General features: G+C 44.0%; 1 protein-coding gene across 10 annotated transcripts; it reads left to right on the top strand.

Moving 5' to 3' along the window:
* Positions 1 to 9309: 9309 nt before the first annotated feature.
* On the top strand, positions 9310 to 127590 carry TCF20 (transcription factor 20). 10 transcript variants are annotated; one of them, XM_066319815.1, is made up of 6 exons: positions 9310 to 9459; positions 80742 to 86372; positions 112547 to 112640; positions 119370 to 119419; positions 122323 to 122450; positions 126267 to 127590. In XM_066319815.1, exons 2-5 carry the CDS (start codon positions 80778 to 80780, stop codon positions 122404 to 122406), a joined length of 5823 nt encoding a protein of 1940 aa, XP_066175912.1. In that variant the 5' UTR covers positions 9310 to 9459; positions 80742 to 80777; the 3' UTR covers positions 122407 to 122450; positions 126267 to 127590. The 10 variants fall into 10 exon arrangements, with proteins under 10 accessions (XP_066175912.1, XP_066175914.1, XP_066175917.1 ...); XM_066319817.1 differs by lacking the exon at positions 9310 to 9459 and adding an exon at positions 50761 to 51144; XM_066319820.1 differs by lacking the exon at positions 9310 to 9459 and adding an exon at positions 61821 to 61974 and having other exon boundaries at positions 122356 to 122450.
* Positions 127591 to 130934: the final 3344 nt, after the last annotated feature.

Below are 130934 nucleotides of genomic sequence, written 5' to 3'. Positions count from 1 at the left end.
GTTGCTTCCTAGAAGAAGCTATGCCTGCTGAGTTGTATAACTAGATTCAGGTGCTATTTCTGAGCTCTGATAATGTGTGGAAGAAGACAAGTTGGCTGTGCATTTTTATTAAGCCTCAAGGAGTAGTTACCATCAGGAGAGTGCCTGCACAAAACTGCACCTTTGGATTTTTTTTTTCCCCCCTTTAGTGTTGTTACTCTCAATGCTTTTTCACAGTCACGGCTGGCAGCTATAACAACAGACACCGGTTCTTGCTCCTCCTAACCCTGCCAAGCCCGTGAGGCTGTGCCAGAAAACACTGGACTCTCTCCTGGCTTGCTTATCTCTATCGATTAAAATAATGTACAGAGTTTCTAGCTGCAGATTCCTGGTGACCATGCACCAGCTGGGAAGAGACCCTCTTTGAGTCCATGAGGTAAGCACTTAAGCAATATTTACTTAGTAAAGCCAGCATGTTTGGTCTGTGAGTGGTATATGTGAAATCTCATAATGTTGTTCCTAAAAATAACAGAATAAACCCAAACGAAACCTCAGAGCAAGCTTTTGTTTGTCACTGTGTTTAAGCAGATACATTCAAGGAATTTATATCCAACTGGCAATGTTCTTAATCCTTTATTACTGGTTTTACTAGAGTACAGTCATGATCTGTATTCTTTAAGAGTGCATCTGTTCCTCTTGCTTATCCAGCTTTGAAGTAGACCTTGCTGATACTAATTTCTCTATAGCCTGTAACCTCATCTATAAAATGAAGGGAATACTTCATACAGGCAGCTGTGAAGTTACATTTATTGTCTGTAAATTGCTTGTAGTAATTGAGCAGAGGAGGTGGAGAGAAGTAAAGACAGTGGAGTTAATATGGGCTTGGTTTCTTTTAATAAAAGAAAAGCATAATTTTTTTTCATCTCATGGTGTAGAAGCTAATGGGAAAAGAAAAATGCCTCCTGAAACTAACTGTTAAGTTTGTAATGAAAACAGACATTTCTTTAACATAGTGATGAAGGCAGCCATCTTGTTTGATAATAACAGAGTCCAGTTTAGAAACAGGGAAGATTATTGCTGGAAATCTTTCAGTACATCTTGTATTTCTGTGTAGTTTGGGTCTGCTCAGTTTTAGTGTTGTTTTTTATCTGCGTGGCTGCTATCATAAATGCTACTGGTATGGACACTTTAATAATAGGTAAAACTACCTGTTCTGAGATTATTAGCAAACATGTCTGTTGCAGGCTTTTCAGCTAGACTGCTTGTTTTGTGCTGACCAGTATCCTTGTTGAATGAAACTGCAGTTTCATGTGGGTTAGGATGGATTTTCTTGCTGTGGCTGACCCAATCTAACCATTTGCTCCTCCTAAGAGGGGTGATCATGCCTTGCTCCTGGTTCTGTGGCCATTATTCCTTGCCTTGTGGATACAGCTTGTTCAGCTTTCAGAAAGCTGACTTGCCCAAAACCATAAAAAAAGCGAATTGTTTTCTCCTGGGACAGAGAGCTGAACCTGTTCACCAGGTACAGGCTCATATCAGAGCTGCCGCTAAGGAGGGGTGAGATTTGTTTTGCCAGCAGTAAAAGGTAAGGAATGAAAGAAAGGTGAAAATGGACCCCCCCCTTTTTTGGCAGCAGTGACCTATTAGCCTGGTTCAGGTGTAATGTGAAGCCTCCCCCTCAGCTTGCATTTTCAGATCCCTCCCTTCTCCCCCTGCAACTCTTCTGTCCCTTAGATATACTCGTGTGCCTCCAGATGCCTACTTCATTCCCAAGCAGTACTTTCAAAAGGGTAAAAAAGGGGAAATACTGAGTTTCACTGCCTCTACAATTGGAGACATACTGTAGTTCCTGAGAGCCTTTTGCTGTGAGGCTAAGAATTATTATGATTAGGCTCATGTATTATTATTAACAGGCTCAAAAAATAGTTGCTGTAGTCTTTCTTTATGAGCAGGCAAAAGGAAACTGCCTGGTGGGATAGCTGCAGGCCAAGTTTGTAAAAGAGCTTCCCCAAAGCTGGTAATGGCAGCTGTTTAGACCGAGACCCTGGAGCTGGTGGGACCAGGTGGTCTGGGATAAGTGACAAGGAGAGGAAATGTCTGGAGAATTTTCTGCATGCCGTGGTGAGCTGGGCCTGGAGCTGGGTACCACAGCACCGGGAGGAAGTCTCTCCTTCCCTGAACGGTGGCTTGCAGTAGTTCCAGGTGCTACTGCCTAACCAATTTTCGGACACTAGCAGAAATTGGGAAGGCCTTGTGGGACATTGCTGTGGTATTGTAGAATGGTGCCATGTTGCTCCAGGGATGTCATGAAGCTCAGGCTCCATGGGAACTGGCCAAGGCAAACTTTGCTTCTGCTGACTGGCAGGGATGGTGTTTCTGCCTCGGCTTTGCCACTGATGTTTTGGTGTATCTGCACTGGCCCATGCTGGCTGCAGGGAGGACGTGTGTCCAGTGAGACTCGTGCCCAAGCATCTGCTTAGCAGGGCACAGTGCAGGTTGGAGTGTGCATTTGGCGATGAGGTGGAGGCATCTGTTGGCCTACAGCAATTACGCCTTATGGCTGAAGGAGCAGGAACAGTGCTTGTCTGGTGGGTTTTCTACAGCATGAATGTGGAGATGATGTCAGTGAAGAGCAGTGTGGCAGAGGCAGCGTGTTGTGGTGAGCCTGTGCATGTGTGGATTGATCCAGCAGCTGTACTTGGCAGGAGGGGCAGGTTGCAATTGGTGTGGTGCACAAATTAGAAATGTTTGTGCAGCCACTTTCAAATAAGGAAGGTCATAGGGAGGGATGAGGGAATTTGCTCCAGCTTTGAGAGTTAGAGGTTTCTTTCATTCTGTATTGTAGTTGGGTTGGGTTTTCGAAGCATTTAAACCTAAATTCTTTTCATTGGTAGCCGAAAACATGGCAAAAGAAAGGTTATTGTAGGGTTGTGTCGCACTGCATGGTAAGATTATACACTGGGTGGCTCTTACAGTGGGTTTGTGTTCCAAGGATGGAGTGAAAAAAGGAAAGAATCAGTGTATTGATATTAAATAATGATGCCACGGGATATGGTGAGTACAAAGTGTCTTTTTTTTCAAGGCTATGTTTGGTTTTTTTTTTTTAAACTGACACATTTATAAGCCAGCTGCAGTATTTTTTTTTTTAAGACACATTTGTAAGAGTGGGAGCAATATAGAAAATGCTGTAATCTCATTGAGAGGTATGGGTTTTTTCCATTCCTTTGCACATGCATGCAGCCTCTGGGGAAGATGTTAGTGAAGGAGCTTGGATAATCGGGGTCTTCTCTGGAGCTGCCATTGTTCTGATGTAGTGGGTATTAGCTGGGGAATGTGTACAGATGCATGGTCTGATGGGCTGTCTGGGGTTTCATCTCTGCACTCTCCCTTTTTTTCACTCCTCCTGGATAGAGATACATATCCTGGCAGATTTGTCTTCCACCTACATCTCTTTTCCTTCTCATGTAAATACCTGCTGATTTTTTGAGTGTTTGTTTTGTTGTTGTTATTGCTGTTTTTCTGGCAAATCTTCTACTGTGCTTGTAATGGGTGACTCTTCTCATGATGATGGATGTTCCTGTAAGCCGGTCTCTTCCTGGATCACTTTGCTGAATTTTCATGCAATCTGCCCTGTCTGGAGGCAGCTTATCTGCTCTTGTGATGGCTGCTCTAGTAAAGGTCCAGGTATTGTAGCTAACTCCAGCAATGCTTCAGCTGCTCTTTGGCGTGCGAAGGAATGCAGTAAAAGAAGCAGCCTTTTTTTTTGTGGGGGGGTGTGGTGTAGTGGTGGTCCTGTTTGTCCTCAGGCCTGAAATGCTGAGAGCACATTAGAGTTCCTGTGTGGGACTGGAGTAATTAAATAGTACTGCAGGGAGAGGGAGCATGTGATGGTCATTTCAGATAGATTAACAAAGAGGGGCTATTGCAGTGCCAGCAGAAGACATCCTAACCTGGAGGTTCCTAGCCAGTAAATATTTTAGAAAGCTATTCCAGAGAGTAAGAGGGAAGCCTGAGAGGTCTGTGCTGTAATTAATTGCCCAGATACCACTGGAGTAGCAGTTGGAAGAAAGAAACTCATATGGGAGCCGGGTGTGATGTAGAGGGTGAAATGGGAATTTCCCGACTTTTGTTTGCGAAGATCAAGCCTAGAAGAAATTTTAGACAAATAGGTGCAAAGAAGGAGTAAAATTAATAGGTAATTCCATTTGATTTTCCTTTGCACTGCATGCTCCTGGCTAGTGTTACTTGAACATCAATTGAAGCAGTACAGAGCATGCTTGGGAACTGGAGACATTAAGCAGAAAGAGAGAGCGAATCTGATTAGCTTTGCTTTTCGAGCATTAAGCAGAAAGGCTGAGATGTGATTGCAAACAGATAATAGCAGCAGGCTCCTGAGGCACCACCACAACCTGGCATATGGAGTGATGGATCTAACCATGCCATAGAACTGTTTCTTGTAATAGAAGCTGCTTGTTTTTATGTTGCGGTTGCTGTTGTACTTTCTAATTATCCTATTCATTGCTGTCTGCCATTTTGAGCCTGGCCACGTGGGATGGCCCCAGCCCCCTGGAATGTGTACCCTGTGGAGCACTTCTGTCCTGAATAGTAACAGGAGCTCTGGTAGCCAAAGGATGAGAGGAAGAGATGCCAAGGCTCAAGGGTCCTAGCTATCTTCCCTCTTACTTCTGAGAATAAGGGAAGTAACAGATGCTGCTTTGGCCGTGATGGAAAAGATGAGTGCTGATGTTGTGTGTAAATCTCCTAATTTCCCTCTGAATGTCCAGGTATTGGGGCTTGTTGGGAGGAGGTTTGTAGTGACCTGAAAAAAGGGGCATCTATTAGTTCTACTTATAATTAATGAATAGAAACTGGCCTTGCTACACCAGTCACTTTTTTGGCACAGTGGCAGAGACCGCGGAGCCACTTCCAGTCTGGGGCCTCTCTTCCACACAAAGCAAATGCAGTGGAGAAAGCAGGCAGAGGCAAGCTGGAATTGGAGCTGCTGATAGAGCATCCAACACCCGTGCCTGCTGCTTGGGGTGTTTCTGTGTTGTGGTGATCCTTCCCCCGAAAGTGCCTGCTTTCTCTTCTTTCCACCCAAGGCTTTCGTTGATGGATAGCCTAAAAAACCATTTCCAAAGCTGGTATGGATCAGGGGAATGTAGATAGAATGGGAAGGGCAGACCTCTGCTTAAAATGTCTGAACAAAGCACAGGGACAGGAAGCTCACATGTGTATGTGTATATATATGTATTTCAAGGCTAGAAGGGGTGGGTCAGACTAGTGTTTCTGTGACCTTTTCTCAACTGCCTTTCCTGCGTGCTGCCTCTCCTTGCCTCCCAAGGGACTTTGCTGGTGGTTAGATGCTATTTTTTTTTAAATTTTTTTTTTTTTTTTACTTACAGAATTTTTTTTTCCATGAGTTGCTAGGTAACTAACTACTGGGTACTTATGCGTACTTAAGCAAAACAAAAGAAGTGGCCGAAGTCGGGAGAGGAGGGTAGCATCGGGCTGCACTTTTTTGCCTCTGGGAGTTTCTCTCCCACGGGGGAGATGCCATGAGATTTTGGGGACAGAAAAAGGACAGGGCTGGGGGCAGCTACTATCGCTCTCGGCATCGGGAGAAGGGTCAAGCTGTTGTTTACTGGGGGAGAATTCGCTGTCATCACTGGAGTCCAGTCCTAGAGACCTACCACCATCTGCCCGTGTGCCCGGGAATTCTGAGCTCGCCTCCTCCTGCCCTGTCCCGGCCCCGCCGCTTCTCGGGCGCTGCTCTGGGGCTTTGTGCGCTGTGGCCCCGCAGCCCCTCGCCCTGCGGGGACCTGCCGCGGGTCAGCTCCCACCAGGGAGCCTCTGGAACATCTCATCCCCCAGCCCGGGATTGCTGCTCCTTCCTGCCGCTCCAGCCTGGTGCTCAGAGTCCTGCAGGGGCCAGCCTGCCCCGGGCTCTGTGCAGCAAAGCCTCTCCTCCATCCCTCGGTGCTCAGTCCTGCAGGGGCCAGCCTGCCCCGGGCTCTGTGCAGCAAAGCCTCTCCTCCATCCCTCGGTGCTCAGAGTCCTGCAGGGGCAGGACTGCCCCGGGCTCTGTGCAGCAAAGCCTCTGCTCCATCCCTCGGTGCTCAGAGTCCTGCAGGGGCCAGCCTGCCCCAGGGGTTTGTGCAGCAAAGCCTCTCCTCCATCCCTCGGTGCTCAGAGTCCTGCAGGGGCCAGCCTGCCCCGGGCTCTGTGCAGCAAAGCCTCTCCTCCATCCCTCGGTGCTCAGAGTCCTGCAGGGGCCAGCCTGCCCCGGGCTCTGTGCAGCAAAGCCTCTCCTCCATCCCTCGGTGCTCAGAGTCCTGCAGGGGCCAGCCTGCCCCGGGCTCTGTGCAGCAAAGCCTCTCCTCCATCCCTCGGTGCTCAGAGTCCTGCAGGGGCCAGCCTGCCCCGGGCTCTGTGCAGCAAAGCCTCTCCTCCATCCCTCGGTGCTCAGAGTCCTGCAGGGGCAGGACTGCCCCGGGCTCTGTGCAGCAAAGCCTCTCCTCCATCCCTCGGTGCCCAGAGTCCTGCAGGGGCAGGACTGCCCCGGGCTCTGTGCAGCAAAGCCTCTCCTCCATCCCTCGGTGCTCAGAGTCCTGCAGGGGCCGGACTGCCCCGGGCTCTGTGCAGCAAAGCCTCTCCTCCATCCCTCGGTGCCCAGAGTCCTGCAGGGGCCAGCCTGCCCCGGGCTCTGTGCAGCAAAGCCTCTCCTCCATCCCTCGGTGCTCAGAGTCCTGCAGGGGCCAGCCTGCCCCAGGGGTTTGTGCAGCAAAGCCTCTCCTCCATCCCTCGGTGCTCAGAGTCCTGCAGGGGCCAGCCTGCCCCAGGGGTTTGTGCAGCAAAGCCTCTCCTCCATCCCTGCCCGTCTCGGCCCAGAAGGCTGCCACCAGGTTCCTGCTTCTGTTGTGTTGTAATGCCGGTAGTTGTTGTTTGTTTGCCCTGTTATACGTGCTCTTAAAGACCTGTTATTCCTATCCTCATATCTTTGCCTGAGAGCCCCTTGATTTCAAAATTGTAATAATTCGGAGGGAGGGGGTTTGCATTCTCTATTCCAAGGGAGGTCCCTGCCCTCCCTAGCAGACACCTGTCTTTCCAAGCCGAGACAGACTTCCACTTCCTTCCTGCTGGCCTGCAGGCAGCCTCCCTACCCTTGTGGCACCTCCCAGCTCTGGCTCTGAGCCGAAGCTAATAATCGTGACATATTTGACTACCTTGTGTTCTGCTCCGTGCCTTGCTGTTAGGGGAGACGGTGCGTGAGGTTGTGGTTTGCATGACTTTAAACATTGCACTGGGCCCGGGGAAACCCAAACCTTGTAATAAGTACTGGCTGAACCTCTGGTAGAGCTTGGCTTTTCTTGGCAAGGCCCCTTGTTTCCCTACTTGCAAGTGACCAGCTAGCACAGATGTCATCCAAATGCACCTTCCAGTTGTCCCTGGCTGGCTGGATGATTGCCAGAGGTGTTGGGTTTGGTGGAAGTAGGAGGCGTTAATAGCCAGGACAGGAAAAATTCATCAGGTACCAGAGAAGGGTAATGAAGATCTCCTCTCACCACTCTCTCCACGCATCAAAGCACTCTTAAAAAAAAAAATAGAGCAGTCATCTTTGACCCCCATTAATGACTGGGAGTTTTATGAGTCTGTTGATGCTCCCACAGAGTTTAATTATTTAGAGCACAAGGTGGAGGTTTATGCTTTCACTGCCGCTGGTGCAGGGTTCAGGCCCTCTCGGTGGGCGGGGGTGTTGGTTACAAAGGCAGGCTGGCTGGGAATGCAGCTGCTGCCTCTGAGCAGCCTAAGGGAGGCATGAGCTGCAGCTGTGTGGTCCTTGTCACGGCTGGGCCGAGCAGCGTGTCCTGCCCATTGTGTGACTGCCACGTCACCTGTCATGTAGAATTCGAGGTCTGTGTCCTTATCATCAGGGCACTCAGTGGTCTGGACCTGAGATGCTATAAGTAACTACCTGAAGCTGTTGGGTGGGCATACTTGCTTGTTGCTGAGCCCCCAGTCAGTGCTAGAGGCTTTAGGGATTGGTGTGAGACTTTGACAGCAGTATCTGATTTATCAGCCCGGGGCTCCAGGCCTTTCCTGTTCCCTGTAGTAACAAGCCTTTACCTGCCTCTTTTCTGTGACCAGCTGCTTCCTATTCCCCCAGATTCTGCTCTACACGCTAGCAACCAGTTTTCCTACTGTAAAATCCCATCTTCAAACTGCTGCTTCCTTCCCTTTGCAGTACATCAGCTTGTTCTTGCTTTTCCTACTTTTTCTCACCCATCATTTCTCTGCTGGTGAGCCTCCTGAGACTTGGGGACACAGATAAGGAGCAACCAAGGAACAGCAGAGTGTCTGAAGGCATTTGTGCAGCTCATGTTCCCAAAAAGGCAGCTGGTCACTTAGACCAGGAGTGTTTTCCTGATGTCCTGCTGACCATTCCACAGGTTTCCACTTCTAGTGGGAAGGTATCAGACTCCAAGTTTGATTGAATGGGATGTGGGCTGGTCTGATGTGTTGGCTGCCCAGCTGGAAGGGTCAGATGTTCACCTACTGGCTGCTTCTGGAATGGGTAAATTCCTTTAGAATTGCGCTGCCTCTTACGTTTGTGGGTCCTTAGGGCTTGCAGTTCTCATCAGCGCTGAAATGAAACAGCAGTGACTGTTTGTTGCACGACTAAGTGGAGGCTTATTTCAGAGCAAAGGTGATTACTATTGTTTGATCTGGGTTTGGCTTATAGCCAAATAAATTTATGGGGAGACTGATGTGGAAGGTTCACACGGCGTTGCTCGTACCATACGACATCAGTATACTGAAAATGCCTATCATGGCAGACACCAAGCCAGCAGGTCACCTGGTGCTGCTGCTGAAGGCTGATGGTGTGTGCTGGGGCTCACTGCTGTGCTCTGCTGCCATTTCTTACCCCCTGAGCTCAGGGACCCTTGAACCTTCTTCTCACATCTGTTCTGCCACTGTCTCCTTGTACGTGCTTGATCGCCTGTTTTCTGCTGTAGCAAGGGCCTGTGCAGGCTCTTGGTTGCATGCCAATGGGCTTTTTATGCTATCCCTGTTCACCCTGGTTTATCTCTTCCCACTCCTTTCCTTCTAACTATTTCATTTCCTTTGGTATGGGACTAATGTCCCAGGTTTCTCAGCTGGGTTGAGCTGAGAAAGAAGGTGGAAGGGAAAAAGGGGCTTATGTTGGTAGATGTGAGTTTCTGTCATCAACTCAATCTTCAATCTGTTGATTATTGTGGATCTAGCTAAATCAGCTGGATCTCCTAGACAAACGTGAGGTGCTCTGTGTCCATATTCTACTCTGTTTTTCTGTTTTTCTTTTTTTTTTTTTTTCCTGAAAATTAATAGGATTCTACCCATTGATGATTAAAACAACGCCTGGAGTTTTGGAATGGATCAGATGCGCCAATCAAATGTTACTACATTGCACCCAAAGAGAGGAATGCCATCCAGCTGGGGGTAGGGTCTGTTTTTTCTTTGTCCTCATCAATGTCTAGAGTTGCTGGAAACCTTTTTGGGTTTTTAAATGTGAGAACTTTTAATAGCAAGTACTAGTTTAAAAATGAATTGCTTCATTGTATGAAAACTTGACAGCTTTTTGTTGTTATTGTTGATATGGAGCAAGGTTTATATTCAAAATGTTATATTCTTTATATTCAAAATGTTATTAATAATGTTGAGGCTTTGCAGGCTTTGATAAAGAAAACATTTCAGTAACTACTTCAGATATTTTGGGAGGGAAATTTCATGTTTTAAATGAAAAGTAAATCTGTTCTGATTATTAAGAAAGATGAAAAGAATTTAACTTTTTTTCAGAAACGTCAAAGTTCAGGTCATTTGTCCTAGTTCTTGAAATTAATGCAAAACAGACTAATACCTCTGCATAAACTGTTCCCCTTGCAACAGGGGAAAGGAGGTGAATATATCGATAGGAAGCTATGTCTCTCTTTGTACTGCCTGTGGTCATGTGGCTACTGTGGCAGCAGCTACAGCATGAGACCTGGAATGAAATAAAAGCTTGGTGGGAATGTTAATCTGGAGCCTTGCACGGGTGTAAAGCACAGGTTGCAATCCAAGAAGCAAACTGAAGTGGTTTTTGGCTCCCTTCCAGTTGGTAGAGCATGGCTCCCCATTATCTTCTCACTGGTATGCCACTTGGCTGTTTGAGCAGAGAGAGTGCAGAAACAGAACTTACCTGGCTCTCAGAACTGGGATGGACTTTCCAGGTCAGGCATGAGAGGACCTGTGTGTTGGGATTTGTGTCTGGAAGTAATGCTGTTCCAGCGTTGCTCACTTGAAATCTGAAGCTTCTTATGCTTCACATCAATTTCCTGTTCATGTTAAAATTGCCTTTGCTTTAAAAATAAAGGGTCTTAAATCTGAGGGGTTTGACAGAGTGTGCTGCAGAGTGATTCTTTTCTCCTCTGTAAGTTTCCTGAATGAATGATTTTGAAGCAGTATTTCCCTGCAGAGCCTGCCTCTGTTAAGTCTTTGGACTGGTACAGCAACAGTACACTACTACTGCAATGTTAATAAATTGTGTTCTTCATTTTGGACCTTTGTCAGTCATTTCAGCCTTGGCAGGCTGGAAGAGATGAGAATAGTATGTATAAGTTTTGCTTCTGTTCCCTCTGCATGTGTTCTCAAGGTAGGCAGAGGATTTGGGTCTTCAGAGCGTGTCTATCTGGAACCTGTTAGCAGTGCTGAATTCACAGAAGTAATACAAGAAAATAGCATAATGGTGTTTCATTTCAGTCATCTCTGCATAGGGTTGTACTGCTTTTGTTGGACAAGTGTGCCTCAGATGTTTGTGAGCTTTCCTTGGTTGCAGGAGGTGAGTGGAAGGTGAATTTTTTATGAGTTCCTCCTGTGGGATGAGCCCAGCCAGGGTTTTGCTGCATGTCCATAATCAACCCCAAATGAATCTATGCTGCTGAAGCTGCATCTAACTTTCTTCAAAACTGGGCTTCATGTCCTTGATTCTCTCCCTTACTCTGTTCTTAAGGGAAGGAGATGGTCAGCTAGTATGTGTGTGTCCTGAGTAGGTCTTGCTTGCAGGGAGAAGCAGAAGACTGAGCCAGATGAAAATGGGTTTTCAGAAACAAGGCTGATGAGAGGATGTCACCAGAGAGCTCAACCGGTTTAAACAGAAAGTGTTGCTGAGTTCTGTTCTGGCGTTTACTGTTGCAGGTTTGTGTTTGGCATTAGCAATTACCTGAACACCTTCCAGCTTGGCTGGAGACCAGGTACTTCTTCAAATCTTGTTGGAAGCATGGCAGTGTGTTTCAGGGAGCTTTGGAGGGCCAGTGGCATAGAATGCATGAACTAGTTGAGGTGTTTCAACAAGCCTGTGTTCTTGTAGGCAGGTAAACTGAACCGTTTGAGTCAGATTGGTCCACTTAAGTGGTATTTAGCAAGCAGGTAAGTAGCTTTCAGAAAGTTTGTTACTCGTGGTCCAAAATAGTTGGTTTACCTCAGGCAAGTGGGAGACCCACAGGTTTTGTACTGCTGAGTCATGGATGGATGGAACTGTCGAGGAGAAAAGAATGTTTGGCAAGGAATCTGTGTCTTAAGCTTGAAATAGACCTCTAGAATTGTTTTTTTGGGGAAAACTCATGTTTCTTTAAAACTGGATTACATTGTTTCAAATTTAGTTTTTGACTGTCTTGGCTTGGAAGACGGAAAGTTTGGCTCAGAAATGACTCTGTGTGCAGAAGGAGCTGCAGAAAGATGAATGGATATGAAGAAACTTGGTCTTGTTGTTTTGTGTTGCACTCACTAAAAGAACTTCTAATTTGAGAGTGAATTTTTCGCTATGCTTTGTACCTTTGTATTTCAAACATGTTCTTCGCCTAGATTCTCTGTTCTGTTAAATCTTCCTAAGAACTTGTATGTTCAGCTTGAAGAAAACAGGATGTAACTGACTTGAGATTTCTTGATCTTAAATTTTAATACTTAAATTGCATAACGAAGTGGATTGGCTGCTGCGGGATGGTTATAGTTCAGGAAGAAATTGTGATGCTTTGTTGGACCTCAGATGCCTCAGTTGCAGCAGTGAGAATTTTATTATTCCTTTTTCTCTTTTCTGGACTGATAAGCCAGGAGCCTTACTCCTGGCTCTGCACTTGTGTACATCATCTAGTGTACATATGCATTTGTAACAAAAGACTGCAAAGCAGCACTGTTTGTTCTGCAGAACAGAGGGAATTGGGAAGCTGAGTTGGAAGATTCTCTTTCCTCTTTTTTTCCGCTTTTTTTGGCCCCCTCTCCCTCCTCTTAACAAGAAGTTACTTTAAATAGGGAGCTGTTCAGCAGGTTGCAACTAGAATTCTATAATAAGATCTCTGTTCACTCTCCCTACTTTTTCACATGCCAAGTTGTGGCTGTAATTATATGACAGCTGCCCTCTTGGCTGACATGCAGCAGATTGAACTGGGGATCTCCAGAGCTAAAAGTGTGAGCTGCTACTCTCTGAGCTAAAGCTCTGTAGCTGGAGGCTGTAATGATCTATATCCTTCATGACTGAGTGTAGCAGGGAGCTGCAAAAAGCACTTGCTGAGTTATGGTGCATACAGGGTACTTACTGTGTACGTGGTCACTTCCCTGGTGTACTGGAAGCTTTTTTTGAGTGGCTTGTGATAATTGTACAAACTGTTGTCAACTCATGGGTGCTTTAAAATGATGATCTGTTTGGAAGCCTTTCTACCTCAAAAACCTTTACTAGCCTGTTAGTCAGGCACAGACATTTGTTGCTGCATGTGTAGGTTGTGCTGAGTTCGAGGTGCCTTGATGTTACTGAAGTCCTTCAACTCTACTGCAATGTAAGTAATTGTTACCCATATTGAATGCAATATGAAAAACTCTACCAGTGATGTTCAGACAAGTTTGCCTTTATGCTTTGCCATTGCAATTTCATGGATGGCACCGTGGGAGCTTTGTAAAAGCAAACGAAGGAGAACCTGGAATTGCTGGAAATCTTTCCTGTTTCCTCAGGACCAGGAAAATCTGAGCAGTGCCAAAGTTTGTTAGGCTGAAGAAAAGTGAGGAGAAGCAGAACCATATGGAGCTTCATGAGTGGTGTCAGCCACGTGTAGCTTCTACAACCAGTGTTGTGGGAGAGGGGAAGTGTGTTACAAGTTGAGACGTTAATTTTGAACTTTGTGAAACATTAGTTTTTGAATCCTTAACACCTCTTTTCCCCACATGCCCAAAGGGAAAAAAAAAAAAAAAAAACAAAACCCAACAACCCTCAAACCTTTCAAAAACCATAACAACAACTAAATCCCAAACCAAATGGGAGATAGGCATCTACTAGCTTTATATATGGCCCAGTAAGCATTCCTATCAATTTGCACAGTTCAAAACCAAGCTGATCTTTTTGCATTTAAAAAAAATAGGAAATACGTAAGGGGTGCAATTAAACGTTAAATAAAGTATAAACTGAAGCAGTCATTCAGACCTCAGACATTTAAGTTAGTGCCAGTCCAGTGCGTCAGAAACTTGCTTGATGCTGTATATATTGTTTATATATATATATATATATATATATATATATATATATATATATAATCTCAACATGGACAGTGTCTGCTGTAAACTAAGATAATCTCCATTTATGTTAGGCCACATACTATTACACAGGTCTGACCACACTCAATCATAGTTTAGTAAACACCCTCCATCCTGATTGCATCCTCCACTTCCTTTCTTTGCATTATTTCATGCACACAGAGTTAATATAAAGATGTCTGCCTGTAGCATGGCATAAGAAATCTTATTTCCTCACCTCTCATTCCTGTTCTGTGCCACCATCATCCCATTGGTTTTGGGGGTGCAGCCATTGGCAGGACCATGCTGTAACATACATTAGTCACCTGTTGTGGGTTAGAAGCCCCATTCCTCCAAAGACCTGGGCTACAGTGATCTAGTCCATGCTGCTGCCCTGCAAGCAGCAGTGTCAGCAGAACTGGGGAGGAGATATTTTGCACGAGGCGCAGAGGAAATTTTTTAAGTTCGCATTACTCCTGAGGCATCTTATGAGACTTCCTCTGTCAGGCAATCTCACCAGTCTTAGGGCTTGATTCCTTACTGCTTGTCCCATCACTCTTACAGGGAAGTGAGATGAGGATTCTTCCACTTCCTGTGGGAGCCTCTTGGCAGCCTAATAGACTTTCCTGTCAGGAAGCATTTCTTGATTGGGCTTTAATCATGAGTGTCAGACTACTGGTCCCTAGGATGGTCTTAGCCTGCATCAATACCAGTGCCTTTCTTGCACATGCTGCCTAGAGCTTGGTCTTCCTTCTCTGCCATTTACTGTAGGCCTGTCTCAGCTGTAGGCAGCTGTACCTTGGCTCAGACTCCACTGTCCTTAGTGCTGCTGTTGGAGGCTGTTGCAGAAGTTGAGATCTGGAGCCTACGCCACAGGCCTGACTTGTGAACCGAGACAGACTTGTCATCTGAGTCCGTTTTCAAGAATCCAGGCTGCTGGCAAGTAAGGAAATGCACACCGAAGCAGCATTTGTGTGTGTCTCTACCTTGGATAGAGCCAAGTCCAAGGAATCTGTTACATTACAGCTATCCCATGACCTAATTGTGTTGCTGTCAAATCCAAAAGTGTGGGTAAGACTCCGGTATATTCCTGCAGTCAGTTTAAAGCAGGGCTTTTGATTTCTTTTACATGACAGAGTTTGTGCTGTCTATGTTGAAGCAGCAAGGAAGAGCAACCCAGCCAAGCTGTTCATCTGTGAGGCTGTGGAAATACCAACCATGAGCCTCAGCAATGTCGACTCTGTGTGCCATGCATCCAATTTGGCAGGTGTGGGTGAAGAGTCTGCCTTGCTGTAGCTCAAGGAGTGACTCTTCTAAGGCTGGTGTTAGTTAGGGCAGGTTGTAGTGGCTGGCTGTGAGCAGATGGACAGGTTTCCTGGGGAGGACAGCACACACCCAGTGTCACAGCCCTAGTATGCACTGTAGTATAGAGGCATTAGAAGACTTCCTTCCACAGTACGTGGCTGTTGTTTTGTGTTTGTGGACTTCATGAAAACATTTGATACTTTTCAGGTCTCTTCTCTTTGTTGCTGAACCTCCTCAGTTTCTTGCATTCCCTTTCCAAGGTGGGATGAGTAGAGCACATTTCAGTGCTGCAGAGGAGAATGTATCTTTGGCTTGCATTGTATTGTTATGAAATTTTCTATCACTATTTTCTAATCACTTTCTAGTACAGTCAGTACTCTCTTATCTGCCTCTATAATTTGGGTAGACCTTGTTACGTGATGCCTTTTTAAAGAATGGATGTAATTACTCCAGAGCCAGGGGGTGTGTGAACTGTTTGGACAATGACCCATTAAGCTGTTCATAACCAGAGTGGTTGTGACACCAGAGATGTGAAGTAGTTTTCTTAATATTTCTCCTGATCCTTTCCTCTGTGCCCAGTGTGGATCCTCTATATCCTCATCCTCCCTTTGTGTCCTCCAGTTCCTGTCCTGGCTGCCTTCCGCTCCTCACTTCTCTGCCAGTGAGTTATTTCTCTGGTGTTCCCACACAGTTCTTATTCCTCACCAGCCGTGGGCTTCTATCCTCTCCTTGACCCCCAGAGGTCTTTGTCCACCTTTCATCGGTGCTTTGCCATTGTTGGTTCTTCTGCAAGCTCTGCCTTTCCTGACTGTACTGCCCCCTTCACGAGGAAGAGCTTTTTGCTTTTCTCCATTCCCATGGGAGAAATAAAACTTCTGTCTTGTCTAGAGGTGCATAAAACATGGCCACACTGTCACCAGATTTTTGGTTAGTTTGTGTCCTCTGACTCGGCTAATCTTTTCCCTGTTAACCATGTATGAAGTGTCCCTCTTCCCTTTGTTTTCATGGGATTTGTATGCAGTGTCTGGCTCCCCTGGGACTAAATGCCGTGCCTGTTGAATCTGAGGGTGTTTTCAGCAGTTCCTGCTGCTGCTTCTGAGCTGCTTGTTCAGCTGTGCCAATGCAGCTGAACGTGCTGCTGCACATTGAACTGGATCAGGGAATTGATCTGGATTAAAGTAGCCAAGGTGGAGAGGAAAGCTGCTTAACCCAGCGATTTGCTCAAAGAAATACTTGAAAAACTACAGTTTAAGAGCACTTTGACTTGATAGCCCTTTGACTAACAACCCCCTGGTATAGAAATCCCTTGTTTAAATGTAGAGTTGCTGCCTCGGCTCTTCAAACCCTCCTCCTGAGCTATTAAACACCAGCGGCCACCTTCTTCAGGCTTAGAGCAGCTGCTGCAGGTTAAGATGTGCTGTGCAGCTGCTCCAGGATGCATGGGACACAATGCTGTTTGGAAGGGATGAGGACCCCCTGGAGTAAAAATGGACACAAAGTGTGTCGGGTGTGCAAAATCATCCTTTCATGGAACATCACAGACTGAGACAAAGCTTTGTGCTTTTTTTTTTTTTTTTTTTTTTTTTTTTTTTTTTTTTTTTTTTTTTTTTTTTTTATCATGATTGCTGGGCTGGTTTCACCCTGAGCCTTATTAGTGTTCCAGGATGTTGCCGTGCCACTAAGTGTGGGAAATACAGCGTGCCTTGATGCTGACTCGAAATGCTTCCCTCTGCCCTTCTCCGTGGGACACATTTAACCTGCTCCATCCCTCCCGAGCTGATAGAGTGGAGCCCTGTCTGGTGGCTCTGCTCCTGCTCTTCCCCTTGGCTTTCCCATGCCTTTCCCTGCCTGATCCGTTCATGTGCTCCCAACTTCATGCTGTCCAGGGTTTAATTTTTGTTTAAGATCTTCGTTCCTTTAATGACAGCGGGAACCGAAGGCTGTTCTCTGTGGGGGCTGTGGTGCGTGGCTGTGCTCGAGGTAATGAGACTTGATGAAAACCTCTTGTTACTGTGGCAAGATTTCTTCCTTCTCTGTGTTTAAGAAGAAGGGGGGTGTGGGGGCTGGAGGAGGAAAAGAAAAAGTGACAGACCCTGCTGGGTATGTTAATATATTTTTAATGGCTGCCGTGTGGCTAGCTGAGGACTTATTTGTCCAGGCTGTGAGAAAAGGGTAGCAGCATGTTACTCTTGTGCACCTTTGAGCTCAGATGGGAAATGGGAGAGAGGGAGGATTGAGTGAAAATTTCACAGAAATCCTGTTGATAAAAATGAAATCTCCTAGAGACGGAGGGGATTGGCAGGGAAAGAAAGATTGGATCCCAGATACCTCCTCCCCTCCCCCTCCCCAAATCTTCCTTTTTTTTCTGGAATATTCCGCTGTCTGCAATCATCACCTGTCTCAGACTATGGTATTTCTAACCAGTGGTGAGGGAAGAGATTTTTCTGAAATAATTGCTGTATTTTTGCAGAGGAATATTTTTGAGAAACAAAAGGGTTTACGCTACAGTGTCAGGCTGGGGAAGGGAAGGGGCTGGCAGGGATGCAGGGTGGGTGCTGGGCATTTTCCCCTTCCAGCCTTAATAGGCCAGTTAAGCTGCAGGCAGGATGAGGCTGGTGGTCCGAGCTGGCTGCCTGGGGTGATGAGGGGTTTTGCTGCTTTCCAGGCACACAGAGCACAGGACTGAGGGGCAGCTGTGGGTTCTGGGGGCCAGGAGCCAGGTGCCTGGGGCAGTAGGTCAGAGCAGAGATGTGCTGTGAGGAGAGCGAGCGCTGCTGGTGAAACATTGATGCTGCACAGCCCTGCTGAGAGGGGGAAAGAGCCAAGAGCCAGGGAGCCTGGCACTTGGTGTGTGCTGAGTACATGGAACTGCCTGGAGAGAATGGCACTTGTGACACGTTGGGAGATGGGCTGGAAGGGTTTTGGTGTGGTCAGGCACTATGGAGTGCACAACCAGCCAACTCCTGGTGCGGGAGGGTTGGGGGAGCAGTGACATCTCTCTCTGTCCTTGTGTTCTCATTCTTACAAAATCCCAATCAAGGGTGATGGGTGATTCCTATGGCAGGAAGGACTGAAAATCAGGTAGACTCCAAACTAGTGTTTTCCCTGCTGCCAGCAAGTCGTTGTTCCTCAAGAAACAGCTCCTGTGCCAGCTCTGTATCTCCCCTGTACTCAGAGACAAGCTCATTTCTCAATATCCACTTACAGGACATCTGTTCACCCAGTGTTGAACCCAGGTGGCTTGGCGGGCCCTTCTCTGAGTAAGGAAGCCAATGCACGTGAGGCATCTCTTATCAAAGCCATAAAGGCATGCTAGCATCTCCTGAGGCAGGTGCCTGGTTGGGTCACTGCAGGGGGGATGTCAGGAAGTCATTTTCTTGAGTCACTGCCCAGTCCTGGAGTAGGGTGTGTGAATGGGCAGCAGCCCTCACCTGGCTTCTTGTTTCTGAGGGGCTGGAAAATGTCCCGCAGCAGATATGCCTCTTCTTGGTGTTCCCAAGACAGCATCCCTACAGGGTCAAAGCTGTACTTTTTGGGCGCAAAAAATTAAGAACTGGATGTCTATTTAATTTTGGAGCCAAGAAACAGTGCTAAACTGGCAACTGCTGGGATATCCTTTGTAGTCTGCCCCTGCCAACGTACCAGATTGCTGAGTCCTGGCCAAAGTGGCCCCTCTGATTTTTAAGTCTCACAAAAACAGTTTGTGGGAGATTTCTCGGAGGAAACTGTAAGTTTCTTTGTGTTGCAGAAGACTGGAAGCACATATGGTGAGTTACTGATATCTGTCTGAAAGGACAACCCTGACCCAATTGCTTGGCTGATCTGACCATACCCTTATTTAGACTGAAATTAACTTTCAGCTGATTTAGTAAAAATAGGTTTAGTAATGAAGCAGATAAATCAGGGATACGTTTGCATTCTGTATAAATCTGTCCATATGGGTGTTTATGGGTGTTTTATGTAATTTCACCCATCCACTTAAAGTGCTTCAGCTTACCTCTCCTGTGTGCCCCTCTGCAGGCAAGACCTAGTTTTTGATGAGTGTCCACTGCTTTCTTAACCCACTTTCCCAGCTGGTCTGAAGTTGCTGATGGCATCATCACTTGCCCAGGAGCATGAGTGAATGCAAATTGGCACAAAATAAGAACTAGGGGCCTACCAGGCTCCCAGCCCTGTAAATTCCGACTTGTTGAAGTCCTTCTTGGATTGAGTAGCCAGCAATAACAGTTGGCTAATAAACTCATATATTGTTATTTTTACTCAAACCTCTTCCACTGATAGTATGTTTATTAAAAAAATGGAAGGATATTTTTTTCTCTCCTTGAGTGTGTTTTCTAGTGTTAGCACTAGATTAGTTTTACATATGACCCAAAGGGAATGTTCTAAACTAGGCTTGTACCAATTTATCTCCCCCATTCACCCCATCACAATGGATTTAAAAAATGGTACTGTCATCAAGCTTGATATATCTAAGGCTGCAATAAAGAGTAATGTGTGCTCTGTGTTTTAATTTTTTGGAGGCCTTAGAGAACTGCTACTGAGGTATAATGGATGTTTCTGTGAGCACTAATACTTTAATTGTAGGTAAGAGAATTTTGCCTTTCTGCAGCTTAAAATATCTTGATAAATACAAGTCTTGGTACAGACAGTTGGAAAATCAAGTGAAGACCATCCAGAATTTGCTGTGAGCTGATTAAAATCCCATTCCCTTTTTAACAACACAGCTTTCAGTTTCTCACTGTTCAGGAGATAAAATTTTCTTGGCCCACTGATTCTCATAGTCTTTCTGTCTAAAAAAACCTTTAATTGCTGGATGGGCAAGATGTGTGAGGTAAAGGAAATGGCCAAAAAATTTTGTCTTTTTAGGCAGCTGATGTAGGTGCTCCTCAGCCCAGTGAGGATGTCCCAGGGAAGTGGCAGTGAGGTTTGTTCATTAATCCAGTAACACTTCACCCCAAGCTCACCCCCTTGCCTTTCCTCTGGCTTCCTTAGCCCTTCCCCCTCCGTAGGAATCTGAGTCAGGGGGAATTGCAGCCTGTGAGCTGCACTGTGGCAGTTGTGGCTGCTGCTAAATCAGCCAGCTGAGCACCTGCTGTCTCCTGCTAAGGGGACTGAGCAGCCAGCTATTTGTTGTTAAAGTGACATTGTCAAGATAAAAATCCTGTTTTAAGCAGGCTCTTCCTTGTATTCTTGAATAAAGTACTGGATTACTAAATTAAATTAAATTTAGGAAATCACATTGGTCTCCCATTTTTAGCCAGAGGGGATGGCCTTTAGCATCAGGTATGAATTGCCCACACAACCTGCAACCACAACTTCATGTGCTGAGGTCAATGAATTGACTTCCATGCAGCTTATCAGGTGGGGCTCTTTCACATGTGACCTTATTAAAACCTGGAGTCCTCTCTCCATCACAGCAATCCCATGACTGTTTCTTTAAGTGTAGGGGAGGGTGTTGTTGCAGCGTCCTTGACAAAATATCTTTCTTCCCCGGAATATCTGCCAAGAGGGGCATGGGCCAGTCATTCATTGAGCTTTAGATGTTACTACAGTGTGTTGCTGAATGAACAGATTCTTCTGAGGGGCATCAAAGGCAGATATTTGCCTCATGCTAGTGTGAGGGCTAAGGCTCTTTCCTGAACGGGTAGTTGTGTACTACACTTGATTACGTTGTTTTGTTGGTGTGATTCCTGTTTTTTATTTTAAAAAAATAACCCAGCTTTCTCAAGCCAGCTGTTATATCATTTCATAACCTCAGACTGGTTCCTTCCCTGCTTCTGACCTGTTAGTTCATTTTTGTATTGCTTCAGAGCTTCTTCCTTCTCTGTCTCCCCTTGAACTTCCTACCCTCATTCTTCATGTGCTTGGACACATACCAGCATTGAAATGCCTGTGTGCTCTGAGGGGAGTTTAAAACTACTGTGAGATATTTAATATGTGGAAGACGAACCTGACTTGCCACAGACACACAAGAAGGAGAAAGGAGTGACCCAGCATCCCCAGGCTGAGATGTGAGCTAGTGCCTGCTCTTCTCTCCCCTGCCTCCTAGCCTCCTGAGGAAGTCAAAGGTTTCTCCTAGTCAGGTCTCTGCTCTTGCTTGTCTTCCAGTGTTCTTTCCTGGCTCTTTTCATCCTTGCTCAGAGCATTTGGGTGGCACAAAGTAGAGAACAGGCCTTTGTTCCTGGTACAGGCACTTTTGTCAGGAGGGAAAGAGGAGCACTATGGCTTGGGCACTGTCCCTGGCTTTGGTTCCCGTGTTGAGATGCTCTGCTGTCTGTAAAATGGGGCTTTTGCAGCTCACAGGGCTGGGGGACGTGCCTGCTTACAGACTGCAAAGCACTTGATGGAGGGAGAAGGGAAGACTGTGGACTGAGAGCTGCAGAGCTGCCCCTGCCCTGTGATAGCAAAGTGGAATTGGCACCTTGGGCTTTGCTGGGAAACAAGAGGGTGAGAGGCAATAAAAGATCAGTTTCTAATCTGTTTTGTGGGAAACGCTGAGCAGCAGCAGAAGTGCTGGAGCTGCTGATCTACAGATTGCTGTGGCTTGGCTTAGTCTTGTTTCACATTATAGTGATTTTCTATGAGCTTGTCTGTGTATTAATGAAGGCTTCCAGTTCAGTACAAGGTGTTACCACTGGATGACAATTTCTTGGTTTTTGTCACAAGTAAGTGAATTTTCCCAACGTCCTACCTCTCTGTATGCACACACATGCACATGCGTGTGCATTTGGGGATCATTCAGTATGGAAAGTGCAGTGGAAATGTAAAATACTATCATTACGTGCAGCGTTCATTTCTGGTTTTGGACTGCAGTTCAGCTTGGCAAGGGGAACTCTGTGTCTGGGCAGTCTTGTATCTGATCTGATCTATTTGTGCTTTTTTGCATTGTGGTTTACAGCCCTGCAATTGAAACCTTCAGGATTACTTAAAAGATGGAATGAGAGTGTGCTTCTACTGAGCTTTGTAAAGGCCATTTCTTCTAGTGCAAAATAATGGGCCTAAGTGGGTTGACAGTGCTCCTTTTAAATCCACCACTTGGTTCCTGAGGGGGTGGGGGCGAGGACGTAATGTATAGGTCTTACAGGAATAAAGGCAGTGTTTATGCTCCCCTGCAGCTCTGCAGCAGTAGCTCACTGACTGACCCTATTAGCAGAGCTGTGCTGTCAGTGTGGTCCAGCTGTGTGCACGGGGAGCCGAGCTGAACAAACAGCACCGAGTCAGGGCTTCCAGCAAGGCTACGGCAGAGACTGCCACGTGGGGAAAGGAAGGGATGCTCCCTCGTAGCTCAGTTGTAAAAATACACCTGAGTCTCTCCTCTCCTGTTCGTTTGAAGGTGCAGCTGTGGGAGTGACGGGTCTGAGGAGTTCCAGTAGAGGCAGTGCCTTGCAGTGCTGTAGAAAAAGCAGGTGGGGGTACCAGAGGGGTGCATTTCTCCCTGAGCCGCAGCTGAGCCCGTGCACCAGCACTGCTCTTGAAGAAGCTGCAAGGAGTACTGGAAACACTTATGGATGAGAGGTAAAGTCGAGGTCTTGATCAATCGATTGTTAAAGATCCCACTGTACTTCTCACGAGATGAGGGGACACTAACCTCAGTGTCCTGGCCAAATTCCAGTTCATTGCTTTCTGCCTGTCTGAAATTTCCCCTTTCCCTCCCCCTGCCGTTGGTCCTGGAGAAGTTATCGTTTGCTTTCTCTCTTAATGAGTCACAGGTAATGCTGCTGGCACACAGCTGATGTTTTATTTCATCCTGGTGATGAGGGAGTGATCCCTGTGGTTCGGGGGCTTGGGGCTGGAAGAGGTGCTATGGAAACACAAAGGTGTTTGGAATGTGCACATATACACAAAGGCACTCTTGGCTACTGCTCCCTTCAGCTGCCGTTTCAGAACAGGTAAACAGGTTTTCCAGCTACATCTTCCAGCTGAACCCAAATCACAAATTGTGTGTGTGTGTGTCTTCAGTGCGTGTGCGCAAGCCTGTCTTCACCCCCTCCCCTTTCGTCTTGGAACAAGAAGAATGTGTCAAGCCCTCTGGCTGCAATCCAGGACTCTCCGTGGAACTATAAATCGACCCGTCAGGGAGGGGGAAAGAGATTAACGTTGGCCGTCTTCATTAGTGAGTCCCCAGAGAAAACTGGGTCTGCCATGAGCCGTGAATGAGACCATCTGAGAGAGGAGGGGGAGAGCTTGTGGTTTTTATCACTGCCTCCAGAGACCCTGGAGGAGTGGAGGAAAAGAGTATGATAGGGATGGGAGGATGTAAAATGAAGGAAGCTGGAGCTTTCCAGCACATCGCTCGTTCCCTCATTGGTGGGCAGGTAGCTGTTTGCTGCTCCTCCGCACCAATCCCTGACCTGTGAGTCCATGTGTGTGGCTGGAATACTTGGCATGCTAATTGGGAGCAGAGAGGAGCAAGCCCAGTGGCAGTGCAATGCCCTGCCATGCTAAACAAACGCCAGTAATTGCATTCAAGGTACTTTCATTATGTCAGATTTTTCACAGAAGCAGAAAAGTGCATTTATCACAAGCAGCATAATTCTTCCTGGGCACTGCTTGGGGAGTGTGTGTGCTTAATTCCCTGCCCCCTCTGCCTCACAGAAAGATGAAAGTAATTTTTGCCTTTTTTTCATTCTCAGTTGCACACAGATTTTTACAAATAGCTTCTTTGAGCTTCAAACAACAATCTCTTTCTTCCTCGTGCTGTTTATTGTGTATGTTTGCACCGCAGGCTCATGCAAACACATACATGCACTAATGCACACGTGTGCTAATTGGTGTTTTTCCAGGCTGACAGAGGATATGGAGGCTGCAACTGCAGCTAGTAATGTTTCAGGATCCCTTGTAAAGTCCCTGAGAGCCTGGATTCTGGTGATGCTCCTACCAGTAAAATCTGGTTTAAGCTGGTAGTTGTCTTCCTCCCCCCCGCTTCTTGCAGTGAGTGACGCAGGCTCAACAGCTCTAGATAGTGATGCTCTTTATTCACCAGGCAGGCATCACACATCACGGGCAACACCAGCTATGTATGCACACTGTCCTACCAGGGTGCCTGGCAGTGACCTGGGGGGGCCAGGGAGACGGAGGCCTCTTGTCTGTACCCATGTGGTCTGTGTCACCTCTGCAGCATGACAAGAGAACCAATTAGTGTCAGTTGTGGTGGCAGTTCTTACTGATGGGGACACAAACCTGGCTAAGATGTGAACTGAGACATCATACATCTTCTCACTGTGCCTCCCCGTGGGTCTCTGGGGTGTCAAAGTCACACCTGGGAGGAAGGGAGCTCCTGGGAAATACAGCCAGTGCCTGCAGCCATTCTGGTTTCAGGAGGTGAGAGTGACCTTTGCAGGTGATGGGAATTACCAATCTGCATGGGAGAAATCTCTGATAAAACTTATAGTTCTCTTCTCCCTGTCCTCTCACTGCTGTGTTTTTGCTCTCTTGCTGTTTTCCCCTTAGACATCTGACTGCCCTCAATACCAGCACAGCTTCCTGTGTTTGCTGTACCTTGATATCCATAGTCCTTCGTAAAATATGGTGCAAGGCTTAGCTTTTGCTTTCAGACATGCCACCAGAGCTTAGACACCTTTGATGTGGAATTTGTTAGCTTCTTGAAATTGCTTTTTAACTAACCTTTGCAACACCACTGTGACTTGTACTTCTCGGCAGTTAGTATTTACTAAGTGATGCTCCTTGATAATGAGTAAAAGTAATACCATGTTTCTGATACTGATGGAGTTTTTAAAAAATATTTTGTTAGGACCAACTCATAGCCTATAGTCCCTAGATTCATGTGTTCACAGGCAGAACTGGACAAACAAATAATGATACAAATAGAAATATGGACAGGAGAACAAAGCTGGAGCAGAGGAGCTGCTGTTTACATGAAAGGAGAGCACTCCTGGTGCTAAAAGGTGGTATTTCAGGTGAGTCAGCCCCAGACTTTGTCTAAAAGCCAGTAATCCTGCTGCTCCCTAGTTCCCTGCTGCTCTCACTGTTCCCATCTGAGGAGCATGCACTGATGTTTTGCCATACCTTGGAAGGAGAAGAAGTAAATGATGAGTGGAAGGGTAACTGCACTATGGTGTGTCGCAACACTGCCAGCTACGGTGTCGCTAATGAACAAGCTGATGGATGAGTTATTTGCTTCATGGTCTGCAGGGAAGAAGCCACCTTTGCTGACACCCACCTCTGAGCCGTGTGAGGGCTCTGCATCAAAAATAGTATGTCATCTGCAGGAGAAAAAACCTGCTTTTCCTTGTGCAGCTGGATGCCCTTTGGAAAGCTCCAGTTCAAGCCTGATCCTCCTTAGCTTGTGGTGTGGCCCGAGGTAGTTCAGTCTGTGAGGCAACCTGCCAGCTGAGGTGGAGGTCTCTGCTCCTGTGGGACCTCTGTCCTACTGGAAGAGTGGAGGAGGCACAAGGGGAATGCAGCCTGCTGTGGGGGAAAAAATGCTGCAGTAGATTAAAGCAGCTGCTGAGGGATTCCTCCAGTGAAGCTTGAAATCAGATTGTTTGATAGACATCGTGTTAGAAGCACCTGGCTGGTTCTGTTTGCCCCACAGCTCCCTACCTCAGAGAGAAAACAAGGATTTTCACTGCTCCAGAATTGCTTTACTCTTCCCTCTTCCCTTTCTTTGCTATGCCCCAGAGGGTAGATTTCCTGCCTGCAGTGAGCCATGGGTATCTGCTGGAGGTGGAGGGTGGTAGGAGGGTTTGGGAACCCCTCACCCCAATGGCATCTCCTTGTCTGAGAGACGCAGAGCCTATGGAGACATGGGTTGGTTTAGTGTGATTTTATTTTTTTTTTCCCAGCTCTCATTTTTGTTCTACCTCATTTACATATTGTGGGTTTTTTTTCCCAAGCCTCTGCATCTTTTTGCCTTTTTTTTTTTTTTCCTTTAAATTATCTTCTCTCTGCTAAAGATTGCTCCCTAACTCTCAAATGTCCCTCCCCCGCCTCACTCCCCCCCCCTTCCCCCCCTGCATTTTTCTTTCATCCTTTGTTCTTGATTGCTTGTGCCCGGGAGCAAAGAAAGGAAAAGGAAAGGATACCATCTTTCTGTGAAATACAGGAGAGAGAAATAGGCAGGCAAGCAAAGTTGACAGCCTGGCAGAGTGAGATTGAATCCATCTCAGGAACATGTTGCACACCTTAAACATGGGATTCACCTTCTCCATTATGCTTGCCATGCCGTGCCCTGTGGCTCTGGTCCTGCCAGCCCTGGATGGGACTCCCCTGCAGAAATGTTGCTTTTGGCATCTGCTGCCCCAGAGGGGCAAAACCCCACCTGCTGTGGCTGCACTGGTTGCTAACAGGGTCCCGTGCATGGTCCACTCCTGCTCCCAGTCCTGCTGTGAATCTGCCGTGTCTTTCTCGCACAGGAGTGTAGGGATAATCATCTGAAATGTGTGTGCACGCTGGCTGATGCATCACATCTCTCTCCTTCCATCTCCTCTCCCCCTGCATCAGCAGCTCTACCATAATCTCTCAAAATCAACAGGCCATTACAGTCTGATGTAACTCAGGGAGTACTCTGAGACAGGAATCCTGCAGTGTACTTAAAAACCCTAATGCACAAACACAGTGCTGTCTTGCACTCTCCTTCCACCTCGTTTCCTGGTTTCTGATGTAAAATGAGCATTGTTTCTATGCCTGCACGTAGGGGTTTTTAACCGAGTTAGGCTTCAACCAGCTTTTTATTCCCTTTCAGCTCCCAGAATCTCAAATATAGAATCTGATCTTCTCTTCCCTCCAAACTCCTCAATTTTTTATTACCTTTTAGGAGCAATGACTTCCAGCTTGTGCCTTGGGAGAATGGAGGTCACAGAGACCTCACAGAGGCCCTCTGTTTCACCTGCCTTTCACCTAAAGTGTATGTTCCACTGCTGAGGGACAGTCTGGCCTGTCCCTCAGCAGTGGAACATACACTTTAGTTGATCAGACCCCATGGAGAGCCGTTCAGGTAGAGATGAGCCATAGTGAGTTTTGCACAGCAGAAATGTCTTTCCCTAGAAGATCATTATGTTAAATGTAGCCTTATATTTCAATCCTCCTTCTTAGTCCCGTCTCCTGAGTTTTTGTTGTAAGCCACATTTCTGCCCCGGAGAACTCTTGAATTTAATTCTTACTGGGGAGGAGCATCTACTTCCCTGGTATTTGCAGGTTGTTCCTGTTTCTCCTAGGACTCTTATGCATCTGATACCTAGGCTGCAGGCTGATGCAGTGGGGTAGCACAAACTTCAATGTCAAATACCACAGAAATGGATTTTTTTATTATTTTGGTTACATAAGATAAACATGAATGATGGATGAAACTGAGTGAGGTGTTGGTTGGATAGACCATATTTACTGTCAGTGGCTCTTCCATGCCTCTTGCTGTGGCATCTTGCTGGATCATCATTGTGTGGGGTGTCATGGTTCATGTGTTGCTGTGTGGTTTGCTTTATGCCCATGGTAAAGTGCCAGGGACTTGTTGGGCCCACTGACCCGTTCAGTCTGATACTCTGTCTTGGTCACTGGAGCTGGCTGTGATGCCAGAGCTGACACCAGGCATCCTCAGAAAGTGAAGAACTATTCCAGTGTGGGTAATTTCGAGCAGTGATCCTAAGAGAGAAGCTGCTTCTTTGTGTCTCTGTCAGTTGGTTTCCGTACATTTTGAAAAGCATGAATGAGGGTCTGCACTAGTTTATAGCTGATTTTGTATCTGATACCACTGTGGATATTTTTGTTATCTTTGCAAAAGTCTAATTGTTAAGATACTGGCCAGTCTGTCTTCTGGACTGTCAAAGGAGCTCCATGTGCTTCTATCCTGCAGCTGCAGGGACTGCAATTTGGCAAGACCACCTCCTGTGTCATGCCTTCACTTGTCCTCCATGTCCAAATGTCCAGGGAGCCTCCTGCCAGAACTGCAGGTGCTGGAGACAAAAATGCAGGATGCCTCTCTTCATACTTACCCCCATTCAGCTAATGAGTTTTATAGCTTATCACCTACTGGTTCCAGTCAAAGCATTACAGCTGCCCAAGCAGCTTGAGCTTCCCTTTTCCTTTGCTTTCTCTTCATGCCATACCTTGCACTCCTTTGGAGACAGCAGTTTTTATTTTGGCTTGCTATAAAGTCTCTTCTCTGGTACAAAAAGCTCCTGTACAGCTGTGTGACTTTGGAAGGCACTTGCTGACCATTTTGTCATTTCTCTCTCATGTGTCTCATTTAATCTGAAAAAACTCCATTTTCCCTCTCTTTGCCCCTTTTAGTGTTTCTCTTCTCCTTGCATTGTAGATACGAGCACATGAGCCAGTTGGGAATATTGATGAAATGTAGGGGTTTTTTCTCTTTCTCTTTTTGTCAGTTTAAACACTAGTAAGTGTCTGTCTAAGACGCAGCATTTCATACAAGTTTCACAGGGAAAGGAATGTGGTGTTGTCCAGCTGCCCAGAATATCCCCTAGCCTGCCAGCACAAAGACTCTCCTCGGAGCTAGAGCAAAGCCTTTGCTCCTGATGGGATAGGGTGGTGGGCAGAGAGGTGCCTTCATGTCATTCTGTTAGGAGCGGGAGAAGCTTGGTTTGGTTTGTGTTTTGTTTCCTTAAAGCTTTGAAAAGGTGTGTCTCACCTGCTGCAGCGTAATTAAAGCGTTCTTACGTCTGTTTGGCTTCCGAAGCTGGTTTACTGTAAGTTGTTCTTGGAAAACGCCTTCAAAAGATGTTGGAAGGTGAAAGGGCAGGATTGGGTGTCAAGCTATGAACCAGGAACTTGTTGATATGATGCGCTAAATAGTTGTTTCTCAAGCCGCAGGTTTGTGTTAAGTGGTCCTGGCGGTGCTGTGGCTGCAGTATCACTTAGAACGTGTGCAGTTCAGGGAAAGGGGCAAAGATAGGCCGTCCCACTGGAGGGAAGGTGCTGGAGGAGGACTTGACTTGGGGCGCTCCAAACCCAAGCCTGCCTCTGCTGATGACGTTGTTTAGCTGCTCTGCACCTCCAGGAGAGGATGTGCTGGAGGGCTTCCCGTTGTAAGCTCTGGCTGTGGGAGTCTGAGAGAAAGGCAGGAATTTGGCTTGAACCCCTTCCGACTGAGCTGGGGGAAGGGAAGCAGATGGAAGAACCTGAATGAAAGCAGGCTTGCACTCTCTCAGTGCCGTTCACCATTTGGAGTTGAAATCTACGGCCCGGAGATGGAGGGATCTTGGCATTTGGGTTGCAAGTGTCAGGTTGTTCCTAAGGGCACGGCTTTGAGACGGGCTGATGCAGACAGAGATCAGCACGGCTGCCGAGTGGAATGGACCCCGTTGTCTCCCCACATTCCTCGGTACTGCTGCAAGTATGCTGTGGTAAACCAGCCAAGGAAAGACAACGTTTTTCAGCCAGATCTAGTCAGGGAAATGTGCTGAGGGAAAAGTGGCAGGAGGGGCTTCTTTGCCCCCTCAGCAGAAGCAAGGACTTGGATTGTCTTGACGTGTTATCTGACAAGTTGTTTTCAGCTCATTTAGCTAACTCGTCTGCTTCCTGCTGTTGCCCTCTCCTGTTATCCCCATTTAATAGTACTTCCCAGCTTTAGGAGGGTGTGATAAGGCTATCGCAGGCTGAGAAGTGATCCGATGAAACGCGCGTGTGTGTGTGTGTGTGTGTATGTGTGCGAGAGGGAGAGAGACCTAAGAAGAATTTCTGCTGTCAGAACCTCTGCGGGGCAAGAAATGGCCTTGGCAAGGGCTGCTGACAGGAGGGAACGGGATGCCTTGGCACGGCCGGGTCCGTGCGGAGCCTTTCCAGCCCTTCTGGCCCATTGTGTTGTGCTGACTGTGCGTGACTCAGCCGAGCACTCGCCTCGGTGGCATTTCGCAGTTTGTCTGTAACACAATAGCGCTGGAGCGCTGCCGCCCATCAATTCTGAAACTAAACGGGATGGCAGCGATGGGCAGCAACCTATTGATTGCGCTGTAAATCAGAAGGCTAAAGGAAAAAGCCCGATTCCCAGGAAAATTGCAGGTCTCTCACCTGCTGCGGGCAGAAGAGTCTTTCTGCCTCCTCTTCTGGGCACATGCAATATTAGTACTTAACTCTCTTGTGCGCAGGGACCATCGGTAGTCTGGAATCTTGGATCAGTGCTAGTTCTTTCCATGTTTTGTGCAGGCAAATGAGGGGATTTCAGCAGGGCGGGATGAGGTCAGATAATGGGGCTAGAGGGTTCAGCCTTGCTTAGAAAGGAATCCGAAAGAGAAACGGGACAAGTGGACTATTGGAACTCCTGTGAGCTGGTGTAGAAGCTGGTGTTGATTCCTCTGCTTTTTGGATTGATGCCTTTTTTTGCAGCAGAAAACAAAAGATCGGTGACACAGAACTATCCCTCTTCCTTTTGCCAGCAGTGGGTTCTGCTCCAGTGACACCTGGCTTTGGAAATGGTAAACTGGAGCGTTTAACTGGTGTCATCTCTGTGAAAGGAAACAACTCCAGGAAGAGCAAAGGTGCTGCTCAGAGGTGGGATGTGACCGGGTTAATGTGGGACAGAGAGAAATATCAGTGCCAAGGCTGAAGAACGAGAGATTTGGGGGAGATGATGAATTGCTGGGCAGAAGATGGACAGATGGAAAGAAATTTTGGAAGAGGTCCCAACGTTGCCCCATTTAGTACATTTAGGAGAGTCATCGTTCTGCTCATCAGGCATATGTTTTGGGAATGGGCCAGGGGACTTTTCAACAGAATCAAAATCACAATCTCAGCTTTCTTTTCTTTAAAAAAACCCCAAACAGAACCCTCCAAAACAAAAGAAACCAAAAAAACCCACAACCGAAAAACCTGAGGGGAAAAAAAAAAGAAATTAAACAAAACAACTTGTCAACAACAACAACAGAACAAAACAAAATCCCCAAACCAGACTCGTTATTTTGGGGTAATTTTTATATTAATTGAGAAGCTTTATAGAAATAAATAAAAAAAATCTGTTAACTGTTACTATCTCTTAGTTTTCTTACCCAAGTATAAACAGGAGTTTCACATAGAGTCAGGACAGATGTAGAGGCAACTTGGGAAAAGTGGAATGACAGGAAATTATGTTGGTCACAACTGAAATGTTCAGCACAGCCAAAGCACTTGAGCTAGTGAACCTTTTTTACAGCACATGTTGCCCCTGTGCCACAGATTGTTAATTTTCTCTTACCAGGAGCAGATGGAGAAAACCCCTGGGGATGAGATTTTTCTCTTGTGACTGGAGAAAAGTCTCTGTGCTCTCTGCACACCTCTCGCTTTCCTGTGTCTGGGTTAGCAGGAAAGCTCCATGAGGATATACATGTGCTGTACTGGATCCATGTTTGCTGAAAGTGCTGAGGGATGCTGAGGTCAGACAAGCTTCCCCTGCTGCAGTGGGGAACTGCTATAATAACTGCTCTTTCTGCTGTTATAGGCCACACAAGGATGAGATATTCATTAGGCTAATGAGCAAATTCAAAGCTTTAGGATGAACAAAAAAAAGAAATGTATGTTAGCTCCCAACTGGTAATATTTGTAGGATCAGAGTCACAGAATTATTGAATTTCTAAGTTTCCCCAAGTGACCAGTACTTGAATTAGATGCAGCTATATATGAGTATGTGGTTATATTCTTAAATGTGGGAGTGTATGTGTGCATTGTGGTCATAATATAGAAAATGAGGGAAAAAGCAACCTTACCTCATTTCTTGCCTTTTTCTATGTCAATTCCCATTCATTAAGCACAGAGAAGGGGTATTTTTGTTTCCTAGGGAGATATTTTTCTTCCCCCTCCACTAAAAGAAAATGCAGAAAGCTTTGGTCATGCATTTGAATGCAATTTGGTTTGGTTTGTGGTGCAGAGGTCTGAGTGTGCATTAGGACATGACCTGCCTGGTGTACCTGTTTAGTATCACTTCTGTATACAGAGGGAGGGTTTTGTGTAAATTATATCGACCTGCTATCCAAAGGCAGTTTTGGATTACAGATTATCTGGGCTGGATTCAAATCCTCGAGGAGAAATAATCTTTAATCATTCAGGCTGGATGCTGCCTGAGTTTTGGAATCTTGCAAATATGTTGGCATTTATGTAATAAACACAAACTTTAAGAGTGTTTCTTTTCCTTGAGGAACTCTTGACTTCATAAGCTTTTATGAAGGTTGTTAGGGCTGAAAATTTGCCACTCACTCCCTCTCCCCACCCCAAAACAAACAAATAAATAGAACCATATGTAGTTGACTTCATCCTCCAAACAGGCTCTTTGGATACTTATGAAATCAGCAGGGCTGCTTTTTTTTTTTTTTTTTTTTTTTTAAAGTTTTAAGACATGCCAGACCACAGAGACTGTGAGGAGAAGGAAGATGTTAGCCCTAGTGATGACTCTTAAGTCAGCTGTCAGCTCAGTCCAAAGTAGCAGTCATTTTCCCATAGCTAAAGTCACTGCAACATGTTTTTCTTGCCTTGTTCCCTGTGTGAAACGAGGTACTGCTGTAGCTCAAGGGTTTTGAAGAGGTTCTTTGTTGTTTGGGTTGAGGGTTTTTTTGGTTGTTGGTGGGGTTTTTTGGTTAGTTTTTGTTTGTTTGTTTGTTTGGGGTTCCCCCCCAAAAATAGAAACGTTTAATCATCTTTTTAATCATAGTTTCAATGTACTGCCAAAGAACATTTATTTTTTTTCCCCCAGTGGCTGTTTCAGGTTTAGACTCGACATAAATCTATTCCAGTTGGTCAGTGCTGTGATCCAGTTGAGACTGTGAAGTGGCCCAAGTACAGATCAGCCTGATTCTGTATTTTATTCCATATGATACTACTGACTTGCCTTGTGGCCTTTGCTCAGTCACTTAAAAATTTATCTTTTATTTATGTTATCTTTGAAATCAGGGTAGCTCCTGCTTGTTTAATATAGTCAATATTGGCAAAAGAATCTTAATATTAGAGAAGAGGGGATGCACCTGGTGACCTAGCAGAATTAGGATGAAGGGTCAGAAAGGGACCAGTGACAGAAAAAAGGGGAAGTTTAGACTCAGAGGTACTGGTGGGAGGCCGGTGTTGAGCTGCAGGAATGGGAAGAATTATTCAGAAAGTGAGAGGAAAGGAGATGCTGCAGATCAAAGAAAGAAAGGAAGTGGAGTGCAAATGAAAGCAGTGATTTGGAGAAAGGTGGATTAGGTCAAGGAGTTGGAAGAAAGCAAAGAGGTGGAATAAGGAAAAAGGTTTGTTCAGTTCACTTAGCTTTGTAGATTATCTGATTTGTACTTTTGAGACATTAACCTTATGTTTCTGAACTCAGGGCAAAATGAGGCTTGCTTTTTTTTTTTTTAAGCCTCTGAACACTCTAGATTATCACATTAAATAATTCGGAGCAGGGAGATCTCTAAACTTTGCTCTTCGAGGTCATAATGGTGTCTGATTACACCCTCCTTTCCCTAGAAAACAGTCCCTCAAACTGTTGTGTTAATGGCTTGGCACAGTCCCCTGCCAAATTGTCCTGCTGGCTTTCAAATTATTGCCCTGTGTTGTAGAGGACAACTTCTAACATGTAAAGCATTTAAAACATCAACAAAAAGTAGCTACAGAAAGTTTGTTGTCTATGGATTTTTTGTCTTCCTTTACTGTTTAGAGAGTAATGTGCCTGATTTAAAACTGTGCCAAATAAAGCCTTTGGCCTTGTTTGGTTGTTCTCTGTGGTGGTCGTCCCCTTTTCCCTGCTGCCAAGTCTGTAAATGAGGAAGGACTGGTGAGGAGAAGGGATGCAGCAGAGATGATTTGTGATTACTTGTTTTGGGAAATTAGAGCAGGATGGCCCATACAGGGTTGAAATGGGGGGACTGTGGAGTGCTGGTGTTCCTATTGTTCTGCAAGACTACGTGATTCAGCCACAAAGCAGCCAGTTCTCAAAATTAATGTTTAAAACCTCCCATTTTGAAAAGTATTGATTTAAAATATTATGAAGCACAATAAGAAACAATAAGACAGATACTTTGAAACTACCTGAAGGCAGATGGATCACTTGAAAATTCTCCCTGTAAAAATATTTTTATTTTCTCTCAATGAAACAGTACGTTAAAGCGTAACCTTGGGTCTCAAATAAGTTTCTGCAGTGACTAATTAGGCATTGGAAAAGCAGAGAAATCAACTCACCTCTGACCACAGCACTAGTTAAGAAAATTGTGGAAAATATGGGCAACCACTGCAACCCGGAATTGTAAGAAGGGGTGGGGAGATGGGGCAGCTGCCTTCCCTAGGGCTCTGGTAGGTGTTAAATTGACTAGCAGCACCCATAACCACTCCTGCTAAGATTAATAAATAGGAGAGACTTGTTCCTTAACGCACAGTGGTCACTTAGGGGAGCCAGGGGAGACTTGCTGGGTGTCCTGGTGTTGCCCATCACCAGTGGCACAGAACGGGGCAAGTCCCTGCCCTGTCAGTGGTGCTGGAGGACACAGGGGAGGTGGTGTCCTGGGTGGGATGCACCAAAGGAGCTGCCAGATGTGGCAGCTCCTGTGCTGAGCGTTTATCTCCTCCTTCACTGTTGGCTCATCTCCTTCAGATGGTGACAGCACTGTGAAATCTTCCAGGAGCCACAACATTTCCCTTGGAAGTTGGGACGGCAGGGGGAAGAAGCAGGGAAAAAGGTTGTGGTTTTTTCAAATCTTGTTTAGGTTTTTGTTTGCCTGGGTGGTTTTTTTTTTTTTTTTTTCTTTTTTAATTTTTTTTTTCCCCCCCTGGAGAGTGCCCAGCTCACTATTTCAGGCTGGTTTTCACCTTTGAGAAAATCCTATGAAACAGTCAGATGGTTTGAGGGTGTGTGAGATGCTTCTGTATTTTGAGTCCTAATCATTTAGGTGAAAAAGAATAAGTAAATTATATATTGAACTGCTAACTGGTGCTGAGGCCTGATGGTTTCCATGGCAACAGGGCTGGAAATAGCTGCCTGTGACATCACCAGCACAGCACAGGTAGATCCGAATCCTGTCGTTGCTGTTTCCCCCTGAAGAAGTGAGTGCGGCGGGCACAAACACCTTGACATTGCAATTAACATATGCAAATATCCCAGCCACCCCCGGTGGTATCCGGCCATCACCGGGGTACTGCAAGTTCACTGCGGGCAAAGCAGAAGTATTTGGGCCCTCCTGCAGGTACTGAGGGGGGCCAGATCCCCCCACCCCACCCCTCTTCTGCGTTGGCCACTCTGGGGTGCAGAGCCACGGGGGGAGACTGGTCAGCCCCACGTCCAAGTTGAGGGGCTCAGGTCTTCTCCTTCAGTGGCTGGTGATGCCCCAGTTGCCAAAGCTGCTTTTCTAATTCATCTTACAGCTGCGGTATTGCATGGGAGAGGGGAGAGATTTCTAAACAACTCTGACACCATTTCTTCTTTCTGGAGATGGACAGAAGACCCGGTAGGTTTAGGTTTGGGGTTTGGTTTGGGTTTCTTTTTTTTTTGTTATTTGGTTGATGTAGGTTTTGATTTTGCTGCTTTCTGGAGGATTTGGTTTTATTTTCCCTCTCTGTTTTATCTTTGAGATGCCAGGAATGTAAACTCTGATCTTTTCTGGCATTGCTGAAGGACAAGTGGGAGGTGTAAATGAATCTATGAATGTGAATGTCTAAAACGTTAATTGAAGAGGTGAATGTGGTGAATCTTCAACAAAGGCCTTTTCTACTTAAAATATTAATTACTTGCTGAAGTAAATACATCCTAAGCAAAACAAACAATCAGTCTGATTCAGCAGGGTTATTTGATTATCCTGGCAGAGTCAAGAGTGGAGGTTCTGCCTGAAGTCTCTTTCACTGCACTGTAGGTACAGGAGTGTCACAGTCCTGTGTGACAGGGACTGACCCACGCTGAAGCCTGGTTAGCCACAAGCAAGGTGGATGTGGAGAGTAAGTTGCAGTTTGGCTGTGGAATTTGAAAATCCTTTAGCCAGTAACAACAGCACGACACCCCGCCCCCCAATCTGATTACCTTGCTCCATGCATGATCAAAATCCAGTCGATGTGATGTCTGTCTCTTCCTTCCATGTGTTTTCTGGTGTTGGCGTTCATTTTAGTTTTAGCTGAGTGATTGCATTTCCAATGTTTTCCTGAGAAGACCAGACCATATGTCTCCTGTTAGGATGGTGTGTCCTCTTCGCCATGCAGCAATGGTCAGGTTGTGTTGAATATTCAGGTGGCACTGAATGATCCTCTTTTTAGTTTGTGCATCTCAGAGGTTTGTAGACAGTTCAGTTCTTGGCTCATTGGCCATTGCTTAGTGAGAGCTCCTATTTAGTCTTTGTGTTTGTAAATTATTTCTGGTTCTTGAGAATGCACTTGTTGCTCTTCTGCAGATTTCTATTTTGTCATGAGGTTTTTTTGAGCAGGTTTAGCCCAGAGTCAAATTCTAGCTTTCTGCTATGGTTGCAACCAAAATAATGTGAGGCTTGTCAGCTCTAGAGACTGCTAATAATACTGTAAGCACCTGCAGTAAGTGCAGCTATTTGCCTCCAGCAGTGCCCTCCTATACACAGAAGTAGCTCTATCACAACAGTCTTCTCCAGGAGACTGCATCCTGCATCTCCTGTGCCTGTGTCCCTGCAGTGACTCCGAGTACCAAACGCTGATGGTTCAGGTATGATCGTTCTCTCAGGAAGGGTCTCATGCTGTCTCTTCCCCTTGGCCCACACAGATGCACTCTGGATGACGGTTTACATGTAGACATAAATGCTTTTCTGTCAGGCAAGCATAAAAACATGCAGAGTTTATAAGGAGAAAAATGACACGGGGCAATGGACAGGGAGTTTTACTGGGTGCTGTGGCTTGCAGAGTGTTTTTTGCAGATAGGGCACTGCACTGACTTCCTGTTATGCCTCACATGCCAGCAGTGACCTATGGACCACAGTTTATGTGATGCTGTTCTAGGGCTTTATCTATACTAGAAAAAGGAAGACAAATGATGCATAGTTTATCATTTCACTGTAAAGCTAAATGGCATCGTGGAAGGGTCTGGGGTGTTTTTTAATGTCAGGAGCCGATCCTTGCATGTGCTGCAGCTGTGTTTCTGCTGTCAAAGGTGAAATATCTGTCCTGATTTCATCAGTGTAGATGCAGATTAATGTACTTGAAGCTACAGAAGACTCCTACTTTTATAATGTAATTCTTTTTGGAAGCATCTCCCAAGTATTCCTAGCTCCTTTTTCCTGCTTTGAGGGGACCAATTTAAGCCATTCATATTATTATGGCTTCCAAAGGGTTTTTTATTTCAACTTGGTTTGTAAACAGTGCCCCAAGGAGTGAATAGGTGTAAATATGAAAAATACGAAGATCTCCAAGACCTTACTGACAAAAGGGAAAGCTTACAAGGCATTCCACTGCTGCTGTCTTGAGTTAGCTGTGCTACCACTAGTGATAAAGCAGAGGAGTTTGAGATCATCTGTGGCTTGTTGGAAGCAACATCAGAATTTGGAACTGAACACCCACTGCTCAAGGCTTTTGAAGAGTCATGAAAACCTGGTGTTTGTTTAGACACCTTAGTCTTAGCTGAGCATTTAGAAGATGCCTTTCCTACTTAGACATGCAGTGATTATGTACAGTATGCCTGAAGGACTACAATCAGCAGTTCTGTCTTAAGGTACCTACTGCTATTAACACTTGTAGTACTCCTCATGGTTTCTAACACCTTCTTATGCACCTTTCTTTTAGAAAGTGCAACTTTGGGCCAAAAAGCAATGCAGTTTTGTCATACAGCCATATTGATAGGACAAGAAAGAATGGCACTGCTCAGTGTTCCCATCAGAGTAGTTGGCAAATGCATCTGCCAGGAAGGATTTAGTAATGGACATTAAGATAATGAGCCACAGGGAGGTGGACTATGACTTTTCACTCCTTGCCATCTCTGCTTTTCTCCCAGTTCACAAGGTCTTCAGGAAAAAGGAAAAGCCGTTCCTAATTGCTGCCTGCTCAACTCTTGCAGAGTTCTTGATCTCTGCAGATGCTGTATGTAACACCCGTGCAGTGGTATTGCTTGGGAAGGGTGAAAAGAAGATAAGGGATTTTTGCCTTTAAACCTGAGGCTTGCTCAGGTTTTGGTGGTTGCAGTCTCCAAAATTAGATGGTTTGTGTTTGCATTTAGGATATCCTCAACTGGGCCTACTGGGGAGAAACTGCTGTTTATGCCCCCTAAAGTAACCACTTTGTCGTTCCTCTGCCACAGAGTGGGTGGAGGGAGAAACAGGACCTCATTCAGGGCTCAGGAGTGAGATATGGGTGAGGGATGATTTTCGGGGAATCAGTCTGGTGGCTGGAAGGAGTTGGGCCCCATTTAAAATGGCTGCTGCTGCATTCAAGGGGCCATTTTAAGTGCCTGTTATCCTACTCTCGCTTAGGGCTGTAATTTGAATGAATGTGAAGCCAACAAAAACGTTCGTTTCCAATACAAATCTGTTCTGATCTGGGGATTCATCTGAGTCCTAACAATGCGTAAAGTACTGCAGAATGAGAGGTGATACATTGTGGAAATGTAAGATATGAATTTTATATTTATTATGGACTTGGCAGGGTGCTTTTCGCATCCCCATTCTGGTACAATTTTGATTAGATTTTTATGCTGAGTATCGGAGAAACACTGCTTGTGTGTATGCAATTCTCTTTCCCTATTGTGCATCCCTTCTCTGATAAGGAAAAAATCTGTGCTGATGAGACAGGGTTGACAGTCATTGAACTGTAACGATACAGTTCAGACAATGCCAGTAAAAACTTCCTCTGCCAGGGTGGAGGATGTGTGTTGACATGGAGCAGAGTGCCACTAGCAGTGGGAGAACAGGTAAGTTTCTGTCTCGCCCAGCTGACCTCTGCAAGAGTTTGTAAGGGTGATGGTAGTTTCTGTCATCTTGCTGTGCATGGGGGAACCTGTTCGATGGTCCTCAGTCCATCTATTGATCTCATTTGTCATAAATCGTTGTCTTGTAATGGATTTTGTTTACTCCCAGCATTTCTGGCTCTGAACTAGCGTTGAAAGCAGGTAAAATTCATCTGCAGATGGAGTGCTGTCTGTTCTGTCACAGGTATTTGTTTGCTTTAGATGGGAAAGCATCAGGGAAATACCCTTCTCTGTAGACTACTTTACAGAGTCAGAGTTCTGGGGCAGAGGTAAATCTGATGTGTATATTTATATTTAGTTATTTATGCAACCCTCGTCTTTTGTATGGAGCTTTTTATAAGCACTGGAGATTTCACCTCGCTTTGTGTCAAAAGTAATACTGTCCCCATTTTATAGCTTCATGAAGAACTGTGTTGTGTGGTTTGAGATGGTGCAGAAAGTTTGCATCAAAACTGGGAACTAAACCCACACTTCTCAGATTCTTGGTTCAGTGACCAATACTCAGGAAGAATAGGGAAAAGGCGAGATGATTTTTGTGCTTATTTAAAGATACATTTCCATATTTTTGTGTTGAATCAGCCTATGGAGATGAACAGCTTCAATGTAGCATTCTTCATTAGGATAATGATCTTGAGAAGGGGTTTAGAAGGATAAAAATGCAGGGGGCTTTTGCATTCTCACCACAAACTGCATTGCAATTGTACTGCAGGAATGCACTTGGTTTGTGGCATTTGGTGGAATCAAAAGATTTGACTCAGTGTGATACTGGCAGAGCAAAACATACGAACAGACGATCACCAGCAAGTTTATTTACCACAGTAAGATTATAAATTGTCATCTGGGCTATAGTAGTTTGACTCTGTGATCTTTCTTCATTGCAATAAGTAGTAAAAGGTTTGCCTAAACTGTCAGGAGGTTACTTGATTCAGTGTTTCTGTGACTCTGCTGGCAAATGGTAACTTGCTAGTTGTGGTAACTCATTTATTTCTGTGTTTGTAGCTCTTGAACTGATTTTGGTGGCTAACTTGTCAATGGGAGGCAAGTGAAAGGAAAAGCCTGAGATTCACCTGGGTGTAATCACTGTTCTCTGGATAGTCTGGATAGAAGGAGATCTGTTTGTAGAGCTGATGGCAAAAAGAAATGGGAAAAGTTTTGTCCGTGTCTAAGTTGCTGGCCTACTGAAATAAATCTGTCACCTTCATCTCAGGGTGTGAACTTTTATATTCAGAGTTTTGGCTGCAAATGGACAAAGCTGAAGGTGGTGTTACATAGGTTAGTACTTTATTCCCTGTCCTCCCAAAGCTGGAAGACTGACTCTTTGTGGAAAAGGTGGGGAGCCTTCCTCTTGTTGAGAACCAAGCTGGGCATTTGGGCAGCCGCACACCAGTCCATTGCTTCGCAGTATCCAACAGTGATGTGTGAAGTCAGTGGCTCCAGCCTACGCAAAACGAACTTGTGGCCTGTGCCCAGCCCTTGGGCTGCAGATCTTCTTCCCAAGGTCTAAACCCTTAAAATAGCCCACGTTCAGGGTCTACATCTCCAGGAGGAAACCTTGTTTTTAGTGTAAAACCACTGGGCGCTTTTGCTCGCTGATGCAAGGAAATTGGCATGCAGTAAGATGGGGCATGAGTTTATGGCTCCCGCACTGTTCTTGACTCTTCTGTGTGGGCATTTTTTGTATGCGTGTAAGAGCTGAGCTGCTTCCTCCAGCAGTGTTGAGTAAGAGTGGCTACAGCGTGAGGCGGTGTGCAGTGCCCAGTGTGCTGTCCGCTCAGAGCCCACCTTGTCACCCCCTTCCCAGGGTGAACAAGCTCTTGGAAAATGTTTGGATTTTACAGGAGGCCATGCAGGATCAGAGCAGCAGCAGCAAGGTGATGGGGTCGGACTGTGGAGCTGTGAGACCAGCAGGGATGCTCCTGCCATACCAGACACGGCTGGGGCACATCGGGATTAAACGTGTCCCGGTCAAGGCAGGAGCATTGGTGATGCAAGTGGAGAGCGCCTGTGTGGGGCTGGATGGTGACATCGTTCTGCAGAGCCAGAAGCCGGGGGAGCCCCCGGACCGCGCTGGGGGCAGGTCGTAGCGGTGGGACTTTGCCTCTGCCCCACGCTGGAATGAGGGGAGCCGATGCTTCCCGCGGCGGAGCACGGGCGGGCACTGAGCAGTGCCAGCTCTGCCCCACTGACTCTGGCCGGCCCTCGGCGGCTCCCTGCCGCCTCTCCCCGGCTGCCGGCCCCCGGCAGGCACCGCAGCCCCTGCCCCGGCCCGGAGGAGAGGGCTGGGCTGCCAGAGCAGCAGCTCCCCGGGGCCCCGGGTTCCCCCCCAGCAGAGCGGCGGGCTGCTGCCCGTGTCAAGCGCGCGTTTCAGCTTGTGCTAGTCTCCTGGACACCTTCCCGGTGAGTTTTCCAGAGAATGACTACAGATGAAATGCAATTAGACACAGATGGAGGGGGGAGTGGGGGAGGGGTGGGAGAGGAGCCGAGTTTGAAGCTGGGGGAAGGGAAGGATTAATTGCGAGGCCGTGAGGCAGGAGCGGCGTGTGCGGCGGCGATGAGCGCGACCATCAGAGGTCCCCGCTGGGAAACGCTCGCCGGGCTGAGGCCGGCAACCTGAGGAGGTCTCCGTGCTCTCAGCTGCTGCTGCCCGCCGCTGTTGTGCCTGTTGGAGAGCCGGAGGGAAGCAGCAGGCGTGTCTCAGGGATGATTAATCATGTATGGCAGCAGTGAGGAAGGAGGACGCGGTGCGCACACGGAGACCGGCACCTCCCCTTAGCCCTGCGCGCCTTTGGCTGGCTGACAGCGATCTCTCCTGCTCGGAAAACCGGCCCTGGAGGAGGGCAGCCGGAGGGGCACCGCTCCTTCCCCCGCCCGTCCTCCGGGAAACTTTCATCTCCTGGCTCTGGAGAAGAACGAAGAAAAAGTGAAAGCAGCGAGTTGAGCTAGTCCAGGTGGGAGATGAGGCAGACCTGACTGAAGGTTTAATTAGTGAGGAGCATGGGAAAAAATAAGAGTGGCTTTGGCAACAGCAGGCTGTAAGTGCCTTCCCAGTTGGAGAGGTGGGGACAGGGCACGGACCAGTCCAGATTGTTGTCGCTGGTCTCTCTTTGCCTCAGGACTTGTCAGCCGCCTCTCCCTCCACACCCCGGCAATACCTGAAGGGGAAAAAAACCCAACAAATAAAAACATAATTTTGCTTTCTTTTGGAAAAAACGTTCGGGGAAAGCATTTGGTTTTAAATCTCCAGGATCTGACTTACTGCTGTAATAAAAAGCTTAAGAAATAGGGACCTGCCTTTTTTTTTTTTTTTTCTTTTTTTTTTTTTTTTCCCTTTGTGTGTATATATGTGATTTTTTGCAAGGTCAGAGCCCCACAAAAGGTGAGAACCAGAAGGTGAGAATATCAAAAACTTCCAGAGAAGGAGATGTGGCTAAACCAGGACCAGTGGCAGGCCTGCAACTTTTTACCAGGCTCCCCAGTCTAATGGCTATTACCTGCAGTGGTCTGCACATACATCTTTTTTCCTTTTAATTTCTCCTGCAAGTAAAGTGTCCCCTTTTCTCTACATCCCTCATCAAAGATAAGGCAGTATTCTTCCCACTATAATTTACAGTCCCTTTAACCTCAAAGGCTCCCCTTTCACAGTTCTTTTGAGAGCTTTCCACTGGAGGAAGGTATTTGATTGTATTATCCTACCCCTATTTCCCTCTGCTCAAGATGTGCTCAAACACCTTTAACTACAGTGCTGTCTTCTGTCACTGAGGTGGGATCGCTGAGCTAGTTTTTGTAAGGCTGCTTGGACTCACTGCCTTTATATTTGCTCCTGCAAGATTGCTAGAGATCGTTATTTAAAGCTTATAAACAGCTCCACATTTTCCATGTGCCACTTCCTCATGCAATGCAGAGCTGTGGCCAGAATCTGGAATGTATTAATTTCTTTAGTTCCCTCCTTTTTTTTCTTTTTTTTTTCCTTAATTGTTCTAAATGTAGCTAAGTAGTATTTCACAAAGCTAAATATAATCACAAAATAAGAGAGGAGTAGGACATAGATTGTTCAAAGGTGGGACTGAAATGGGTCTCTCCAGACAGTTAGGTTTGTTATGAAATGTGTGCTGCAGAGCTATGGAAAGCTAGGCTACTGTTGGGGAGATTGGAGGTACCTCTGTATGGTTGTGTTGGGATTCCTGGATTGAAAACAAAATAAGCAATGTAATTTTTCAAGCAGAATTGAAACACGTTGGTGGCATCAGAAGCTGACAAAACCAAGAGCTGGAATAAATACTTAATGCTCCTCCCTGTGAGACCTCTGCTTACAGCCAGTAGTCATGGAAAACAGGACAAAACAGATGTGGATGCCCGAGCAAGTGAATAGTACTACTTCATTCGTTGCTGTTTTGAAGGGAGATGTTTTCCTCTCCTCACCAATTTGCTGAGCTTCCTTTGTGGTTTTGGTGGCCTGGGACAGTGGTGGGCAGAAGGTGCTGGAAGCAGCTGGGATGTTGCACCTACGCCAGCCCAGCAGGTCTGATTTTGGGATCTGGGCAGACCTGCTTTGCTGAGGACTTGCAGAGAGATGTCTCTGCCTTAGCTGAAGGGCCCATCTTGTTTAGAATGGACGGATTAAGAACAGGTAGAAGAGCCAGGGGGGCATCCACAGGCTGGCACAACACAGCTCCACAGGAGCTTTGCCTGAAACGGCTTTCTCTAAGGGTGGGCAGCAAAGGGTGGGGCAGCTGGTGGTCCGTGGTGCCTTCTTCATCCACCAAGGGGCTGAAGGGGGGGCATGTCAAGGCTTACCCCACAGTATATGTAGCTTAAGAGAGAGGAGGAAAACCAGGGACTGAAGGAGGAAAACCAGGGACGAGAGGATATAATTTGCTCATTCAGCTGGTGGATGGGCAGCAAGAGGAATGTGTTGCTGATCAATGTGAACTGTTGGTCGCATTTGGACAGAGGCAGTGCTGTGGAGAGGACCAGTGTCCACCTTTGCGCTATTGGACCGTCCAGGGGCTATTTGGTCCTTTTCCAGTTCGAGGACTGTTTTGGTGAGCCCTCCAGCTCCGAGTTGCCTTCCAGCAGCAGTGCTGGTGGCGGTGGCAGGGTCCCTGGCCCCTTGGGGACTGCATCTAGTGAGAGTGGGGGTGGGCAGGACTCCCCCATCTCAGCTGGCACCTTGGGTGCCACCTGGTCCCCTCCCCTGCCAGAGGATGCTTTCTGACTGTGTAAGGGGAGCTTTTGGAGGAGCCAAGGGCTGGCTGCCAGGCTTCCTTTAATTCCCCCAGCTGGCAAACAGGAGGCCTGTGTCGGTTGCCGGGGCAATGGCGGGAAGCTGTGTTAGTTTAATGAAGCATTGGGAAGGCTGCTGTTTCTTTCAGGGGAGTGGGGGCTCTTTCCTCTGCCAGGATGGAGGGACAGCTGCCAAAGGACTCCTAGGCCACGACTGCCATGCCCTTCCCCTCGAGTGCTGCCCTCAGCCCTTCCCAGGGTGCAGAGGCCAGGTCGGGGCCGTGCTCAGCGCAGCATGTCTGTCTCCTCCCCTTCCACTCGAGCCCAGCATTTTCAGTGCCATGCTGTCAAACTTGTCCTCTTCCACAAGCACCTGCTGTTCCCCAGGGAAGACTCCCCAGTCCCACCGGTGTGTCGAGGACCCAATCCTCAGCTTAGGCAGGGTGTCTCCCTCCCTGGATGTCCCTTCCCGTTCACTGCCTGCCTGGGGTACAGGGGTTACCTAACTGAGGTGTTGAACTTACTCCTTCACTTAAGCAAATGAAGACTTGAAGCATCGATGTCTTCATCACAAAGGTGACCTACAAAAGAGAGAGGAGAAGAATGAAGAGGGGGGAAGGGGGAAAGCGCCTTATGTTATGCCCCTTTTCTGGTGTCTCTTTTTGATTTAAAAGGGATCTAATGGGGTGCTTGGGCTTTTTTATCCTTCTTTGCTTCTTTTCTTCCCAGTGTGTTATTTCAAATACAAAAGGATTTCTGGTCTTGTTTAACCTCTAGGGGGGAGGGGGAATTTGATGCACAACTTGAGCTCTAATAGGCTTATGACTATTCAGATAAAACTTCATTAACTGAGTGTTTAAAAAAATAAGCCTTATTCAGACCTGTTAAAAATCAAGAGAGTGTAAATGGGTGTGAACAAACAAATACTAGGTGGAGAGGTTGTCTGAAAGTTCAGTAAGCCGTGTCCATTTAATAAAAGGGTAAGAAAAAGCCTCAGGCCACAGACGGATGAATTTTCACACAAAAAAAAGGTGAAATAAGGCTATTGTCTTGCAAAGGGAAAAAAGCGCCCATTTTATGGGTGCAAAGAGAGATGTCTTTGGCGAAGATACATAAACAGAAATGCACCTGATTTTTTTTTTTTCCTTTTCTCCCCTCTCCTACTTTTCTTTTTGGTTCCGATTTAAAAATACCGTATAAACAAATGTTGTCCTGGATGATGCTTCCTCAACTGGTGTAGCAGAGCATCGCATTGTCCTGCAGGAACAGCTTTCCACACCAGCCCTTGCAAGACCAAGTCCCCCTGTCCCTCAGCACGGTGGCACATTACGTGTGCCCGTGCCCAGGGTGGCAGTGTCCTGCGGGGTTTTGCAGGCTGCCTGTGCCAGCCCTGCCATGTGGATGGAGCACAAGGAGCCGTCCCTGGGCTGAAACCCACATCAGCCCAAACTCTCCAATGCCCTGTTGCTAGCCCGCCTCTCTGGCCCATTTCTCCCTGTATGTGAGAGCCTCGTGCCCTGTGGACAGCTGGTAATTAAAAAACCGTGGAGGGGGATATTACTGAGTTAACAGTAGTTATTTGTGAGGCTGATGGAGGGGGGAGAGAGAGAGATCTATCCCCAGGGAAAGCTGCACTGACGAGGGGTGGGGGGGAGCAGGAGGGAGGAGGAAGTGGGGGCGAGATTGGCAGGTGACTGCCAGCTCCGAGGAGATGACAGCGGCAGCAGCTCCGCCAGTCCCACTTGAACACTGCACTGCAGGTACTGGGTTAATGGGTGGGAAGTGGTGAAGAAGAATATCAGGGTGGGTGGCTGGAGGGGAGGGTATTGGTGTGGGGGAGTTGATTTCTGTTAAACGCCAAGATAGAGATGACACTCTATATACATGTAATCATTAGACTTCATTCCTAAGAATATTTTCCTTCGTATAATTTTTTTAAATGCAGAGAAAGCTTTCCCTAAACCTGACAGTATTCTACCTACAATCACTTTCCCCTTGCCAAATACTACCATGCTCTACAAAAATGGTCTGAAATGCTGTACTATTTTTGACCATTTCATTTGAGTTATTTGTAGTGAAATTTTAATTTTTAAGGTGCTAGGAATAGGCTCCTCAGTCCCACATAATCTCCATGTAGCAAGGCCTTTTTAGTGAATGTGAGACTGCATTACAATCTAAACCTCACAATTTTCTTGTTTGATGACACTGACTATCCAACTAGAAAATTCATGTATCCTCCTTTTGCAGGACTGGCAGGTTAGACCTAGACTGAAGTCCTGATTGACATCTGCAGACAGCATTCTTGCTCGTGCTCATGCGCTCTCTCTCTCTTTCTCCTGTGTTCATGCTCTCTTTTCCTCCCTCTGTTTCCTTTTGGAGGGCAAAACATCTGTTTGCAAAGGGCTGAGTACACAGGCTGCACAGGGAGATAAAAGCAAAGAGCCCTCATCCCGTGTAAGAGTTCACAGATCTTTAACTCGGGGCTGGCGACAGGGTTTGACAAGGGTTGAAATCCTTCTGTCTTTCTTCCTTCTCGTATATTTGAGTTGGAAAAACAAAACCAACTGGGGTTATCTCAGATGTGCAATATTAGAGGATTTAGATGTCAGCTTCGCTATCAGCTTCATTCTTTGTGCACAAAGAGGGAAGGAGGATCACAGATTTGCACCTAAGCTACACAGAGGGATGCCAGTGCTTTGGTTTATCACAGTGGAGGAAGCCCATGCCTCTCCCTGCCCACTACAGCAGCCTTAAGCCCCAAGGGCCTTACGCAGGCAGTGCCTCAGCTGGAGTCCTGTCCTTTCCCTCCCTGCAGCAGAAGCCAAGTTTAAGGAATTGGCTGAGAGTTCAAGGTGCATGTATGATTGTGGACCTGCATGGTACAGACAGCAAGGAGAAGGAGCTTCAAAAATGTTCCTATCCTTTCCTCTCCCAGCAAGAACAGCCCCCCTGTGAAATATTTCGCCATAAAAATATGCCTTTTCTTTCTGCCTTGCCATGACTGTGGAGAGGGCCACCACCTATGCCTGTGCACTGTGGTGTTACAGATTTTAGTCTGGAGACTAGGCAAGGTGTTCTCAGCTGTGAAAAGAGCTGATGGGCTGGTCTAAACATCCCGTTTAACCTGTGACTCAGGTATGGTACTGGTTTGCTTATCAGAAATACCTGCAATAAAAGGCGAAAACCTCTTCTGATTTTCCGGTACTGACATAAGTACACAGATCTATGTTACATGGAGGTACATGTTTTGACTGCTTGACAAAGAAAGTCAAGCTCATGACAGCTTTTTGTCAAGCAAGTAATCCTACTAAATGGAAGCGTGACCACCACCTTCCACTTTTGAGGTCTCTTCTGCGTGGTAATTTCCAGAGTCCTGGAATGGCCAGTCTTAGGGAACTCTGTTTTAGTCTGGTCACTACCCGTAGTCTTCGCTGAACAGCACTGGAAGCACTGGGCATTTAGCAGCTTTGAAAATTACATCACAGTCATCTTAAATGTACTTCTCAAGCGTGCATTGGTTTTAAAGCTTAGCAGCTGCCCTTTTGTCCATATATATAGATCACACACTCTCTGACTTGCTTATCAGGAATGGCAGTCAGTTGAATGCGAAGAAAAAAATTATGTGTTTCTCTCCTGCCTTCATCTTCCCTTTTCCTGCTTTCTGTGTGGAATGAGGATCTAGGGGATGCCTTGAGCTGGACCATGAACCCCCTGGCCTGTCGGTTTTGCTAGGGGTAGAAGGGACTTGCTGTGTAAAGTGCTACCTGCTCCTCAGATGCTTGCACTAAAACCTGCGATATTTTCACTGTTACTGGCGTGTGGCAGCAGGAGTTTTAGATGCACAAAGCCTTGCTTGGGGGCAAGGGGGGCTGGGGGAAGACACCAGCAGAAGACACAAATGAAACCGCTAGTTCAGAGCTCACAATTAACAGGACTGAGATTTTGAGCAAGTCTCAGGGAATGGGTAACACAAAGCCAGCACTGGGAGCTCATTTTAATTTCAACCATCTTGTGCATGTGTAGTTGGCTGTCTTTGTTTAAAGAACTTGGCCTTCAGGTAGATTTTATTTGGATGGCTTGCTTATCCAAAGAACATTAATGACTTTCCTTGAGGAGTTGCAGCCAGTACCTTTGCACCCTGGTTCTCCTCTAGCCCTATTTTCTCTTTTCCATAATCTCCTGGTGCCCAGCAGCAAGCCTTTAGGGTACATGCGCAAGCAAAAGGAGCTCGAGTTGGGGAATTAATATTCCTGGAACATAACACCAGCAGCATGCACACGCTGAGGAGAATATTAGAGCTATTAGCGGTGGGAGTTTGGAGTGCATGCAATATCTAGATGGAGAATTCAGTGTGATTAATCTGCCTCTAAGCAGCAGCCTCCGGGCTCTGGGAATTCTGTGGCACGTTTGAAATCAGAACTTTTTTTAATTACCTTTCCGCATCAACAAAACAATTGCAGTTGTGTGAAAATAAGCCCATTCAGTCCCTGCCCTGTCTCTGTTCCTTTTTTTTTTTTTTTTTTTCCCCTTACTTTTCCTTTTCCAAGGCATGCTGTTGGAGCCCTGAGTATTCACAGTCCCAGCAGCTCTGACAGCATTTTGCACAAGTGCAGAGGGACTTAACCTGGGAGGCTTGGCCAGCCTCCAAGTCAGGTAATTGCATCGTGGGCCAAGCTGGAGCAAGCCCATGCTAGTCGGTGTGTGTGTGTTAGATTCCTCGCTCTTTCCCCCCTCTTTATTCCTCTTCCCAGCAAATGCCTGTGTCTCCCTTTCTCCCCTGTTCAGCTCCTCACCTTGCATCCTGGCATGTTGGCAGCCATGTTGCCTCCCTGCCACGGGCAGGTTGGGAGAGAAGGAACGGGATAAACATGGAGGTTTCCTCTCATGCAGCCAGCAGGGTGGGAAAAAATAGATTAAAGAATGAAAGGAGTTGATATAAAAATGGTAGTAAAGTTGTGGCCAAACAAGGAGCAAGACTTGCTGAAGGAAATGAGATTGGATGGGGACCTCCCTGCTTGCAATTTGTACCTTTTTCCTCCCTCTCACAAGCAGAGGCAGCAGAGTTTATTCCATCCATTGCAGCCTGGTTTATTGCTGTACTGGCATGGAGGCACTGTAAAACAACAGGGGAAATATTCCCTGACGCTGTGGCTCTGCCAGGGCTGGGATGATGCCCCAAGGCACTGGGATTCAGAGTCAATGTGGGAACAGAGGCTTTGGCCATGGAGCAACTCCAGCCTGGAAGATCATCTCGTGGATGCCTGGGTTTTATGCTGGAAGCACACAGAGCTGCTGAGATACAGAAGTTTCCAACAAGTGTCTTGGGTTTCCATGGCTGGTGCCAGCCTTCTGGGGCACCTCAGGCACTCATGAGGTGCTCCCACCGTCCAGCGAGTTGGGAATGTACTTGCCAGCTGGTTCATGACAGGGATCTGGATTGCTTCCTCCTTGCTTTTCTCTTGCTCCACATACAAATTTCCTTCCTGCTTCACTGGCAGGTTGTGCAAAGGGCAGGCTGCGATCGCAGCGCTGTTTTCTCCTCCCTTCCAGGTCCACATGGCGATGGGAATTGCTTTGTAGGTCTTGATGAGGGCAGGGATGGAGTTTGGAGAGAGAAGTGGATGCACAGTGAGGATCACAAGCTGTCTCCCTTTTGGCTCTGCAGTTCTAATAACTTCGTAAATATAACGTCTGCAATTAGGACGGTTTAATTCTTTTTATTTATTTTTAATTTCACTTGGCTGTGCCTGTGCCCTTGACTTATTCCTCTGAATTCCTGGCCTTCAGGCATGATTAGCAGAGTGTAAGTGTTTGAGCTGCCTTGCTTCAAAAGGTGAAAAAAAAATCCATTTTAAACACAAATAACAGATTTTTATTTTTTGGGGGCTTATTTACTGACATGTTTGAGGTGGTGTTAAATTTTGAGAAATTGATGTTAAAAAAATACACCAGCTGAATAAACAACCAAAAAAAAAAAAACCACAACAAACCCAAATCTTAAAACTTTCCAGGTCACATTAAGCCAATAGCTAATTAATAAGCCTTTTTTTTAATTCTAGGCTTCATTTCAGAAATGACTACAGAAGTCTTATGTCATCAGCTTTTGCTCCCACAGCAACATCTAAGCATTGCCTTATATTGGGAGTACATCAAAGTCTCCTGGCCTTTCTTTCATCTATCCCAGTCTGTCTTCCCCTCCCCAGGGCACCTAAAACCTAAAAATACGCTAGGGAATCGAAAACGCCACTCTTTTCCTTATTGCCTTGCTCGGCCTTGCATACAACTCCGTTACCTCTACTTGACCACTTGTACTCAAATTGTAATTTAGTCGTGGTTTCAGGTCCTCGGGTGAGGGGAAAAACCCCCAAGTGCCTACTGATGAGCCTTACCTCTGCCTGGCCCGTAGCTCCCAGACCTGTGGCACGGAGCTCTGTTCTCCCTGCATGGCCCCGCTTGCTCGGTGGCTCTCAGCGCTGCCTTCCCCGTGTGCCTCAGGCACAGCCCAAAGCCTTCACCTCTTTCCATCCTGACCCTGCAATCCCCCTCTGCCCCCTCGAGCCTCTCCTGTGGCCGCTGCCACCCCTGGATCTTTATCCCCGGAGCTATCCTGCTCCAGTCCCGGCAGGTCCAAGGGGGCCATGGCAAGTGGTTCTGTCCCAGAAGAACTGCTTGGTGCCTGTGCTGCACTGGAGGATGGCACCTGGACTGGCGCTTGCTGTCTGTCCTGCCCAGGCCACTTTTAAAGGTATTTCCACCGTGGTCACAAAGTTTATTTGTGAAGAAAAACCACAACCCCCCCCAAAAAAAACCCACTAAACACACAACAAAAAAGGGAGTATGATTTATTTAAAAAAAAAAAAAAAAAAAAAAAAAAAAAAAAAAAAAAAAAAAGAAGGAAAAAAAAAGAAGAAGAAAAGCCATTTTCTTGGCCAGCCATTTCCTGAGTTCCCTTTGTTACTACTGCAGATAAGTGTTTGAATAAGAGCCTTTTCCCCTCCCCTCTCCTATTCCTCCCAGTTCTACCCTGCAGTGAAGTCACAATCCGGCGTTTGTGGGCTCTGTGTGATGTCAGAGACTCGGTCTTGTGACTTCACCGGCGGGCTCGAGCAGAAGGTGCAGACGAGGCTGAGGAGAGAAAAAAAGCCCCCTCCTCTCCTCTTCCCTCCCCCACCCTCCACCCTCTCGCTTTATAAAACCAGTAGCTGAGATAAATCGGAAGGGGGTGGGGAGAAGCAGCAGGGAAAGCTGAGAAAGATGCCAGAAAGGTACAGTAAATGGGCTTTATCTCTCTTCTCCCTCTCCCTGAAAGTTGAGAGTGGAAAATTGCCCTGCAGAGGCCAGCTCTCGCCGACCGAGCGCGGCGGCGGCGTTGGCGGCGGTGGCAGGCGTGTGTCTGCGGCGCCCTGTGCGCGTCCCCCGCCCCCGCCCGCCGCCGTGCCCGCCCGGGCTGCCCGCCGCGGGGTGGGGGGCCGGCGGTGGGCGGGGAGGGCCGGGGGCCGGCGGGGGCGGCCGGAGCCTGGCGGGGCCGGGCACGGCCGGCCGCTCGCCTCGTCCCGTGTCTAAAGGGCCCGGCTGCCGGCTGCGGGGCTCCGCCATGAGCGGGGCTAGGGGATTGATGCGTGTGCAGGGGGTTGGGGGTGTTCTCCCCCCCGCTTTAATTCCCCCCTGTAGCTCTCGTCGATGGATTTTTTTTTTTTTTTTTTTTTTTTTAAGATTTATTTGGGTTTGGTTTCGGATGTGGTTGTTTTTATTTTTTCCTTGCTCTGCAGGGCTCAGAGCAGCACGGGGATGAATGGGGAGGGGGCCTGCCATTCCCCCGTGATACGTGGATGCGTTAGGAGGGAGAAGGGCAAGGCCTCAGGGTCACATTCTCCAAGGCTGTGAAATATGATTTCTGCTTTAATAGCTTCATTTATTTATTTTATTTTATTTGGGGGGGGGGGGGGGGGTGGTGTTGGTGATTGTTGTTTTTTAACTGACAGCTGCACAATAGCAATGTGGGTGCACCAGCAAAGAGCAACCTAAAAAATATTAAAAAAAAAAAGGAGGAGGAAAACGGGGGGAGGAAGTGGGGGGTTAGCTTGCCCCTCCCTTCTTTGCTAATTTTTTTTTTTTTCCGTGTCAAATTTACTGTTCACTTGAGATTTTGGACAAAGATGGGGGCAAGTGGGTGGGCTGCTTTGAGTTTTGTGATATAATAAGACTGGAGCAAGAGAGTAAAGCGCAGACAATTAAGGATCAGCGTGAGGGCTTTGCTCATTCAGTCTGTTGAGGAAGCCGTCATTTTGTGTTAGTGTGCGTGTCTGGAGGAGGAAGGATAGTGACAGTGGAAGGATGCCTAATGTTGTGGTGTATTTGTACTTGCTAAATGCCTGCTCCGGGAAAGGAGGGCTTCAAAAGGAAGGGATGAGTGAAAGGGGGTCCTTCTGAATTTGCCCTTTGGTGAAGCCACTTCGGACTGGATTCTCGCTGCCGGGAATGTGATGTTTTGTTGCCACGATGAAAAGGGAGGGCTGAGAAACGAAAAGGGCAGATGTCAGGCAGGCTCCTTGCTGCCACCGCTCTGCGACACATCTCACCCCGATCACCCCGATGACGGGTGGTTTCTCTGCTGCTCTGGCTTGTGAGACTCCTGTGAAAAGGACCACATCCCGACTGTCTGCAGGGCCAGGCTTCTCTCCACTCCCGGGTCACTTGGGTCCTGCTGCTGCACTTCACTCCTAAAGACTCAGAGCACCTCCTGCTTTTGTAGTTATTTATTTCTTTATTTCAACTACTGGACCCTGGCTGTCCTCTGCCAATATGTTTCAAGGCTGATGAATAGCACCCCCTTCAGTTATAGAGCTGATCTTTTGTAGCACAGATGTGTAATTAATTGTGGAGCACTTTTGCAGTCTGAACAGGCAAGTGGATTCTTGGAAGACACCCATGTACTGCCACCTGCTTCTCACAGCCCAAGCTCCACAGCCCTTGGGGAGAAGGGACCTGTTGGCCACAGCTTAAGAGCCTCTGTCCTACTGGAGTGATGTGAAATAGGATTCAAATCCAGGTCTTTGGTGTAAAAACCAAAAAAGAGACAAACAATCCCAAACCTAAAGCACTGCTGCACCACAGGACTCCTCTCCGCTCACCTCTGCTCCAACGTGAAAGAACTTTTAGGCATTTTTGCATCTCTCTTCCATCACAATGGTGATGTTTAGGGATTTTTTTCCCTCAGAGGGGAAGTAAGGATGTGTAAGTTTGTAAAACACTTCAAAGATAAAAATCGTTGTCTGTGCAGAATACTGTCTGTTGGCTTGTCTGAGTCACTGCCTAGCTTGCCTGGGAAGTGAAACCTAGAATCACCCCACCGGTCACTTGGGAGGTTAAGTCAAAGAACCATTGAGGTGTCCTCCTTTGGAGCTCTGGCCCTAGGGAGAGCAGGAGAGGGGGGTGACCAAGTGGGACTGGACACCGTGTGTGAGTCTGAGAGGTGGAGGGGTGATGAGTGAAATGCACCCTGCAAAACTGACGGCAGAGGACAATGGGGATGTGATTTAGCTAAGATTAGATACAGAAGATATTTTAAGCCTCATTATTTTGTCTGGGTACAGCAGGATTGTCCCCTACAGGGCTTTCCTCAGTTCTTTATCTACCCCTGCTTTTAAAAGAGCAGAAAACAGTGGAGAAAACCCTTTCCTTTGATTTCTCTTCAGCTGGCGACATCCATCACCCAGGACTGTAGCCATAGGTGTTCAGGTCGGGAGGAGCTGTGCATCACTTTATCCCCATACTAGGAGATGAAAGGATTAAATCTCTTTCCTAAGGAAAGTGGAAAGTGCCCAGTGTCTTCTCTCAGGCTCAGAGACTGCAGTGGGAGAAGGAAGCAGGATCCAGCTGGGTAAGAGACCTCATCAAGAGGATATAAGCATTTAGGGTAAAGGACAGTCTTGTCTCCCTGAGTAGGGGAAGTAATCAGTGAGGATGTGCAAGGGTCTCTCAAAAAGCCCTAGGCAGGCAATGTGTATCAGAAAAGAATTCCCAGGCAGTGGTGAAGGGGAATGAGCTGAAAGCATTAATTAGTTCTGCCCCTGCCCCCCCCCGCTCCATTAAAATATTCCCTTTCTTGCAACCACAACTGCCTTTCTTTTCTAGGTGTTTTTGTTCGGGATTTTTTAAAACTTGAGTCCCAGTGAAAAGGACTGTTAAGGAAATCCCCTACTTATCACCTGAGGCTAGCTGCTGACTTACTGTTTCTCAAGATGAGATAATGCTAGCTGATTATAAATAGGGTGACTATCCATTTTCATCAATATTAGGAGTAAGCCTTGATCTTTAGCCTGTGGAATGAATCACACTGTAAGAGTCGTTACTTTTGGAGAAGAGCAGTCATTTCTTCTTTCACATTATGCTCTCTGCTATGAAGAGGCTTGGCCCTGATGAGGGGATCCTTGAACTGGGGGCAGGTACCCCAGGGAATGTGAAATTTCACCCTGGTGAAATGCTTTCTCTCCACGAATGTAACTAGTGTCTCATTAAATCTGCCTTCAGCCAGGGTTGTCAGGGGATGACCTTGAGCGCTGCAGGCGCCACCCTCGCCTTCCCCCCCTCGCCCAACGCTGCTGCTCCTCATTGCAAGTGTCACTGTTGGGATAGCTTGTTTTCTTACTTGGAAGTTTGGGCTATTTCCTCAACTTGCTAAAACCAGTGGAGACTTACTAAGTTGGTAGGTTGACATGAACTGTGCTTGCTGAGGTATCTGTTCTTGCTTCTGCTGTCCCAAGAAGTGCTGACCTTATTTCCAGAGCCCTAATGGAACTGACAGTATTTTGTTTAGGTCTAATTACTCACAGCGCATTTACAGAAGTTCAATGGGAGACCTTCAGTCCTGATCATCTCTCAGGACAAATGGGAGTGCCAGCAGGATACCCATCTGCAGAAGATAATCATTTCAAGAGGAATGATGACAGCCACGATATGTAAGCAGAGGTTTCGTTACTTTGAACCTGAACTTAAGAAGGCAACTGGAAGAATCTCTCAAATCTTGAAACAAACCCAGGTTACTTAAGATTTTACTACATGGCTCGGACTCTCTAAAAATAGATTTGTCCAGCCTTTAAAAATTAAAGACCAATTTTCTTCACTGAGGACAGTTGTGTCTTTGTATCTATTACCTAATAGCTTTTAAAGCGTTTTCATCACTTGGGTTAGGTAACGTGAATGAAAATATGCTACTTTTCCCCAGCCCCAGATGTGTCAGTAGTGTTCATAAATAGTGAAATATGTTGCATTCAAAGTTGGAACTTCTGTATGTTCTCGTGTTGCCCTATCCTGATTTGGATTTGAGCGCAACTTTAAAGTAATGCAGGGCACTAAAATAAGACATTAGTATCTTTTGAAATGTAGAATTAGAGTGTTTGAGCATTGAATAAACTTTAATGAATCTCGAGATACAAAGTAATTAAAGTGGTTGTGTTTGAAATAGGTTTTTCCCCCTCATGTTTTGTTAGCTAGAGGAGATATATAAGTAAACTGTGGTGGAACTGCAAAAATATTTTCAATAAACCAATCTCTAAGACTGGAATCAGGACCAGAGAACATCACTATATGTAACCAAAAAAAGCACGGAAGTTGATTTCTATGACAAGAAGTTAATGAGATTTCATGCAATGTCTATCTTTAGTGGACCCTTAGGTTTCTACTACCCAGTATAAGTACAGACTTCGTACCAGATGAATATAGAAGACTCCCTTGGTTTGGTCCAGTCTGATGCTTTCTGCCTTGGCCCCTTGCTGCTGCAACTAAAGCTGTTCCTTCAGGGACTTTTTTTTCTCTCCTGTTGAGAGAAAAAAAGATGAGATTGAACAGCTATTGCATACATCAGGGAGGAAGCCAACAGGGAGCAAAGTAAAAATCAAAACCTCAGTCGCTTCTAAAATTTGGAACTGTATGTCATGGGGATTTGAACTTGTTAAGCCCAGAAATTCCCACTTGCCTGTAGGCAAAAAAAGCCATGCCAGCAAATGAAACTTCTGTAAAGGGCTAGCAGAAGTAAGAGAGAGAGAGAAAAAAAAAATCCCTTTCTGTAAAACATGTTCAGGCAAGGCAGAGTTGGTTTTATGCAAGATGATTTAAAAAGACAAGTTATAATATTTGAATTTCTACTTTTACTTAGATATGCTTAGCAATTCAGATAATGAAGATTTATTGATGGTCCTTCCTGCCTTGTTGGAGACAGTCTTGTTGGAGAATCATATTTGTATGGCATTCTGTTTTAATTTCCACCTTTATTACTCTGGGCATCTGCATGTAAATGTGATCAGCTTTTCCTCAGAAGTTTAGCTTCTGTTGTTTCTTGCTTTTTTTGCTGGATTCAGATTCTTTTGTCTGCAGCATCACAATGACTTTCACAGCAACTAATTCTATTCTGCCAGAAACAGCTTTTTGGCAGGAAGCAAAGGGAAGAAGCAGAAGAAGCAGAGGAGGTCTTAAGGTACAAAGATCTTATTTTCATGAATCAGTTCTTTGTAATGGGAAGATGAAAAGGCAGAAGTGTTGCAGTGTTTTATTTTTTTCTCCTGCCATGATTCACGCTACCTACCTTCAGCTGCTTTATCATTTTTCCTTCCTTTGAGATGCTCCAAAGTCTTTCAATCCATTTGTTGTTCTGTTGCAGGAAGGGGCTGTAGGACTTTAACTCTATGGCTTATGAAGACACTCCCAGTGTCTGGAGGAGAGCAGCTTCCAAGTGATGCACCCAAGACATGACCATCAATATGCTGAAAATCTGTGCTTGTCCAAAATATTTTCCAGCAAGTACAGATCCTTTGGTAGTCTTAAGGGGAAAAGTTAAATATCAGTGAATTAATTAGAGGAGAATCCTCCCTGTCTTTGCTGCAGTTCCTTGGGAGACACCTGATACTGCTTCTCCCTTTTGTAGGCTCAGATGTAACACTTTTTATCTGAAGTTAAATTTAAAAAAAATAGGAAAATAAGGGAAATCCGGGGAGTAGGTAGGAAGAGAGGTAGGAAATGTTAATAAATGTAGCCATGCTGATGTCTTTCTTGGAGGAAGAGAAACAGGTGAGCTGCCCTTGCTTTACACTCGCTTAAAGATGTAGCTGTCTCACTGTGAATATAAGTTTCAGTCCCCAGTTGCATGACCTGTAGGTTCCCAGTCTTGCTGTCATGTTTTGTACTATCTGTCTTCAAGGTAGTCACTAATGTCCATTCCCATAGCATCTAAGAGCCTCTAGATGAAAGCTGTAAAAGTGCAGTGGTGAGCCTGTGCATGACATGAAATTGTGTAACGGGGGAAAAGATTAAGATAAGGGTAATACCTTGTGGGGACGGGTGCCACATCTGTGAGAAATCTCCGTGCCTGACTCTGCAGAGGCTTTACCTTCCTAGTGCTGCATCAGCAGCTTTTCTTTCTTTTGGAAAGAAGAAATCTCTCGGGGGACCCCACCAGCTGCATTCAGAAATCACTAACAAACACTGGGGTGCTCGGAGCCCTTCCAGCATATGTTGCCTGTGAATTTGTTCTCAATCCCCCATCCTGCATCACTTACTGTCCTCCTCCCAGATGGAGGGAGCTCAGGGAGCGTGTGAAGATGAGAGGTGGTTGAGGTTAGGAATGGTGTCATCTTTCTGTTCCCCCTCCAAGCTGCTAATGTATGCTTCTGGACAGCCACATGAACTGAGTAATTACTGAATTATGGCTAGATCAGAAGTGGTGACCTCAAAGACAGAAGGAGACTCTCCATCTCCATTTGTCAGTGCCCTTGAGGTCAGAAGGACAATTTTTCGCTGGATCTGTGAGAAAGGGGAAAGGGAAGTGCAAGGTAAGCCTTACATTAAGGCCTAACAGGGAAAAATGTTTGCTTTAGCCATTGCAGAGTTCACGTGCAGTAAGATGCAGCATTGCTTGCATGTGTGTAATGACAGCAGTACTGGTGGGAGCAGTGGCACGCACCCAGACGGCCACTCAGGAGACTTTATTTTGCTCAGAATCCCCCATCCATCACAGAGGAGAGTGCCAAGTCTTGACACCATTTTCCTGCCTTATTTGTGCCTCTGTCCTCAAAAGCATTTTGATTAGGAGATGGCAGGGAGGATTTCAGGAAGGAAATGTGTAGCATTTGGAAAGTTTCTGTTGTGGTGGTACCATAGTGGCTCTGTGCAATTATGACCGAGCTGATTTTCTTGCATTAAAAGCAAAGACTTCAATCTTTCTTATGACTGTGGTGTAGCACATCTGCTGAATTTATAGCACTTACTCTTGGATAATGGAATGTATTTGCTGGAAATTTACATTCAAACCGGTTTAGTTTGTTGTGTTGATTGTAAAATTGATCCTTTAAGGGTTTGGGATTTTTTTTGTTTGTAACCATTTTTTTGCCTTAAATCCCTGGGCTTTTTTCTTCTTTTCAGAATCGAAGGGTGAGAGTGTATAGATGCAACTGAGGACTTTAGCCTGAAGTAGAAAGGCTTGCATGGGTGTTAGATTCCCATCCTGATTGTGTGTGTGGGATTGTAGCCCTAGTAGCATGATGGGGTTACTTTCTTCATTAGTCCTAGTAATGTTTTATTTATAACAATTTTTTTTGTGTGTGTGTGTGTAACTGATGGTGGTCAAGTAGGTCGATGTCACTGACTGGCCAAGTCAGAAGGTTGAATTTCTTTCTTTTGGAAAGAAAATGAAATGTTCAGTGTCAAAGGAAAACTTGGCAATGTGAACAAGGTGTACTAATGACAGTGGTTTTTCATCTGAAGTCTGCAGACAGCCAAAAATTAGTTTCTGAGAGAATTAAATTATCCATTAAGCTCAGTGGGGTTGTATGTTGAAGCCTGATACATCATTTGGAGAGCTGCAGAAGATATGGCGTCTCTACTTGCGTGATATTTAACTAATATAGTTTTGATAACTTTTTACATTCTGCACTTATATCGGCTCTGTATTACCAGTGATGCCTACTGTAATGCAACAGCTGACGATGGTGTGACAATTGCCTGTATTTATAGCATGAGCTCCTTTAAAACTTCACTTCATCCTTCAAAATCAGCCATATAGTTTTCAGGCTTTTAAATATTTTAAAAAGCAACTGCTGTTGTATTTCCCTTATAACGCCTATAAAGTAGTCATAACTGCTGCTCTGCAGTAGAGATCCAGATACTTAACTTTGTGAATTCACTTATTTTTGGTCCTTTGAGAAATGTTTGACTTGGGAATGATTGTTGTTCTTGTATTTTTATATGCATTTTTGAGCATTTTACAAAACTTCTGCTATTTATGCTGCAACTTCCTTTTAGACATTAGGTAAAAAACACCTTGATATAACAAGCTTACCTAGATAAGCTGTGCTCTCCTGTATTTATATATAGCAAAGGGTTTTTTACCTTAAGGTAAGTTTAAGTTCAGCTTAAGTTAGAATGCTCTAAGCACTCCTACCTTATAAATCGACCTAAAGGATCGACCTCAATTGATGATTCATTCAAAATCAGAAAACACATAATGGAAAACCAAATTATAAAAACCTTACCAAGTTTCCCCAACCCATTACAACTTTTAGCACAGTCCTGGATCCCCAGGGGGAATGCTGCTCCAACCAATCTCTTAGCATGCCGTGGCAGTCGACAAGATCAAGGGTGTTTCTGACGAGAGCAACCTCGTGGTTTGTAATGGTGCATGTGCTGTTGGAGCATCTTCTCCAGGCGAAGGAAGTGATGACCTCCCCCTTCTGTGAGCGAAGCACCGTGCCTGAAACAGCACCTGTGAACGGGCAGCCAGTGCCAAGGAGAGCAGGGTGTACTGTACTACGAGAGCACACAGTAAGGCAGCACCTCTGTGCTCCAGCTGCAATTTCCAGGGAGCTGAATGCGGAGTGCATCACAGTATTCTCATCTGAAGGAGACAAGGCATAGATCACAGCAGTAGGCTTGCCTCAGAAAGGAGCTGGTGCCTCTCAAGTCCTAAGATGAGCGAGCAGAGGAGCAGGCAAGTCTTTCCTAGGTGTTCCAGATGCGTGATTGCCTGACCAGCGAGTCCCTAAAACCCACCAATTGTTAACTTGAAAGACGAATGGTAGAAGCACATGTAACTGTTGTCTGCTCTGGTTGTTTTCCACAAGACTACTGGCATCATTTTAGGCTTATCTAGATGGAATTTCAGCCAGCCTGCAAATTATTTCTGACATGGTAGGAGATGTGGTTTGTATTTATTTTTCATAAAAAGCAAGTCACCTGTGGAGGAGCCATTAGTGAAGCTGTCAACTGGCTGTGCTTACAACACAATCTTCAGCAGTTCAGGGCCTTCTGGTTGAACTCTGAGCGGAGGCCTTTTCTTGGAATACGGCTTGCTGAGGATCTGGGAAACAAAGCTTGGGAAACAGGGCAGTTTTTATTGAAAGTGTCATATCTGCTCAGTAAAGCTCCTGGCAAGGCAAGTTTTAAATTATGCTTGAGCTTTCTCTGCCCAGCACGTAAGAACTTTGCAGACTGCCAGTCCTACTGCGTTTTCACGTGAAATGTTCTGAGCGGCAGATGGAGGAAACTGTAATGTCATATAGAGCTTCCTTTGCTGCCATACAGGCTTAAATGAAGGTGATGATTTGACAGGAACTGCATCCTTGCTCTAGAGATGCCCCATCCACCAGTCTCCTTGTCCCTTGCTCTCAACCCCAAAAAACTAGTGAAAAATCTGAAAAAAAAAGCTTAATCGTCTCTCCAGCACAGAAAACCAGACACACCAGACTCTCAAATGCAAGGCGAGTGGGGACTCGGCGGGCTGGCAGCGGCGATTCTGATGGTGGGAGCGGCTCTGGGGTGGCGGTGCGGGCGGGCTGCGGGGCCGGGGCAGCCCGGGCACCGCTCCTGCAAGGCCGGGGCAGGGACAGCCCGGGCACCGCTCCCGCCGGGGCAGGGACAGCCCGGGCACCGCTCCCGCCGGGGCAGGGACAGCCCGGGCACCGCTCCCGCCGGGGCCGGGGCAGCCCGGGCACCGCTCCCGCCGGGGCCGGGGCAGCCCGGGCACCGCTCCCGCCGGGGCAGGGGCAGCCCGGGCACCGCTCCCGCCGGGGCCGGGGCAGCCCGGGCACCGCTCCCGCCGGGGCCGGGGCAGCCCGGGCACCGCTCCCGCCGGGGCCGGGGCAGCCCGGGCACCGCTCCCGCCGGGGCCGGGGCAGCCCGGGCACCGCTCCCGCCGGGGCCGGGGCAGCCCGGGCACCGCTCCCGCCGGGGCCGGGGCAGCCCGGGCACCGCTCCCGCCGGGGCAGGGGGAGCCCGGGCACCGCCGCCTCCATCTTGTTTGCTGAGATCCCCGCTGCTCCGCTCAGGCACCTGCGATTCGGGGCTCACCCGGTCCCGGCGTGCGGCCCCATGGCCGCCCTCGAGGTGTGCTCCCGGCCCTGTCAGGGTTCGGCCGCCGCTGTCCGCGTCGTGCCTGGCCGGGAGGCCGAGCGGAGACAAGTGAGCGGACGGAGCAAAAGCCGGTTCTTACAGTGACTTGGGGGAGGGTGAGGGGGTATTGATTTACGAGGAGAGCGAAATGCGAGCTGCCCCGGTGCGTGCCCAGAGGGGCGGAGAGGGGCCCGGAGCGCTGGTGCCCTGCGCAGGGGCGGGGTGGTGTGGCACGCGCACCGGGCACGCCTCGCCCACGTGCTCCGAGCGCGCGGGACGGCGCGGGGGGAAGGAAGGGGGGGCGGCTCCTTTAAGCGGGCGCGCCTCACACGCCCCCCCCATCCCCATCCCCGCCCCTCCGTGCGCGCGCGCAGGCACGTCCCTGCAGTCGGGGGCGCGCGCGCACGCGCCGTCGGCGCCGCTCTCCATCCCTCTGCCGCCCGGCCGCCACTCGCCGCCTCGCGCCGCCGTTCCCGCTGGCGCGCGCGCTGGTCCCGCCGCCGCCCGCCGCCATTGGCTGCCGGGAGTCAGGTGACCCGTTGTTATTTCCTGTGTGTGTGTGTGTGAGGTGCGAGTGAGGGGAGGAGGATGGGACCGGACTTTCCCGCGTCCTCGCCTGGCCCCCGGCCCCGCCGCCCCGGCTGCTGAGCCGCCCCCGCCCCGCCCGCCCCGCCCGCTGCGGCGGAGGGCGCCGGGCACGGCGGCGGGGGTGGTCTCAGGTAAGGGGCGGCCGCGCTCGCCGGGGCCGTGTCGGTGTGTGTGTGTGGGAGGCCTGGGGAGGGAGTGCGGGCTCCCGGCGAGGAAAGCCGAGGTCGCCTGGGCGTGTGGGAGGCGATGCGAGGGTCTCATCCGTGAGTTGGAGGGCGAGCGCTGGGTACGAGGGGGCTTGTGGAAGGCCTCCTGCCTAGTTTAACCCTCTCCTGCCGCCTCACCCCCCGGTTTTTGGGGAAGGAGGTGTGTGTGTGTGTGTGTGAGGGGGGTGTGTTTTCTTTCTTCTTTAGAAAGTAAATGTTTGTTTACGTGCGTTCAGAGAGGCCCTCGTGCTGCCTACCTGTTTTGGTGTCCCGGAAGAATGGTTTTTCAGGAAGAATTGTCGAGTTTTTGTGGGGATTGGTGTTTTCGCTGAAGAGATAAATGATCCAAACTGTTGGACAAGATGGATGCACAGTGCTCAAATGTAGTAGGTGGACAGGCTGTGTTGGTAGTGCTTGAGGTTTGTAGTGTCTCTGCTTTTTGGAGGCTCAAGGTAGCCTTTGCTTCTCTGCAGAGATAATCGGGATATAATGTGTTTGGGCTGCTGTGAGGATCAGCTTGTCTTTTGTTAATGGTGCTTACTTGCTGGAAGTTGTGTTCAGGGCTGCAGTTGGAAGTCATTTTTCCTACCCTGAGGGGAGGAATAAGAGAAAGTTATGTAACATGAGTGTTTTAACCTATGTATCAGAGCTACCTGAAGGTACCGGGGTTCTGTTATTAACCTGAAAATAACATGTTTGTGTGTGAATCAACAAGTGGTTAATTTCTGTGGGTAGACCTGGCTCCACCAGAATCCTTTATTTCTTGTATACTGCCTTTTCATTCGTTAAAAGGGCAAACAGTTTGATTAAATTACATCATTGTTTTCTGTACCATTCCACTTTCTTTAAGTCCTCCTTTGAACACAAAAGAAAAAATAAGAGGTACACCTGTGAGGGGATTGAGTTTCGGAGCTTTCTGTGTTTAGGTTAGCATTTTGAAAGCTATTCATGTCTGTGTCGCTTGTTGCCATCTGTTGCTGCATGCGTGGGTAATTCTTTGGAGGGTATGATTTTTAGTGTGCTTCCTGACCAATAGATGTGCATGGAGCAGTTGGATCACCTCTACTCAGATTTTATTGAACAATAAGTGACTGGATGATGGAGATGCAGCAGCTTCTGGGTTAGGTTTGTAGCATATGGGCTGAACTCAATTCAAGAAGGGCTGATATCTATCACACATTTTCTAGACTGTTTTTTTTTTTCTTTTTTTGTCATATAAGCTTGTTTTTTTTCAGGCTTATTGATGGGTATTATTACATAGCCAAACCAAGTGCATTTGGTTAAGTGTATGTGATAAATAGTGTTGTTATCTGAGTTTTCACTTGGCTGAAATGTTTTGTTTGTTTGTTTGTTTCCTTTAAATCTACATCTTTGAACAGGGTTCGATGTTAGTTCACTTTGAGTTGTTTGAACCTGTGTTATTTGATCTTAGTATTAGGCTCCATTGGCATTCAAAAAGGCAGTTGCATTAGTATACTGCAGAGAGGATTACTTTTAAAAAAAGTAAAAATATTTATTCACTTTGTCATCTGTCTCCTAAACTTTGTTAATGCTACAAGGAGAGGAGAATAGTCATTCCTCATTTCTGTAAATTGCTGGTGCATGAAATGTATATTGTGCATTGTGGTTAAATTAACAACTAAGGTATTATGTCATTTGAGTGAAAGTATGACAAGTGTTTTTATATTTAAAAATGCTGCTTTCCTATTGTACTCTTCTAATTCTTGTAGTTTTGGGATAGTTTCTGGGCTTTGTATTGTTAGGTTTAAATGTCTAGGGGGAAGTACTTGGACTTTTTTGCTGGTTTGGTGTTCTTCAGACTACTTAGCTTTAAGTCTGTTAGTCTTTCTAGCAGAATTGTGTGTGTTTTGACACAATTTGGGTTTTGACCTGTAAATCAGTTTTCAGAGGGTTTGGGCTTGATGAAACATGGATTTTTGCTGAATCATATACTTTCATATACCTTTGTAGCCTGGGGAAGGTTAATCATGGTTCCCTGTATGAAGGCTGTAGGAGCACCTTCATTGTTAGTGACTTTGATAGGAGATCAGGAATTTTGGATTTGTCGTTGTTCCTTTACTTTGTTACTAATGCTTCATAAAAATAGCCTGAAGTGAATTTTTGTTAAAGGAGTGAATCTGGTTCTAGAACGCGTAAATAAGAAGTGAAGGTTATGTAAATGAAAGAGCACTTATTTGTGTATTAGTTGTAAAGGAGACCTCTCTTTATTATTAGAAGAAGCTTCATTAATCTTCAGCTGAAGAATTGGGCTGTTACTAACCTGTTTGCTACATTTTAAAAGGTGTTTAGAGTGTAAGGAAGTGTAAGGAAGAACATTCTCAATGGTTCTGTCTACCATTGATACGTGTATGAAGTTTGTAGGACAAAGAGTGAAATCTGTAGGATTTGGGGATTTTTTTCCGCCTCCCACTTCCTGTTGTGGAAATGTGTGCAAAGAGAACCCTTTGGACTCTTAGGACAATGCTAAAAAGAAAATAATTGCGTAGCCCCTTTCTCCCTTTTTAGGTCATGTTTAAGTAAACCACGGGTGAGGCACAGCAGAGTGGCAGTAACGCTGCTCCTGGAAGGGTCCCTTCGAAAGAGTGGCAGTGCACATGTCTTGTTGCTATTCTACCAGCTTGGCTTGTTGCTGTCTGGAGTGAGGGCAAAACACGTAATAAACTTGAATAATTTCATGCTGCTTCCTTGGCCTCTCCATAATTTGAGATAAAAGCGTTGAAGTGTTTATAGGTGGCTTATGCATAACTTGCCTTTTGACACAGGGCATGCCAGATCTCCATTTGGGTGGGATAGCTTTTTCACTAAAGCATGTGTTTATCTTTTCATACCTTTTTCAGTTATACTTTATACTTATGAAAAGTATTACACTCATGTTTTGGGAACGAGAATTCTTACAAGTTACCAATATTTAGTAATGTTTTTGGCAGTGCTGGCTTCTCAGGCTTTAGAGTGTATCTTAACTGACTGTGTGAGAATTTGTGTTACTTAATCCCATGGTTGGCCTGTGAAATGGGAAAGATTATGGATGGCAGTTTCTAAAGAGCCAACTAACTGATTTGTTGGTGGAGACTGGGCTGAGACCAACCAACTCTTCCCATTGAGGAAATTAAAACTGCAGTTTGATAGCAAAAGAATGTTTTTTATTGACTGCATTTGATGAGATCTCTTAATTTCTAGTTTTGCTTTTGGACTTCTAAAATCAAAAACAAAGGCAGTCTTAAGTGTTTGGACCCGCCTCTATTAGTGTTGATATGCTATGTAGAATTTTCTTTATTGTTGGAAAGCATTTAGTGTTACTGATAGAGAGCATAAACATAATGTAAGCAGAGGTGTATAATTCTCTAAAATCATGCAGGAGAGGCTCTTCCTCTCCTGGGAATAACCTCCCTGTGGTAGGATCTGATGTTCAAATCTGTTCCTATCAAACTTTTTGTACGTACTACAAAAAAAAAAAAAAAAAAAAAAAAAAAAAAGAAAAAAAGGTGGCTCAGTTATTCCTATGACCCAGGTCCTACTTGTGACCTAGTTCTTGATTAGACTTCAGTTTTGACTGAAGTGGAAAAATGGAAGATGTCTTACTGACGCCCTTTTACACCACAGTGACACAGAGTCTGAGATTCAGAAGGCTGAAAATGACTCCTTTATTTTTTGGATATATTTTTTCTCCCTTTTATACTGTTTCACACAGACCAATTCAGTTGGTGACACAAAGGCAAAACCTCTTCACTCCCATTGGTCAGACCAGAGGGATATCAAGAAAAAGTCGCTCCTATGAAAAGGAATGAATAACATAGGTATAGTTACAAAAACATTTCCCCTGTTTACAGAAAATCCCTGGGAAAAGAATTTCAGAAAACCAAAACACCTCAGGCATGGAACCGGGGCTACATCTTACAGCCATGTACAGCACTTCTGGTATATCTGTGTCTGGCCACACCATTCCTTGGTTGCTTCAGCTGAGCTTTTCCATGGCTCCTTAACGCTGAGATACTTACTGATTTGTTTGGGGTCACTTGGGAAAGCACGTGACGTTCTTCGTTAGGCGTGTACATAGGTTTCCTTTCATTTTAAAAACAAGAAAAGGACAAAAATAAAAAGCCGGACCCAAAGACTCAAAAGTCAAGTCTGACATGTAATCAGAAATGGATTCTGTTTAGCCCTATTGGAGGGTAAGATCTGCTCTGGGTGTTCTAGAGTCTATGATTTCCTACCTCTTTGGCTTTGAAGACAAAAGAACGTAGAACTGTGTTTTACCAGTTCCTGAACTTTTCTTGCTGCCTTCATGAACAGCAGCACAAGCAGTCAAACTTCCAATTTTGGATACAACAGAGCAGTGATCTCGCAGTAAGACTCCTGTTTCTTCTTGCCTCTTACCTGTGATTCCTCAAGAGTGGACCTAAGCAGTGGTAGCCAAAAATTGAAGCATCCTCCTGTCAGCTTGGCCTGGTGACAGTAAATATGCTTGTGTTTTTTCCAGTGCTTTTTGTGTTTCTGTTTTACCACAGTGTTTGTAACCTGTGATGATACTGGAAGAAGGGAAAAAGTGTTACCACGTTCATTGTCAGGAAGCCTTGGCTTGAGTCCATTGAGATTTGACCTGTTCTCCGTTTGGGAAGACCATTATTTCTTGCCTGAACTGTGATGCAACAAATAGAAAAAAGCTAGGAAAACTACTTTCTTTCCCCCTACCTCTTCCTTACAAGCACACAGTATGTCTGCCTTCATACCAATAACTGTGTATGGAATTCATTGCGCATTCTGTGCTAGAATACCATGATTTACTTTGTGGTATTTTACTGGTATGAACTCAGTCATCTAATTGCTAGTAAATTGCAAATCCTAAACAGAACTCTCTGATGAGCTCTGTTAAGAGCTCAGTACTTAGCTAGAAATTGTATAGGGAGCTACTATGCTGGAAGCTTTAGTACAGTTTTTTGTAAGTATTGTTTGTATCACTTTTGTTGTAAAATTAGATGCTGCAAAGTGTCTCGTTAATAGCTTTTAACTGATCTAAAGTCTTGGTATTAGCAGAGCTGACTGAATGGCTTGTGTCCATGTAGAGCATCGCTAATGACTGGGAAAAACATATCTAAAACTTAGTAGCTGAAGGAAAAATACGTGCTGTTGTACTTGCCAGAATAAGAATAAACCTTCATACACCATAATGAAGTGTTGTTAGTCAGCCTTCAGTTTGATATCTGCAGTTTGCTGTTACCTTTGGTCGGATGCCTGGATACACTTGAATTTCCATGAGATTTGATTTTTTCGACAGTGTTTTCTATGACTAGGTGTTCTGGAATAATGGAAATGCTATGTGTGATTTAAAAAAATTAACATAAATGGTTGTATGATAAATATATAAATACATATATGATAAATATAGTGAATGCTGCGTGATGAACATTGTTTTCTGCTGGAAATAAAAAACATCAGGACAGAAACAGTCCAGGAGGTTCCTGGAGTGTGTGTGTCCCCTGACATGATTGATGTGGTAGAAAACTAGGGAAGGCACCTGCCAGAGCTGTGGTTTGTGAACAGAGAAGGACTGGGGTGTGATGTGATGGTCAGAGGCCATCCTGGGCAGAGCGATCATGCAAGGATGGTTTTCAGTTCTTGGGGGGGAAGTAAGGAGAGGAGTCAGCACAACTGCACCTCAGACTTCTAGAGGGCAGAGACTCTGGCCTGTTCAGGAACCTGGTTGACAGAGTCCCTTGGAAAGTATTCCTGAAGGGCAGAGGAATCCAGGAAGGCTGGACATTCTTCAAGAAGGAAATGTTACAAGTGCAGGAGCAGGCTGTCACCATATCCTGAAAGAGAAGCCAGCAGGGAAGACTGGTCTGTCGAATGGAGATCTTTGGCTTGAACTTGAGGGAAATAAAACGGGGCGACCTTTGAAACAAGGAACGTTAAACGCAGGATGATTACAAGAATGTTGTGAGGTTACATGGAAAGAAAGCTGGAAGTCCAAAACCCAGCTAGAACTCAATCTGGCTGCTACCATGAGTGACCATAAAAATGTTTCTGTAACATACATTAGCAACAGAAGGAAGGCCAGAGAGAATCCCTTATTGGATGTTCAGGGAAACAAAGTGACCAAGAATGAGGAAAAGGTTGCGATGCTTAATGGGTTTTTTTGCCTCAGTCTGTAATGGTAAGACCGGTTGTTTCCTGGGTATCCAGTCTCCAGAGCTGGAGGACAAGGATGGGGAGAAGAAAGAAGCTCCTGTAATCCAGGGGAAAATGGTCAGGCACCCTGGTACACCACTTATGGGTACTGATGGACTTGGCAGAAGTGCTCCCTGAGCTGCTTTCCATCAGCAGATGCAGCTGCCTGGGGAGGTCCCGGATGATTAGAAGTTGGCAAACGTGATGGCCGTGTACAGCAAGTGCTGGAAGGAGGATATGGAGACTACAGGCCTGTCAGCCTGACCTCTGTGCCAAGGAACGTCGTGGAACAGATCTAAAGTGCCATCACCTGCCACCAATGGGACAGCCAGGCCTACTCAGCATGTGTTTAGGAAAGTCAAGTCTTATTTGACCACCCAGTCTCCTTCTGCAACAAGGTAACCTGTTCAGAGAATGAGGGAAACGCTGTGGGTGTTGCCTAGCTGGCCTTTAGTAAAGCTTTTGATAGTGTTTCCCCCGGCATTCTCCTGGAGAAACTGGCTGCTGGTGGCCTGCATGGGTGCCCTCTTTGCTGGGTGCAGAACTGGCGGAATGGCCAGTCTCAGAGTGGTGAGGAATGGAGTTGCATCCAACTGGTGGCCGGTCACGAGGGGTGTTCCCCAGGGCTCTGTGCTGTAGCCAGTCCTGTTTAATTCCTTTATAAATGATCTGGGTGAGGGGATTGAGTGGCTCCTCAGTCAGTTTGCAGATGACACCAAGCTGGGCAGGAGCGTTGATGTGGTGGAGCGTAGGAAGGCTCTGCAGAGGCATCTGCTCGGACTGGGCTGATGGGCCAAGGCCGACGGTGTGAGGTTCAGCAAGGCCAAGTGCCAGGTCCTGCACATGCAGTGCTGCAGGTTGGGGGCCAGAGAGAGCCCCAGTGGATTGGCAGCAGCTAAACACGAGCCAGTCTATGTGCCTAGGTGGCTAAGAAGTGGCAGCCGGGCTCCTGCCAGATATAGTGTGGCTAGCCCCTGTACACTTGTGAGGCACCTTGAATCCTGTGTCCAGTTTTGAGCTCCTCACTACAGGAAGGACATTGAGGGGTTGGTGTGCATCCAGAGAAGGGCAGTGGAGCTGGTGAAGGGTCTGGAGCACAAATCTTAGGAGGAGCAGCTGAGAGAGCTGGGATTGTTTAACTTGGAGAAAAGGAGACTCAGGAAGGACCTTCTTGTTCTCTATACTAGCTGAAAGGAGGCTGTAGCCAGGTAGAGTTCAGTCTCTTCTCCCAAGTAATGAGCAATAGGGCTGGAGATGGCCTCAAGTTGTGCCAGGGGAAGTTTAGATTCAATATTAAGAAATATTATTTTATCTGAAGAAGTCAAATATTTGAACAGCTTCTCCAGCAAAGTGGTGGAGTCACCATCCCTGGAAGTACTTAAAAAGATGTGTAGACATTTTGGTTAAGGACGTGTTTTTGTGGTGGCTTTGACAGTTCTGTTAGAGGGATTGGATTTAAAAATCTTAAAGGTCTCTTGCAAGCTGATGAATTCCATGACACTATAAACCATGTCTTCCCGTTTTGTCTCTCATCTTGCATTCAGGGGAAAAAGAGTGAATTCAACAGTAATCTGTCATGTTGTGTAAATTGGTTTGCCCACTGTAAGTTTTACCTATTTTACTGCTTGTGTAGATATGGGGAGGTTTCTCTTCTCACCTTTTTCCAGTTTTTGCATGAAATGTGTACATTGTGTACAATGTGATGTTTTTGATCCTGACCATACCTTGTGTATATTGCTGTGTAAAATTGATCTTTTAGATGGGCCTTGATAGATATAATAATAATAATAATAGATACTTAGCGGGCAGTAAATAAAATGGGTTGGGCAACCCTGTTACAGAAGGAGGTAACAGATTGTCTTTGTATTGCAGGGCATTGCTGAGTGAGTGCCGGGTTCTTTTCTCTAGTGCTGGAGAATGGAATAAGCAGGAGCATAACTGAGAATTGCTCCAGAGTGACACTTCTTATTTTGCATCAGAAAACTGAATTGTGCTGTCCTTACCTCCTTTCCATCTAAAACACTGCATTTTAATGTAGAAATATCTCATCCCATGTTACTCTGAGAGTGTGTAAAGACAACTCTGCTGAAGACTTGTTTGTTTGCCAGCTGTGGTAAGGCGCTGGTTTTGGTGATGAGCTGGGTGTCCACTGCAGTCTGGTATTCTGTGTTTTTACAGATGTGACTTCAGCTAATACTGTATTTACTTTGGAGAGCAGAGATTGTTGGATTCTGGCCTTTTTTCCTTTTGCTCTGTGTACTTTCCTACATTTGGTATCTTTCACCTTTTCTGCGTTAGGTATCTCTCATATTCTGCTTATCAGAGACAAAACTCTGCTCTTGCTTGTGAATTGAGTGCATTTTTATTTCAATGATGGTAGTATCCTGCAGTAATGATATAGGAATTTGACTTGTCATGTGTTCATTTTGCTTGTTTCCTTGTCTTTTTGCCTTGCAGGAATGCAGCTTGTTTTACGTTTGAAATGTGGGATTTGTGGAAAACCAAAGGGGAGGTTGATATATATAATAGAGCTGCTGAAAATAGCAAGAAGAGGTTAATTATATGTGTACTCTGTATCATAGTCAAAACCCTGTCAAAGCTGGTGGAAAAAGAAAACTTCAGTAAGCCTGGGTCAAACTCACCAGCAAAAGCACATCTCTTAGCTCAATGAAAAACAGTGTTAGGGAGTTCCTGAAAATGGAAGGGAGGAGGATTTAGGAAATAAACTTCTTTGCTTATCCACAGAACTGTAATGTTTATAAAGACTCTGTTGGTCTGTGCTTACTCATGGAATTTTGGCTCTGTGTGTGCATTGCCTTTCTGGAATAAGCTAAGGAGTAAGGTCCTTTTGCTCAGCTGGTTAACAGGCTTCTAGAATTAAATCAGGAGCAATTCTCTAGGTGGAAAGTAATTTTGTTACCATCTTTCTAGCTGAAACAAGGTGGCAAACTTCATTTTTTCATAGGAAGTGGGGATGGTTTAGAGCAGGGGTGAAGAGATCTAGTCCTTCTGTCATAATAGAATGCTAAGACTACATGAGCATTATGAAATGGTTATATGTAATCTCTGGTGTATGGTTTATGTTAATTGTACCTCTTTATTTAGCCTCCTCATGAGGGCAGATAGATGGAGAGAGAAACAGTAGGGTCTTCTGGTTTTGTTTTTTCTCTCCTCCCTGGTGTACGAGATGAATGACTTCAGGAGTGTGGGAATTTAAGTTTAAGAGAATGGTGGGACTGATTCAAGAGTAGTGGACCATCTAAGCTCCCTCTGTCTTACTTTAAAATGTTAACTCCAGCATTTAAAAAAATTATGCTCTTGAGTGCAGTATCTTTGTTATTCTCCACTGATCAATATTTACAGGTGCTTTTTTTTCTTCTCTGTTTTGGATTCATCCCTCCTCTTTCATTGCAACTGCTGACTTCCTTCAGGGTATATCCTCGTATGATGTGGAATGCAATGGAGGCTTTGTCCATTGGCTTTCCAGCTTCAAACAGTCTTGACACTATCACTGTGGTGATACAGAAATCCTCTGGGGAAGGAAAAAGCTTTAAACCCCGGTTGTACGAAGATCTCTAATTGTAGGTTGTTAATTTCCCTGAACTACTTATTCTCATGAGAGTTAATTTTGTGCCTGTGGTGTGGTCTGACTGCTGTTGCCATCCCTGCCTTTGGCTGTGGCAACAAAACTCGGAAATGTGGAGTTTGTTGGTTACGGTGGCTTGAGTTTAAAACCTAATTTTTTCCAGCTTCTTATGGACGTGTATTAGAAGTTTAATCACTTTATTCTCCAACAGTGCTTTGTGCTGCCTTCTCTCTCTCTCTCTCTCATCTGTCTGTTGGTTATGCCAGTGGAGCTACAGTGTAATGAAGTGGTTCAAGAAACTGGTCCAATCTGAAAATTTCAAAGAAAGCCTGCAGCGGTGGGGGTGGGTATTTAGGAAGGGGGAAACCTCCTTAAAATAGTCCTACCTCTGAAGCAGTCTCTTTGTTGAATTATTTAAATGTATGAACTTATTTTGTATTAATCTGAACTGTTTCTCCTGTCTCCATCTAAGTGTGGCTGTAGTCTTTGTCACTCCCTGTTAGTTTCAGAAGGCAAAGCTTACTGTAAGAATGGCTCTGCTTTAGTTTGTGGCTTCAGCATGAGGCAGATGCTGTGGAATCTGAAGGGTGGAGAAATGAGCAAAGTGATATTTGGAGGACATAGGTTGTAGGAGACAAGGAGAAAAATTAGACAAAGTGAAGTTGTTGTTCTTCTAGTGTGAAAATCTTACAAATGCTTTGGTTGGTGTTTTTGTTTTGTTTTGTTTCTGAAAAGTTCAAACAGTTCTTATGTTTGGAAAAAATAAGGTTTCTCTCCAATTTTTCTATCAGTAAACATGATATGGCCTTGACCGTGTTTTCTTTTGAAGTATGCCATAGCAGTAGTATTTGCAGACCTTCCACACTCAAATTCCTCTTAATTCTACATTGATGGAGAGGCACGAAGTGCTGAATTAATAGGGAGAATGATCACCTTGGCTAGCGAAAATGGAAAGTGTTAAAGCTAAATATTGTCTTACCTTAAAGGAACAAAAACTATCTATAAGATGACAGGAAGGTTTGAATTTGAGTACAGCTTTTTCTACCTGATTTTAAAGTTACTGCCTATAATGTAAATAGATTGTGTTATCTTCAACAATGGTTTTATCCTAATCAGTGGCTATAATTCTTGTGTACAGTGCATAGTCTCTATTGAAATAATACTTGCACGTAACTGATACAGCTTTTATGTCAATTTACTTCATTTGCCTTGAGGAGTTCCCAGGAGTCTTGGTTACATTACTTGGTTACATGGTCATTGCACCAGACATTGCAAAAAAAGAATAAAAAGATTTAGTTGTACAGACTACGTTGAATAGAAAAGACAGACATGTTACAGGTACTATTTAATATGACCCTTGTAAGTGCTCATCTTAGCATCTTGTCAACAAGGCTGGAGCTGCTGCTTAGTATAAAAATTTATAAAAGTTAATTAAAAATAATGTGTTAGGATGGTGGGCTTTTTTCCCCCTCACTGTATAGTTCTGAGTGTTTTAGATACTGGATAAACTTATGCACAGAAAGGGGGGGCTTGGGCAGACAGAACCTGGCAACACTGCTTGCACTTTACTATTTGCCTCCTGCAATTAGTAATTGACTTCTCCTTTTCATCGTTTTTTAAGGGAAAGGTGAAGGTTTAGTGAGAGCTGTGATGCCTTTGCTGAGCCTCCTGTCTTGCGTGTCTCAGGAGGAGCAGGTCAGAAGTGATTCTTGACATGGATATCCAGATTTTGCTGTTTTGCCAGAGCAGGTAGCATGTTTGACTGCTTGAAGACATATGGGTATGGATACAGGTCAATTTGCCATAAGAGGTATATAATGAATTGATGAATTGCCAAAACTTTTGGAGGACTGATCTGCAGCTTGGAGAAAAAGAAGATGAGCTGAGGGTTCAGTATTATTTTAATTTTGGTGTTAGGAAGGGTAGTTCAACCATTGTGTAAAGACAAAGAGCCTTTTAAATATGAGCCCCTGATTTCAAGTGCCCTTCAGTAGCCACACCACTTAAAACAGTTCCTGCTGGGTCCGTTTTGCTGGTACAGATGTTTGTGTAATGACACAGTGAATGGATCTGTCAGATCAGAAATGGCTTTTCTCCCTCACAGAATATTCTCAACCGTATCAGTTCCCTGATCTGACTTGCACATGAATGGCTGTGTTAACACCATAGGGAAGGCTGGACCTCTACAGCTGGGCTAGAGAAGACTGACCCTATATGTGAAACCAAAGTTGTTGTTTTAGTCTCTGACATAAAATGGAATTTGCATTGGTTCTTATTAAAAAAACAGTGCCTGTTAAAAATTTGGATGGATAACTTTCAACAAGAGGTTGGTGGATTTTTTGAAAGCTATTTAAGTGCATCTGTGCTGTTGATTGATACTGAGAACCAATGGCATAATAATAAAGTTAGATATGTACAATGAGCCAAAATTCTGCTGAACTTTGATCATTTGTTATATTTCTAGAAATACATGTTTTCATAGTACTACAGCATAAATACTGGCTTACAACAGAAGTTGTTCTTATCAATTTTTTTCTTTCTTCATGTTTAGGAACATGAATTTAACAGCACACTTCACTAAAAGTGCAAAGCTAAACTGGAAATGGTATTTTAGATTTGTTCACATAGTGAGTAAGGAAAACTTGCAGATGCAAAAAAAATCTGTGAATTTATGATTCGGTGTTATACAAATGTTTTTTTTTTAAAAAATACTTTGGATGTGAGGGAAGAAAGCAGCCAAGTAATAGCCACATGCAAAATTTGATTATTTTTTGTTGTCGTTTGTTTACATGATGCCTTTTGTTATAGCAGTTGAATGCTCTGAATATGTCTGCTCACATCTCCCCTGTGAAATAGGAAGGTACACCGACTCAGGCTTACTGTGGTTGGGCTTTTTCTGTGGTCACTTAAGGAAATATATAGGGGAAAAAAGCTAATGTAGATTTTATCTAGCAAAATAATCTCCAGAGCATTCCCCTCTCCCAACTGACAAAGCTCACTGTGCTCCTTCTGCCGTGCTCATCTGTTCCTCACCCATTCTGTGAGAACAATTTCCTTAATTGTTTGGATTTAAGCTGATACATACTGACTTTCTGAAAAGCTGTACAGACATTTCAGTAAAGGCATAGTGTCTCTGTGAGATGATGGAAGCTAGTCACATTCCACTTGGCCAAGCTGTAGCTCATTTGAAGAATTTTTCTGATAAAGGTTTTCACTAGGAAGGACAAAATTAAGTTTTGGTGTCTTTACAAAATTCAGTTTCCATCAATGCCGTATTCTGGATTTAATTTAATTTTTATATACTTCACAAAATATTTCAGTTTAGCTACTTCCATAGGGTCTGGCGCCTCAGTAATAATTAACTGTATCTTGTTTCAGCTTTGAGTGGTGTAGTAAGGTTTTTTTGACAGAATATATCGTGATGGCTTGGTGAGAGCCAGACCTGAGTAGTTTTTTGTAAAAGTATGGTGGTGAATAATATCAGAAACACGACTTTCTGGAGGAAGTGAGCAGTGCATGCTAATGCTTGGACAAACTAGTGACTGAGTGTCTTGGTTTACTTCTCTAACCACACCTAATGTTGAAAACAAGTCTTAATTATTCTCCCTTTCTCTATTTTCCCTGCCCTTTTAAATAGGCATCAAATGTAGAAGAAACTAGTTATATCTGTTATTTTGTTAAATGCAGTCTTGGGTTTGATCTTTAAATTAATCTTCTTGTGGCATTGGTGGCTGATTTTCCTTCTCTTAAAAGCAAATGCAGATTGCTCCAAAACTGAAACAAGGTCAGTCTATTCCCAGCCATTGATCAGGTGTGCAAGTAATAACTCTGTACCTGCAGAAATACCTAGCAACTTGGCCTTGGACAACAGAAATGGTACTCAGTACACGGAAATCCTTTTTTCCTCTATTTCTGTCTGAATTTGGGGCACGGGTATTACTTCTTACAAAATATACTCCTGAATAATAGCTCGTACTCATGCTCTGGCTTTTGAGATTGTTTTGGTTATGTGTGTTCTCTCTTAGTTTAAGAAGATACAATGAGGAAGGACAAAAATAGTAATTTTTGCATTTTGTTTGGGCTGTGGCAAGAAATGGCTGCGAACTTTGGTACATCTCTGTCACTTGCACAGCATTTAACAAGTGCATCTATTTTACCTGGACGCTCTGTAACCCTCTCAACTTCTTTGTGTACATTTTGGCTTATGGAAAATACTGTCTTACCATTTGTCACCTGCCTGTAAATGCATTTTCTTTCCTGATAAGCACGCTAGGAAGTGAGAAGCTTTTGACAGAGCACTGAAGATATATTGCATTTGACTGCAGCCTGAGACTTCTCTGCACAGATGGATTGTGGTAGTCAACCTAAATCTAAAGAAAATTTAATGAAGTGGAACGACCTCACTTATGTCCTACTGAATGAGCTGGTGGTGGTTTCCTTTGCCCCTTTATAGGCTTATAGTTAAGAATTAGGCATGTCCTCACAATATTTTGGGTTTTAGTTCACTTGCTGTGAGCTGTCTGTAGTGATGTTTGGCACTATGTTGGCGTCAGTGTTCTGTGGGGAGATGTGGGCAGCTCTCCTGTTATTTGTCCAGTCTTTGATAATCAGGACAAAAAGAGTTTTAAAGATTGATGTGGCTGTAAAAGCCTGGCATGGTACATTGCAGAAGATCATCTCACAGAGTAATCTTGGTGTGGGAGTACTGATGAATTGTGATACACATGCAGGAACCATTGAAAGATGCTTACATGCTGTCGACTAACTTTAGATAATCTTGCGCACAGTGAGGTCACAATGCAGTAACTTCATACTTTGAGGAAATCCTATGTTAACAGAGTTCTGTGAGGCTGTTTCAAATGATTAAACAAGATAGAAAATCTGCATTATACTTAAAAATAAGTTCACATGAGGAAGGTAAATTGATACACTGCTTGAAATAACTTCACGTTTCACAAATAAATCTGAGATTTGGGTAGGAGGACCTATTGCTCCTTTCTGTTCAAGACTTCTGTGCAGTGATTCCATAAGTGAGGCTGTTTTTATTGGCCACACTTGGCCAAGCTTGTAATATGCTTCCTTTGTTCCTGCCAGGTTGAAGGCAAATTTTTATTTCTGGGCTATTGGGGGGGAATTGAATGTATTGTTGGAGCAGAGTGAAACTGCGTAGCGTAGTGAGTGTAGTCTGCAGTGTCTGGATGGATATGCTTAGATGGTTCTACAGCTACAGGCTATAAATACTTTCAAGTCATGCAGCTTTACTGAGAGAGCTGCATGCACGTGGAGCAAGAGTGTAGGTGTGACACTGGAGTAGTGAAAGCTGTGCCAGACTCTTACCTTCCCTTTGGATAAATGAGGATGTTGCATATTGTGTGTGTTGGAAAGCACTGTAAATGTGTGTAATTTGTAGCTGTTACTAGAGCACCTGTTTGGAGGCAGGACTGCGGATGGCATTGTGGATGTGTACCACCATTGTGGAGTTTTATATGATTGTGTTGTAGTCTCTAGTTGACGGGTGGTGCACTGTCCTCCTGAGATCATGCATGAGGAGGAGTATGTACCAGCCGAAAGTGTTTTTCTTTAAAGGCTTCCAGTAAAAAAAAATCAATAAAATAGATACTTTTTTTTTTTCATGTGGATGGGGGTAGACTTTGAAGGCCTTATCTGTCTGAATGTATTTTATTAACAAGACTTGTCCAGGGGATTATTCTCAGTGGTTTTGCTGAGAGCATAGCACTTACATCTAAGCACTTTACAGGGCTGCTACTATTAAGAAAGGCTATTGCAGTAGTAATTGTGATAGTTCTGTATTTATAGCGCATTAATGACAGAAAATGTGCTGTATGTCTTAAGTTATCAGTGATGTAATGGGTTGGAGCGCATCCTATCTTTTTTTACTCCTGTTATTAATGAAATGCCTTTTTTCTTTTTGGCAGCTATTCTACTGGTTATGCTACTCAAGTTAGGCTCCTCTTGAGATACTCAAAGCAAACATTGTCCTAATTAAAACTTACTTGTTTGTCAGGGTAAATTTAAATTCCAAGATTGAAAAGAAATAAATTGAAGGCAAAAAATGTGCTCTCCCTGTTTTGAGTTAGCGTATGTAACTTCTGGACTAAATAAATGTAACACAATTGCATGAGATTATGGAGGGTAAGAATTTGTGCCTTGGTTGATCTTTACTGTATATCTGTTCTTAAGGTCATTTTACAGCATCTTGTGCTGCTTCTATTCATTATAGAATTAAAATTACTCTTTTCTAATAGTGAAGAAGTCTTAAGAATGTCAGCATAGTTAGCATACATTAGGTTGAAAATATAGCAGTTTTCAAGCTGTTGGTAGAGTTACGGAGAACAAATATCATTCAGAGATTAAAGTTTTTGTATGATGTAATGCAGAAGAGGCTTCCTGAGATCTTGTCCAGACTATGCAAAGTAAGCTTTAGTGAAGTCGTGTTTAAAAATTGTGTCTGAGATTCTGTGGGAGATTGAGCCTGTGAGAGGATGGAAATGTTAGAGCCTGTGAGAGGATGGAAATGTTAGAGCCTGTGAGAGGATGGAAATGTTAGAGCCTGTGAGAGGATGGAAATGTTACTTCCATGAAAAGAGGATGCCTGCCAAACACGTGATAGCCAGGGCGTGCATGCAGCCTCCGCGGCACGTGAATGTTGCTGATTGCAGAGCCCCAAACTGCTTATCTGGAGAAGCTGCTTTTAACATCTGCCACTTACAGTAGATGTTCTCTTACCTCTAGCTTGATAACTTTCTTTTATATATGTTTTTTTTTTTTCTTTTTTGCCCCCTCATTTTTTTTGCCTTAACAGCAAGTCAAAAAAAAAAAAAAAAAAAAAAAAAAAAAAAAAAAAAAAAGAAGAAGCTTCCCAATTTTAGTCCTACGCCGATAGGCCTGGAGCTTCAAACTGATGAAACATCAAAAGCAGTGATTCAGAAAAAGGAGGAGCTTATCGACAATAAGCCTGAGCCAGACAGATTGGCACAGTGTGGCATTCATAGAAGTGTTATTCATGTGATATATGTATATCTTTAAAATGCTAGAAAAGTGGAAGCTCAGCAGAACAGCAGATCTCTCTTACAACACTTAAAATATAAGATTAAAACAGCAGTAAAGTTGACATCCTAGAAGAAGAGAGACAGAATTTGAAGTATTAAGAATTTGACAGTTCCCTTTTGATTCTAGTAATATTATTCTGTGCATCAAGCTGCATGAACCAAGCTGCAACACAGAGAGGCCTTTGAATTAGAGGAGGGGGGCTGTAAAGACATGCAGTGCTGTGGAGTGGTTTTCTGCCTGTGTGTTCTGTTTTCTGCCTGTTTCTGCCTACACACACAGATAGTGGAAGATGAAAGACTCCAGTGGTAGAGTTAGAGTCTTCTGTAGATAACATACATGTTTAAAAAAAAATAACCTTGGGTGGCAGATGGGAAAAGAACTGGATGCCACATCTTGCCTGCGTCTCATTTGTGTGCCTGGGGTTTTTTTGTGAGTTTGGTGATCTACTTGAACAAAACCTAAGTGCAGAGCTAGAGTTTAATTCTCAATGGGTGCAGCTAAACATGGCAAACACAAAACGTGGTTAAATATGAAAACATAATGCACACAAGTCTTCCAGGAAGTCTCCAGTCTGAGGAGTTGGGGTTCTGTTTCCTGGGAAAGTGTGAGCATTGTCTTTACATTCTTTTAAAGGAAGGAATCTCTCCAGGTGGCTTTATCCTTTTTTTTTTTTTTTTTTTTTTTCAGGAAGAGAAAACCACAAGGTGTTTCAGACATGAAATGCTTTTGTCATCTGTTAATTTGGGGGTTTTGTTTGGTTGGTTTTGGTTTTTATCTTTTGTCTGATTGGCTTTGGTTTTTAAAAGCAGTGTACATGCACATACTTGTTCATTATCGTACTTTTCTTAATGCATCTAGTAATGTGACAGGCTTTTACAGAGGGACTAAACTGGGTCCCCAAACAATTCTGCGGTTGTGGTCCAGTCCTTGAGGGTGAGTCATAATTCCACATACTGAATAATATGCTGAAATACAGAAGAGAACCTTTCTGGAGGTTTTTTACTTATGAATTGATTATGTAAATACAGATGATCATACACGGTATTCCAAAGTATATATTTTGACTGGCAAATGTTTTCAGCTATGTTTCATTCAAGGTAATATAAAAGTCCTGAGGGATGAAGTTGTAGACCGTTTTACTCAAATATGAGTGAACTTGCTTTAACTTTCCATCCTGTAAAGCAAAGCAGATGGCTGAGGGGGAAGATGCGATGTGTTGTCTTGTGTTGGTTTTCACCTGGGAGTGTCACTGGAATTACTCAGGAGATGAGCATTGAGTATGCTGGTGCCAGTTCTTTCACATATTCACATAGATCCTTTCGTTGGGTTATCGTGGTTTGAGATTTGGTCAATTGGAATTTGAGTGTTTGCTTATAGAGACCTTTCCCAGTGTGAAACATGGACCTTGGATATCATTCCTGTGGTAAATCCAAGTGCAGTTTGAAAGCACTGTAGGGTTCTTGTGGCATCTTTAAGCATGGTGGCAAAGTATTTGGATTACTCCCAGTATTAGCCATAGGGAATAGCTGGAGGGTGAGGATTGCTCTCCTTTGCTTTGCAAGTATTGTTGGAAGTTTCTCTCTTCAGGGGTGTGTAAACACAACCAGTTTGTAAATGATGATGGGGAAATATTAGTGCTGGAAATGCACTCCAACTGGTAGTAGGCTACTGGCCTGCATTACTGAAAAGGTTGGCAGGTTGCAAGAAGAGGGGTCAAACATTGATGTACCAGGAAGCAGAAGAGAAATACTAAATTTTAATTGCTGTTAAAACCGGGAAATTGAGTGGGGTACTGGTGTGACTGGGAAACATACCTTTTTCTTTTCCCTTTCTTTTTCTCTATATTTAGGAGGGCTTTTGAGCTACCGCTCTGCTGCTGAACAGCATGCAGTCCTTTCGGGAGCAAAGTAGTTATCACGGAAACCAGCAGAGCTACCCGCAGGAAGTGCACACCTCATCCCGACTGGAAGAGTTCAGCCCCCGCCAGCAGGCCCAGATGTTCCAGAGCTTTGGAGGAGGTGCTGGCAGTGGACGTCGTGGAGCAACAGGAGCCTCTACAGCAATGCCTGGTGAGAGCTCTGGCCATCAGAGCTACCAAGGTTTCAGAAAAGAAGCAGGAGAGTTTTACTATATGGCTGCCAACAAAGATCCAGTGGTGTCAGGAGGGCAGCAGCCACCTCAGCGCAGGCCTTCTGGACCAGTACAGAGCTATGGGCCCCCTCAAGGGAGTAGCTTTGGGAGTCAGTATGGGAGTGAGGGACATGTGGGCCAGTTCCAAGCACAGCACTCGACCCTTGGGGGTGTATCCCACTATCAACAGGATTATACTGGTCCTTTTTCTCCAGGGAGTGCCCAGTATCAGCAGCAGGCTTCTAGCCAGCAGCAGCAGGTGCAGCAGCTGAGACAGCAGATCTATCAATCTCATCAGCCTTTACCCCAGGCTTCCAGCCAGTCTGCTTCTAGCACCTCACACTTGCAGCCAATGCAGCGTCCATCCACCCTGCCTTCCTCTGCTTCAGGCTACCAGTTGCGAGTGGGTCAGTTCAGCCAACACTATCAGCCACCTTCGTCATCCTCCTCCTCCTCTTTCCCTTCTCCACAGCGTTTTGGCCAGTCAGGACAGAACTATGATGGAAGCTACAATGTGAATTCTGGGTCGCAGTATGAAGGTCACGCTGTGGGTTCCAACGCACAGGCCTATGGGACCCAGTCAAACTACAGCTTTCAGACTCAACCAATGAAAAGCTTTGAGCAGTCTAAGCTGCCCCAAAGTGGGCAGCAGGGGCAGCAGCAACAGCACCCACCTCAGCATGTAATGCAGTATTCAAATGCTGCCACCAAACACTCTCTTCAAAGTCAAGTGGGACAGTACAGCCAGACTGAAGTTCCTGTAAGGTCACCGATGCAGTTCCACCAAAACTTCAGTCCAATCTCTAATCCATCTCCTGCTGCGTCTGTGGTTCAGTCTCCAAGCTGCAGCTCCACCCCTTCTCCACTCATGCCAGGTGGAGAAAATCTCCAGTGTGGGCAGGGCAACATGTCCATGGGCTCTAGAAACCGAATCCTGCAGATGATGCCTCAGCTTAGTCCTACACCATCAATGATGCCAAGCCCCAATGCTCATGTGGGTGGATTCAAGGGGTTTGGACTGGAAGGACTGCAGGAAAAAAGGCTCACAGATCCAGGACTGAGCAGCCTGAGTGCTCTAAGTTCTCAAGTTGCCAATCTGCCCAACACAGTCCAGCACATGTTGCTCTCGGATGCCTTGGCACCTCAGAAAAAAAGTTCCAAAAGATCATCCTCTTCCAAGAAGGCTGACAGCTGCACCAACTCAGAAGGCTCCTCCCAGGCAGAGGAGCAGCTTAAGTCTCCCATGGCAGAGTCCCTGGATGGTGGCTGTTCCAGTAGTTCAGAGGATCATGGGGAAAGGGTGAGACAGCTGAGTGGCCAAAGCACCAGCTCAGACACCACTTACAAAGGGGGTAATTTAGAGAGACCCAACTCCTCACCAGCACAAAGCTCTCAGAATGAGCCATCAAAACTCAGCAGCAGTCCTGCAGCTAGGGAAGATGTGGCCTCACCTGATGGGAAGGAAGCTGTGGTGGCTGTGGAAAATGCCCCAAAAGTGAATGAAAAGGCAGTTGGGGTGATTGTCTCCCGGGAGGCCATGGCGGGAAGAGTAGAAAAGTCAGGTGGACAAGATAAACCTGCACAAGATGATGTTTCCACAGCCCCTCAGGCACCAGCTAGCACTAGTGGAGCAAAAGAAGCTGGGCATGCAGGGACACAGCAGGAAAGTCAAGGGGGAGGTAAGGGGAGCAAAAGTGGTGATAACACTAACCATAATGGGGACGGGAACAGCCAGCCTGGTCACGCAGTTGTTGGGACAAATTATCCTGCTAGAACAGAATCTTCCAAGTCTCCTGGCAGTTTAAGATACAGCTACAAGGATAATATAGCACCTGGTATACAGAGAAATATTGGTGGTTTTCCACAGTATCCATCTGGTCAAGAAAAGGGGGATTTTCCAGGGCATAGTGAGCGCAAAGGCCGTAATGAGAAGTTTCCTAGCCTCCTACAAGAGGTTTTACAGGGGTACCACCACCATCCAGACAGAAGGTATTCCAGGAATGCGCAGGAGCATTCTGGGATGGCTGGGAGTTTGGAGGGAGCCATGAGGCCCAATGTTTTAATTAGTCAAACCAATGAATTGACCAATAGAGGCCTCTTAAACAAAAGCATGGGGTCCCTCCTGGAAGGCCCTCACTGGGGTCCCTGGGATAGGAAGTCTGGTAGTGCAGCTCCGGACATGAAGCAGATAAATTTAGCTGATTACCCTATTGCTAGAAAGTTTGATGTGGAGTCTCAGTCTGCTGCCCATGAGGCAGGAGCACTCTCAGAGAGGAGATCAGTGATCTGTGACATATCTCCATTAAGGCAACTTGTAAGAGATCCTGGCCCTCACCCCGTGGGACACATGGGTCCTGAGGCCAGAAGCGGAAGGAGTGAACGTCTTGCCCCTGGCTTGAGCCAATCAGTAATACTCCCTGGTGGTTTAGTATCCATGGAAACAAAGATGAAAGCTCACAGTGGGCAAATAAAAGAAGAAGATTTTGAACAGTCAAAGAGCTCAGCTAGTCTCAATAATAAAAAAACAGGAGACCATTGTCATCCTGCTGGCATCAAGCATGAATCTTTTCGAGGCAATGCCAGCCCTGGAGCTGCAGTCTCTGATGCTGCTCCAGACTACATGCCCCAGCAGGACAGCAGATTGACACAGATGAGACGAGGACCTGGCAGAACTGGAAGGGGTAAATCACCCTCTCAATATCAGGACCTTGCTGATAAGCTGAAAATGTCACCAGGCAGAAGCAGAGGCCCAGGGGTAGATCTGCATCACATGAACCCACACATGACACTATCTGAAAGAGTTAGCAGGGGCTCCTTGCATTCTGTCTACCCTCAGAATTCGGAAGGCCCATCTCTGGCTTCAGCATATCACACAAATGCTAGGCCTCATGCTTTTGGTGACCCCAGCCAGAGTCTGAATTCCCAGTATCATTACAAGAGACAGATATACCAGCAACAGCAAGAAGAATACAAAGATTGGGCAAGCAGCGCTGCTCAGGGTGTGATTGCTGCAGCTCAGCACAGGCAGGAAGGAGCAAGGAAGAGCCCAAGACAACAGCAGTTTCTGGAAAGAGTAAGGAGTCCCTTAAAAAATGACAAGGATGGAATGATGTACCTCCATGGTAGCTCTTACCATGATACTGGAAGCCAGGAAGCTGGGCGCTGTGTTGTGGGGAGTGACAGCACTCAGAGCAAATGCACCGAACTGAAACATGGCAACCAGAAGTTGCAGCATCATGAAGCTGGTTGGGACCTCTCTCGGCAAACTTCTCCTGCCAAAAGCAGCGGCCCTCTTGGAGCAGCCAACCAAAAAAGATTTTGCCCTCAAGAAAGCGATGGACATCGACGAGAGGAATCTACAGATTTGCCCAAGCCTAGTAATGCTATGCTTAGGCTCCCTGGCCAGGAAGACCAGTCTCCTCAAAACCCGTTAATTATGAGGAGGAGGGTCCGTTCTTTCATCTCTCCAATCCCTACCAAAAGACAGCCACATGATATGAAGAACAGTGGCAGTGAAGATAAAGGGCGACTGATGACTTCAGCAAAAGATGGAGCTGATAAAACATATAACTCCTATGCCCATTCATCTCAGAGCCAAGATGCTGGCAAGTCAGTTGCGAAGGGAGATTCCTTCAAGGACCTGCCAAGTCCTGATAATAGGAATTGTCCTGCTGTTTCCCTTACAAGTCCGGCAAAGACCAAAATATTGCCCCCAAGAAAGGGGCGAGGATTAAAACTGGAAGCTATTGTTCAAAAAATTACATCTCCTAATATCAGGAGAAGTGTTTCTACCAACAGTGCTGAAACTGGTCCAGATACTGTCACTCTTGATGACATCCTGTCCCTCAAGAGTGGTCCTGAAGGAGGAAATGTGGCTGGACATGGACCAGAGGCTGAGAAGAGAAAAGGAGAGATGTCAGATCAAGTGGGGCCTGCAAACCAGGATACAGCTGGTGAAAAAACTGCAAGATCTTCGGAAGAGTGGCAAAGCAGCGGGGATGATAAAAACAAAAAAGAGGTCCCTGAAACCGCCAGTATTGGTAAAGAGGGAGCAGGATCCAGTGCAGCACCACCACCTTCTCAGAAGTCAGGTGGTCAGGGAAGGTCTGATGGATCTGTAAGTGGAGCTGGAACTCTGACCTTTTCTGACTCAAAAACAATTTCCCCTTCCAGTGTGTTCATTTCTGAACCAAATCCAAAGCCTGAGGAAAAAGATGGAGATGTGACAAACATTTCACCCAAGCCAGATGGTTTCCCTCCAAAGGGATATTTCCCCTCTGGAAAGAAAAAAGGGAGGCCAATTGGGAGTGTGAACAAGCAGAAGAAGCAACAGCAACAGCAGCAGCAGCAGCAGCAGCTGCCCGTGCCCCTGCCTCCCCCACCAGCACCATCACAGCCTGCAGAAGGGGCAGCTGCTGGTGAGCCAAAGCCCAAGAGGCAAAGGAGGGAGAGGCGAAAACCTCCAGCACAGCCACGGAAGCGGAAGCCCAGACGGGCTGCTCCTATTGTGGAGCCTCAAGAACCAGAGATCAAGCTTAAATACGCTACCCAGGCTGTAGATAAAACTGACTCCAAGAATAAGTCCTTCTTCCCTTATATTCATGTGGTAAACAAGTGTGAATTAGGTGCTGTGTGCACAATCATAAATGCAGAGGAAGAGGAGCAGAACAAATTGGTGAGGGGTCGGAAAGGACAGAGGTCTTCAACACCCCCTCCTAGCAATGCAGAGAGCAAAGTGCTGCCCACCTCCACCTTCATGCTGCAAGGCCCTGTAGTAACGGAGTCTTCTGTCTTGGGACATCTCGTTTGCTGCCTGTGTGGCAAATGGGCCAGCTATCGTAACATGGGTGACCTTTTTGGTCCTTTCTACCCCCAGGATTATGCAGCTACCTTGCCCAAGAATCCACCTCCAAAGAGGGCCACAGAAATGCAGAGCAAGGTCAAAGTACGGCACAAAAGTGCTTCTAATGGTTCAAAGACAGATACTGAGGAGGAGGAGGAACAGCAACAACAGAAGGAACAAAGAAGCCTGGCTGCTCATCCCCGCTTTAAGAGGCGGCACCGCTCTGAGGACTGTAGCGGAGCCTCTCGGTCACTTTCAAGGGGAGCTTCTTGTAAAAAAGCAACCACTGATGGTGGTAGTGCTGGTGAAAAGACTCCTTTGGACTCGAAACCGTCTATGCCCACTTCAGAAGGTGGCGCTGAGCTGGAGTTACAAATTCCTGAACTACCTCTTGACAGCAATGAATTTTGGGTCCATGAGGGTTGTATTCTCTGGGCCAATGGGATCTACCTGGTCTGTGGCAGGCTCTATGGGTTGCAGGAAGCTGTGGAGATTGCAAGAGAGATGGTGAGTACCTAACCTTGCTATACAAAATTATTTTCTTTCATTAGCAAATATATGCCATTTGGAGTACTGTTTTTCCTTGTTCTTCTCTCATATCTTAAACAACCATCTTTTATCTTTAATAAATCTCTAGTGGTGTCCTTTTGATGGCCTCACTTAGATCTCTGCTACCCGATCAGATAAGATTTTTTGGACATCAAAAAGGTGGGTGCTTATTACCTAGTAACAGTTCTGGATGTCCAAAGGCTTTGTCGTGACTGATCTCTTTGCCCTTCCTTCTGTTCTGTTAGATATTTAATGATCTCTAGGGCTCTTCTTGGACTCAGGGAGTGAAAGGACAAGTGGTAGCAGACACAAAGTGCAGCAAACAAAATTCTAGTTCAATTAGGCAAAAAAATTCAGTGAGGGTAGTCAAACATTGGATTGAGGGAGGAGAAATGATAGAAAAGCTGTGGAATTGCCCTGGTTTTGGAGATGCAAGATTTGGTTCTGGGCAAAGCCCTAAGCATCTTTACATCTGAAGCTGGATCTACCTTCAAAGTTAGCTCTGTTTTCAGCAGGGGCTCCTTCTAGTGTGAGTTATTCTGCACTGTAATATATACTGCACACCTGTAGGAGAATTTGCAGTCCTTACAAAATAAAGCGGATAGAGCAGATTTGCAAAGAGGTCTATAAGCATTGAGTGAAATATGTGTGTGGTTACTATTGATGAATTCAGCATTCACAAATGATACTGATAATTGGCTTTCTCCAGAGCATGAGTATACGAGTGAGAAGAAATAGGTAAAATTAAAGCAGGTACAAAGGAAAAACTTGATTCACAGCTGCCTGGTTGTGGATGGACGTACTCACTGTTCTTGATTTCTGAGGCAGACGCTGATGATTTAAAACGGTTATGTGCCTTGCTTTGCTATCATCAGTATCCTGCATCCCTTTTTTATGGTTATCTTTTTTGTATTGTTCTCTGTCTCGGGTCAGACCGTGGAAGAGGCATAGAGCTACTTTTTCCTGTTGCCTTCAGGTTCTTCCTTTTCTAAACAGTGTTGGGATCCAGTTTTTTTCTTCTTTCCTCTGTATTGTTACATACAGCGTGCTTGTTTCCTCCCCATGAGCTTTGTCTCTTCAAGTTTGATTCCTGGCTTGTTCTAAATTTTCGCTCAACTGTTCTTTGACAGTAATTACATGCTTCTTTGCCCTAACTTGATTTGGCGTGCATTCTTGTTTCTAGTTTCTAATTAAACATAGTCAGTTAATTTCATTTGGTTTTCATCGAGCCATGCCTGTGTGCTCGTTCTGAAGCAACTGCTGAATTTCTTCTCTCTGATAATTGCAAGGTTTCTTCCCGGTTCTCCAGCACTGTTTGGGTTTTACTCGCAATGTGGCCATGCTTTCATTTGTCTGGTAGTTCACCAATACTTTGAATTTGTATCTCTTCAGCCTGATGTTTCCTTTTTACTGTATGTAGGGTGTCTCTCTCACTTAGGATTCTGGTTTTCCCTATAGCAAATTCCTTCTTTACGAGTTCTTTAACCATTTGAGTTATCCTCCAGTGATCCTTTTTGTGTCCCCATTTGTGCAAAGGACATAAGCCCAGCTGTGCTAAAACATGCTGTATTGAGAGGCTCTAATCAAACTCGTTAAACAATAGCGGTCCATTATCCACGTTTTTATATGTATTTTGCATGTTGTTTGGCATCTAGTTCTCTTTCTGCATGGAATCTTTATGACTTTCTGATTGAATATGCTTTGGCTTACCCTTTATCACTTTCTTCCAACTGTTACAATTGTCTCCTCCTTACTTGTAAGACTTTTTTTCCTGTTCTTAACCCTGTTTCATCTGCCCTTATGGCACCTTACAAAAATACCTCCTTACCTCCCTTGAACTTTGTGTTCTTTTCCTCTATCCTTGCTCTTTTCCGCTTATCAGTTGCTCAACTCCTCTGTCTTTTCTTTTCCCTCATAATACCAGTAGAAATAAGTGTTTCTCATTGTTTTTAAAAAAGTACAAAATGCTTGCAGCCTCTCTTGTATTTGCAACTACCTCTTAATTTCCTTTTTCTTCTTTCATCTCAAAGTTGAGTGCATTGTCTGGGTCTCTTACCCTCTACCGTGGCTTCAGTTGTGCTCTATGGCAATTGTAGTCAGTGTTTTCGGTGATCTTTTCCCAGTTAAGGTTCAGATCCAGTGCTTAATTTTCCAGTTTTCTGTCGACTCCATTGTCACTGTCAGCTGTGCTGCTTTTAAAGTGTTGTTCCGTCTTGTTTTCTGTCTGTGTCTTTTGATTACCTCCTTGCTTTCCATTGTATTCTTCAGAGGCTGTTGTTCATTACTTCATGCTTTTTCTGTGGGACTCACTGGAGTTTGCTTGTGCTTTTCTTCCCTTTATCCTGGAATACCATGCTTTTGAGTAGCTTTTGGTAACTCAGTCACTTTCTTACAGAGTCTTGTAGAGCTTCCTTTTTTCTCTAGATTCATGTTCTTCTGGCACAGATGTAAAAATTGTTCTTGAATTCATAGTTTTCAAAATCTCACTTTAAAACATGGCTCTTAATCTACATCATCCTTAATCCATTGTCTGTCATTTTATTCTGATTTTCATGTCACTCAGATTCACAATCTCATTTGATTTTAAAATTATTTCTTCCTAATCCTTCCTATTTAAGGCTGCAGGAAATACTGTTTACTTTCTGTATATGATAAGTAATATGTAGTCTTTCAGTGCTTTCCACTCTCCTGTCTAGGTCCATTTTTAATCTGTTTGTAAGACTGAACTTTCAGAGTCAGGGACCATTGTCTTGTGTGTACATTTTGGTTTGTTATATAATCATAGAATGACTTGACTTGGAAGCGACCTTGGAGATCAAACCCCTTGCTGTGGGTAGGGGCACCTCCCACTAGGCCAGGCTGTTTAGAGCCCCATCCAGTCTGGCCTTGAACACTTCAAGGAATGGGCTGTCCACAGCTGCTTGGACAACTTGTTCCAGTGCCTCACCACCCTCACAGTAAAGAATTCTTTCTTAATATCTAAGCTAAACCTACTCTCAGTTTGAAACCATTCGCGCTCGTCCTGTCGCTACGTGTTCTTGTAAAAAGCCTCTCTCTTGTATGTTCCCTTCAGGCACTGGAAGGCCACAGTTAAGTCACCCTGAAGCCTCCTCTTTTCCAGACTGAGCAGTCCTAGTGATCTCAGTCTTTTCTTGTAAGGAGAGGTGCTCCATCCCTTTAATCATTTTGGTGGCCTCCTCTGGTCTTGCTCCAGCAGGTCTATGTCCTTTTTGTGCAGAGGACCCCAGAGCTGGATGCAGCACTGCAAGTGGGGTCTCACCAGAGCAGAGGGGCAGAATCCCCTCCCTCACCTGGCTGCCCATGCTGCTTTGGATGCAGCCCAGGGTACAGTTGGCTTTCTGGGCTGTGAGTGCACGTTGCTGGGTCATGTCCAGCCTTTTATCCACCTGTATCCCCAAGTCTTGGCAAGACTGCCCTTGATCCCTTCATCTCCCAGCTTGTGTTGATACCAGGGTTGCCCCAACCCAGGTGCAGCACCTTGCACTTGGTTTTGTTAAACCTCCTGAGATTTCCATGTGCCCACTTTTGAGTCTGTCCAGATCCCTATGGCTGGCATGCCCTCCTTCAGGTGAGTCAAGAGCACCACTCAGCTTGGTGATATCTGCAAACTCACTGAGGGTGCACTTGATCCCTTCATCTGTGTCATTAGTGAAGACATTAAATAACACTGGTCCCAGTACAGACCCCTGAGGGACACCACTGGTCACTGATGCCCACTGGGACTCTGAGGTGTTGATCTCAACCCTCTTGATGAAACTGTCCAACCAATTCCTAATCCATCAAATCCGCCACTCTCCAGTTTGGAGCGAAGGGTGTTGTGTGGGACTGTCAAAAGCCTTACATCTCAAAAGCATTACCTATAAATTATATTCTCAACCTTAGGTTGGTCAGGCAGGACTTGCCCTTTGGTGAAGCTGTGCTGGCTGTCCTGAATCACTTCTGTGTCCCCCATGTGCCTTGGCATAGGTTCTAGGAGGATCTGTTCCATGATCTTCCCAGGCACAGAGGTGAGGCTGATAGATGGTAGCTCCCAGGGTCCTCCTTTCTGCCCTCTTTAAAGATGTGTACAATATTTCCCTTTTTCCACTCATCTGGGGTTTCACCTGACTATGAGCTTTTCGAGTACCATGGAGCGTGGCTTAGGAATTACATCAGCAAACTCAGGAATCTGGGGTACATCTTTTTGGATCCCATAGACTGATGTACATTCAGGTTCCTCAGATGTTTGTGAACCTGATCTTTGCATGCTGTGGGAGGGACATTTGCCTGCCCCAGTCCCCATCCTGTCATTCATCCACTTGAGAGGTATGGGAAGAGAGGTTGCCATTGAAGACAGAGGCGAAAAAGTTATTGAGTACCTCAGCCTTCTTGTCCATTGTTAGCTGTTTGCTGCATTGTTTGTGGTGGGGGTACACCTTCTTTGTCCTTCCTTTTCTGGTTAACTTAGCTATAGAAGCCCTTCCTGTTATTCCTACATTCCTTTGCAGGTTCATTTCCAGCTTTCCCTCAGCCTTCTTCAAACCATCCCTGCACAGCTGAACCTCATCCCTATACTCTTCCCTCATTACTTGTCCTTGTTTCCACGGCCTGCATCTTTGTTTCTTTCCCTTAGTTTGACCAGGGGTTCCCTACTCAGCCGTCCAGTCTCTCTCCTTCCTTGCTCAGTTTCTTGCTCCTGGGAATTGCTAGCTCTTGAACTCTATGGAAGACTTCCTTAAAAATCTGCCAGCTCATTTCTGCTCCTGTGTGCCTGGAAGCAGTCTCCCAGGGTACTCTATTGACTATCTCCTTAAGGAGCTGGAAGTTTGTTTTCCTGCAGTTCAGAGGCCTAACTTTACTCCTTGCCTGACCCATATCCCTCAGGATGGCAAAATCCACTGATGCATGATTGCTCCAACCCAGGCTGCCTCCCATATTGACATCCCCAATTAGTTCATTTGCACTGGTGCTCATCAATCCAGTATTGGGTTCCTTCTGGTAGGGCTACCACCTGGCTCGAGAAGGTATTCTGCATGCATTGCAGGAGGATTGCCTGCAGCTTCTCTTGGCACTTTGCCAGTAGATGTCAAGGTGGCTGAAGTCCCCCAGCAAGACTGGAGTGTGTGAGCACTATGCCTCCTGTAACTGGGGCAAGAAGGCTTTGTCAAGGCTTCTTGGTCAGCTGTAGCAGACCTCAGCCACAAGGTTCCTTTTGTTGTCTCAGTGTCTGACTTTTACCCAGTCTTTCAACCTGCTCACGACTGTTCTTCAGAGACAGCTCTTGACACTCAATGCACCTCTTGATGTAGAGAGCAGCACCTCCACCTCTCCCTCCTTTCTGTCTCTTCTGAACAGCTCATAGCCATTGGTAGTCAAACAATTTGTCCCACCAAGTTTCAGTAATGGCAGAAATGTCATTACAGCCCCTCCTTTGGTTTGTTGCCCACGCTGCGTGCTTTGGTGTAAAGGCACCTTGGCCAGGCTGTTGCCTGTGTCATCTTCCTGGAGAAAAACCCCTTAGCTTAATTCCTGTGAGATATTTCCCTGCTGTATCCCTGCTGGCTTCTGTTACCTCAGGAGTCCCTGGCTCACCTCTGTAAGATTCCAAGTGTGCCCCAGTGTGGCCAGCACATTTCAGAGTCAAGGGCAGAGTGCCTTCACTAGCACCCTGTCCCTCTAACCTTTGTATCTCATCCCACAGCTTGGCAATGACAAGCCTAATACTGTCCCCCTCCCAAAAAATCAGAGTTCAAAGCTTGATATTGTGTCTCATACACAGAGGAGCCCAGCATTACATTAGGATACTGTGTTTGTAACATCCATAAGAGTAATCCATTTATCACCCCTGTGACAAATAATGGAAAAGGTTTTCTTCTAGTGTTTTTCTTTGCCTCTTGCAGCAAGCTGTTGAGCTGGGTTCTCCTCTGAAAGCAGTGTATCCTCCTCCCTTCATCTCACAGAGGGTAATGTGCAGCACTGAGATGGCCATGGGTTATTCAGCAGTGTGCTTGCCAGAAGCCATCCCCAGGCAGTGGAAAGGTTCTCTTGAGCTCAATTCTCCTGCCCTGCTGCCTGAGGAAAGCCTTCTGGCTCACACAGCTGATTTCCTATGGTTGTTGCATATGCTTTTTCTTTACCTTCTCTGTGCTTTGCAGATGCATTTTTCTCTCTCTTTTTTTTTTTTTTTTTTTTTTTTTTTTTTTTTTTTTTTTTTTTTTTTTTTTTTTTGTCTGACATGCAGTTTGTTAGTGTTGCTGTCATGGAAAAGCAGATGTGCAAATCAAATAGCTGCTTCCTGCCAGGAACAAGTAGATGTGTGCACAGGCATGCAGGAATGTAGCTCTTGGATTTTGTCTGCAGATAAGGAAGGACATTAGCATATGGTATATGAGGGGTCATGATCCTGGAAGTGAATACTTCATGTATGTAACTCATTCTGAGGAAATTAAATACTCCCATAACTAAAAATTGCATAAACTGTCTGTGGTACCGACAGGGTAAATATGCACCAATTTTAACTGAATCCATACCGTTAAGTGAGTTGAAATATTTTCTTTAGACATCTGGCTCAGTTGCTGTTGTTATGCAGCACTCTAGTATAGAAATAGGAAACTTAAACCTCTAGTCAAAGGCCACTGGTGTAGAGGTAGTGATATAAGTAACCCCTCCCATGTTTCTTCTTCTCAGACAAGCTCACCTATTTTTCATCACATGAAAGCTTATTACAGATTTTTTTCCTGAACATCTCTTTCTCACATGCTTTCCAGAAGCAGAAAATATTTTTTCTTGCCAGATTGTTTCTTATATGAATAAATGTCTGTCTTACTGCTGGGTTTTTTTTGACAACTGCCCCATAGTCAATCTCAAGAAAAGATTTTTACATATGTGAAGGTGCTCAAAGATCAAATTGTACCAGAACCTCTAGAAGAATTCCTGAAAAGGTGATGTCTTAAAAACATTTATCAAAGTGAAGTGACTGTCATGAGCTTTGAGCTTTCCTTGAAGTCTGTTTTCACTCTGGACTGAAAATGGTGTGTGTTACCTGCTAAGCAGCAATCCACGTGGTTTCCAGAGTGCTAGAATCTGGCTTTCTTAAAGGCAAAAAGGTGTTCCTTTTACTCTGGTCACTCTGGTTCCTTTTACTCTGGTCACTTTTTGATTCTGAGAGTGTGATCCAGTTAATTGGGCTGCTTCAGCTGCAGAATGACTTAATCCTCCCACTTATTTTGAGGCTCAAATTAGATACCCCAGCAGATGAACCTAACTGCCAAGGAGCTTGTGTCTCTCAAAAACTGTTAATGCATAGTAACAGTTCTAAGTGGCCTTCATGCAATTAGGCTTTTTTTTTGTTCCAATGCTGATGAAATCTTAAAAAATGCCATTTCCTGAGTGCTAGGTGAACCTGTTACTTATAAAATGTTTTCTTTCAAATACTGAAGGTGGCCAGAAAGTTCCCTGTCTTTTTTCCTCCTTTTTCCTCCTGTGTGTGTCTATTTTTTCACCACTTTTCTATTAATGAGAAGCTCATTTCCATGGAAGATGAAGTATTGGTTACCTTTGAGTCACTTTAGTAGTCAGCAGTTTTAATGTTCAGAAGAATTGATGGTCTTTATTCTCAGTTTTAAATATATGAAGCTGTAAGTGAAGAGAAGAAGAATGCAAAGAACATTCTTTGTATGAAGTTGAATCCAAGATGGTTCAGCTATTGTTTCCTAAAAAGCTGTTCAGTAGGAGGTGATATGCTGTTTCTTACAGGGCTTTTTTATAAGACATGTTTTTTCCCAAGGCAGAGGCTCTTGCCTAGCACATGTATTACTTCTCGTTGGGATGGGTTTTTTTGTTTGTATTTTTTTTTACTTCTTCTTCTTCCCCTGCTCTTATCAGAATTGACCTTGCTGAAGGTAAATGTAGCTTGTGTTCCTGCTGAGAGTGTTCTGTGAAAGGAAAGTTTGTCTATCCCTCTTTTGAAGATCTCTTTTAAAATGTCTAAAGCATGTAATGCTTTTCTCATCAATCCCTGCATCCCTCCCAGCTTGAGAAATCTTACAGTCCTTATACCTGGAAAGAAGCCTTTGGAACCTGTTTCCTTTGTTGCTCCTTGTTGAAAAGATCTTGTGTTTCAGTCAGATGAACTTAGAGTAACATGGTGAATGGTGAAACCTGCCCATGATCTGCAGTGTAGCAGAAGATTCTCTCTCACCAGTCTGGAATTTTGTCTGTCCAGCTCTCCATGGATTCTCTTTCAAAGCTTGCTGTTTACCCAAAGTGGAGAAATCTACCTGCTTCATGCTTTAAGATTTTTAGCGAGCCTGTTTTGAAGGCCTGATAGACTTTAGTGAAGAAAAGTTGAGAACCTAAATGCCTGAAGGCTCTTTCTCTTCAGCTTGATACTAGATGTTTGAATTTTTCATGACTGTTGGGCAGTGGCAGCCTTGTGCCTCGTGTTGAGTGTGTCTTTGTTCGTTGTAGTGTTAGAGGTAGGTTTGCATGTTACCCAGATTTCACAGGGAGCAGCTCCTGGTTTTGCATGGGTAAGTTTTTCTTGACTTAAGACTCCTGATAGTTGATGTTCCACAGTGTCATATTTGGAGGAAATTGCCTTTCTATAGTACTCTGTTTACTTTGATGCTTTCATGGAACCATTTTCTTTTGTTTGCCTCCACCATCCTGGACCCTAGCTGTAAAGTGGGTAAAGAAAGGTGCCTGGAGGGATCATTAGGATTTAAGCTATTTATCTTCTCAAGTTTGGGAAATTAAAGCCTAACAGAAAAGCTCCCATGCTCTGTAAGTAATTGCTTATAAAATGTTCCTGGCTGAATAGCTAATCAAGTGGCTAAGCCAGGGAATCAGTATGAACTGGGAAAATTGTGGAAGGTTAGCTACCTTTGGCAAAACAAAGCAAAACGGTTTCTAGCCCCAGAAACCTGAGTACGGTAGTACCACACAAGTATAAAAGTATCGGTTCTTTCTGAATGTCTCCTTTGGCACAGGTGGGCTCTCTTATCCCTAAGCCAGACCAGGAGGGAGTTGCTGTCATGAGGAGTGATCCTACTTTATCCTCTTTGCAAGCTGCTTGCTTCCACTATTTCACTTGTGCTAGATCTACCACCTGTGCATTTGCACAGTGGGTTGATTTTTAGCCAGCTAATCCATCAGAAGACTAGCTTGGGGTTTCATGCCAGATCAGCCATCTGACTCTGCTCACCCTCTGAACCGTGTTTGCTGCATCAAAGAGGGAGTGTCCTTTCCACTGGTAATGATAACCATTAGATCAGCTTAGCTGTAACAGAAAACTGTGCCCAGGTGCCTCCAGCACTTGAAAGGTTTTACATTTATGGTACTACTATTTTATAGTGTTGGGATAAGAATGTTAACCTTTTATTCATCATCTTGCTTCGTAGAGAAGAAAAACATGCAGAACATAGTAATTTTTTTTCTACCCCCAACCCCTCCCAAACCGAAGCATGACACAAAAAACCCCCTCAAGTGAAGTTCTGTATTAGGTCAGGGTTCAACTGAAATGATAATCTGCTGCTTCAAAAATAACATGCCTGACAACACACAGGAAGGAACAGTTGTATTTCTACACCTAGATCTGTACTAGTAAGGACACATTCCAAGAGTAGGAAGAAGTGACACTGGAGCTTTTTGATTTTTCACTGTGGGGAAAGGGAAGCCAGTGGCAGATTTAAAATCACTGCCAGCAGTGGTTGAAAAAGGGGTGTATTGAGAACACTGTGTGCTTGTTTTTATCTCTGGAAACAGCTTTTAATATGCTTTAGCACTTCAAATGAGGATTGCCACAAAACCTTGAGGCACTTTCTACAGTTATCCTAAAGTGGCTGAATTCCTGGTTTTCATTGACAGACTGTGCCCAAATACTTAGTTGTCTGAGCTGGAAATGTGCACGCTCTAGTGTAATACTCATTTTCATTCCTCAGGAAATGGCAGCATCTTTAATATTCTTCTGCAGTGTTGTAAAAATAAGAAAGCATGAAATTTCGAGTGGAGGAGAAATTCTGAAAGACAGCTGAATGATGAACTTCAGATTTGATTTTCTCAGAAAGGCATTACCATCTGCTGTGCTACTGAAGCTCTGTGCTGTCATGACTCCTGGTCTGTAAGAGTGTTCCTTCACAGAGAGAAGAGCCCCTGTTGTTTCTCAGTTCACTGCCTTTCTCCCTTGGGGACCTAGAAGTGTGAATCACTACTGCTGCAGCACTTGGTAGCTCACAGCAGCTCTGTGCATTGGTACCACAGGCCTTAAACGCTAAAGAGCTGAGCAGATAGAATCCACATGTATGTGTCTGATGCAAACGTTTCAAAATCTTAAATTATTAGAAGCCAATAATTACATTGGAGAAATGAAATTGGTTTTCTTCGGCTTTGTTGTGAGTAAAGTGAGGTAAATTTGGTACAGCCTATTGGTGATTATGCAGGTGATAGGAAGCACATTTTAGCACATTTTAGTTGAGGTCTTGAGCATAAAGATGATGCTGGTAAGAAGAAGGATTCCAGTATTGACCCCTTTGTAATGGGGAAGAGAGAAGATGCAGGGAAGTACTTTCTGTGCATCTTTACTAGCAGGCTCCTTTGCCATTAGTTTATCCCAAAGTACAGGCTGTGCTTGCATGTGGTTTTATATTTTACTGTTTGTCTTGCATGTGGAGTGAGGAAAGTGGAAAACAGATTCACTGACAGTGGAGTGTTGGGTAAGAATAGGATGTTTACCTACTTACACTGGTTGTAGCCAAGAGCACTGGAAACTTGTGTGCAAAAAGCAACTTGCTCATTCCACAGTTACCTTTCTATAAAGCATCAGGGAGCCTCATCATCTGTGTACAGTTTTAATTTTAAAATACATTTAAGTAACTTAATTTTGAGGAAGCTCTTTTAAATGTGAATGAGGCCTTCTCTGTGCAGGAGATTTCTAGACAGAGCTTTAGAGGCTTTTTGTCTGGCTTACCCACAAGCTCACACAGTATTTCTTTTTTTTTTTTTTTTTTTTTTTTTTAATATTTCAATTGCCTGTTAGCATAAGGGTGCCAAACTCTCACTAGATTTTCAATAGTGACTGCATGCAATCCATTTATGTGTCATTTTAGCTTGAATATTTTTAAGCTGTGCTAGTAAAAAGCTTGTGAAGATTCCCCAAAATTTTGGAGGAGAGTCATTGTGTTGTTGGTGTTTTGTTTTGTTAACTTAAAATGAACCAATTTTTTAAACTTAGACTAATTCCAGATGGTTGTCACTTCAGCTGTATTCCTTTAGCTTTGTTAGAAGAACACTACTAGCAAATAAGTTTATTTTGCTCCATGCCTCTGTGTTTAAAATGGCCTATATTTGATGACAATTGGGCAAAAATGCAGATTTAGAAGTATTTTTCCTGATCTTTGGGGAAAAATGATTTCTTTTTTCATCTGTCTTACTCAGTTTAAAAAGAGGTCAATTTCTGAAGGTAAGAATTCATGTCTTTCTTTTATATAATATTTAATGGACTATTAGAACGGTGTTCTATCTTTTGTAAGACCTTTTTAAAATAAAATCCACAATTTTTCCATTTTATATTTAAAATAGACATTATATTGAATTCTTTGGTCACCAAGTAAGCAAGAATAATGCTTCAATTATACTAATACTAATGTTCTACCATTCATAATAAAGGAAAGCTCTCCAAGCATGGCAGTGCAAATCAAGTTCCTAAAAGGTTATCTACACATGAGGCTTTATGCAGTAGCTAGGCTGGGATAAGAATTCTGCAGAAAGAACTGGGACACTTACTGATGCTGGAATGAAATTACTTTAAAATCAGGAATTCGCAGGATGGTTTGGGTTGGAAGAGACCTTACAGGAAACCCCTTCCATTAGACCAGACTACTCAAAGCCACATCCAGCCTGACCTTGAAGACTTCCAGGGATGTGGGGCATCCACAGATTCTGTGTACACCATTCCAGTGCTTCACCCTCACAGTAAAGCATTTCCTCCTAATGCCTAATTTAAACCTCTCTCCTTAGTTTAAAACTGTTCCCCATTGTTCTGTCACTATCTGCCCGTGTTGAAAGTTGTTCTCCATCATTTTTATAAGCCCCTTTAGGTACTGGAAGGGTCTGTAAGGTTTCCCTAAAGCCTTCTCTCCAGGCTGAACAACCCCAGCTCTCTCTGTCTTCATAGCAGAGGTGCTCCTGCCCTCTCAGCATCCTTGTGGCTTTGTAGAAAGCAGTTTTAAACTTTCTTCTTTTTGAAAGTAGATTTTCATCTGTCCATTATAAACCTAGTTATATAACCTCAATATATTTTTTTAATTAGAGAAATATGTTCTGAAAGAGGTCAGATTAATTTCCCTAGATTTAGAAAGATGAATAAAAATAAAACTGAAGCATGATGAGTATTCATGTAATAATTTTAGAAACTACAGCAAAATTATAACTAGTTTTTTTGCCTTAAAGAATGTTACTCTGCAGAGACAAGAACTGGAGAAAAGAAGTTCTTTCTGTGCAGCACATTGTGCCTGAGGTTATGGAAGGAGCCAGAAAAGTAGTTTGGGTTCCCTGAATCTTAAACCTGTTCTTAGCTAATTTATACTATACTGCTAAGGCCTGTTGTGCTCTGGTTAGCTTGTCAGCAGAGGAAATATTTTTCAACCAATTTCATACACTTAGCTGAACTCTGTGTATATGATAGTCTTTGTGGATAGAGAGCACGTTGGCAAAAAGTTATTAATGAGCCTTCATTGTTATAGATTGGATCCCAGCCAGCTGCTTAGTGATTAAAGTTTAATTGCATGATGATTAGTTTTCATTAGTAAGCAATTAGCATTCGACAGCAGTCTTATATTGCTAAAGCTATGGGCGAGCATAAATGGCTGGAGCCACGTTGAGGGGGAAGGTCTGTAGCTGGAGGTGTGGGCACAGAGCTGTTTGGAATATGGGAATAAGAATTCTGAGTTTAGTTGATGGCATCAGCTTGTTCCTACTGCAGCCTTAAGCCAGGAGGGTGGACAGGAGTGGGAAATGGAGCAGGTGTCCAGAAGAGCCCAGCCTGCACACTGGGCACAGATACTGGCTGTGGATTAGCCCATATGTAGGGAATTAACAAAAATAATCATCATCCTGGAAAAGCCCTTTGAAGGTCTGAGTTGTTCTCACGGTAACGTTGGTTTTCATAGACTTGTCCATCTCCTTGCCACAAACTGAAACTCCTTTTTCAGAATTCCCCTCTGAATTGGTGAAATCCACTTTTTTACTTTAATAGCAGCCCTTGATTGCTTCGTGCCACTGTAGGGTAAATTAGGAGAAAGATGAGTGCAGGACAAGGGCTGGGGAAGTGAAATGGAGAGGGCAGAGGGAGGTAGGAGTGTAGCAAAGGTCAAGGCTTCCTTGCTGTTAGAGGTACAAAGGAGTGAAGAGTGCCCCATGTATACCATTTCTGCTTCACTGAGGAATCTGTTGTGAGGATGAAGTTTGGTGGTATTTTCATCCAGGCTAAATTAGGGTTGTATGAAGCCATTCTTGTGCACACCTCCCCTTCTGCCAGCAGTAGTGCTCTGGGACTGAACCAAGTTAAGTAGCTGATCCAGCAAATCCCTCCCATTTTAATCAGGCTGATTTTTTGGCTGGACTACCTTTCTTGACTTTCAGTGTCAATACTGATACAGAGAAATGCCAGACATAGGAGGGGGCTGCAGGCTGAGCAAGAACAAACTCATGTCTTAAAATTATTTAAAAGTGGGAGGCCTGGTCAAGATCATGACTTCAGGTGGCAAGTTCTTCCAAAATGATATTACTAAGTAAGCAAAGTAGTATTTTTTTAAAGGAACAGTTTAAAGTTTATCTAAGGTAGTTCTCAAATGTATATATTTATTACTAATGTCAAGTACATCCATCTCATTGTCTAGACATAGGAAAAGGTAGGAGTTTTTCTTTATTATGATCCCATGATGCAAAAGCACTAGGGACTGGATGCTCCCTCCCCTGGCCTGATTTGCCAGCTGGAGTAGCCTAAAACAGACATTTCCTTCCAGTTAAAAGGTCTCAAGTAGCTACAGTTTCTTCTGAGAAATTCTGACAGTGCTCAGTCTGTGACTTTAATGGTGTAGATCTACTGAAGTTGTCTTCAGACTTGCCATAGGAGGAGAAATATCAGCATAGGACCTGGTCTGAAATTGCAGCCCAAGGCACAAGGCAGTGTGAAGTGGCAAAAAGCCTTCCCAGGCTCTGAGTGTTGCAGCTGCACTGTTTGCCACCACCTGAGCTACTGGTTGTCAAAATAGATTGCATATGCTTTCCTGAGGTCTGGATGCACAACTGATTGTAGCATAAGTCCAGTCGGGTCTTACCTCAGCCAGCTGATTATTATCTGGGTCATAAGCTTCCTTTCTGTTTGAGAAAATATTAAAAGTTGATGTTAAAAACTGATTGTGCCATCTTCATTTACTAGTGATTTTTCCCCCCCATTTCTAGCTTCTTGCATGTTTTCTTTTAATTTGTGCTTAGAACTAAGACTTAACTCAGCTGTATTTTGTTTTCTCATGGCTACTCATTTCACAGCGTGGTTTTGTTGTTACTTTGCACTAGACTGCTGTTAATTACGGGTTTTATTGTGCCTCCAGCTCCTCTATTCTGACTGAGAACTCACACTTGCTCAGTTTCAGAAAGTTGATGATGAAAGGCAACTGACCAGCTTCATAAAAGATTTAACTTCTAGAGGAGGGGCAATAGGAGTAGGGCATCCCAGCATCAGTCTCTGAACTGGGGGCTTTCACTGAAGGATACTGCTGCTCAGTGTGAAGCTTAAAAGGAAAATAAAAAAGGTGGGTGGGGATGGGAGGGAAAAACACGTTCAGGTACCTTAGTTCAGATATGAGAGCTGTGAACTTTTCTGACTTTGTGCCTGTGCTGTCAGAAATTGCCTGCATGGCCTTTGATAAGTCATCTAATTATTCAGTAAAGTAGGGCTTTTTTTAAAGTAGCCACTTATTTTGTGACCATTATGACAAATTTACAGGGTGCTTTGAAAGTACAGTATGTGTTTAAGTTGTTCTTAATTAAATTGGAAGATTAGGGAGCTGATACAAGGTTTCACGGTTTAGTTGCATAGATGTAATGGCAGGAAGATAAATTTAAAATTTGTTCATGTATCGTTTAAAGTCAGGTCCAAAAAGAGAATAAAAATATTTTGTTGTGTGTTCATTTGCTGTTAGCTTTCTCTTTTCTTGTAAAAAGTTAAAATGGTGAAAATACTAATAGCAATGTATCCCATACTTATCCCATATGTAAATTCATTGTTATATTTAATTGTTAAGATTTTTTTTGGGGAGTAACTCTTCAAGTTAAATTTAATCACTAAAATTTCAGAGTTGATGAAGTTCATAACTGATGCTTTCCAGAAAACCAACGTTATTTTTTTTAATGTTAACTTTAGGAAATTGTTTAGAAAATTCCAGTACTCACGTTATAGGTACGTAAAACGCTTTTACAAGTTTTTTTTTATGCAGTCATAAGTCCTGTACTTTAATTGTTCTTCCTTTGAATTGTTACAGTTTATCATTAGGAGGTATAAGGATTCTTTGTGGTGCCTCATGGTACCAATCTTCTAAGCAGAATCTTTCAGAGGCAGTTCCTGGGGAACAGGAGTTATGAATAGTTACCAGTAAATTCAGTTTCCTGGACAAATAGCTACAAGGGCAATGCCAAAACAACAATTGTCTATTCTGAAGCTGTTTTAACAAGAAGATTTTAATGCTGACTTACTCTTCTGCTTTTGGGCTAGAGCCTTCAGAAGATGAAGGGATAAGTAAGAAGAGGGTGTGTTTATGTAAAATACAAGAAAAACAAAGCAAAAATGCCTGTATCCTTTGATTTCTACCTCCGGTGAAAAAAAACATTGAAATCTGTCTTTGATCTTTTCCAGTGGTTTATTTCTAGTAATCTATGGCTCATCCCAGCCGTTGTTTCATCACATAGATCAATCTAGATTTATAAAACTGAAGGTGTGGCTTGGAAATGAATAATATTATTGCCATTACCATGATTCAGCAGTGTTCTGAGCCCTTAAGATCTTCATTATTGCTTTCCCTTCAGATCTCGGGAGAACCCCATCTAATCTTTAGATGGAGGAAGTTCTCTCAAGAGAACCACATTATGTCTGTCCTGGACAGAAACTACTGACACCACCTTGGCTGCTGTGTAATATCCAGCTGGAATGCCATCCAGGGTTGGACTGCTGCTATTTATATTTTCTGCCTCTTCTAAACTGTTGCTAGCTCAGGCCACGTTCTCCTGTGTCCTGTCTGTGACAGGTCTGCAGACACGTTTATTGCATGTATAAATCCAGTCTGTAATTCATAAACAGTAGCTGTTATTGCAGTGGGCAGTTCAAGCAGCACGTATATTGTTGTGGTTTGTAGGTTTGGGTTTTTTTCCTGACGATTATTGAATAATGAAATAACGTATTCCTCTCTAAACCCATTCAAAATTTTGGCTGGTGAGTATTACTTTACCTAGAGCACCTTCTGTGTACCTGAGGACATTCCATCAATGTGCACCTATTGTCTACTTTCCCTCAGCTGTGATTGATGATTTATTCCTGTAGTTCATAAGATGGTAATTTTTTTTTTTTTAATACTGATCTATTACTTGGCAGTTTATCACTAAAGATACATCTACTAACTTGCAGGCATTTCTCTTTCTGCAAACACTGCACCTTTACCTGTTCTCTTGGATTCATTTTCTGCTGCTTTTCCTCTGTGTGGTAACAACAGCCACCAGTGACCTCAGGAATACTGGTGTGCACTTTTTTACTCCTTATTGGAGCTCTGCTACCAACCACTGCTGCTGTGGCTTTCTGGGGGAGCTATCTTCTTTCTTTTATGGTATTGAGTAGTAGTTTTCTTTGCTACCTTTTTTTCTCTAGAGACAAGTTATTTATTTTCCAGTAAGATAATCATTGTACTTTTTTTTCCCCTGTCCTTGCAGTGAAATGTGTTTTGACCATGCAAGAGTGGTTTCTCAGACCTCAGTTTAAGAATTGGGATTCTTAGTAAAGTGCAATTTGGGTGGAATACTGTCACAAACATTTGTTGTTCTAAACGGTTGTTTTCACATTCCTACTACTTTCACATTCATCTGCCCCCCTCCTATTTTCTTATGCTTCAAACATAAGGTACTCATCGTTATTTTATCTGCCTTTATCCTGCTGCTTCTAATTCTTTCAGTTTCAAGAACTTGAGATTTATTCCAAATCAGTACACCCTGGCCAATTTTATAATTTCCTAAATTAAATGCTTCACTTTGAAAACCCTGCGCGTTTACCTTTGTTTTTCTTCACGCATTTCTTCAAAGCCCTTCTTGTCTGGGATTTGTGCGGAATAACTGGATATGCTTAGCCTGCTGCTGAGATGGACTCAGCCCAATGCTCAGTCTCACTGTTTCTATTTCATCCCTTTGCATCCACCAATGCTTTGTTCTCTTTTACCCAAGTGTATTGCACAGTGGGGCTCTGTTTACGGTGAAGGCTTGCATGGGTTATTACAAGTAATGACAAATGGTGTATTTCTGTCCAGTGTTACAAGTCTTTGAGTCATGGACAGGGGTGGGTTTGTGCTGCATTCCTTTTTCCTGTCAGGTTGCATAGATATGTAATACCTTGTCAAAATATTTTCCATTTACAGTGTGCTTTCATGAAAAAGTATTTTCTTATTTTTAAGCCTGTATAAAGATTCTGTTTCTGTCTGTCGTATCCACTGCTCCTAATAATGTAGTGATTGGGTCTTTAATGAACCAATCTTTTCTGTTTGTTTGTTTTGAGCCTTTTGGTAAATACTCAGCATCATCTCTTTTTTTCTTTCTTTAGATGAAAGCTGGTTCTGTTGTGCAGTTCACATCTTGAAATCCATGAGTTTGTTGCATTTTCTTGTTTGTCTGGTTTTTTTCCTTTTTAATATCACTCCAGACATTGATACTCAAAGCTATTGCTTTTCTGGTAATTAATTTATCCAAAATCTCTTTGATTATGATGGAGATGTTGCTTTCTTTTAAGGTAACTGCATGCTGTTGTTTTATACTGTACTTGGTAGGTCTGGCACTATATAGGTATTTGTGCTATATTTAGATATTTCCTGTAATCTGTATCCAAGGTGGCTGGGAAATAAGTCTAGTCCTGGTAGAAAGTCCAAGTGGAGTAAATGCTCTCTTGCTGACTGTGCTGTTCCCACAACTCTGTGTCCTTATCACATAATCACTGCTTGAAAATTTGAATTTCGTTTTTCCTCTTTTAAGTCTGCTTTTCTATCTTTCAGACCTTTTTGTAACTAAATTGCATTTATTGTTGCATGTTTAATTCCCCAAATGAATAGTCAAGATAACATAAACTGTGTAATTTTTTTCTGCTAGACTTGCATACTTTGGCAAATTCAAATCCCTGTACTTACAAGTGGTTTTCTGAAATGTTTCTCTCATTTTGGGTGGCTCTTTGCATCAAAGGAAACAAGATTTACAAATTTCTTGGTTTCTTGGACTTGGTGGTCTATGTATTATTTTAATATTCCTTTTAAAATATGAAATGGTGATGTAGGTATATACTTAACTGAAATTAAACGTGCTTTTGCTGCCCCCTTTAAAATTACTGGTTTTGTTAATTTTGCTGAACATGTTTTAGTTAGCAACTGGTTGACTCTTGAAGGACCTAACCTCTCCTCTGGTTCAGTTACACTGGGTCTTTATTTCATTTGGGTTTTTTCTCCTTCCATTGTGTGGAAGAGGAGGTAAGGGTTCGTCCCCCTTCAAGTCTTTTTTTGGCTCTTCAGCAGTCTCATGTACTCGTGCCCATTTAAGCCTTTGATCCCTCCTCCAAGTGAATGAAACAGGCTTGTAAGGAATAGTGAACATGAATTCATCACTTAGGTTCAATTTCAGTCTTTTATATGGTGCAGTTTAGCTCTACCTTCCTCTTAGGGAGGTAAAAGTGAAGAATCTTAAAAACATGTAGCCAAACAGTATTTATTTGGTGCCCATGTTCTTTCTGATAATCGTGGGGGTTTTTTCATTATTCATTGTGGAATTTCACAATCCTACCTCTTGATCTTCACAAGAACTGCCTTTGTAGACAGGTGTGAAGGTACCTTTTGTTGTGGTGTCCTGTCCCCAGCAGTGGTCATGTATTTACCACTTCACTGCACGTATTCAGAGATTTGTAGTAAACTAGGCATGTGCAGAATGACAGTTGCATATTTTCTACCTCCTTTCAGCAACCACAGCTTTAGAGTTGTAGCTTTGGTATCCCTGTGTTTACCAAGCAGAGGCATACCTGTCCTTGATGAACTTGTCTAATCTGTTTTTAAACTTGCTTATCTTCTAGCCAGTGCAGCATTCTTTGGCAATGACTTTTAGTTACCTGAGTGAAAAAGAAAACCAGGTTTATGTTACATTTAAACCTGCTCTTCCGTCTTGGAAATGGCTAAGAATCATTCCATTATATTCCGTTATATTCAGTTCCCTCTTTTCCAAAATACTTCAATTTCTCTTATATACAAGTTCTTTACATTCCTGGTTATCTCTGTAGTTTGTCCATTTTTTCTGATCAGTTGTACTCCTTTAAGAGGATCAACCACACACAATATTACCATGTCAGGCTACTACAAGAGTAACAGGCAGACATCATGAACGTTTGAGTTTCATGATGGATTTCTTTCCTCAATAACTGCTTATGTTTTGGCTGTCCTGTTTTGTGCTTGTGGGGACTGCATGTTACTGTCTAGGATGACTACTAATACCTTCCTATGAGTAGTACAAGCTAATTTAGAATCTGTGATCATGTATATGCATAGGTGAAAATATTTTCACCACATACATCACTTTGCACTTAACAGTAGTTATTTTCATGTACATTTATCATACAGTTATCCACGGTTGTGAGATGGTTTTGCAGCTTTTTACTACCATTTTGAGATCTGGCTACCCTGGATAATTTTACAAACTTCACAAGTTTTCACATCTCTACTGTTCACCCTCCTTTTTGAGAGTCTCTGTAAGTGCAGTTGCATAGCTTAATTGCCTATACATAGGACCTTAAAATTCTTGCTGGCAAGCCATTCTTAGTTAAAATGAACTATTTATTTCTGTTCTTGTTGCTTCCTATTTTTCCTTCTTGTTGAGGGTAATAAAATGCTCTGCTCTTAATTTCAAGTGCTTCTGTTCTAGCATAATCAGTTTCATATGTATTGAATAGGAATTTCCATTTTTAAGACATTTTCCAGCTCTTGGATTTCTTGTGTGGTTTTTTTTCTATGCCATCCATTTTGAGCTGCAGCTTCTCTTTGTGCTTCAGCAGCCTGTGCAGCACTGCAGTTCTTTTTATTATGTTTCCTAATGCAGTTTTATTAGTATAGCATCTTCCAGATCATTGATTTGTCTGTTTGCTAAAATCTTGAAATCTAAATTTGTCCTTAGTTTCTTGACATGAAGAAACTGTCCAGTTTTACTTCTGGGCTGTTACCCTTTATAATTTATTTGATTTGCTTGCTACAGGAGTAAATCATCATTGGGAAGAGATGCCTTTTTATAATGCAAGTTTAAAGGTTTTTATCTTTTTAGTTGTGGAGTTCATTCTACTGATATTCCGTGCTTGGTTTTCTTGATAACTTAAAATTGTTTGTACAGAAATGTCAATTAATAGTTCTGAATCCTTCAGTACTGGTTGTTTTCCCTGGCCCAAATCACATAAACAATTGTTTTCATTAGCCAGTATCTGCACATCAGAGTGGAAGTACTCTTCCTCTCCTGTTTCCTAAAAATGTCTTCCCACCTTGCTTTTTTCATCTTGGTCCCTTTTTGCAGAAGTCTTCCAAAATCACTGATTTCTTTCTCCTGTAGTAAGCAGTATATATATGTATATATAGACACACACGCTTACTTACTTTTATTTTTTTTCTTGTAGCTTTTTGGATTAAGTTGTCTCTCTGCATCCCACTTTCCAGGAAAGAGAATGCGGCTGCCTGCTGTTTCTGTTGCCCTTTTGCCTGGATATTAAATCTGAGCCTCTGCTGAGCCTGCCAACTGTTTAATCAGAAATAGTCAGAAGGCCCTCCTTCCTAATATTGCAGCTGACTCTGAAGTCCTCATTATCTTACATCTGCATTTGTGCAGTGCAATTATACAGAAGCAATTATTTTCCTAAAAGCTTGTAATTTAAACAGGAGAAAGAGAGAGTATGAGAAATGCATATAACATGTAAAGCAAATACTTGTACCTGTATAATTAATGCCACGTGTATTTCATTTTCGCTTGCTTTGCTTTGTTAGTAACCTTCAGTTGTTGCTTTCCGTTTTACTCCTTTTGTGCATTCTTGATACTGGTATGTGAGAAGGGACAAAACAAGGAGATGCCTAGAAAGCAAAGGAGAAAGAAAGAAAGAAAACAGACCAAAGGCACAACAGGTCATTGGAAGAGAGGAAGTCAAGAGGTCTGAGTATAAGACCATCGCTCATCAAGAAAAGATGCTTTGTATTACAGACAGCAGAAAATATGATCCTGTTGTGTCTGTTGTGAATGTCCTTGTGTAAACCGGTTTGGTAATTGTTCAGCAAGGAAGATAGCGGAGGAGACATCTGAAAACACCTTCCATTAGTGTTAGAAGCAGTTAATTTCTGCCTCTAAGCAACTGTTCCTGCTCCTGCCCGGAATATTTTGGAAGGGCTAATCGGCGGCTTTCATCCCTCCAGCAGTGAAACCATGTCCACTGTCAGATTCCAGTACTAAGGAATACTTTGTCTAGGGCAGAGCCAAAGTGAGCCAGGTGAGTGCTTTACTTGAGCAGCTTGGGACACTGGTTTTCACAAGTAAGAGCTTTGTTCAGGAGAAGGAAGATAGGTAGCTCAGGACATCTTTATGTTACAACACCTATGTGGAGTTGGGTACAAATCTGAGGGAAGCAAAGGAAGGTACTCAAAAACGTACTCTTATTGATTACATATAGCAGTGTGGTCTCAGAAGAGTGAAAGAATACAGATTGCAAGGGGGAAAAAAGCCAAGCATAAAGCAAAAGAAATAAAGCTGGTAGGTGCTGTAGCATTTTAAATTAATCAGAGCTGTTCTGCTGCTGCTGTGGTAGCTGTCCCCCAGCCGTTCACACTTCCAGGCTGGCTGTTAGTTCATTTTGGTAGACACAGAATGATGAGCTGTAGCAAGGAAGAAATGGGCTGCTAATAGCGTGGAGAGGTAGAGACAATGTATCTGGGTTTAATGCTATTGGTAATTTAGTTCGTGGGATGGAGCATTTCTTCTAAATGGCACTTTTCAGTCTCTCCAGCCTATTCTAAGTGAGATATATGTGCCTTGTGGCCAGAGATGAATTGTGGAGATAGGACTTATGAATCAATCTTTGCTGTGTGGTCTCTTTTTTTTTTTTTTTCCCCCTTTAAATTTAAGCCAAGAGTTTATTGGATGCCTGGCAACGATTACTATCCATTGGCAAGTCCCATTGGGAGGACACTCCAAGTACCAGCCTTCAGCTCTTTCAAGGAGGGGAGGTTAAGCAGTAAGCAGGTTTGCTTACTGAGCGAAAGGAATTTCTTTTCCCAGGAGAGCTGGAATGCTGTTTCCCTGGCTAAGAATGCTGTAATTCCTTTACAAGTGACAAGCAGGCTGCTACCATCTGCTGGCGAATGGCTGCAGGATGGTGGAGATTGGGTGAAAATTTGCTCACGGACGAAGAGAACAATTAGTCGTAATTATGCTGCAGTCACACATTTCCTTGTAAGAAGTTCTGTGGTTTTATTTTGGTGTTAGAATGTTTCCTAGTTGTAGTGTACGTATTTTTTGTTTTGAAGCATAAATATGTGAGATGAGGGTTCTAACCCAAGCCACAGAAGGTACCAGCAGGAACAGGCATCTTTTTACCTTTTAAGGCACAGCAGCAATGTCTTGCAAAAGAAGACTGAGACAATCCAGAAAAATTTTGAGGGGTCTTGGCTTTTTTTTTTTTTTCTTCATGGGAACACCTGGGTGTATTTGGAAACCATGTGGCACTACATGATGATCTGTCAAAGATAAGGCGATAGACCTGTAAGTTGTTTGAGAACCATGCAGCTTTGTAGGGCTGTCTGCTTTGTTCAGTCACTAAGGTGTGTCAAGAAGGAAGAGCTCGGAAAAAAAGAGTGGCGAATGTGTGTGTGGTTCCCTCAGCTTCCCCTGAAAGAAGCAGATGGTTGGGGGTCCCGGGAGGTAGAAGAAATGGGGCCATTACACTGTCAGTGGCTTGTGAAAAGCAGAAGCATCTGTCAGAACGGAGACTTGTTCAGCAGCAGGGGAGCCAGCAGCAGCAGATGATCTCTGCCTTGAGCCATCAGTGGCAAAGTCATCCACTGGGGAATTGCTGTTGTGGGCACGGCACAGGTAACCCTGGTAAAATCTTGTTGGTCTGCCGGACTAAAAAAAAAGGGGCAGTGAAGGCTTGATGTATACGCTGGCACCTTAACTACCCGCTTTTACCCACTGATCACTCCTAAAATCACAAACTGTTTTATCCATTCTCCGCTGAAAATTTGTCAGAATGCCTGTCATGTTTCAGAATGTGATTTTCAGAATAGCAACACCAACCGTGCTAGGTGCAGCAAAGTATAAGTTCAAAAAATGAACTTTTGGAAAAGTATCAAATTTTGCTAGAGGTCTTGTTTTCTGTTGTATCATACAGCATAGTCTTTTAAGACATGCCTTTTTAGTTTTAAGAAATATTTTATACAGCTGCAGTTCAGTCTCTGCTGCTGTAGTTCTTATGCTCTTATTGACTGCTCTGCACAGGACACAGTGTTCCAGGAGAGAATGACCTTCTGTTGCAACAGTGTGATGGTACGTAAAAGATGAGATAAAGTGGGGAGGGCAGAATGCTTTTGAGGAACAAGACTAGAAATTCATATCTGCATTAAAAAAGAATAGTTAATTCTGGTTCTGTCCTGTTTGAATAACTAATCCCAGTCAGACACATTTAAAAGTGAGAATAAAGTACACAGGTACAGAGCTCTGTTTCAGAACTCCTTGAGCTGCACTTTGTGAGTACTTGGCATAGGTGAATCTGGGACTACTGCCAGTACATAATATCCTTCTAGGGTTGACTTCAGAGCCAGGAAAAGACATTTTCTGTGGATGAAGTTTGGTTTTACTCCCATGGGGAGAGCAAATTACGTTGCAGTTTGACTAGCGGTCCATATATTTCAGTGCGCATTTCAATACTGGTTTAGCCTTTTTTTTAATCTTTGGAAACTTGCATTCATGTTCTGACAGGCAATAATAAGCTGCTTGTGTGTGTCTCTCTAGGCCTCAGGGACACTTCCCTTGCATCATAAATACTGCAGTAGTTTGTCGTGCTTGGATGATAGACATGATTTAGTAGGAAGCACTGAAGATCAGTCTCAGGATGCTTTGGCACACCCATAAAGAGAAGGTGTTACTCAAAACTGCAGCTGTAGATGTCACGCAAACTGACGTCTCACAAGCTTTTCTGTTAGTTGCATCTGCTTTGATTTGAAGAGGACCCCCTGTTTTATGGCTGGAGCTAGTTTTGCTTTCATCTTCCTTCAGGCATTTAAATACAAACTAAAGTCATGTCTGCATAGCACAGAATAGCAGCAAGAGCAATAACTGTCCGATATTCTCAGAGGGTTTGGAAATCATGTAATCAGTTTACTATGCAGAGTGAGGAGGAACTTTGCTGTGGCTATTAGCTTTGGCCACATCTATTCTGCAGATCTCCACTGCAGCGTGTGAGCTGATCAGGGATTGAAGACGTGTGATCCAGGAGCTGTGGCCGTGTCAGCAAGTGAGCATCCCTGTGAGCAGTGCCAGGTGTGCTGCTGGCTTGAGCACAGCTGTTGCTTGTGTTGGTGTGGTACAGGTGGAGCACGCTGGCAGTGGCAGCAGAGCGGTGCAGTTTGACACTGGATTTCCAGTAGCCACAGTGATTTTAGATCATGTCGTCATCTCTGTGTGCAGGTGGGGACCAAAGGCAACTTCTCACAGCCTGAATTCAAAGTGAGTTGTATCAAATATTCAAGTCCTCATTATGGTGTTGGTTGTGTTTAGCAGAATAAACAAAATTCCTGTCTTTTCTCGAGGACGACTCTGAAATTATGGTAGTTCCTCTCTTTGTTTTCTGCCAGTAGTTAAATCACTTTTTAATTTGTAAATAGTAGCCGTCTCCTAGCATTTGGTGAATTCTACCAGGTATAGCTATATCTTTTTTTAAGGGAAAAATGTCAACCTGTCAGAAATCAGCTTTCATCAGAATCAGATTAACAAAAATAGTGTGTAGTGTATACATTCAAAAAATAAAATGGCTGGCTGAATGAGATGTGCTCTAGAATTACTTCCTTAGGTCATTTCTTAAGTCATTCAGGAGAAAGTAAATGGGTGAGAGACTTTCACAAATGGCTGATATTATAGTCAAATACATCATTGACTAATAGGATTTGACTAATGAAAATTGAACGTGGTCACCAGATGAGTCTGAGCTACCTTGACAATAACTGTATGAGCATTCTTGTTGTACTGCAAGTGCTTTTTTTGGACTTGTGCCATTTCTGTGATGATGAGTTGTTTTCCCATGATGGCAGCTTCTGCTGCTCTTTGAGCAGCAAAAAATGAACTCTTTTTGATCACCTGTGAAAAAATATTCAACTTGGCCATAATCTTCTTCAGCTGCTAGTGATAATGAGAATGATGGAACCAAATTGCTTTTGGGGTGGTGTCTTCTGAATCATTATTTGCTGTGCTAATTCTCCTTTTAAAGCTGCTGTAGATTCAAAACCACTCTCTTCCCTCCTGTTTTAATAGTGATGGCATTGTCAGGTACTGACACATGAGCCAGTAAAACAGATTTGAGAAGTGTTTCAAATTCTTTCTGAATGGCTGAACATTTGTATCTCTTGCCTGGTTAGCACAGCTGAAAAGTTCATGTTGGACTGAAAGAGCTTATGTTGTTACCTGTTTGAAAGGCCTTTATTTATATAGTGTAGAAAGATAGAGTTTAACATGGTTTGTCAAAAAAATTGTGCTGGAATGTGGTTGATAAAATTCCCAGGAAAATACAGGTATTCAGAAGAATTACTGCAATCTTCATTACTGTTTTTTGGTTTCCCTTTCAGAAATGTTCCTATTGCCAGGAACCAGGAGCCACCTTAGGCTGCTACAACAAAGGCTGCTCCTTCCGATACCATTACCCATGTGCCATCGATGCAGGTAGGAACAAATGACACCCTAACTGTGTTCCATAATTACTCAAATCGTACGACACTGAATTCTGAGGTACTTCACAAATAACTCCCTCTCAGTTTTTCTCTTACTATGAAGATAAAGTAATAAAAATGGTGAGAAACAGCGTGAGATAAACAGCGTACAGTAACACGTTGGGACAAGATGGAGCTTGTAATGAAAAGGAATCTGCTTGAAAGAGCAGCAAAAGCCTGGTTTGGGGGAGTGCAGCTACAGTGACTGAAATTTGGCTGCAGTGCGAGAACTGATCACTCTTTTCTTGCCAAAAATAGAAACCCTTTGTTAAAAGGTGTAAGTAAGCAGCACGGGGTTTCTTCTTTCAGGGTGTTACACTCCTGTGGGTGGTCCTAGTAATAATTTCACGTGTTCATGGTTGTAGAATCATCAGTACCATTTGCAGCTCAACCTTCCTTCTCCCTCCTAAGAAGCAGTTTGGTCAGTCTCTTGAGTAGGTCCTATTTTCATCGTTAGACAAACTAATTGTTTGGATGGTGCTGTTTCCAGCTGTGAGCATGGGCTTGTGAGTTTGGGGTTTATGCAAATAAAGACAGTTTTTCATGGAGATAAACTTTGTTCTTGGGTAAAAAAATCCAACCTCAGAGTAAATAATACCCCACTTTTCCAGTCCCTTGTAACTCACTTCTCCTGTCATACAAAACTTCATCTGATAACAAGCAGGAAAGGATTCAAGATTACAACTCTAGACTGGAAAATAATTGCAAGCTTCCTGTTTGTTATTCCAATCCCACAGCAACCCACTTGTTCACCACCCATTTTATGCTATTTTCCAGATGTTAGAGTATTTGAAGTAGAAATGCTCGTTTTTGAATTACTGCATTGCACCTCTCACTGTCAAGTCCCACCCTGTTGGAGATCTGCATTTTATTCTAATAGGAACGTTATTATTAAATTAATATTGCAGTGGAATATTCTAGTGCTGCAGTACTACTAGTTCAGAGAACCCTTGACTTCACATGGAAGATTATTCAGGTTGCAAAAATCACATACTCAAAAAATACCAGAAATAAAGGTGTCCATTTAAGTGTAATTTTGGTCTTTTATGAATCTGTCTTATAGTAATCACCTAATTAAAGGCTAATACCTCTTTTCATAAGGCCCTACCTCAGCCTGTAGGATGGAGAGGTAATCATTCAGGAACATATGTTGTCCTTGCTGGATGTGTGTCATACTTACTGCAGGTGATTCCTTCTTGGTTCTGAAAGTAGAACTGGGAAATTTCCCATGATGTTTACCTCTGTCATGCCCGAGAGTTTCATGAACATGAATAAACTTGGTTTTGTACAGTGTGTTTGAGAGACACGATTGCCAATCAGTTTCACATTCATGTTGTGTTTGTTTAGTATGTATTTGTTTCTGGTTTGTCACCTGCCATTTTCAATACCATGAAAAAACAAAAATAAATTATAGCTAATGTTCCCAATAATTTGAAGCCTTAATTCTTTACTATCATGTTTTACTAGATACAGTATGTAGCATTTTCTGGGTTCTAAATTCAGATATCAAAATCCAGATACTGTCCTTTTTCTCCAGATATATTAGCTTTATTGCACTTCAGCAAATGTAGGATCCTCCAAAATGAGAAATATCCTGAACTATTGTGACTGATTCCCAAGAGCAGTTCTGTATCATGCATGGAAGAGGCAGTGTCATGTACAAAAGCAAGTATATAATCATACTATTTAGGCCATTTTAAATGTAACATGTGTGCTATATAATATGTAGACCTGGGTTAGATTAATTTTGGCTTTTTTTCACTTTTGTCTTGACTTTGCAACCTGTGAGATTTTTTAGAGTAGCTTTTTATGTTCAAGTTCCAAAGCTATGCTTACTTCATTTTCTTTTAATTTTGTTATGAGACATCATGTTGTCATGTGGCCATCTGTCAGAGTGCACAATTCCAAGCTAATCTCCCTCCTTTGAGTAATACAGCAGTAATAAATTGCAAGAGCTGCATGGAGATGGGATACTTGGACTGTGAGTTTTATAAATATATTTACAAAATTAAGGATAATGGAGGAGTTGGTAAAACTGGTGAGTCTCTGGTTTAACTCCAGGAAGGGTAAGGTTTAGTGAGAGCAAAAGATTTCATTGGTGCTTTTTAAAATACATTTCCCTATCTATTTCTGCCTTTTCATCTGTATGTCTGATATGTTCTCCACTCTGGCCTCTCATACCAGCCACAGGCCTGTTGTCTAGTTGGTCTCAGACTCCTCTTTACAGATTTTATTCCAGTAAAAGTGAGACCCAATTCCTCCCAATTCTTTCTGACTTTTGCTTTGTCTGGTTTTCTAGCTCTCAATCTGGCTTCCTCCTCTCTGCTCCTACTTCACCTTCTCCTCTCCTTTCTTGTTTCTAGTTCTTTTTCCTCTCTGGGCTTCATTATTGCCATTTGGTTCTCCTAACTCGGCTCCTTGTCTCACCATCACCCTGCTAGTCCTGGTTTGTTCTCTACTGTCCTTTATATTTTCTGTTTCACCTTTCTGTGCCCTGTTCCAATCAATTCTTTGTCTTATCCCCCTGCTGGACTCATCCTTAATTCCCTTCTCCTGCCTTCTAGTAGCACTGGTCTCTTACTAGCCTCCATTCTTTCTGTATCTTGGTGGCCTTTCTCGGTACTGTTTTCACTTCTGCCTGCTGGACTAGGGCTTCCCATTTTGCAGTTTTGAAATGGTCACTTTCTTCTTTTGGGTTGCTTGAGTCTTAGAAATGTCCCCTGACAGCTTCACTGCTTTTGGGTCTGGTGTCTGAATCAGAGGGCAGAGGTTCATTCACAGGAAAGGCCTGATCACCCCCAAACAGAACTATATTTGGTGGAATTCTTAAAAGGACATAGCTACTAAAATTTGACAAGCCTCTTCTGAGGAGGCACACATGAAAACCCTTGTATCGCCTTTTGAGGAGTTCTGTTTGCTGGTTTTGTGGTAGCTGGGAAGGACATGCCTTAGATAAAATCCAGCTCCTACTGAAAATCAGGATACTGTAGAGCTTTTCAGAAAAAAAAAATCCTGGGATGTTTAACATGGGCAGAATAATTTTTTCCAAGAAGGGGTTTTAAGGAAATCAGCTGCTTCAGGTGAAGTTTTCAACCAAAACAAATAGAAGAGCCCCAGCTTGAAGTAGATCCTCAGCATTCAAAATTTCAGCCTGATGGTGTGACAGTAAAAGACTCTGTTTGCAGTTAGTATTATCTGTGGGTGTAATCAAGCTGTCTTAATCTACAGACACTCTTCCAATACATCAGTAAAAGAAATAAACAAGCTATATGGCATAAGACCCAATTTTCATTTATGCCCAAGCAGAAAATGTAGACTTCCTGGAAAAACAAGTCAACATTTTTTTCTCTTTGCTCAGCCTGCTGTCTGCCTGTAAACCCTTTTTATTGGTTTTGCATTTCTCCTGTCTTTCTGTAGTGAAGCTGTACAGGTGTTTCTCAGCTTCCTTGAGCTCAGTGGTAGTTCCGTTTTGAAGTCAACCATCCTGCTCTCGTGCTTGAAAGATGATTCCACCTTGTTGTTTTTAGGATCTGTCACAGATATGTTCTGAATTCTCAGAAGTTTTTGTTAACATTTACAAGGGCTTTCAGGCTTTTGTAATCTGTATGACTGAGTTTGTATCTAAAAAAAAATAAAGCCAAACAGAAAACACTCGCTAGAGTGTTTTTTAGGGTATGTTGAGTCATACACACTTGGTTTGTCTCAATTCCTGGAAGCGACCATGCCTTAGTTGAGATGAAATACCCGTGCTGTATTCCAAAGCAGTTGCCGTGTGAGCTGAAGCCTTTCTGCCTTTGTGTCCATGTGTGTTAGAAGTTGGTACCTGTCTGTTACTGTGCCTCATGAAAGGCAGTACGTTTTTGGGAAATGGCTGGAGGCTGGACTGTGTCAAACAGCTTCAGTTCCTTGCAGCACTGAAGGCAGTCTCGGGATGGGACCTGGGCTCTGGCTTCTCTGGCTTCAGTGGCTGGTGTCCAATCCCACCCTGGTGAGGAAGCAGGCTTTGCCCTGCTGTTGCTAACTGACTGCTGTGCAAGGCACGTGGCTTCCTAAGTTGCTAGTTTCTACATATGGATGCTTTCATATAGCCTAATTCAGGCTGTCTTTTAATCTCCTTTCATAGAAAATAGTCTTTGGCAATATAGGGTGTAGGAAAGCTGAACATTTCTTGTCCATTTACATAAAAATCAAGATCACTAGTGCCACGTAAGTAATTTTTGTATGGAAGTACTGTAGTTAACATCGTCTGTGTTTGGCTTTCGTCTGTCCAAATTTATGAAGAGCCTCTGATGTGAGGAGTCTCAAGATAACTTAGTCCTAGGGATGTCTCCATGGAAACAGGATCTTTGTTTTCTGTAATTTTATATCCTCTCCCTCTGCTTGTTCCTCCCCACCTGGAGTCAGATCCTGATGGTTGCAGCACGCTTGTCCCTACAACATGTATGCAGGCAGTTCCACTTACAAAAGATTTTTGACTGTAAATTAGGAAAAGATTAATGGCAAAATAAAATGAATTTTCAGAGAACAGAAATTGTGTGTCTTCACAAGTGTCATTAAAGATGAGTAACAGGCAGAACACAGAGGGTGAGACAAAAGTATAAAGCTTACAGAAGAATAATTGCTTCTATTGAAAGTGTTTTATATTTTCCCTGACTACTTTATGGAGAAAAAAATGTTGAAACAAGTCTCAGTTCTTTTCCCTTTCTGCCACAATGCGCTGATCATAGCTCTGTGTCTGCTGACTTCATGACAAATCATAATCTGTTATATAAAATACTTGGAACTGCTAACCAAAACCCAGGCCAGCTTTGTAATGATGAACAATTTCTGCCTTATTTGTATTCAGCTGATTTTCTACAGTGTGCTGATGGCATTTTTCATAGTAGTCCTTTAACAGAAACCACAAAAATTGCTATTAATTGGATCTGCTATTAGTATTTGCAACAAAAATGCTGACCTTAGTAAGAAATAGAGCTCCATACACAGATGAGGCGTTAGGTACAAGGTTTATGGCACTTCTTCCTGATCCTTGTACAATCTTCCTTTCTGATGTACTAGCTAAAGAACAGCATTCATTACCAATGTTGGGTTTCCAACAAAGAAGAAAACTCCATTCTGTTCTGACATACTGTGTATGTTTGCGATGATTGCTCTGTGTATTTTTGATGATTGCTGTATTATGCAGTGATAATTCATGCTGTAGTCTAAATGTATGATTCCTGCCCTTATAATGAGAAGACATTTTATTTATTTCTTGTGATTTCCTAATGCTGCATTTGAAATTATCTGTGGCAAGATTAAGGCTTTTACTCCCCTTGCTAAAATCTCTCTCAAGTAACTTAGCCTCTTGCATGCTGTTTCCCTTTGATTCAGGCCAGAGGCATTCGTTTTGAAGCATTAGGCATTCCATAGCAGAGGGAAGCTCTGCCAAAGCTTGGGTATCTAGAAAGCTTTTCCTTCAAGCTTTAGTTCCAGTCTCCTGCTGTCTGCTAAATTCTTCCAGCAGATTGAAACAGCAGGTAGCACTGGTTATGCTACATACTTAAGAGTGTTCTAAATTAGCACATCCTAGTTACCATTGGGCTTCTCTACCTGTGAGCTCTTGGGGTGTGTTGGAGCAGGCAGGAGGTCATAAGCACCTTGCTGAATTCTCTGGGGCGGAGTTGATAGTCCTGCTGAGGTGGGGATCGGTGCTTGGTCCTGCTGATGAGGTGACAGCCTTGGGTCAGCCTCTGATGCAAGAGGGGATTGGAACAGACCAGTATCAGGCATGTGGGCAGGTTGAGAGCTGACCCTACAGTTCAGGGTGCCCAGGGGAGGCAGCTGAGTGCTCTGAGGGGAGTGCTGCTTTCTCCGTGGCTGAAGAGCTGCCAACTTGCATCACTTAGGGGCATATTCTGGGAGGGGGGATGCGAGGAGAAGCAGTGCTGCTAAGTAAGTGCTCTTCAAATGGCAGCATTACTTAATTTGTTCCTAAATAAGCAGTTCCACATAGGTGCCTGACTTTATGTAGTACGTTTAAATAATTAACTAATATAATAAATATAAAAATATAAATAAATCTATAAATATAAAAGTAATTAACACTTTTTAGATTATAGAAGCTTCACATATAGGATTCGTGGAAGCAGATCTAAGAGCAGCATGGGTGACCAGACTACTAGACATAGTGTCACAGTGTAAACCTATCACCAGGATTTGGGATTGCAAATAAACCGTGTCCACCCATACTTAGACACACAGCCCTTCTTCCCCTGATGCTGGCATGGCCTTAGGTTAAGGGGGAAAAGCAGCATTTGTACTGTGAAATGCAGGGATTGTCTTTTCAGATTGGATGAATGTATCCATCTTTCTTGTGTTAAAGCAAAGAAGGCTGGAATAGTGGAAAGGGGTTGGGATACAGGATTTGTAGTCTCGCTGTTGTCATTCTTACTGCATAAGATCATTGGGAAAACCGGGGTTGCTTGGTAATCCGAGCAGCATTGTCATGTGGGGTGTTCAGTTATTTTGTTTGATAAAACTTTGGGGGTGGAAGGAATCAACCTGCTAATAACAAAGTATTCCTACAAGAGATCTTTGAATGAAAAATGTATGTTTGTGAGGCAAGATTACCACATGTGATGTATTTTTCAAGTTGGTTTTCATTAAAAAAATAATACGTTGATGTCTTCTCCTCCTTTAGATTGTTTACTAAACGAAGAGAATTTCTCAGTGAGGTGCCCCAAGCACAAGGTAAGAATCGTCTCCTGGATTAGACCTGAGTTTTTGCTGCCCTCTTCTGGTTTCTAAATTTGGATTAGTAATCTTATTACCTGGATACTGTCTGTACTCAGAAATGCTTTTAGTTCAATTATTCTGTGATATATTCTTGTGGTGTATTCTGGGGCAGACATCAACTCAAGAAGAATACCAAGATAAAGAAGATAAAATTTTTATTCCATCTGCTGAGTGTTTCTTTAGATCCTTGATGACTCTTCAGAAAGCTCAACTTCATTTCCGGAATTCTGTGATAGAACCAGTATATTGCTCACTATTCCTGTTTGAATGTTGCATTGAACTGTCAGGTTTTCTCTTTGGATTTACTGAGGATGCAAGGAAGAAGAAAAATGACTCTTTGAAAAAGTTTCCTGGTTTTTGGAAACATCTTGTTCTAGTTTACCAGTAGTAACTGGACTGAATCCAACCACTCAGCCTTCGGTGGATCTGTGGGGTTGTTCTGTGTATCTTTGGTTCTTCAGAAAACCCCTGTGCTGCTTCTGCCCAGAGTCTGGGCATCCTTAATAATTGTCCCTGGAGCCTCCACACACAGTGGTGGAAAGAGATGAAGTAGACAATACATACTCTCTTGCAGCCCTAAGTAATGGGATACAGTGCTGGGAATACCCCTCCCAGCCCTTGAGGATACATCCCTGGGAGGTTGTGGATACCAGTCTTCCAGTTTTAAATGATGAAAAAGTATCCAGAAAAACAACTGTTCTTGTTGCCAGTTAAATACAACAGGAATTGTGCAAGAGCTTGGACGGCTTATGCGGAAAAGGAATTGATAATAGGAAAGAGCTGTGTTGCTTTCTAGCAGGGATTAGTTTCTATCTAGTTCTTGTCTAGTTCTTCTAGATCCCTGCCTAGAATTAGACCGACATCTCATGGTCTTCTGTTTTCACAGGTTATTCTTAATCTGTCTTTTGTAAACACAGAGGAATTAGCCTCATGCTCCTTTCTGGGTGTTTCACCACAAAATGATGTATTTATGCACACGTATTTAAAATGCACTGGAAGATTCAGTGCACATTCAGGCTCTTATCCGGAATTGACCTACTTTTCATTATATAAAAGAAAATAAGTTATTCTGCACAACAGTGGAATAATGTTGACAATGTACAGCAAGCTTAAATTAACACATAAATGCTACAAGAACCTGCAGATCCTGCCAAGCCAAAACAGGAAGGATGAGCTCCCCTTACTGTGTAACGTAACTGCGGAAATGCCACCCTCTGCTCAATTTTGGATACATGACTAAAGATAATCGCAGCATGGCTGGGGTTAAACCATGACGGAGGTTTGTGTATTTGAAGGCTGTTTTATTTTTGCTGCCTGTTGTCTGAAGTATTCCAGGGAAATACAGTATTACATAGATGGCTTGGGTCACTACTGCTGTATGTGAGCACTTTGCAGTGATGGTGCTCAAACCATGAAAGGAGAGAACTGGTTTAAATTCAGGCAAAAATTCAGCTTTCCAGAGAAAATTCTGAAAAGGCACATGGATTTCTAAAGTAATCTTGTGGGATGGGAGGGAGACAACTACCAATTCAGTTCATAATGGATCTTCAGGAGGCAATAAAAGTTTGAATTCTATTCAGAACTATCCCACTGCAGATTACTTTCGTCATCGTGTCACAAACAGAAATTCAACACCAGCAGCCTTTCTCTGACACTGAAGTTTCTTGACTTTTGCTTAGTAAAGACAGGAGTAATTTGTTTGAAGCCAAGCAGTTTTCTTTGCTTTCTTTCTCCACCCTCACCGCGTGTTTCTACTAATCATTACCGGTTTGTTCCCAGTCCTTCTGCAGGGCAGAACATAAGCTCGCTCTGCTCCTTCCATTGTAGTGGCTGGTAAGGGGAATTCCAGACATTGACAATGCAGGAACAGAAAGGCTGAAAACCATTGCTCTAGAAAGACTGGAGAACAAATTGCATCTTTTTTTTTTTGCATGATATGAGTATGAGCAATTGAGAAGAAAGATTTTTCGATTAATCTGTTGAAAGTGATGCTTTTAGGTAACACCAGCTTAACACTATTAGCGAGTTAGTGACTGTCTCATCTCTCTCTGCCGTTTGGGAGCTAATGGGTGGAAGAGCTAGCTTTATAAATCTCCAGCATTAAGTCCCCCAGTACAGGGCCTCTTACCCTTTGGCAGTCTGTGCCTCACACCGGTAAATACACTTCATCACAGTAATTGGCTCCTGGAGAGCAAAGGTGCTCCTTGCCTCATTAACTGTGCTTGGCACTTAAGGCATAAGCCAGCTAAGTCCAGAGGGACTGGTCCTGCCTTTCTGTGTGCTCCCCAGTGAGCTTTTCCATTTTCTTCTGTCAGGATTGATGCTTCAACCATCCATATCCTGAATGTGCTACTTATGCAAAATATCAGTTTTTATCACGGGGAAAATACTCTCTGAAAACTATCATCTTTTGAAGGGTTCCTCTCACAGATCCAACCAGCTCTGTCTGCATCACAGCAAGCGAGGTTGCAACAGACCTGATGAGGATGCTGAACCATGGAGAGGCCATAAAGGAAATGGGATACCTCACCTTTTGGTGGCTCAGCTGTCTTAGATTGTCTTAAGCCATCTGTTTGGGCAGTTTTAAAGTGATGCTTCTCAGCTTTTTCTACCTTTTTCTGTTAAATTCTGTTTCTTGAAATTAACCAGGCTTTCATATCTCAGACTCTACTTTTGTGGAATTATCTGCTTTTGTCTCGGGGAAAACTCTGTCTGAAAAGTCTATTTCTGGCTCCAATACTGACTTCTCTTTCTCTCCCTCTCTCTCTCACTTTCTGTATGTTCCCTTTCCCTACCCCTGTCTTCTGTTTGTCCCTCATTTTCTTTTTCCTCCTCTGTTTGGCTTGCTGGTTTGTCAGCCCCTCCCTCCTTGCTCTCTTCCTTCCCTGCAGAACAAGATGGTGAAAGGCAGCCTCAGCACAGAGCAGTCGGAGCGGGGGTGAGGGGGGAAGTGTACTCCTGGGAATGGATATAAAAGCAAGCACAGGTGAGTGGGAGAGAGCTTCCAGTTCCACCTGCTGGCTTACCTCCAGTGCCTTCCCCATCTCTGTGAGAAATCGAGGTGCTTTTGTGTGTATTCAGAAAATTTGTAATTTTTTTTTTCTCTGCTACCATCCTGTTCAGTTTTTTGTATTTCTGCAGCAGTTCCTTCTGTTAAACAGTGAAAGGCAAAGCTCGTTAGCTGTTACAACTGCCTGGTTACTCTCTTAGTTAAATGAGTGGCAGAAATCTCCTTTTGTATCACGTCCATGAGGATTTGAAGGGTTTTTTTTCTGTGAGTCTGAGTAGTTAATAGTAAGCTTCTGTATAAAGTCATCAAATTATCCTAAATTCTGTATGTAAGGAGTAAATAATATTGATGAGTTCAGGGTTATTGTAATCTAGAATTCCCATTTTCTGGAAGCGTGGATAGATCCAGGGGTAAGTAAATTAGTCTTAGCAGGAGCCCACTTGTTTCTTGTAGTCCAGCTTTTTTCTCAGTTTTGCCAACAGACATAGGCCATAGAAGATAGAACTGTATCCAGAAGTGGTGACAATTCCATAACTTTGTACTGTGCCCCAAGGTCCTCACTGCACTTCCTTCCTGCCTCCTCCTTCGTCTAGGCCCAGCATTCGTGCAGCCAGGCGTGAACTTGGTGGGGAATTCAATTTGTCTGAAACAGCTTTTTGCCATGTTAGCATCAAAGCTGGGTCATTCTCCTAATCTAGTTTCCTGTGTGGCTGGGAAAATACTCTGGCACAAGGAGGGAGTAGCATTGAGGTGGGAGTTAGCACCCAGGGAATGGGATGAGGTTGAGATTTCCTATTTCTTACTCATTTGCGAGTACATTGAAGTTCAAAGGCAACAGGGTGGATTAAAATGAAAGAAGTGTTTGGTTTCAAATTAATACTTGTTGGCTCCCTTTCCATGAAACTGCAGCCCAAGAAGGTCTCTTGCCTTCATTTCACTACTCAGTTGCAATTTCTTACTCGGGCTATTTGCTTCTCTGTCTTTTTCTTGCAGTCATGCAGGGGAAGTTGCTCTTTCATGTCAGTTCTTGGAACTGCTGATGGTAATCCTCTTCCCTCATTGCCGTTCCCTTACTTCCCAGGCACCTCCCCTAAATTAAAACCTTTCCTATTTTTCAAGTGAAGTAATTGTGAAGTACTTCTAGTGGTGTTTTGTGTGAAGGATGAGAAATTAGTTGGAAGATTGTGGGGTTTTGGTGCAGTAGCAGAAGATGGGCAGTGTCCCATTTTGTAGACTGGCTGCTGACTTGGTTTAGCTCAGCTGTCCTCTGTGACTTTTTGTTTTTAATAGTATTTGTTCTTGGCTTTGGCGTGTTGTTTTAACAGTTTTAACAGTTACCATGTAAACAGCGTTTGAGTAGCTTTCTCCTTCCATGGTAAAGGTCACTGGGATTCCTTTAAGCTTTTCTCTTTTCCTTAAAGTGTAACAGGCAATGTAATTCAACGTTAAAGCATGACAAGAGTCCCACAGCCAAGGTGCCTCTTCTGGCTATTTAACACTGGGGAAGTCTGGTGATTTTTGGGTCATTCCTTTAAGGTACTGGTGAACATTACTGTGTCCCAGAGACCTTTACACAGCTTTGTTCCCTACATTATTTCTTCTTTTTTTATATATCATAGGAATGTTTTAAGACCTTGCACAGGAATGTCTTAAGACCTTGCAGGTTTGTGGAATCTCTGCACTGTATTCACTGTATGCTGTAGATACCTCTCTAAGGCATCATTTCTTTCCAAATCCACTTTTGCCTCAAGTAGTTCTTACCAGAAGGTCCTGTTTAGCCACCCCCTTTCCATGTTCAGAATGCTTTAAAAATTAGGTTCTCCAATTCCAACCTGATCTTGCATTCCAAAATAAAAGCCATACAAATCTAAAAGATCCAATTATTAAAAAAAAAAAAAAAAAAAAAAATCGTTGTACTACTATGGTAATTAAGGAACTTTAGGGGAACTCTGTAGCAGTCCAGGCAGTACTGGAATTGCCCTTCTGCTGGCCTTAGTGTAAGATACAGTGGATACTCAATTGGATACTCAATTGTGAGATTATTGGGCTATTTCAGTCCTGGTTCACTCCCAGGCCTAGCAAGTTAAGAAAAATCCTGCATGTTGTATAACATCCAGGCAAGTCAGCGTATTCTGTCTTTGTTGCTTCTCTCTCCCTGAGCCAGTTGCCTCTAGAACATTTGGATCAAGTCCAGATCTGGAGAGTGACTGTGACAGTGAGTCTGGTGCTCTGGATCTTGTCCAGAAGTAAGGCAGGACTCTCTCTCTCTCTCTCTCTCTCTGTGTGAGCTTATTTCTTCCCTGAGCCAATGCCTGATGCTCTGGACCAGTTCCAGGCATGGGCAAGCTGCAGTTGTACAGGAGCCAGAGACAGCAACACAGCCTTGACACTCTTTCAGTTGTGCAGTAATGAAACCACAAAGGGCAGCTGCCTGAACTCTCTGGGGACCTTCCCCTTTCTTCTTCAGCTGGTGCTTGCACCGTTGCCCGTCTGGTTTTTCTCTGTACTTGCCTGACTCTTTACTCACCCTAAGCATGGCATACCCTGGATGGGGAATATTTGCAGCCAAGAGTTGGGCTTACTGGAGTATAATCTAATTGGCATGCTGATGATCAGAGCAGCATTGACTTCTGCATCACACTTACTTAGGGTTCCTGGAGTTTAATTGCCAGCTGTGAGCAAACGGGGGTGTTACTCTGCTCACAGACACACCTCTAATGCCGTTAACTGCTTTCCATATGCATCACTTATGGTGCAAGTTTTTTCCTTTTCCCAAGCTCACTAGCTTGAAGGAAGGGATTTATCTAAGTCACATCACAGTAATTAACCCTACTAAATAAATAAATTGCTGTTGGGCTCACTTGTGTTATGGGATAAGGGAAGAAAGGAATACATTATTTCAAGCTTTGCTTTCTCTCTGTGCAGATGAAGAATGAGAACCATAACTCAGAGAAATTAAATTTTAACTTTGTAGTTTCTCTTTTGAACTGAGCCTCCACCAACTTAGCAAACTCCTGAAGTTCATTTTCTCACCTCATAGAATTTCTGGACAGGGAGAACATCCAAGCATTTGGATATTTCCACATTTGTCTTGAAAGACATCACAAGCTTAGTCCTTCCATGAACTGTCTTTATAATACGAAAATTAGATCAAAGAAGCAGCAGAAAGAAATTTCACTTGCCCTTCAGTTAGTTAAGCCACACACGGCTTTACCTTTAGCTGGTGAAATCTGGCCATTTCCCAGGTTTGATTCCTGGACTCCTGTAATTTTGATATTAGTTTCACTGTCTGCTCCATGTTCACTGGAAACCACCTTTGGATGGAAGCAGCGTGACCCGTAGGGAAACATTTAGGTGCAGTCCCTCAGGGCAGCCCAGGAGCTGTCACCATGTTGGGACACACTTGGCCCCCGTTTGCCATCCTCACGGTCAGTGGGAGGAGTGGACATGAGGTGAGTGAGCTCCTGCCTGGCTGCTGAAGGTAGAGGTTCTGTAAGAGTGCTGTGCCATTGTGGTCCTGTCGTCCCAGACTTCCTTCAGAACTGGCCTTGTTTAATTTTTTTTTTTCTTTTTTTTTTTTGCTAGTCGTTAAACTAAGACTTTCTGTCACGTGGATTAGCTTTTATGAACTACTTGCCGTTGTGTATATCTGTTTTCAGTCCACAAAACTAAGGAGCTCTTGGTGTTGCTGCTGTGGTAGGCTGCTGAGTGGGTTTTTCCAAAGCCTGAGGGGGCTGGTTTGCAAATGGAGGGAAGGAACCATTCCAATATTATTTTGACTTTGTTTTTCAGGTTAGGCTGTTGAGATAAAAAGCGGTGGACATTCGTGACTGAATGGAATCTCTCCCACTGTGCAGCCATGCCCCTTCTCAACGTGCCTGCCAATGCCAGCACTTCCTTCATAAATTCTTACATCACACTCAAGACTGATGACATCACAGAATCTGACCAAGGAGTCTGAACCAGCTGTTTCCATGGACACAATCTCCATATTGACAGTGGGGAGGGGAGGGGGAAAAAGGAAACAGGTGGGGGGTATTAAAGAGGGAGGGATAAATATATATATATAAAGATCTATTTTTTAGTCTTGAAAGACTTTGTTTTAAATGAAAGGTGCGCTATATCCCTTTTGATGCTTTTGATTAAAATTTTAAAATCCCCATATAAATTAAAAAAGAAACCTATAGCTAAAGTAAATATTAAATCCAAAATTAATGCAAGGTATGTGGAGCCTAACATTTTGTGGGAAAGAACAGCAAAACTGGGAGTACTCCAAACAAGACTTGTCTCTGTTCCTCTTGCTTTCTTTCTCACAACATCCAATGAAATCCAATTTTGAAAGGCAAACAAAATACTGATAAATTGTTTGTAGGATGTGGGAGGAAGGCTCGGAGGGTTGCAGGTAATTTGGTGTCAGTAGTTGTGTCTGAGGGGTAGGGAGGTTTCCATTTTTGAGAAACACTATTAGCAATGTAAGCTTGAACAGCATCTGCAGACTCATGAAGTGAGAGGTGGCTGCTGCTTGCTAGTCCCATACACCTCGTTGGTGTGGGAACACCTGTACCATGCAGGGGAAGGGAGTATTCCGCCCTGTGTGGCAACAACGTGACCCCCAGATCATTCCAAGAAAGCTGCCTTCAGTTTGGAAGGCAGGTGAGAGGAAGACATGGTTTACCTGCCAGATTGAGGAACAAAAGGAAGTCGGAATGTTGGTGGAGTCAATGTATCTTCAAACTGATTGGGGTAAATCCACTTGACCCTTTATTTTTTTTTTTTTATTTTTTTTTAATGTTTTTGCTTTTCCTGTGGAAGGAAGAGGGAATGTCAGTGTAACAGCCTACACTATATGGTTATTTGGGTTTTTTTTGTTTTGTTCTGTGTGGGGTTTTTTGTTTGTTTGTTTTTGTTTTGTAAATTACGTCATTTTAAAACATTTGGGGTTTAGGAACAACAACACCACAAAAGGTTTTTTTTTCTTGTTAAGGCCTTAAGAAAGGAGTTAGTGCATCTTTCAGGGGTCACTCTGCCATGGGAATAAAAATAGCTGTTTCACAAACAGTTTTATATAAAAAAGCTTAAAACACCAAAAAAACTAATAAACTTCATTTTAACCTTGTCTCCTTTTGTTTTGTGCGAACTTGATTTGTTTGAAAGGACAGAGACAGTACTACCTGCTGCTTTTTGGTTTCTTTGCTTTCATCAGTTCTGCCTTCAGCGATGACCTTCTGAGCTGGCCCAGCAAGAGGAAGACCACAAAGGCTTTGAAAAACTAAAGCTTAGGATTCGTTTGATGTTTGAGGTTAACAAACCAATGACTTGGTGAATTTTCTGTTCGTGTGAGTTGGTGGTATTTCACCAGGTCACTGACTTCTTTCACTCATAGGATGATGGTAGCATATCCTAGCCATATCAAACAGTGTGGTGTTTACTGGGAAGTCACTAGAGATAGGGATCTAACCAGCATGACATGGATAAAAAATGGGGTTGATATTGTGGGGGGGGAAGAACTATTTTAAAAGTTATGTGCTGGATGCTTGCTCAACTACTCACATTTTGGAGTATTCAGCTCATAAATATAAAATCTATGATAGCTCATATTAAGATATCTATTTTAACTCTATTTTTAAAAGATCAATTTAAAGATTTGGGAGATAATTTGGCAGTTACTTATTTCTAGAAGTTGCTACTCTCACTCATAAATATTTGGAAAGAAAGGGCAGCCTTCTGCTTACTCCTTTTCCAGTAGCAGCTACTGAAGTCAGTATGTCCTTTACATTAAGAAATAGACCTGTTGTGATAAATGTCACTAATGTGTCATGAATTGGTGCTGAAAATATTTAACTGCTGGTGTAGTCAGAAAAAAAGTAATTTTTAGCCTAGTTAATGTGATTGAGTAAATGACTTCTTTTCAACTGAATAAAAATAGTTTTTTTTCATAGTGTCTGTTCTGTACTACACATTCAAAAAAAAAAAAAAAAAAAAAGTTCCTGTTAATTGCATTGATTTTATGTTGGTGAAGAGTCAACTCTGTATGTAGCACCATGACAGCAGAACAGTATGTGCTGGAACTGTTGAATGTGACACTTTCACTTTGGCTCTTCAGGGTGGTGTCACAGCAGAGGCAGCAGGTTTTTGGGTAGCTGCTGGGAGGGAGCCTTGGAGGTTTTCCATGTGGGAAAGTATGGTTTGTGGCAAGTATGGAGATTCAGTATTTCCTCGTGCACCGTGGTTGGAAGGTAGTGGGAGTTGAATAGAGCAAATAAAGAAATGGTACCACAGTTGACTCCATGGGAAGTATTTCTCAATGGGAAGTGTTTAAAGTCCTTCAGCTCAGTTGTGTCTTAACGCCCCCAGTGCTGTGGTCAGAAGTGAGGGGTGCTCTCCAGTAGGGCAGGATTGTACTTGGAGGTCAAGTCTTCACTGAAACCAGAGCTGTTGTGATTCTAAAACAGTGATTCTAATTCTGAGGAGGAATTTAAACAATGTTTAATGGCTTCTTGGGAGAACTTGGAAATGATCCAGAAGAGTCATAAAGTCCTGTTGGAAATAGAAATTTCTTTTGGCTGAGAAAATACAAAGAGCTGAGTGGATTGTGAAAGCTGTTGCACAAAACATTTACCTGCTCCATCCTGCAAAGCAGTTAACAGCTTGACCTCATGGATACCCCAAACTGGAAAGAAAAGGTTTGGAAGTTTCAGCTAATTCAGAATTTGTGGAGCAGAAATGACCTGCAGCAGAGCCTTAAAAGAGATTGTGTCTAGATGAGAAGGAGTGGCCTGGGACCTGCCTGGGAATTACCTGTTTGGATGAGGATTGAACTAATGAGAGCTTGGATAAGGCAGCTCGTTTTCAAAGTGTTTCTCCATACTGACTCCCATTGGGATCTCTTGAGAGAGACTTACACCAGTGTGCTGGAATTGAATGTGATGGTTTAGCAGCGTTTCCAAGCTAACCAGCGTGAGGCAGCACTGTTACACCAGGTCAGAGAAGAAGATTGATTCCCATCAAGAATATGGAATGGACTCAACATGCAGAGGATGTTTGTTGATATGGCCAGGATCAAGGGGGTCCTGCAGGAGCTACTGGAGGCCCTGGGATGTGTACAGAGCAGATCTTGGTATCAGGAGCTCCCGTCAATACATTTGTTGTATGTATTTATTGCATGTGAAATCCATGCTTGGAAATCTGAGGCACAGACCACAGCACAGGAAAAGGCCATCTCAGCTGCCATTGCAGAAGGCAGTGGCCAGCCTCACAATCTGTACCACAGAGGTATGAGAGGGCGTTTCACTTTGGGTTGTGACATTCTTGAACCTTTTGAATTGCTTAGAACAAGACAAACTGATGATGTTTGATAGTATTGAAATAAATTCAGGGGTTGAGGGTGCAGTATCTGCTAAAGAATGGTGCACATCTAGTTTATGGAGTCCAGGAAATAGCAAGATAAATACGCTTTTGGTGGGACATGCATTTAAAAAACCAGAAGTTTGTTGAGATATATGCAGTTTAAGGACAGCTCTGGTACTTTGACTATTTAATGTGCAGAAATGTACATAAAAATATCTATTAGGAAAGATAATACCTTAAACTGGCACAGTTACAGGGGGACTTTTGGAGCTGACTTGGATATAAACTTTATAAGTTATCATGCCTACTAACTGAGTTATTACATCAGGAATTATCTGTGCTGTCCTGAGTGCACTGGGTGTGTTGGACATTACAGAAGTATTTGGTAGAGGGGAGCAGCATTGGTTTGTCTGATCCAGTCCATGACTTACCAGAATGACTGAAAGGAGCAGTCCTCTATCTCAAAATGTAGAAAATTAAGTGTAAATATCATACTTTTGGAAATGGAACAGGATATCTAGATGGTTGAGGATGAATAATTCACCATTGCTCTAGAAATTTTTTTAAATGTTAAAAATTACCTGAAAAAGAGCACAGGTAATCCAGGTTCAGTTGCAGATCAAGAAAACAGAAAGATGTGGTTTTACTGACTTTGCTATGAGATGCTGAAAGAGTAGTTGCAATCTTAGACTTGGGTTAGAAATCCCTGTTGTGAAACAGGACGAGATTCTTGTTGGGCTGTGAAATATTTCCAACAAACAAGTTTAGGTTTGGGTTTCGTTTTTTTGTTTGTTTCGTGTTTGGCGTTATTTTGTTGGTTTTGTTTGTTTGTTTGTTTGTTTGTTTTGGGGTTTTTTGGGGGGGGTTTTTGAGATGGAGCTCTGGCAGAATATTATGAGTCAGAGAATTTAGTCAAAAAAAGGTAGAGGACAAAAGCAATTACAAAAAAATTGTGGGAGAGTGGTAACACTCTGGTACTTTCTCCTGGCATTGCTGCAGGCCAGAGAGAGCTTGGCTAATGCACATCACTGAAAAATTGGCTCCATGCAGATACTGTGCACCGTGAGCTGCCCATTTCTGGCGATTCAGCAGAAATTATGTAATGCTCCGAAG

Source organism: Sylvia atricapilla, chromosome 5 (genome assembly GCF_009819655.1).
Source record: "Sylvia atricapilla isolate bSylAtr1 chromosome 5, bSylAtr1.pri, whole genome shotgun sequence".
Taxonomy (NCBI): Eukaryota; Metazoa; Chordata; class Aves; order Passeriformes; family Sylviidae; genus Sylvia; species Sylvia atricapilla.
This window is presented reverse-complemented; position numbering and strand designations above follow the sequence as displayed.

Excerpts from the sequence above, each read along its gene's own strand:
- TCF20 (XM_066319815.1), top strand. The coding sequence starts at position 80,778 with ATGCAGTCCTTTCGGGAGCAAAGTAGTTATCACGGAAACCAGCAGAGC. Across the intron at positions 86,373-112,546 it reads TGGAGATTGCAAGAGAGATG|AAATGTTCCTATTGCCAGGA; the intron begins GTGAGTACCTAA and ends TTTCCCTTTCAG. Across the intron at positions 119,420-122,322 it reads TGAGGTGCCCCAAGCACAAG|CCCCTCCCTCCTTGCTCTCT; the intron begins GTAAGAATCGTC and ends CTGGTTTGTCAG.